The 144,179-nt window shown below is 37.9% G+C and overlaps 4 protein-coding genes and 1 long non-coding RNA gene across 6 annotated transcripts; 3 read left to right on the forward strand and 2 right to left on the reverse strand.

The window, feature by feature from the left end:
- Window positions 1–46,325: 46,325 nt before the first annotated feature.
- LOC763774 (E3 ubiquitin-protein ligase TRAIP) lies at window positions 46,326–58,162 on the forward strand. Its single transcript, XM_030987245.1, has 11 exons — window positions 46,326–46,423; window positions 48,295–48,456; window positions 49,239–49,371; window positions 50,202–50,369; window positions 51,116–51,210; window positions 52,113–52,226; window positions 52,684–52,771; window positions 53,164–53,342; window positions 54,369–54,567; window positions 55,448–55,603; window positions 56,166–58,162. Exons 2-11 carry the CDS (start codon window positions 48,362–48,364, stop codon window positions 56,277–56,279), a joined length of 1,341 nt encoding a protein of 446 aa, XP_030843105.1. The 5' UTR covers window positions 46,326–46,423; window positions 48,295–48,361; the 3' UTR covers window positions 56,280–58,162.
- A 3,525-nt stretch (window positions 58,163–61,687) lies between these two features.
- LOC584675 (ER membrane protein complex subunit 1) lies at window positions 61,688–98,706 on the reverse strand. The gene is made up of 23 exons (XM_030987246.1): window positions 98,570–98,706; window positions 92,768–92,958; window positions 92,026–92,137; window positions 91,491–91,616; window positions 80,478–80,613; window positions 79,840–79,986; window positions 78,121–78,282; window positions 77,617–77,685; window positions 77,044–77,139; window positions 74,702–74,795; window positions 72,657–72,782; window positions 72,188–72,243; window positions 71,054–71,257; window positions 70,061–70,225; window positions 68,811–68,981; window positions 68,070–68,289; window positions 67,308–67,418; window positions 66,587–66,699; window positions 65,739–65,818; window positions 65,351–65,481; window positions 63,795–63,952; window positions 62,998–63,073; window positions 61,688–62,171 (listed from the first exon to the last, which is right to left on the reverse strand). The coding sequence occupies exons 1-23, from the start codon at window positions 98,671–98,673 to the stop codon at window positions 62,011–62,013; spliced, it is 3,009 nt and encodes a 1,002-aa protein (XP_030843106.1). The 5' UTR covers window positions 98,674–98,706; the 3' UTR covers window positions 61,688–62,010.
- On the forward strand, window positions 84,638–89,420 carry LOC115924631. 2 transcript variants are annotated; one of them, XR_004064396.1, is made up of 5 exons: window positions 84,638–84,801; window positions 85,854–85,920; window positions 86,345–86,476; window positions 87,500–87,612; window positions 89,040–89,420. It is a non-coding gene; the product is annotated as an uncharacterized LOC115924631 (long non-coding RNA). The 2 variants fall into 2 exon arrangements; XR_004064397.1 differs by lacking the exon at window positions 86,345–86,476 and having other exon boundaries at window positions 84,641–84,801.
- A 774-nt stretch (window positions 98,707–99,480) lies between the features above and the next one.
- LOC591490 (tetratricopeptide repeat protein 36) lies at window positions 99,481–103,792 on the reverse strand. The gene is made up of 3 exons (XM_791050.5): window positions 103,586–103,792; window positions 102,854–103,033; window positions 99,481–102,021 (listed from the first exon to the last, which is right to left on the reverse strand). Exons 1-3 carry the CDS (start codon window positions 103,704–103,706, stop codon window positions 101,759–101,761), a joined length of 564 nt encoding a protein of 187 aa, XP_796143.3. The 5' UTR covers window positions 103,707–103,792; the 3' UTR covers window positions 99,481–101,758.
- A 29,965-nt stretch (window positions 103,793–133,757) lies between these two features.
- Window positions 133,758–135,022, forward strand: LOC115924733 (probable G-protein coupled receptor 21). Its single transcript, XM_030987512.1, has 2 exons — window positions 133,758–134,430; window positions 134,676–135,022. The coding sequence occupies exons 1-2, from the start codon at window positions 133,758–133,760 to the stop codon at window positions 135,020–135,022; spliced, it is 1,020 nt and encodes a 339-aa protein (XP_030843372.1).
- The last annotated feature ends 9,157 nt before the right edge of the window (window positions 135,023–144,179 follow it).

The raw sequence follows: 144,179 nt of genomic DNA on the forward strand, positions 1-144,179 counted from the left end.
CCACTGGCTCCATCGGGCAGGCAGTTCCATTATGTGAATGGGTAAATTAACTATTACAAAATGAGGGGACACGTACATTACATTGTACAATAGGGACACACATTGTTTTTATTGTGCAGAACATACTCTTTTATTGACTTACTTATTGCATGGAACTATAAAACCAAAATGCATTTTGTATTCTAACAATTGGAGTACAAAGAATAATAACAGGTGAATGAAATGCATAAACACCACAAACACTTGAGGAGGAAGCATTCATACATTTGAATACGATGAAACTATAAAACCAAAATGAAATTTGCGTTCTGGCAATTGGAGTACAAAGCATGATAGTAGGTGAATGAAATGCTTCAACAGCAACACAAACACCTGGGAAGCTAGGAAGCATCCATAAATTTGAATAATTTAGTTGATAAACGACTCCGCATGTGGACGTTTGTTGGAGCAGAAAGCAGTGGATTCTTAACAACACGAACCCATTTAACAGAATGTCGGAACGTTAATTAAATTTGGCGCGGTTGGAAAATGCATCTTTCTACCCTGCGACTTTAATGGTACGATCCAGTAAATTAAAACAGTAAAATGGGTCTTATTTTAAAATTACTCATTAAACAAAACTCAAAACTTCAGTGATATCAGAAAAATTATGTTATATCTTACTAATAATTACAAAAAGATGTATAAACATTGTGAAAGTGTCGCATTTTACGATAAAAGACACCAATTTAGCGAAGATGACGTCATTAGTGCGCTTGCATCAGGGAATTCAAGGTCAAAATGTCAAATCAGACGCTGATAAGTTATTGGTCGAGCCTTTTTGTTTCCTTTATTCCGACAAAATTATACAATCAATCAAAATAAGTTTGATACCAGAAGAAAGCTAACGATTAGTATTTGCCCAAAAGTCTCTTGACCATAGTGAAACGAGTGAGAGCTTGCGAGAGCGGCCAAAGTGTGATTGAAACTCGCTATTTGCTCTTCTCCAACGCAAAAAGAGACGACATTGTGCTGGATAAATGTATTTTTTCCGACAAAAGTACAGAAAATTTGCATATGGTCTTTTTATATTATACTTTATGAAATGTTGCCCGAGTGACTTCCGGGCGCCCCAATGCTGGAAAGAAACGCACATTTTAGGAAACTTCACTTTTTCATGGAAAAATGCTTATTTGTACTATGCACGCAAGTCAGATTGAGCGGATGATACAACGTTTCCATATGAAATATGCTTATTTAGAAGCCTTAATGTCAGGGCCCGCAGAACGGTTGGGCTCGGGGGCTCAGGGGCTCGAGCCCCCTAACTTTTTGAAAAAGTATGTTACAGAGAAAAAGAAAGAGAGAGATAAAAAAAATATGTGACAAATGAGTTATCAAAATATGCTCAACTGACGGTAATTAAATGCCTAAAACCCCAGAGCTTACGGGGGCTCCGCCCCCGGTCCCCATCAAGGGCCCTTAGGCGGTCCCCAGGATGCTCGTTGACCGTAATTAAATACCTAAACCCACGGTGCTTCCGGAGGTCTGCCCTCTGCCCCCCATCAAGGGCCTTAAGGCGGCCCCCGGATCCTCACCTGACCGTAGTTAAATATCTAAAACCTCTGAGCTTCAGGGGGATCTGCCCCTCGGATCACATCAATGGCCTTAAAGAGGGCCCCCTGAATGCTTATCTAACCGTAATTAATTACCTAAAACCCCTGAGCTTCCGGGGCTCTGCCTGGACTCCCGGCCAATTAGTGACCTGCAAATAAGGTATCTAAATATGCTTATCTGACCTTAATTAAATGCCTAAAAACCCTGAGTTTCCGGGGGCTCAGCCCCTTGACCCCCTCTCGGGGCTCAGGCCCTGGACCCCACGCACGCCAATTTACGCTCTACCTGATCGTCAATACTCCACTTTGAAAAACGTTCCGCGGGGCCTGCATGTAACGTGTATTAAAGAGTGGTGGTGATGCAGATTTGTATTCTGCCCCCCTTCCAAACGTCTTTGCTCACTACGCCACTGCCCCTGGAAGGTGAGCCCCCTGGAATGTTTGCCCCCAAATCCCAAACTGCTTCCGGCGCGCCTGTTTAGATGACGCCAGAACCTTGCAGTACACACCGATACTTATATGCTGCATGATCAACTTTTTTGGTCGATTCCACACCGTTTCTTTCACAATGCAATCGCATGACCAGAACTCAACTTTATCTTTAGGAAGCCAAGGGAGCTCAATTTTCAGACAGAAGCAAAAAATCAGCTGTCAAATTTTGTTTTATACATCGCATCTCAAGTTCGGATTCTCAAAAAGGGATATTTTACATTTCATACGAATCTATTGCATCTTTGCATTGAACGCGCTAATAGAGTTACTCCAGTAATAAGTGAATTGAATATCTGCAGTTTTTACCACTTTATATGCATTATCTTCATTATTTATTTATGGCAGCATTTTACCCCTTGCGAGGGATTACTGGACTGTCACGCCCTACCTCCACTTCTTCTCGTCTCGAACCTCCTTCTCATTTAGACCAACATTACTGTGGTTTCTCTTCACCATATCTTTTCATATAATCGTTGATCTTTCTTTCTCTCTAATGCCATCCACTTCCAGATCCCACGCTCTTTTCACATGTTTATCATCTTCACCTCTCAAGCATACTTAACCCATCCATGTAAATTCATTCCTCATTACCACTTTCAATTAGTTTCTTCCAGGCCCAACCTCCTCATGCCGTATATAAATACATATAAATATATGACATGTATTACCTGAACTGAGTAGTTTGACTTTGCTGTCAGGTCTATAACAGTATGCTCTCCTCCAAACACACCATTCAATACTTCCTCCATCTTATAGCTACCAACAGCAACGAGATCAGATCGCTTGTAGCGGATGATATACTTCTGGATGTTACCATTGATGTTAGATGGTAGAGGGGTAGACCAGGATACAGTGAAGGAGCTTATAGTACTCTGCGATATAGCCACATTGATTGGAGCAGGCGCGACTGATTAGAAGGAAACAAATTACAACAATTTCCCGCTGAAATATGGTAGACTTATGTATTGATATTCCAGGATATCAATTACTTATGTAGGTCTCGTCCTAACAGGTTAGTACAATTTCTAATTCCAGAAAACAAATTTATTTCGAGTGCAATTAAAACGACTAATTGTATAAAAAAAAATACGTTAGGATTTGAATCACAATGACAATTTAGTTACATTAGGAAATCGTAATCTAATGACTCAACGAGTATATGATTTATATTGTGCAGACAAAGTAATTTAGTATACAAACACTGCTAAAGATATATTTACAGATATCATTGCTTTTGACCTCTTCCGATATCTAACGTCCTGGCCCGTGCTCCACTAACATATAACCCGACGCTGGAAGTAAGCAAAGTCAGAAGTTGAGTTTAACAAAGAAGTTATACCGAGGTCTTATTTTAACAAACTGTAGTGCCCGAGTTGGGTTTCATGAATCTAGCAGCATGAATGATTCCCACTCTATCAAGATCAATTAAATGTATAGATGAAACTGAAAGCATATTGTCAAATGAACCAAAAGTAGTATCAACCCCCAAAACAACACCATGTTGGACGAAGGTTGTGACAAAAATATCTACAAGAATATTAATTGTGTCAAAGCAACTCCCTCACGACAAAATACATCCTAATATTAAAACCAACCTTCTTCAAGTGTTTTGCTAGCAGTCTCACTGCTCCTGTCACTCTCCTCGTCTTTATTTGATGCAGTCAATTGGATGGTATAGTCCAGATAGGTGTCTAACTCGCTTATCGTGTATGAGCTAGTGTCACGAAAAACCAGGATAGAGTTTGAAGAAGTTAATCCAGTAGAATCATAATAGATCGTATAATGAGTCACTCCACTCCTGCATTCTGCTGATCCCGAGGGGAGGTGCTGAAACATTAATGTGCAAATACATTTTGCATGCATCACAACCATACAAGAAGTTACCTTCACACTAATAAACAACACAATAAGATGTCATTATATTTTGCCTACAGTTTTTCGCATTAATAAGGATGCTGCTATATCATCCTGCTAAACAAGAATCTCTTGATTTTAAAACATTTCTATATTTGCTTCCTTCTGTAAAATAAAATCAAAACTCCATTTCATAAACCCAACAGCTCATACTTTCAACTAGCAAACATATTGGTACAATTTTTTTTTTACACAAGCCATATTTAATTTGGTCAATTGTTGAGGTACTTAAAAAAACATTAACAAATAGTAAGTGGTGTGGAAGAGTTCTTATTTGACATATCTCGACGAAATAGTGGGTAAAATGAAATCTTAATAAGGTTGTACGTGTATTAACCAGCTTCATATCACATATTATAATGGTGCGGTTCTACCTCTATGTAATCAAAATATGACTAGTATTAAACAGTTATGCACTTTGTGCTCTGGACGAGTCTTTTCATCCAAGTGCATTTCACTAAGTGACCAAACAGCTACTTTTAAAACAGTTCATACCTCCCATGTCACCTCTAGCTCTTTTGGGTTGATGGCTGAAACTTGTAGTTCAGTAGGAGAAGCACTGGGTTCTGCAGTTTAAAATTATATAGAAGATACTAAACGGCTTGGACCTATATTAGATGAATGCGTGGCATGTACATGTAGGTCATGGTAAACACAAGTACTCTTCATGTGGTTTTAAATTAAATGTTTACGAGTCAAACATGTAACTACCAATGGGCAAAACACAATCAAGGGCACTATAAACATTTTGGGAAAATGCATATTTTGTAGAAGAAATTTTCTGTTTCAAACATTGAAAGAAAGAAAGAAAGAAAGACCAGTTAAAAGGAGAATGTACGGAATGGCAAGTACAACATTTTTCTATGAGACATAATTTGATTCATAAAATTAGATTTTCCAAATAGCCTTTAATCATTTGAAAGTGCATAAATATACCACATACATGTATAAATCAATGACTAATGGCGTAATACACGTACCTATACTTGTAGATAAATGTACCGAATCAAGCTGAACAAATTCGAAAAAATAATCACACTCAACGTCTTATTTTTTCTGCAAACTAAACCTTACTTCTACAGCGAGTTATTGTGTTGATCCAAGGAGAAGCAGGTCCTATTCCACCTGTTCCTACCCTCACTGCTGCTACACGAAATCTGTAATCTGTGTCTGGTGTCAGGTTAATAACGATGGCAGATGTTTTGAGTAGGCCTACTCGCTGATCCCGTACCCAGTCACCATCCTTCTTAACAAAGACATCATATCCTGCCAGAGGAGGATCACCTATGTCATCTTCTTCAGACCATGCATTCCACCGAAGACCTACTGTAGTTGACGTAGTGCTCACTACCACTGGTACTTTCTCAATGACTGGCAGAACTGAAGAAAAAACAAAAGTAGAAAATATAGAAAATTTATGGAAATACCAGTGTAAATCAATGACACAACTATAATCTATGTTCTTTCATGAAGTCAATATGTATATAAAATTACAAAGGAATTCTATACTGACATCTTACAGAACTGCTAATGTATGCATGCGGAGAATGTGCACACGTTGTGTGTGAGCGAGCCTGAGTACGATGACAGGGGTAACAATACATTGTAAAGTGCTTAGAGACATTGTAGATGAATCAAGTGCTATATAAACCCAGAATATTATCATTATTATATAAGTCAATAATAAAGTTCCTGAATAAATTCACACCTAGGGCGTATGTGTGGGTAAATGTACATGAATGCGACTTGCATGTACAAACAACGGTATCAATATAAGAACAGACATTCCAAGTTAAAGGTTACTAAATTACAAATTCAAGTTGAGTTTTGTTTATCTGTAATAATGTATCAATCACATATCTTTTGTCTTTTTGATGTACATTTATGTCATATATTTTACACTACATTTTTGATTACTTTTGTTCTATACCTGCTTTAAAAAAACCTTCCAAAAGCAAACCATTTGTGACATCATCATGCCAGTCATTCATCAGTGAGCTAGATGAACCAATTACATAGTACGTCCCTTCCCATCAACTGACCACCTGTTCACTATAACATCACAAAATAAAATTACATTTAAGGCAGTTGCTATGTCAGAAATCCCCAAGCAACACCATGAAAAGAAAGGTTTCAATGGGCTATCATTTGAAAACATGCAATGCTAATGCAATAAGGTATCCGTTGATATACCACTGTCTTCAGTGGTGGATCCAGGAATTTCTTACCGGGGGGGGGGGGGAGGGGGGGGGGCACAAAATCGCATAAAATATATGAAAAACGATGGAGCGAAGCGACACATCGAGGCGTCAGCGACGAGGGAGCGTAGCGACCAAGCGGGGGTGGGTCTGGAAGGGGGTCATTACCCCCTCCAAAAGTAGGAAGCATTTGCAATTTTAGAACCACATTAGGCACATTTTCAGGCACTTCCGAGTGGAGTTATATTACGTAAAATTGCTTTCTCCTATACCCCCTGCGAGAGTAGGGATCTTTTGCAATTTGAGAACCACATTTGGGGCATTAATGTCCACTAGCACTTCCTGGAAAAACCGAGGCCTTCTAATTGGTAAGAAGTTCTGCCACGTCGCGAGACGTTGTATATGCTTCGTTGCTGAACAATACACAAAGACGGTGGCCCTGGTACTTCACCAGTAGTACTTGCAAAAGTTATCTCGAGTGTATAAACTGTGTTGTTATCCCATTATTCTTTTTAAAGAAATGCAATTCGTCATGCTCTCGCACCTCTCTTCTATCGTTGTGTAATTCTCTTTCATTTTTTCCTTTCACCTTTAACTCACAAAAATGATCTCTTTTCCCCCTTTTTTCCATCTTTTTTTTTTGTTCTTCTTGTGCTTTTTTTTTTGGTGGGGAGGGGGGGGGGGGGGCTACACGCCTGGCAAGAGGGACCCCATATTTTGTGTGTCGTAATTATCCAATGAAATTTTATTTTCTCGCTTAGTTTGATGTAAAATAAAAAGGCCTCCTCTCAAATTGGCCCAAAGCATCTTTATTTTCTTGTAAATAGCGGGTCCTTCTATAGGGTAAAACGGCAAAGAAGCTTGATTTCTTGTTAAAATTTGCTTGAATAGAAATATATGATTTGTGTCAATTAGATGGAAGATCTTTTCAAAATATTATTCTTAATTACAGCACGTATAGACTTAAGTATGTTTTCATTTCAGAGTTATGGTGTGACACAGTTAGGGATCTTTTATATCTCAATTTCCCTCCAGACATTTTCATCAATTAACACTCTGAGGGGGAAATGTCTGGTCGGCGGTCTACCAACATATTAATATGATTGCAGCTGAAATCCACTTCTTCCCGAACATATTTCCGTAACTTCCAGCCAGCATATATCATTCAACCCTAATGTGCTAGCTTGTTGAAAGTGGATAAATGAAATGAATCCTATAAATGCTGTAATCATGGAAATTAAATGTGAAAGATGAACAAAAATAATGATTATATATTATGCTTTTTATTTGCAAAAACATTATATCCCCCAAGAGATCAACAACTATGTGAACTAATCACAGGGAAAGATACTCTGAATGTTTATGAAAATGTCATGAAATTTGATATCCAATAAAAATGTCTTTATATCAATTTTACTAAAAGGATAAAGAATGAAATAGATATCAATATTTTGCATGTGCAAAGGATTTGTTTTTCCAACAGAAGAAAAATACAATAATTTTTTAATAGAACTACTGGTAGTGGTATGTAGGCCTACTTGAAAGACATAATTAGCTCTTGTCCTCCATGTCAGTAAATATTTTGAGAGAACTCAACTTCTTTCACCACCTTCTTATAATATCATTCCCTTTCTTTCTTTTCCCTTCTCATTAATCTCCTTTTCCCCCTTTTCTCTCCTCCATCTTTTCCTCTTTCTTCCTTTTCCGCCTTTTGTCTCCTCTCTCTTCCCCTTTCTTCCTTTCCCCTTCTCCTCTCTCCTTTTCTCTCCTCCCTCTTTTCTTCTTCTTTCTCTCTTCCCATTTCCTTTCCCCCTCCTTTTTCTCCTTTTACCCCTTTTCTTTCCCCTTCCCCTTTCTCCCTTTTTACCGGGGGGGGGGGGGGGCACGTGCCCCCTGTGCCCCCTGAATCCGCCACTGGTCTATTGTGAACAGGTGGTCAGTTGATGGTAAGGGACATACCAATGTCTTTTGTTCATCTAGCTGACTGATGAATGACTGGCATGATGTATGTATTGTATTGTATTTATTAAACTTCATTGATGTACATCAATATTCTGTTTATAAACATATAAATCAATTTACAAAAGTCATTTGCTTTTTAAGGTTTTTCTTTTTTTTAGGGGTGGAACAAAAGTAATAGAAAAATAAAATAAAATATATAAATGTAAATGTACATCAAAAAGTCAAAAGATATGTGATTTATACATTATTAAAGATCAACAAAAGTTAACATGAATTTGTAATTTAGTAACCTTTTATATTAATAGATAGCAGTTTATTCAGTATGCCTAGTCTCTGCCATTTGTTTGTATTATTGAAGGCTTCACACACATTTTGCAACATAATTTTATGTCTGTTGATGTTGTTACAGTTTTTGAGGATGTTGTTGTTGTTGTTGAGGTTGCTTTTGGTGCAGCTGTTATTGTTGTTGTGGTGGTGGTTGATGGTGTATTTATGGTTGTCATTGATGTTGTAACGGTTTTTGTTGTTATTGTCGTTGTTTTTGTTGTGGTTGTTATTTTATGGAGAAGGAGAACATGTGCCTGCCTCTTCATTTGACATGGAAGTTCAGAAAAACCATAGCCTCGAACAACATAACTAATTCGATCCCATGCATGTACCCCTGCTTGCAGAGAGCCTGACTGAGAATGTTTCTGCATTTAAAGAAAGTGATATCATGCTTTCTATCAACCAGGAATCTAACAGAAGTACATTTGAGTAAAGCGATTTCACAGTTTGCTCACCATAGGTTGCGTTGGTAATAAGCGTACTGAGAGATCTGGTGTTTTCAACACTAAGAGTACACTGGTATCCCCCATCTTCCTGTGGATACACACTATCAACATTAAAGAGAACAACCCGTTCTGATCCTGAGACAGTGCTTGATCTCCTGGTGATTCCTGTCCTGTTATTTATGTCTCCAGTACGTCTGTAAAGATCAACTGAGGATGCATCGGGAAGTGGGATACCCTCAACATAACATGTGAAGCTAGATGGTTGGTATGGGTTCACCCTCACTGGAACCAATCTGGGTATTCCTGCCAAGAACCAAAACAAAATATAAGAAAGAATATTAAATAATAGGCCTACATACAATTTTAAACACAAAATCTGTTTGCTTTATATATTTAACTTAGAGTACGTATGGCAAATAAATCCTATATTCAGTTTTTAGAATATTAACCAATCATGATCATATTAGATTGAAGCTGAAGTAATCATCGAAAGGGCACATTGCAGCGGAAGCACCTCATCACCTCGACCAAGGCCGATTATTGCAGCCTTTAATCGGTACTCGACCAAAAGTATGATCCTGGTAAATGCACGTCGCTTCTTGAAGGAGAAACCCTTTGAGCACAATGGAAAGCATCCTATTTACGTGGATGAAATGTTGCCCAAGGAAATTCGTGAACAACGGAAGAAGCTGATTCACATCAAGAAGAAGCTGAAAGAGGAAAATACAAGGAGAGCAGTGTACTTCAAGTATCCTGCTCGCATCTTCTACAAAGAAGGAAAAGACGGGAAGCAGGGGCGGATCTAGCTTTTTGCTAAGGGGGGGGGTTGACCAATAATGACGATGCGGAGCATCGTCCACGAGCCGCGAAGCGGCGAGCCGATTTTTTTTGGGGGTGTTTATTTGAACCCCGTAAGTGATGTTTTCCTGGCATCTATTAACACAATGGAGACCATAAAAAGCAGTGCATGATAACGTCTTTTTAAATCAAGTAACAGTTAAATACACAGTTATATCCAGAGTTATCATGTGTTTGGTTAAGTTACCAGATGAGTTGAATATCTTCTCACAATATTTGCACTTGAAAGGGTTTCTCTCCAGCGTGCGTTCTTTTTTTTTTCTTTTTTTCTTTTTTTTTTTTGTTTTTTTTGGGCCGCCCAAGGGGGGGGGGGTTAAACCAAATTCGTTTTTCATAAAACTCAATATTATTTTCATTCCCAAATATTTATTTTTCATCCCCAAAGACTTCAACAGTCCCCCAATTTTTTTTTTTTTAATGTGGGGATTTTGGGGATGAGAATCGGCAACGCTGGCCTAGCTTGTCACTTCGGCGGTGGCCCGTGTCCTCAAAAAAGCTGATGGGGGGGGGGGGGGCAAGGGACTCTGTGACATTTGTTCGCCCAACCCCCCCCCCCCCTCCCCCCAAAAAGAAATAATAATAATAATAATAATAATAATAATAATAATAATAATAATAATAATAATGATAAATGAAATAAATACATAGAAATAGAATAAAATAAAATTACAAGTTTAAAAAAAAAGATAAGATTTAAAAAAATGGTCCCCGGATTTTTTTTTTTTGGGGGGGGGGTTGCAACCCCCCCAACCCCCCCTCTAGATCCGCTTCTGGGAAGGAGAAAGAATACAAGATGAAATAACTCAAAACGTCAAAGGAAAGAAAATATTATCATTCCACATCGAAATGCTGGAAACATTAAAAAAACAAAAACATGAATAATGTTATAGAGCTGGACTTACCTTGCCTACTTAAAAACAAGAAGAAAAGTGAAAAAGGAATACTTAGATTAGGTTAATTACAAGAACTTAACTCTGAGAGTGAACTTTTATAGGTGAATATGTGGAAAAAGCACTCAAAGGAAAAAAGGAAAGACCACGATGTAGAGCGCCACCTTGATCTCCCTAAGGCATACAGAAGAACTAGCCTTTGTTATGATTTGTTTTTATGTTGTTTGTTTGTTGAACCTGAATGTTTAATATATGTTAAACCTGATCTTATAATGGTGGTATTTTTAAGTAATTCATATCTCAACTATGGATTTGAAGCTGATGACACATAATGTTAACGGATTGGGGGACTTTAAAGCAAGAAAACGTTATTTTAATTATATGCTTAAACAGAACAAAGATATTATCCTTTTACAGGAAACTCATTCTGTAGAAAAGGAAGAATCATTATGGAGAAATCAAGTTAGATCTGATATTATTTTCAGTCATGGAACTTCTAAGAGCAGAGGAGTATGCATTATATTAAGAAAGACACCCGATTTTAAATTGTTAGACTCCATTAAAGATATAATGGGACGATTTTTATTGGTAAAAGTTGAAATTCAGAAGAAAGTTTATGTGATATGCAACATATATGCACCAAATAATGAGAAGGATCAGGTTGAGTTTTTTAAGAAGGTAGAATTGACCATACAAGATAACGTTGAAAATGGGGAAATTCTAATAATTGGTGGGGACTTTAATTTAATTCAAAACCTTGATCTGGACAGGGCAGGTGGCTCAATGAAAAGCATTTGGAAGCACTCTGTGAATCTTATAGAAAATCTGAAAATATATTTTGGTTTGGTTGATGTTTGGAGAATCAGAAACCCCTGCAAAAAAGGATTTACATGGAGAAGGTATAACCCACTGGTGCAATCTAGATTGGATTTTTGGTTAATCCATGAATCCTTACAGAATACAATTAGTGAAAATGATATCATACCGTGTGTTTTGTCTGATCATGATCATGTTAGTTTGCACATGAAAATTAAGACCAAAAATTCTGGTCCGTCCTACTGGAAATTTAATAATAGTCTATTGAATGATGTGGAGTATGTTAATGCTTTAGCTAATAAATACTCAGAATGGATTGGTGAGTTTACAGATAGTAATGATAAAGGAGGGCTATGGGATTGGTTAAAGTTTAAAATTAGAGAATTTACTGTACCATTTTCTAAGAAGAAGAAATGTGAAAGGGAAGAGAAAAGAAAGGCTCTTGAAAAAGAATTGAAAAAATTAGATGACAGGATGGCAGCAGAAGATATAGATGAAGAATTAATGAAAAAGAAAAGGGAAATAGAACAGGAGTTGTTTAAAATATATGACTATTTTGCAGATGGGGCAATCTTGAGGTCAAGGTGTATATGGTATGAGAAAGGGGAAAAGAGTACTAAATATTTTTTGTCATTGGAAAAAGGTCAAGCAGCAAATTCCAATATTGATGTTTTGATTTCAGATGTAGGACGTATTGATAAACAGTCTGAAATACAGGATTTCATTAAGAAATCATATAAAACTTTGTTTGAGAACAAAGATAAGGTGGAAGATGAGGTGAGCAAAGATTACATAAGTCAGAGTAACATCAAGCAACTCACAGACGAAGAAAGAAATTCATGTGAAGGAAATGTCACTTGCTCTGAAGCTAGGGCAGAATTGTTAAAAATGGCTAGAAATAAAACACCTGGGAACGATGGGTTAACTGTGGAGTTTTATGAGATGTTTTGGCCTTTGATATCAAAAGAAGTTATTGATTCTTTCAATTTTGCATATGAAAATAGTGTAATGTCTGTGTCACAAAGACAAGGTACAATTAAACTCATCCCTAAGCCTGATAGAGATAAACACACACTGAGCAATTGGCGTCCCATAACTCTTTTAAATGTAGATGTTAAAATACTTTCTAAATGCTTGGCGAAGAGAGTTGCTAAGGTGATAGGAAAGTTAGTAGATAGTCAACAAACTGCCTTTATTAAAGGCAGATACATAGGGGAAGGAATAAGATTAATATCAGACCTCTTACAATATACTAAGGAGGAGAATTTGAGAGGTATTATGCTAGCCCTTGATCTATCAAAAGCATTTGATTCAATAAGCCACAGGTACATGCTAAATTGTTTAGAAGCGTTCAATTTTGGACCATCTTTCATACAATGGGTTAGAACATTGCACACTAATATAAGTAGTTGTGTATTGGTGAATGGATTTACCACTGGATATTTTCCAGTGTCTAGAGGAGTCAGACAAGGTGATCCTCTGGCTCCTTTACTGTTTATACTGAGCTTGGAAGTTGTTCTTACAAGACTTAATAATAATGATAATATTCAGGCTTTTGAATTTAGTGGAAAACAAATAAAGTATACAGCATATGCTGATGACATAACTTGCTTTTGTAGGAATATACAATCAATGAAGATGGTTTTCAAAGTTTTTGAAGAATTCTCAATCATATCAGGTCTTTATTTGAATAAAACAAAAACGGAAGGTATATGGGTTGGGAAAGATAGGCACAATGGAGAAAAAACAAATGATATACATTGGGCAGACAAAAGCATAAGAATTTTAGGCATTCATTTCTCATATGATCAGGAAGTAGTCAGGAAACTGAACTTTGATAAGAGACTGGATGAAATAAAATGTACTTTCTTAAGATGGAAGAATCGGGGGTTAACTTTAATAGGAAAAATTCAACTGTTGAAAACATTTGTTATGTCTAAGATTATGTATATAGTTTCCAATATTGAAATACCCGATGATTTTGTTAAGGAGGTTGAAAAGTTGATGTTTCAGTTTATATGGAAAGGTCCAGATAAGATATCACGGGCAACAATGATTGCAGATTATACTGAAGGTGGTCTTAAATTCCCGAAACTAAAATGCATGATAGAGACACAGCTGGTTAAGTGGATTCAGAGATATTATACAGAATCAGATCATCATTGAAAGTTGTTCTTTGACCACTACAGTAAACGATTTGGTGGAAAATTGATTTTTATGAGTAATTATTCTATGAACCAGTTGAATTCTCTTGGAATTCCTATATTTTATCATAACTTGTTGTTAGCATGGTCCAAGACAAAGGAGTATAATCAGTTTGTTGATGATCAAGGAGCCCAAGCAAGTGTACTTAGTCAAATTGTTTGGAACAATCAATATATTCTTATTGATAATAAATCAGTTTACTGTAAGGCCTTTCATGAGGCAGGTCTATGTTATGTATATCAACTATTTGATCTACATGGAAACATTGTGCAATTTAATCTTTGGAAAGCAAGAGGAGTACCAGGTAAATACTACATGATATATTTGGCAATAGTATCGCTAGTCAGGAAGAAATGGGGAAGTTCATTTAATCAATTATTGATACAAATGTTCTTGGAGAAAATAGATTTTGAACATGATCAGTCTGACCTTTTGACAGTAGAAATTCAAAAACTAAAAACTAGAAATATTTATGTTGATTTTGTTAGTAAATTGACATGTAGACCTGTCACTAAATATGGGATAGAAGAGGAGGGAATGGCCACAAATGTATCTACTCCCATTTAAATGCACAATAGAAGTTAAGATGAGAGTCTTCCAGTTTAAAATTTTGCATAATATTCTATACACCAATGAGAGACTATTTAAAATGAAGCAAGTTCAGACAGAACTTTGCACATTGTGCGAGACCTCTGTTGAAACTCCTTTACACCTTTTTTATGAGTGTAAGGTTGCTGAAGATTTAAGACGAGCTTTTGTTGATAAAATTGGTCTAAAGCTATCTGTCAGATATGAGGATCTATCTAGGAAAAGAATGATGTTTGGTTTCATAAAGGATTGGAAGGGACCACATAAAATATTATTAAATCACTTAATTATCTTATTGAAGAGATACATTTATATTCAGAAATGTAGGAATTTAGTAGTAAGTTTCATAGGTTTTGAAACGTTCATTTGCAAAATCAGACATATAGAATTCGTAATTGCTAAACAAAAGCACAAAGAAAACATGCACTATAGAAAATGGTCCCCTATTGAGAATTTATTTTAATTATCCATAATTATATTTTGATAATGATATAGTTCAAACCACCCGAGACTGATTTTTTAGTTTTTACATCAGGTCTGTTTGTTTGTTTGATTGTTGTTGTTTTTTGGGGGTAATTGTTACAGTGATTCGTATTTGATTATTGTTCTTTTAATGTTATACAATTATTTAATTCTTGTATGATTGTTGTTTTTGTAATGTTACAAAAAAATTCGAAAATCAATAAAAATTTGAAGAAAAAAAAAAATAAATAAATAAATTTGCTTTAACTAAGGTAAAAGTACTTGCTCCACAAGCCTATTGAGCAAGATTGTGAATTACAGCTAAACATTATGAAATACATGCACACATAGTTCCATATGCACACTGAGGTTTTTTTTTTGTAATCTGAACGTTTTTTCAACAGAAGAAGAAGAAGACAAACCAGGGGGGGGGGGGTTCATAAAGCTGTTCGTAAAGTTACGCATGACTTTACGAATTACTTAAATATGAAAAGACAAATGGGATGCTCAATCATTATTAACTGCATCAACTAAAGTTGAACTGTGGTGATGTTTAAAATCAGGCCCAAAATATTTTGCTCCCGAAAATGTGAAAAGTCGCTCAGTGGGGGGGGGGGGGGGGGGGGGGTAAGATCACCTTTTTTAGGTTAGCCGTGGGCATAATTTTTTTTTTTTTAAATTAAAAAACAAAAAAACAAAAACAAACAAAAACAAAGGGGGGGGGGGGTAGGTTTTTTTAGGGGGGGGGGAAATAAAAATACCAAAGGGGGGGGTTTAACCCCCAACCCCCCCCCCCCCCCGTGCGTACGCCCCTGTGTAGATTAACATTCTTATTATAACAAACATTTTTAATACAAAGTATATTTTTTGCCATAATAGAATTGAGGTTATTGGAAAAATAGTCACACTTTGTTAAAACATCAGGAAAAACTTTGGGCATCCTATCTGACACTTCATATACAAGTCATTCGTAAAGTCATGCGTTTACTTTACGAACAGCTTTATGAAACACCCCCAGAATACAATATGCTGGGTATAATCACTTTGACTGCAGTACGGTTCAATCCAGGTATCAAGGCATTGTCCCTTGCAAAGACCCCTCTCCGTCTCGCAAGCCTCTGGAGCACAATGACATTGCTGAAGACAATCCAAGCCAAAGGTACCCCCTTCGCACTCTGAAATATAATCAAACAAAAAGGGTAAGGTCACATAATAAAAACACATGGTAGATGAAGAGTACGTTTACTTAACAAAAATGTTAACCAGTTGAATAGAAAGCCCTACCTAACTTGTGCTGGAGTGTAATGGAACTTATGGAAACGTCTTGCATCAAAATCAAATATGTTTCCATCAACTAAAATGATTATATTTTTACATTTTGATTTCTCTTGAATTTATTTTGTTTTCGTAAAAAAGAAAAACAAACCACCAAAATTGGCAGGTTTGATATATAGTCTTCACTGCGTATATATGATCACTCACATCAACCATCTATTCTAGTACTCTCCCAAATTCACCTTAAATCTTCTTTTTTTAATGTCTTTCATTATCTGACAGCCCCAGAGGTTAAACTCGACTGGTTTAAGCCAATAAAATGGGGCTTGTTTCGGACGACAATGTGACCATTATTTGAGATAAAGTGATGCATGCACATATATTGTGCATTTTGTCAACATCATATCAGATTCTAGGCCTCTGATTGGTCAAAACTGCAGCAATTAAATTGACTACTGACTGCTGTGCGGGAAAGCAAAAAAGAAAATAAATCCATATATATATATATAATAATAATAATTACATGTATAGGGCGCTTTATACAGGCGTTTCTAAGCGCACAGGTGGTACTGTCTAACTCAGTATAATTATTTAACATGTTCAATAGCTTAAAAGCAACAAAATAAAAAACAATTCAGTTAAATAAATTACCTACTTGTGTGCGCCTACAGTATACAGTAACTGTTTAAAAGGGTGGGTTTTGAGAAAGGTTTTCAATGATTCAATGGATGGGGCATTTTAAATATGGGGTGGGAGTTTGTTCCAGAGGGCGCGCGGGGGCGATCTATGAAAAGGCACGGTCACCATAACGTGTTTTTGGTCGTGGGCCGTGAATTAGTTGCATGTAGGAAGATAACGGAGGGATCTGGCAGTGAGAGGAGGATCGAAGGGAGACTAGGTCAAGAAGATATTTAGGGGCAAGATTATGTGTAATTTTGTATGAAAGAAGTCGGATTTTGAAAGTAAGTTGAGGCTCGACCGGTAGCCAATGAAGTGAGCGAAGAACAGGTGATATTATGGTCATATTTCCTACTTAATGTGATCAATCTATAGCTGCTGAAGTTAACAATGGATACAAGCCCAAAATAGCCCACACCCTTATTTCAGTTTCCCTCCATACTTTGTCAAGATAACTTTTGGGTGAATCAACACAACGAATACGATATATTAAACAAATTTTTGTTACCTCACTATTGAAACTATAATACATGTACATGTTGCTCCTCGGTGTTCCCGAGACTGCACTGTGCCCCTTGCTTTTGTCTCGGGGCATAGTATAGTTACAACACCACGTTGGGCGAATAATGACCATAGTAACCATAACCTTTAAAGAAGTCAATATTTGTCTAGTAGAATCCCTTCCAGAGTATACATTACAATAATGTATTTACTCAGCACTATGTACATTATGTGGTTGATATGACCAATGTACAAACTGTGTATTTCTGAGTGTACATTAAAACAATGTTGGTGTATGGTGAACTCTGCGCCATACTTGATGTACATGTTGTATTTAGTCTGGAGAAAAAGGAATAGTATTGATATGGAAAATTCAACATCCTTTATTGAAAAATAGAATCTTACCTTGACATATGACCTGGCCACTGCGTACTTTGTATCCTAGAGCACACTTCTGCTCAGGGCACTCTCCAGTATCTTTATCACATGGTTCATCATTCAAGCAATGACATTTATCAGTGCATTGAGATCCATAGTAACCGCCTTCACATTCATCTGGAACTGGGGATGATAAGAAATATTTTAGAAATCACAATTGAGCAATTACTACTAGAAAATAATATCAGATGTACTTCACAAAAATCAGATTGCTTCTATTGCAAAAAGTCTTTTCTTTGCAGACTTTTAATTTCATTTTTTATTCATTTTAACCAGTGATTGCATTTTTCCTTTACAAAATTGATTTAATTATTATATATATTCTTGGATTTAATAGAGCCTTCACTAGATAAATCCACGTATTCATAAAAAGCATTCATATCGTCTATCAATAAACTTGAAAATAGTATACACAAGGAGTTGTCCACCACTACTTGGTGCGGGTATGTCTACGAACATAGAAAAAGCAATAACCTAAAGTAATTATATTGTGAATTAACTCATCACAAATGGGTATAGTACACGCGCCCCAGGTTATGTAGGCAATGGGGTTATAAATATTTTTTTAAATAAAAAATTACATAGCTACAGTGTACGAGTGAAATTCTGATTTATCTTACTTTTCAGTAAGAAAGCATTTTTGTCCTATCATTTGTTATCATTGCTGACTATGACTTACTTTGACAGTTGTTCCCAGACCAGCCAGTCTGACATTCATCTGTACATATTCCACTATAAATATTACATGATGAACCACCTGTACAGTGACATGTCTGTGAACATCCTGGACCATATGTACCAATAGTACATACTGTAAAGGAATTAAAAATATAAAATCAAGATGGACAGATACAATACATTCATCAGACGCAGAAAGAAAAATATTGTGCATGTTACAATAACTTCTTATTAATTGAGCTTCATCTCCTCCTCCTTCTCCTTCTCCTCCTACTCCTCCTTCTCCTTCTCCTACTCCTCCTTCTCCTACTCCTCCTTATCCTTCTCCTTCTTCTTTTCTTTGACTTTCTCTTTCCCCCACTTTTATTTTCTTCTTCATCTTCTCCTTCCTCCTCTTCTTCTTCTCCTTCTTCTTCTTCTTCTTCTTCTTCTCCACTGATTTGCCCCTGACCTCACCCATGAATCCAGCCACATTAGTGTATGTTCTATATATGGTCTATATAGTTTCACTATTAGAAGTTGAGCACAATTAAATAACTTCGGAACTTACGCGTTTTACATGCAAAACCATGGGCACCGACGCCACATGAACATCCATAAGGATCAGGCAGGCACAAAAGAACCCAATGACATCCGTTTTCTCCAACGTTGAATGAACATTTAAACTCGCAGTTTAATCCAAATAGATTTCCACCACCATTGCTACAAACTGAAGAAAAACAAAGTTCCATTGTTGATTGTTTTTATAGACTTGCATAAGAAATAAGATTTCTTGAGATAAATTTCAAGTATGATTGCTTTCCTGATATCAAAATATTTGAAATGTACATAACTCTGTTCATTTTAAATGGAATAAGACACAAAATATCTTCCTAAATTCATCTATTAAAGATACTATGTCCCTTTTGCAGCCAACCTCAAATTCTGTAGAACTTTGCAGGAATTATGAATATGTCATGTATGTCCTATCTGTGGAATTTAAACGTTAGCAGTGTCCTAATATTCAAATAATGCAAGGAAACCCGTTTACTTGCTAGACTTCACTGTCAGACACTATTGAGTGACTGACTGGCCTTATTTCTTCTTTGGTAATAACATACATAAAATGAGCTGTAAAGGATACATGGGCATTTGTCTACATCACTAACCCACTTCTTGTAATGGCCAAAATTAAACTGATTGAATCTTTGCGCAGCATAAAACGTACGACCATGTGGTACAATGGTCTGAAAATCAAGACTTTTACTTATTGGCTCTATAGCTCCTAAGTCGATTTGACAACTAATAGTCATTATTTTCCCACTTAAAGACATTTTCAAGCCCCCTTTATTTAAGGGGAGTTCTAAATTAGTACTGTCTTTCAAATGCCATTGGAATTTAACCTTTTCATATTTTTTTTTGGCCTGCAAATGGGACATAACACCTTTAACAGATAATCTTAAACATAATTGTTAACGTTTGGATAATAAAACCTCAACTCAACTCAACTTAACTCACATGAAGTTTTGTAGACCTACTTACTTTCTAAACAATTCGGCCCCTTGAAGTTGTTAGGACAAATACAAAAACCAGACTTGTCATCACAGACTCCACCATTGAAGCATTTATCACATACACCATAGCACTCAGGGGGACCCCACTTACCAGCAGGGCATTCTAATATGAGATATAGGGAGAGAGAAAAAATAATTAAGTAAACACATGCCACTAAAAATTACATCATAACAAAGATGAAAAAGATAGAAGATAAGCGGGGTAGAGCTTGTTATAAAACAATGTTCTCGAGCCTAGAACTATGCCATTGGGGTAATTTTAAACTAACCGTATGTACAAATCGCATCACAGATAACGATATCCTCACATCTGAATTTTATCATTTGAAGTTTCATAAATCTTTTGAAATACAATTTGCAAAAGAGTAAGAGCTGTCCATCTTACAATAACGCGCCATCACAAATGATCAGACTTGGACATTATCTACCAGACTGCTCAGTCTTAACCAACTAGAATATGAATTATAAATGAATATGTAAAGATCATCATCCACATGTAAATTGCATGATCTAACAAAATAAAGATTTCTAGTCAAAGTATGAAGCAATACTTTTTCCAGCATCATAAGCAAATAATACTCTCTTGGACTGGGAGAACAAATGACCCATTTTAAGAAGCCTAATCTGAACTCAGCAGAAAAACACTTATACATATACCTCTGACGATGAGTCTGTATAATCCTCCTCTATTTTGATTCCTCTCGTTATTATAGTAGATCTCATAAATTCCTTGGTCTGATGTCTGGATTGGGTTTGGGAAGCTGATCTGAGTCTGCCCATCAAATGATGTAAGAACCTCACTTCCATCTTTCCTCCAAGTAATCACATTGTCACTCGCATCTAGACTAGTCATGCTGATCATCACTCCTATGTCATTCACATTAACTGTCTTTGTAAACAATTCATCACTTGATATGAATTTAGCTGTTAAAAGGGGATGATAATAATAAATTAACCAAATCAAAAATGCTGAATTTAACTCATTACATTATAGCACCTACGGAGCATGTGCAGTGTAGCCATTTAGTCACTAAAAAGAAACCATACATTTATACAAGACCCTGCATACATGTATATAGAAATATATGTTGAAAAATATTCAATTGCATATATTGAAATAATTTGTTTTCCTGTTGATATTTGTCAATAACGAGTTTAGATCCTTTCCAAGATTAGAACATGGCAACTATAGTCTGGTGTATGTCAAAATCTGTTTTGACTTTCCTTTGACCATTTGAATGAAATAACATCAACACAAATTGGCATGTTGCGGGCTCAACGCATTACCGCGCATGCTTTGCTTATGATAGAAAAGTTTTGTTTTATTTACATGAAAGTTTAAATTTCTTAAAAGAATCCTACTCTGGCCTTTCCAGATTCACTCTCATTAAATATGTAAAGCATCAAACCTTTGTGATAGCCATTCTCAAGCATAAAATGCTCAAAAGCATCGTAAGTTGAGCCATTTTTATTGAATCACTCTCACTCAGTAAACCGTCTTGTGGTAAAAACGCTTCTTTGCTAAAAATGTCCACATTAGCTTCATTTACACTGCAACCAAAAATCTTAGATTTTTCTCCGGTGCTTTACCCAAAACACGAAGAAAAAACAAAATCGACAAATCCGAAACTGGAGTGTGGTTTTTTTTAAACGCCTGCCGAAATTTCACACATTTTTTGCATTGTAAATGCAAAACCGGTAAGATACCCACTTTTTTGCTCATGTGACTCATCTCACTTCCATGATAACGCATGCAGAGCAACGACAAGTGGCACATGCGCACTTCTCACCAACAAAATTGGTATGATTAAAATTTGACGTTTTTTAATGGATTTTTCCAGTAGTGCACAATGGTAGTAAAAAAAATTGATGATTTTTCAAATCGGTGTTTTGGATACATGCGTAAATGGGCCTAATATTGCATCGTTTTCAATGAGGATCCCTCCGTACGGTGATGTTCCATGACAAATAATATGACGGTGTTCATGATTTGTTGCTAAACCTTGCTATATCTTTGTATTATGGAGGTTCCTCTAATATTTGAGGAATCTTCAAAATGCAATATAAGCTCAGTATATATTGGTAGAGATAGATAATGGTGTATTGATAAGCTAACATCATTACAGCAAAGCCGCATTGCGAAGAATTTAGAAATAACAACTAATAATTAACAATGATATTTCAATTTTTCTCTCATTACAAAATATGACGTTCGATTCTCCATTATACATGACAATATATAGAGATCTGTTATGGAAATTGGAATTGTGATTAATTTTAATAATTTTGTCCTTTACAAAGCGTGATACTACATGTTTATGTTTTTACTGATCTGTCAGAAAAACACGTTTCTATTCATATCAAGTGCTTGGGATGTTTATTGATAACATTCAATGGCAATTCAGGATTTGAACTGAGATTAATTTTGATAATTCATGTATGAAGTACATGGACATGTATTATACATGTGCAAATATTGATTCTATAAAACATAACAATATACATCCTATGAAGTAAAGGAAAATGAATTGTCATTAATTTTGATAATTCAGTTAAATATGTACAAATTTGTCAGGTTTGAGGGAAACAGGATATCTGAGAGACAATTCATGAATTTCAAAATCATCAAAAGCAATATTAAAATGTTTTAATTACATTGACTTCATAATGACCTCACATGGGATATGCTCAGAACTTCACTTTGACTATTTCCCTACAGTAAGCTTCTATAGTAATTGTAAAATAAGGAAATCCTATTCTTATTATAACGAATGGAATAATAACCTTACCATCATCTCGGTGGAAAAATGTAGTAACTCTTGTAACATCTCGACCGGATTTAGAAGCCTCACAGTAAAAAGGACCGAAACCATCAATATCCCATCCATCTCCTGTAGGGAGTGCAGGGAATCTGACCACTCTGATCGATGGAATTGTACCTGAGTATCCCTCATCCGCTGGTGGTACTCTGTCTGTTGTTATTGGTGCTGATCGTCCAAATGATAGCGTAGCGTCTGTGTCTGGTACACTGGGGTGACATTGATACCGCCAATGACTAGTTGTACCTACATTGGTGTATCCCGCGGTCAGCACTGTGATATGAACAACCTCACCTGCATACCAAGAGTGAATTTTATTTGTTTACAGTATAAGCCTATACTAATTTTATTTTTCCATATGCATTTTGGACTTCAAACCATATTATAGTAAGTTATATATTTTCTACGCCACAATATGACACTTACCTATAATACAACTGTAGAATGATCAAGATCTAAATCAATTGATGGGCCGATTGAGAGGCATATACCTGTGAGGTTTAAGCCCCTTTTGGAAAACTAACGTTTCAATAATGAACTGGAATAACAATATTTCAATTTTTCAAATTTGCACATAATATCCACCACGCAAATTGAAGTGCTCCATGCGCTCGTGAATACTCCAGCTAGGCTACCGATTTCGGTGCTCACAGTATTCAATAAATTCCTTTCTACTAACTAGTACCCATTTGACTCTTGGGAGAAAAGTGACAATTTGATATCATTTAAAGTTTGATTGTTTTGTACAACTTTTCAACTATTCTATTCTATTTAATGTCACTGCAAATTTTGGTTTAATATTCGTGCATGCATCGTTGAGCCCTCCCGCGAAAACAGTTGCCATTTACCATTTACGCATATGTCCATAGGCCTGTACAGGGGCGGCGGAGCGATTTCCAAAGTGGTGAAGGGGCGGTACAACAAAAAGGGCACCTAAACAGTGAAATCTCAAAGCTAAAATCTACAATTTTGTAGAAATTGGTATATACACCTACGTTGTCATTACATTATCAGGGATGATTTCAATATTTGTTTCTCTTTACATCATACAGCATATTACTTAAGCATCTTACTTTGCATGTTGGTGTGATGGTCTGAATGTTCATGTGCAAGTACGCGAAGCGAGCGGGGGGAAATTCGTAAGATTTGTGAGGTCGCAGTGCAAAAAAAAAAAATCATCTTATAAAGAGGGGATAAATCATGATAGGGTTATAAGCACATTCTCATAACGGAAGACTGAAAACAACTTTGATAAGTAACATAATTATGTCATCTATAAAACTAGAAATGCGAGCGAGCGAGCTCTGGGGAAAATTGCTCTCAGTCGCTTTAAATTAGGGGCAGTTTAATGATGAGAGGAAAAGGGGACACTAATCAAAAGGGATAAGACACTTTTTAGAAAAGAAAAGGAGCACGTGTCAAAGTACAAAAGATAATTATCAGAGGTGACAATGGGGCACTTCTCACACCTGAAAGAGGCACTCACCAGGGATGAAAAACGGCACCTATGATAAGTCCTAAAAAACAAGAGATGTTGTATTGCCCTATGCGACCGACCAAAAATCTTGAAATCTACGATAGGCTTTTAAAAAAAGTTTTATCTTTACCATCTTTTAGAGAAAAAAAAATATATTAAAGCATCCAAAGTGGGAGAAAAAATAAGAAAAAACTAGATGGAATTCGACTGCGCGCAGTCGAAAATGATGCCTCCGTCATAGAGCAATTTTACAATCCAAAACAGAAGAAATTTTTCAAATTCAAGTTCAATTGTAATCCATTAACAGGTTCTCAGAATATCGTGATTACAAACAATTTCTCATATACATATATGACCCTTTGAACTTTGACCTCATGATCCTAATATCTACCCAGCTCATTGGCTCTGCAAGATATCCAGAGTTAAATAGTAATCCATCTGTCAGTTCTAATGAGAATGCGTTCACAAGCTATTTTTGCATACATAATGAGCCCATGACCTTGGACCTTATGAACCAAGAATCTACACAGTTCATTGGCTCTGCAAGATACATAAATGATCTAAGTTTGGCAGGAATCCATCAATCTGTTCTAATGATAACGCGATCACAAGCTGTTTTTGCATACATAATGGGCGCTGTGACCTTTGACCTTTGACCTCGTTACCCAAAATCTAATAAGTTCATCGGCTCTGCAAGTAACATACATGACCTAAGTTTGGCAGGAATCCATCAATCGGTTCTTGAGATAACGCGATCACAAGCTGTTTTTGCATACATAATGAGCCCTGTGACCTTTGACCTTTGACCTCGTGACCCCAAAATCTAATCAGTTCATTGGCTCTGCAAGATACATACATGACCAAAGTTTGGCAGGAATCCATCTATCGGTTCTTCAGATAACGCGATCACGAGCCGTTTTGCATACATAATGAGCCCTGTGACCTTTGACCTTTGACCTCGTGACCCCAAAATCTAATCAGTTCATCGACTCTACAAGATACATACATGACCAAAGTTTGGCAGGAATCCATCCATCGGTTCTTCAGATAACGCGATCACGAGCTGTTTTTGCATACATAATGAGCCCTGTGACCTTTGACCTTTGACCTCGTGACCCCAAAATCTAATCAGTTCATCGACTTTGCTAGATACATATATGACCAAAGTTTGGTAGGAATCCATTGATCCGTTCTTCAGATAACGTGATCACGAGAACGGGACGTACGTACAGACGTACGTACAGACGTACGGACGGACGGACGGACGGACGGACAACCCGAAAACATAATGCCTCCGGCTACTTCGTAACGGAGGCATAAAAAGTATATATATAAAAAAAAGATTCCCAACCGACCTACCCATGTTCTGGCACCTAAAGGGAAATACAACATATTTTTGTTTAAAGGCCTAATGGGAAATGGGCATTTGTCGACTGAAAAAGGGCACCCACCAGATTTTGATCTGGGCTTGATAAGAGGCAGAAAGGGGGCATTTATGAAAAGGGGATAAGTTCCTTTATAGTAGAAAAGAAAAGGGACATATATCATTGTTAAAAGAGAAATTATCAGAGGTGAAAAGGGAACTTATCACACATGAAATACGGCACTGATCATATTTGAAAAGGGGCACTCGTATTAAAGGAAAATGTGCATTTGTTAAAAGAAAAAGAGGGTATCTTAAAGGAGGTGAAAGGGAGCTTTTATGAGAAACGGGAAGTGGCCCTCATCAAAAAGAAAAAGAAAGAGGCCTGAATGTTTTGTGGGCCACGCAAACTTTGAGCTTATAGGGTCGCAATAGTGTAAGCCTTAATTGTTTAACTTATTACCAAGAAAGGAGTGGTGTTTGCGTTCAAACACTATCATCTTTCTCACTGTCCAGGAAAGAATGGTATAATAATATGATTCTAACAATTAAAAGCATAGCTTATCAGACAGACAGAAAGTGCGAAGGAGGTTAACGACTACTTATTGTGAAGATCTTTCCCTTAAAAAACACATGTACATTTTTATTTTGCACTTTTGAATACTACAGAGCTTTTTCAGGTGAAAACAACAAAAGTTGAAATATTATTTTGAATGATATTTTTGATGATTTCCTAATAATTTTGTAGGGGATAGTCAGGCGCGGATCCAGGATTTCTTAGGGGGGGGCAAATTTGAAATTATGCGAGCCAAAAATTGGTACGTAATGGTGACCAGCAGTGACGTAATGCGGGGGGGGGGGTGTGCAGGGAGGGGCGAGTTTCCCCCTCCCTCCTCCGCGAAACGCGGAAGCTTTTACGATTCATTAAATCATTAGAGAAAGAAGACGATTCGTTGTACAGTTCTCGACTCTTAATCCTCGTCTGAATTTTGTTTCGCGGAAGCTTTTACGTTTCATTTATTTATTTATTTATTTCTGATCTTTTGACAGGGTAGCCCATTCACCAACAAGTAGTGGTCTTCTATGGGGCCCTGAATGAACATATTTACATCGTTTATAACATTTATACAGAACAGTTACCAAAATAATACTCGTTTGCTAAATAAACATATATCATTAACCTAGTAAACAGGAATGTCAATAGGAAAATATTAATTAAGTCGCAATTATGTGAATAAGTCATGCGTTGTACCGTTTTCTACTCTTAATCTTTGTCTGAATTTTAAAGATGTTCTTCGTCTGCTCCTTTTTCTTTCTACGTCCTCTTCCTTTTATCTCCTCTTTTTTTTTTAGAGGGGGGGCGGTGTTTGTTTGGGGGACGCCCCTACTGCCCCCTGGCTACGCGCCTGCGGTCAGATTAACACATTTTGATACCTTGTCCGACCCCGGAAGCTCAGACGTTTAAGGCAATAAATTACGTTCAGATAAGCATTCAGGGGCCCGCCTTAGGGCCCCTGGTAGGGTCGAGACTGTGGAGCACCCAGAAGCTCAGGGTTTTTAGGCGTTTAATTACGGTCAGATGAGCATTTTGTTATAATTCTTATTATTTTGTCACACTGGCAGGACACTTAGGCATGGGGTCAAGGGGGTGAAGCCCCCCCCCCCCCCCCAAAAAAAAAAAATCAAAAAAAAAAATCAGGGGTTTTAGGCATTAAATTGCCGTCAGCTGAGCATCTAAGGGCCCGCCTTAGAGCCCAAGGTGGAATCCACGGGGCAGAGCCCCCAGAAGCTCAGGGGTTTTAGGCGTTTAATTACGGTCAGATGAGCATTTTTTATAATCCTTATTATTTTGTCACACTGGCAGGACACTTAGGCGTGGGGTCAAGGGTCAGATGATCATATTTTGATGCCTCATTATTTGTTGACACTGGCAGTTAACTATTCTTTCTTTCTTGCTCCATTTCTTTTTTATTTCTCTTTAATATACTTTTTTGTTAAAGTGTGGGGGGGGGGGGGGGGGCTCGAGGCTCCCGATTCGCGCCGTTCCTCGGGCCCTGACATGTAGGAATCTCAAAAATCATATTTCTTGCCTAGCTGTAAATTTAGGAATTTGTCATTTTTCAACAAACGCATAAAAAATCTCGGAAAAATCTCGGAAATTATGTAATTTGAGCATTATTTGTAATCCACAATAATTATTACGGAATTAGAAATAAAACACATTTGAATTTGATTTTCCCCCTCCCCCCTCCCCCTCCCCCCTCCCCCTCCCCCCTCCCCCTCCCCCCCCCCCCCCCATCAGTATCTCCTCTATTCCTTTTTTCTTTCCCTTTCCTTCCCTCGCTATTATTTTTTTGATTGGGGGGGGGGGGCAACAGCTTGGGAGGCAAGGCCTTTTCGACCCCCCCCCCCGATCTCCTTCTTCCCCTTTTCTTTTCTTCTTCCTCTTCTTTCTTCCCCTTTCTCTCCTCTTTCCCTTCTTTTCCTTTCTTCTCTCTTTTTTTTTTGCCGGGGGGGGGGGGGGGCAAGGCCCGCTCGCCCCCCCTGGATCCGCGCCTGGGGATAGTAGTCTACCACTGTGTCTGTGGTGCTTCCCCTACCCGTTTTGATCGCCAACCTACATCAGCAGTAAGTCTTATAGGATATTGAAAAAATATCTCTACCAAATTATTATACAACGATCAAAACCAAGTCTGTGATAGTCGCGGACATTATGATTTGCAAAGTTTTATCACGCGTCTGGTTGGTAGATGTTGATATTAAATGCGAGCACCTATAAAGGGAGGTCTAAACATTTCAATGAACACCCTGATAGAAAATATAAGAATGTGGACAATCCCGAATCAACTACGCTGGAAGCGAGCAAACATACATTTAACAAGGATTTCTCTCGTCATCGAGATTTCTGAAAAGGAAATTAACCGCGAATAATCTGAAAAGGACCTGAAATTTGTTCCCATCAAGCATTACACAATTTTCACTCTTTCAAAATTGTACGCACGCTTTTTCGGAACCAGCTGTGTTTGTTGACGTTTATTTGAACATGCTGCATGCTAGCTAGATGGGGCGGGCTTAAATTGATTCGTTTTATTTGTATTTTACATTAATGATAAGCTTTGTAAAAAATCAAAATTAATATATATCGTTATGATAATATATTTATTGAAAATTATATGTTTATTAGACCAAACGGTAAACAAAATAATATTTAAAAACTGATTACTAACAAATGTAATAATATTACAATGGATTTTTGATTATCGCAGACTTTTTTTCGTTTTCGATGAGTTTGCACATGTACACTTTCGCTACCGTTCGTTCGTTTCATTTGTCATGCGTTTGCCGCGCAACAATTCTTCACTTCCGGCTAGGGCTCGCCATAGAGAGTGAATTCCATCGGCAGTATGAAAGGGACAGCAGGGAAAGCGGCGGTTTCAACTTTGTTTACCTAAAGGTAAAGCAAAATTTTGGGAAATTTCGAAATTGGATGGATAGTAATTCTTTAAAATTTTGATATATTTGGATGCCCCTGTGGATGTATTATAAGCACCTGAAAATTTAGCCCCTAAAACACTACTTTCGGGAAATTGAATAATCATTTACTTTACCGGTGCTCCCGGTCAGGGGCGTACGCAGGATTTTTTCAAGGGGGGGGGAGGGTTTAAAATCTGGCCCAAAATATTTTGCTCCCGAAAATTTGAAAATCGCGCCGGCCGAAAAGTCGCTCAGTGGGGGGGGGGGGGGGGGTAAGCGGACACTTTTTTTTTTTTTTGGTCTCGAAATTTGAAAATTTGACATTTTTTTTCGTTGGGGGGGGTAAGGTCACTTTACGTTAGCCGTGGGCATAATTTTTTTTTTTTTTTTTTTTTTTTTTTTGTTTAGTTACAAAAAAAAAAAAAAAAAAAATAAAATTAAACACCAAAGGGGGGGGGGGGGGTTTAGTTTTTTTTAGGGGGGTTTACACACATAAAAATACCAAAGGGGGGGGGTTGAACCCCCAACCCCCCCCCCCTGCGTACGCCCCTCCTCCCGGTAAATTTCAAATATTTCTAAGGCCTCGGTATGACTGTGATAGAAGCAGGACAATAGTAAGCAAACTGTAACGCCCTCCTAAACACAATTGACGTAGATCACAACCTTGAAGCTCGCTTGCTGAGGGCAAAGTACGACAAAAGATTCTTTTATGATAATAGAAGTATTTTCTTTGCATTTATCTTTCCAATTCTATTCAACAAAACCATGGTCATCTTGCATGTACAATAGGCAACTATAATGTACACGACTGTACACCGTATATTGGTAGCGTTCTTATAAATCATCATCAATACAATTATTCCCTGACTAAGAGGTAGTATAGTATACATTTTTTTCTTCATTTCATTTATTTCATTCTCCATAAAAAAAATTAAACATACAAACATGATATACAGATAAAAGATCGATTACAAGAAAAATACAAAGGGAAGGAGCAATACTATTTAGGGGAAGGGGAATACATTACAAAGTGCATTGACGTAGATGGTGAAGTGTGACGTCATAAAAAAAAAACATATTAGAATTTCTCAAATTTTTCTTCATTTTCAGAAAGAGCATAAAAAATAATGTCCAAATGTCGAAAACCAATTGAATATGTTAAGTATTGGCTGAGATATGACGATCTGAATAAATATATTTCATATAGGAACTCAGGGATGTACGGATTAGTTTTGTTAATTTGTTGCGATAAATTTGATACTGTGTTTAGATTAATGTCAGTTCGATTGCGTAAATGTAATTTGTAGAGGCGATTGCGTGTTTGTATTGATTTCAATAAACCTTTTGTTATCAAAAGATTCCTGGGTTTATATCGCTTTTTTTCATTTTGCCTAAATATTCTTTTCATAATAATATTGCAATTTGTTACTAAAATGTGTATATGCGGTATTGACATCATTCACATTATATACCTCAGCCAATTCCTCTAAAACTAAATTCCGTTTCAGCAATTCTATTTTACGTTTGGATTCTTTGCGATATATAAGCTCATCAAGTGATTTACGGCATTATATCCAAAACATGCAAAGCAGCCTTCTATCATCTGTACAACCTACGTCACATTCGGAAATACCTAACTCGCACATGTATCATTACATTAGTCCATGCCTTTATAACAAGCAAATTGGACTACTGTAATGGACTACTGTTTGGCTTACCAGAATCTCAGATATGTAAATTACAACGTGTACAAAATGCATGTGCCAAACTCATCTGCAATTCCCCCAAATTCTCTCATGTAACCCCACTACTTCATGATCTGCACTGGCTTCTAGTTCGCCAGAGAATCAAATTCAAAATACTCCTCCTTACTTATAAGGCACTCCATGGCTTGGCCCCCATTTATCTCAGTGAACTCCTGACGTTAAAATCACCCACCCAGTCCTACAGGCTCCGTAGTTCCCATGATACCATGCTCCTGAGTCTTCCACCTTGTAAAACAAAGGTTACTCTAGGTGACCGCGCCTTTGTTAGCGCTGCACCCAAACTCTGGAATAGTCTCCCTGCCACAATTAGACATGCATCATCAATCAATGTGTTTAAAAATAACCTGAAAACCTATCTGTTTCAGGAAAGTTTTACATAGACTTTTTCATTGTAAAGCATACACAGGTTCCCCCTTAGCATCGATTTTAACTTTTAAATGTTTATTTGTATTGTTCCTTTTACTATGATTATGTCATGCGCAGTTGAGTATATACATATAGAAACTGCGCATTATAAATTTACAATTATTATTATTATTATTATTAACACATAGTTTGCATTCACCAGTTAAAAATATGGGTAGGTGATCGGAAACTTCAGAACACAATATTCCACCGATGGTTTTGTTATTATGTACGTTTGAAAAAATATTGTCAATCTAAGTTGATGAATGTGAATTCATTCTCAGACTGATGGGTTTATTAATAATCGGGAAAAAGCCGTATGAATACATCAACTGCTTACATTTGGTTGAGTTACTGTTATCAGATGAAGGGGAGAAGTTGATGTTAAAGACACCAAGGATAAAAATGTGTTTATTTTCAACCCCTATTTTATGAAGATAAAAATCCAGTTCGTCACAGAATAATTCACAATTAGAGTCAGGGGGTCTATAAATTAAACCTAAAATGACATATTTGACATTTGAGTTATTAATTTGAGTTATTAATTTCAATAAATGATAATATTCTTAATAGTCACCTGTATATTTAATGGCACAAGGGTCGGCGTAAAAACGTAACAATTAACTTTGTTGTCAATTCTCAGAAATATCGCCCCTTAAAAAGGAATCATATATATTTATATGTATATAAATATATGCTCGCATGACCATGTGATGACATGTCATAAAATCATCGACTCAGTATGATCACCCCAGCCAGTACGCAAACAATGACACACCGAGATGCATTTGATTTGATGATAATAACCTACCTTGTATCAATATTGGAAAACATATGACAAGAGACAGAGTTGATAAAAACATATTCAGCACTTTTAATGTTGCCATTTTCTCCAGTATTTTCCACAACATCCTCATCCCACTCTTCGATTGCCAAGACGTATTCTCAATCAACTGTCATCCGATGGACTCTCACCCGACATTCAGTGGGCATATCCACGCACACCTTCCTGGCCAGATGGTGTATGTATACCTCTTGTACCCGGAACTAAATCCATGATGTTAGTCTGTCATCAAGTCTCTCGCAATAAAGCTGATGGCAGAGTTATCAAATCGAAATTCATTTGATTAGACAAGGTTACCAAAATTCAATGCTTGGAAACATTTGAAGTAATGATTATTATCAATAACAAAACGCTTAAATATAGCCCCGGCATAGCATCTGAAGAGCTCTCCGAACACTACTGGGATGTGTGACGTCACAATCATGTTGAACATCGTTCGTTCGTGTCTCCATAGATCAAGATAGTTATGTAAAGTTCCTTAATTAGAAGTAAATTAAATTAAATTAAGTTCTTCCATCGCTCGATTGCTGCAATGGCCGTTTCATTAACAAGGGACAGGTCTTCATCTGTGCAACCCGTTCCGCCGCACTGCAAGAAGTTGAAAATGATTTGAACAAACGTCACAAACTGATAACCAAATTGGCAATTTGTTTAGTGATTTCCATTGTTCTATAGTTTTACATACTTTTTCAAAAATTCTTAATTCTTAAAATTTCTTATTAGTTACCCGATTTTGCTTTTTTAAAACTTTTTTAAATTGGTTTGTCTGATATTTCTACTTCTATCGAAATTAATTTATTTTTGGAGTGGACTTGCCCTTTAACGCTATCCTGTGTATTTACAAACAAAAGAATTTAGTTATCAGAATCGGTTTCATATTCCTTTTTGGATGGTGTAAAATGCCATCACATTTATATACAGTCTTAACTCATTATAATTTGAGAAATAATAGCGTTGCAATTATTTTCATCATTTATGGGATGTCGTCTGCTTGGGCAGGATTGGTTCATAATGTGACGTCATTACGTTATTTTTCTGGCGAATCTCTCGTATATCCTAGACGCTATGGAGGTGGCTTTATTTGTATCCAAAAAAAAACCCCGATATGTAGTTGACCTAAAACTTGTACAATGGCCATCTGTTAGCTACCAGTCTCTAGTGATATGTTATTTGTCATATTTGTGATTTTCTTTGAACAGGTACTTTAAGTTGCCAAAACCATGCTCATTCATTCACGTATCATACTCATCTTGTCATTCTGTTACCGTTTCTGATTTGTTTTTGTCTTGCTTAATTGTTTGTTTTTTATTGTCTGTCATGTTTTTTGATTTTGTAATTTTTTTCAAAATTATGTTATAAATGTATAAAGTCTAATTATTAATGTACGAACCTACACCCATAACAAGCATTGCTTTCAAGTACGTTCGTTTTTTCATTTCCTGTAACCAAATCATTTTGCATTACAATGACCAAAAACAATGTCAATGATATTTCAATGCTCACCTCTGTTATATCATTACGTTTATTATTGCTTGTCATTGTTTATATTATGTGAAAAGAAAAGGGAAAAAAAAATCGCTCTGTATAGAGCTACTACAGTAATGCCAGGTAGGTCTACGTGTAAACTTGTTTTCTTTTAATAAAGCAGTGGATTTACCAATTGGCGTAATGTTTATTATGCAGAGAGTGTTTTTCGTCTTTTATTTTTACCTTTCACTGCCTGAGTAACATTTGCATTTCGGGAGGTATTTGGCATTTCAGTTTTCCTTCTAATTTGGTACAACAAATTGAGCAGAATAATTATATGGGTCAATTTCTGGCACCGGGAGATATTTCACGAGCAAATCATATGGGTCAACTGAACATAAAGTTGTCATAAAAATCGCAAAGAATACACCTTATTATAGTTTCGAGTCAAGTTTGGTTTCCCATGATATGACTCAAATGTTTATTAAATAGCGGTAGAAATTCGGCCGAGTGGAAAAACGATTTGGAAATCGGGGCTGTCCCCAATTTACCAAATATCCCCAATTGGAAGGCGTCTTACGCACAATTGTCCCCGATTTACACCCATTACAAGAGCACACACACACACAAACGCACACACACACACACACACGTACGCACACAAGCAGACACACACACACACACACACACACACACGCACGAGTAGGTCCTCAGTGGTCAAAAAGTATTTGAGAATGAGAAAGTGTTAAGATACAAACAAAAATTATGTCAGTCTTCCAAGTAGGATACTTAGGTCCCATGATCGTTCAGAATTATGGCGCGGTAAGTGACTGCCGCAAAAACACAGCCGCGGTATTTTACGGGTAAAACGGCAGCAGTTGCGCAAAAGATGATTTGAGTTAAAAAAAAATATTTAAAAAATTATTATTATTTATTTGACCTATCGGAAAACATATAGTCGAGAGTATAACAATCAGATAATACATACAAATTTCATAATACATCAACCAATTTTAGAAAAGTGGAGAGGAGAGAGAGAAGGATACCATCTGCTGGTCAGGGGTGACAAAAGTAATTAAAATTGCTATTACTCGAAAGCATGTCACCCTAGGCGCGGATCGAGGATATCTTGAGGAGGGGTCCAAAAAAAAAAATTTTGCCCCCCAAAAGGTAAAAAAACACGTGTTTTTACACGTTTTTTCTCATTCATCATTACATTCATCATATGAAACTGAAACCAAAACAGACGCGGATCTAGGATTTCTTAGGGGGGGTGGGCCCAAATTTAAAATTACGAGAGCCAAATATTGGTACGCACCGGCAGTGGCAAAATGAGCAAAAACGTTTGGGGACCGGGGGGGGGGGGCGTAGTAAAAAAAAATCTGCACCACCCCCGGTCACTTATATGTAGGCCTCGCTAAACGTTTCTCAAAGTAGGTGGGGGGGGGGGCTAGGTATTTACGATCAGGTAGAGCATTGCGTAAATTGGCGTGGGGTCCAGGGGCGGAGCCCCCAGAACCTCAGGTGTTTTGTGTTATAAATTACGGTTAGATGAGCATATTTTGATACCTTATTTGTGACACTCGCAGGACACAAATTGGTGTGGGGTCCAGGGGACGAAGCCCCCATAAATTCAGGGGTTTTATACATTAAATTACCGTCAGATGAGCATATTTTGATACCATATTTGTGACACTGACAGGTCACGAATAGGCGTCGGGTCAAGAGAGCGGAGCCCCCGGAAGCTCAAGGGAGTTGGGTTATAAATTACGGTCACATGAGCATATTTTGATACCTTATTTGTGACACTGGCAGGACACAAATTGGTGAGGGGTCCAGGGGGCAGAGTCCCCCGTAGCTCAGTGGTTTTAGGCATTTCATAACGATCAGATAAGCATGTGGGGCCCACCTTAGAGCCCCTTGTGGGGTCGAGGGGCGGAGCCCCGGAAGCTCAGGGGTTTTAGGCCTTTAATTACGGTCAGATGAACATTATGTTGATACCTTGTTTGTGACACTGGCAGGACACTAATCGGCGTGAGGTCCAGCGGGCGGAGCCCCCAGAAGCTCAGGGGTTTTGGGTAATAAATTACGGTCAAATGAGCATATTTTGATACCTTATTTGTGACACTGGCAGGACACAAATTGAAGTGGGGTCAAGAGGGCGGAGCCCCCGGAAGCTCAGGTGTTGGTTTTTAAATTACGGCCAAATGAGCATATTTTGATACCTTATTTGTGTCACTGGCAAGACACAAATTGGTGTGGGGTCCAGGGGGCAGAGCCCCCCGTAGCTCAGGGGTTTTAGGCATTTCATAACGATCAGATAAGCATGTGGGACCGCCTTAGAGCCCCTTGTGGGGTCGAGGGGCGGAGCCCCGGAAGCTCAGGGGTTATAGGCAATTAATTACGGTCAGATAAATATTTTGATACCTTATTTGTGACACTGACAGGTCACGAATCGGCGCTCGGTCAAGGGGGCGGAGCCCCCGGAAGCTCGGGGGTGTTGGGTTGGGTTATAAATTACGGTTAGATGCAGTGAATCACTCAACTCTATTAATGAAGTTAAAAAACGTTGGTTGCACGGATAGAGCCATAAAATGGTTTCGGTCCTATCTAGGAGGCAGGAGCCAGTTTGTGTCTATTAAAGGTAAAAAGTCATCAACGAGAACAAATAATTACGGTGTACCCCAAGGTTCTGTCTTAGCGCCATTGTTATTCTCGATATTTATTAATGACTTGCCCACTAGTATTCATAGTGCGGACATGTTTTTATTTGCAGATGACGCGACCATGTCGGTACAAGGCAAAACATTATCTGAGATCCAAACGAAACTAAATCTTGCTTTAGATGAAGTGTATTCGTGGACGCAAAAAAATAAACTTCTATTGAATACTACTGAAACAAAGGTAATGGTTATTGGGTCGAAGCAAAAGTTACAGACGCTAAACGAAAATATTTAAATGTGCGTATAAAGACAACACCGATTGAATGTGTGACACAGTACAAATGCCTCGGTGTTATAGTAGACAGCAATCTCTTATTTTCGAAGCATGTCGAAAAAGTAGCTTTACAAATGAAACAGAAATTAGGTATTCTAAGAAGACTCAAAGGCACGTTCAATAAACATTATCTGAGTATGATATACTGGGGCTATATTCTACCTCATGCTATGTACTGCTGCACTGTATGGACAAATAGATCCCTGCATAATTATGAAACTATAAATAAATTACATAAACGAGCAGCATATATTATATCTGGATGTTCGTGGTCAACTCCTTCACACGAGGTTTTATTACAACTTAATTGGTCAACACTTGAGGCATTTTATTCAAGAGCAATGGGGATTATGGCATTTAAATGTGTTCACCATCTTGCACCTGCCTTATTGGCAAACAAATTTATTTTACATGATGATGTAGCACAACGCATGACACGTAATTCCCATCAACTTAAGCTGGAATCCAATAGGTGCAATACAGAATTCTTTAAGCGCTCCTTTGTAAACTCTGCAATAACACTCTGGAATAATCTACCCATAGAAACCAGGTTCTCCCCCAATCTGAACGTATTCAAAAGCAATTTATCACACTGAGTCTGGAACGCTCTTGTTCATTGCCGTGCAATATGAATGCTGCAATCTCCTTTAACATTTTATTTTAATTAGCACACGCCAATAATGAATCTTGCTTACTTATTTTATCAATATGCTAAACAACATTATCATTGATGTTTTTTTTTTTTTTTTAAACCTCAATCAAGGAATCTTTGAAATTGTATTTCATGTACTTAAGCAATACCATGTTATGAATTGATTATGATACTAACATATGCATGTTATTATATTTATGTGCATAATATGTCAACTATTTGTTTTTATAATTAATAGTTTAAAGTATTAAATGGGAAAGTATTGATAGTATATATGGTATAACGTTATGGTGACGGCAAACTTTTTTAACATTGAAATATATTGCAATAATTTGTTTTGATATTTATACCATACTTTGTTTTAACTTTAACCTAATACTATGTGTTATTGCGTACAAATGTCAACTACATGTATATATATATTTTAATTGTGGGTTTTTGTTGTTGTTTGTTTACAATAGTTTTAATTATAAACTGGGAAAGTATTTAATTGTATACATTTTATAATTACTCAATGGTGACGGTAAACTTTTTTTAACATTGAAATATTCGCAACAATTTTATAAATATCTATAGCATACCTTATCTTAATTTGAACTTCGTATACTATGAAATGTACTGTATCGCCTTTTTATTGCATGTCCGAATTATCTCTCATATTATAATGTGCATTTATTGTTGTTTTGATTGACATTATTATTGAACCATGTATGTTGTAAAGGGCCCTGATGAAAACCAGCTCATGCTGATCGGGCTACCCTTTTTAAAGATGTGAAATAAATAAAATAAAAAAATGAGCATATTTTGATACCTTATTTGTGACACTGGCAGGACACAAATTAAGGTAAGTGGGGTCCAGGGGGTGGAGCCCCTGGAAGCACAGGGGTTTGGGGCATTTCATAACGGTCAGATTAGCATGCAGGGGGCCGCCTTAGGCCCCCTTGTGGGGTCGAGGGGGCAAAGACACCGGAAGTCAAGGGGTTTTAAGCATTAAATTATGGTCAGCTGAGCATATTTTCATACCTTATTTGTGACACTGCCAGGGGCCGGAGCCCCGAGGAGCTCAGGGGTTTTAGGCAATTAATCGCGGTCAGATGAGCAAATTTTGACACCTTAGTATTTTTTGACAAAAGCAGGTCACTATTTTGTCTTTTTTTCTTATGAATTTGCAATTTTCCAACAAACGCATAAAAAAGTATAATTTACTATTAAACATTGAGGAAAAATCTCGGAAAATTATTTCATTTCAGCAACATTTATTTTGTAAATCACCGGTATCGAATTAGAAATAAAACACGTTGAATTATATTTGGGGGGCATCTGTCACCCCCAGCCCCCTCCTCCCCCATCAGTACGCCAGTGGACCTCCCCCCCACCCGATCTACACCTATCTGGCGGGAAATCGTAATTGATCTCCCCTTCATGCATGCATGTGACACCTGTTCTACAGATTTTTTTACATAACAGCAGTGAAGGGATCTTCCTTTGTCTACCATAGCATTTTTTGAAGGTTGAATGAGAAACTGTATATTTTGTCCGCTTTCTTTGTCCGTTATGTTCACAGTGTATGAAAGGGTTGGTGTCAAAATTCACTTGAAAATCTTTCTTTCGAGGCCTTTTCGATCCGACGCGAATACTTAAAATTATTTTTTCATTATTTGGAAAATACAAGAAAAAATATAGACATTAGAAAACCGTTCGCGCCAGCCTTGTATTTTGCAGCATTGCAAAGTTACACCAATATCTTTGACAAAAGAACGGTTTTTGAAGCTTAATTGTGCCTATTGGTTATAACACATGCGCGCGAGCATGCGTTCGAGACTCGCCAAAAGACACCACTTTTCCATATAGTGGGATAATAACGACTATTATTTTTCAAATCGACTTAGGAGCTATAGAGCCAATAAGTAATAGTCTTGATTTTCAGACTATTGTACCGAATGGTCACACGTTTTATGCTGCGCAAAGATTCAATCAGTTTAATTTTGGCCATCACAAGAAGTGGGTTATTGATGTAGACAAAATGCTCATATACCCTTTACAACTCTTTTCATGTATGTTATTATCAAAGAAGAAAAAAGAGCCAGTCAGTCACTAAATAGTGTCTGACAGTGAAGTCTAGCAAACAAACGGGTTTCCTTGCATAATTTGAATATGAGGACACTGCTAACCTTTAAAGTTCACAGATAGGACATACATGACACATTCATAATTCCTGCAAAGTTCTACAGAATTTGAGGTTGGCTGCAAAAGGGACATAGTACTCTTTAAAGGTACATAGTACCATTAAAGCGAGTGACCACAAATTTTAAGATTTGTGAGGTCGCAGTGCGAGAAAATATATTAATGTGGTTTTAAGCACAATGTAATCATGAAAGACTACATAATTATTTATTAAGAAACATAATTATTAACTTTCAATGCGAGCGAGCTTTTGGAGAAATCAATGAAAAATTGCTCTAATTAGTTAATTATGAACGCATATATAGTGAAAGGGGCACATATCCGAAAGGGAAAATAACACTTAGCCTATTTGAAAAGAAAACTTTAGCACTTGCAAATTTAAATGGGGAATTATATGTGGAGGTCTTTCCATCCAGGTTTGAAAAAGTATACAAGACACCAAAAATGCCCTCGGGCATTATCCAGATTAGATTTTATTTTAGTCTCAAATAATTTTTTAGATAATTGTAAGAAATCCCAGATTTTACCTGGAATCCAGTCAGACCATTCAGTTGTTTCAATCCAATTTAATGATAATCAACCTATGAAAGGCAGGGGCTATTCGAAACTTAATACACATTACTTACACCATGATACTGAATTTATTAACTTGATAAAGGATAAAATCAAGGATTTTAAAATTATTTATCAAGATTCCCAAAGTAACGATAACAATATTTGGGATTCTTTTATATGCTTCATTAGAGGAGTCTGTATAGAATACTCAGCTCGTAAGAAGAAGAAAAAAGAAATTTAGAAAAACAAATTATTGGCTGATATTGATAAAATTAAATTGTAATGTATCTGTGGCTGATGACCCCTTGTTCTTACAGCTGGAGGAGCTGGAAGATAAATTGGATAAAATATATAAGTTTGAAACCAAGGGTCTGATTACCAGATCTAGAATTAGATGGTTAGAGGAAGGTGAGAGAAGTAGTAAATACTTTTGTAATTTGGAAAATAGAGCCTGGCAAAAGAAGAATATTAATATGATTAATGATAATTAAGTTAATCTGATTACCAACTCCACTAAGATCTTGGAAATTATACATGATTTTTATGCTAAGTTATATTCAATGCCAGATGAAAATTTACTTGTAGATGATAACGCTCTCAATGATGCAATGTTTGCTAATATTTAAATTCCCAAACTATCTGAAGATGATAAAAAGTTTTTGGAGACCCCTCTCACGTATAATGCAGTTAAATCAATGAAAATGAACAAAACTCCAGGTTTGGATGGCCTTCCAGTTGAATTTTACCTTGTGTTTTGGAATGACATTTGTGATTTGTTTATTGATTCTTTTAATTTTTCGTTACAGAATGTTGCTATGTCATCTTCTCAAAGAAATGGAGTTATAATCCTCCTCCCTAAAAACGATAAAGATCCTTTGATAATAAAAAATTATCGACAAATTACTTTGTTCACCACAGATTACAAAATTTTAGCCAAATGTATAGCTACTCGTTTGAAACATTGTTTACACACCCTTATACATAACGACCAATCTGGTTTTATGAAGGGAAGGAACATTGGTCATAATATTCGTTACATTTTGGACATTATTGAATATACTGATTTTAATGACATTCCAGGTACAATTTTGTTACTCGATATAGAGAAAGCATTTGATAGTGTTTCTCACATCTTTTTATTTCAAACTTTGAAACAGTTTAATTTTGGTACAAAGTTTATTGATTCAATTAAAACCTTGTACTCTTCTCGTCAAAGCTATGTGTTGAATAATGGATTTTTAATAAAATGTATTTCTATGAAGAGAGGAATATTTCAGGGTTGTCCAATTTCCCCATATTTATTTTTTATTTGTTATTGAGATATTGGCTCTTTTCGTACGTCAAAATATTCAAATCAAAGGTATTCCATTACAAAATGACACTGAAGCTAAAATTTCTTTATTTGCAGACGATTCCGTTTGTTTCCTAGATGGATCAGATATTTCATTCTCTGAACTTTTGTTACCTTGTCAAATTTTGGTAAATACTCTGGATGTAAAATTAATTTTAGTAAAACTGAAGCAATTTGAATTGGTTCTCAAAAATGATGCCAAGATTTTCCTTATTCTAACCAGGGTGTTTTATGGAAAACATCTCAATTTAAATGTTTATGAGTAAACTTTTCTTTAAACTTAAGTCTACTGTATTGTTTGAATTATAAAGAGAGATTGAAAAAATGGAAAATACCATAAACTGCTGGCGTATGAGAAATCTTTCTTTAATGGATAGGATTTGTGTAATCAAAACACTTGTATTGCCACAACTGATATTCTTACAATCTCAGATTTGGTTAATCCTCCTTTCCCTGGGCACAAACTTTTTGAAGAACTGGTACCAGATTTCGGTATTTCTTCTCTAGATAGAATTTTTAATTTTTTTTTGATAAAGAATATTCCAGAGGACTGGATGGTGGATTTTGATGTTGACATTGTTGGGGTTCATGATACCATAGTGCTTAATTTGTTACAATATAAAAAAGTTCCTAAGAATGCTTACATTGTGCTACTTGGCTCGCATCTTCCAGCTAAGAGATATGCTTATTGGAAGGATAATTTATTGGTACCTATTAATGTTAACTGGGAAAAGGTTCATTGCACTAATTTATTTTGTACTCTTGATACTAAATTAAGGTCTTTTTATTTCAAAGTCTTTCACAAAGCCATTGCAGGGAATGATTTCCTATTTAAGATCAAGAGGAAGGATTCGCCTAATTGTTCTTTATGTGAAAAGAAAGAGGAAACTTTAGTTCATTATTTTGTGAGTGTAAAAAGGTTACTCCAATTTGGGACAATCTTGTGACTGTCATTTGTCAGAAATTAAATTCCAACTTACCTTTAACCAATTTTGAAAAACTTTTTGGCATCTGCAGTGACAGGTTTGTCTCATATCTGTTTTTGCTATTGAAATATCATATTTATTCATGCAAGTTTAGAAATATGCTCCCCAATTTCACAGCGTTCAAATCACTGGTTAAGAAACAAAAAGAATTGGAATATCTGTCAGCCAAAAAGAAAAGTAAATTGCCTAGTCACTTAAAAAAATTGAGTTTTGACCTTTAAGCTTTTGTGTCATCATATATAGACCTTTCTTTTTCCTCTTTGTTTTTAATATGATCTTACAGTGATCTTGTTATGTAATATTTTGTCTGTTGTACTCCCATGTCTACTTCTGTACATATTCCTGTGCCCCTTTACAGAGATATAAGTATTTATTGTTACTCCAACCTCTTTTTTTTTTCCTTCCCATTTTACATTGCTGTTAGTTATTTCCCATGGTCAAACAATTTTACATTACTTGTGTGCATATAATTTTCGTTTACAAATCACATTGCCACTGTGGAACATGAGCAATAACCTCGATTGGAATTGAGTCAGTTTACGCGTGTTTCCTTATTGCCTATTCAGGAATGTATTTTTATCATTTCAGTTGATTTCCCCACGCTCTGTCTGCGCAATTCGCCGACTGGGTGTCTGGAGTGGGCGCTGGTCGGGGTGTGAGGCGATCTGTCTTACCCGCATGTTGAGTGTGGATTGTGTGTGTTGGGGGGGGGGGGGGGGGGGGGGGGGGGGGGGGGGGGGGGGGAGGGGGCGGTCGTGTGTTTGAGTGTTAGTATGAGAGTGTTGAAGGTGTGTGTGTGTGTGTGTGTGAGGGGGGGGTAGAGCGGATTGTCTCATTCCTCGACTTTACTCCTCCAACCTGTTGGTGGTCTGGAGTTTCCATTGTACCTGTGGATGGCTTATTTTTACTCGGCTTTTTCTTCATTTTGGGCCCAACGAAATTTTCAGTTTCTGATGCAATGCTATCTCGAGGTTTTTGCTTTTGTACTTGTAATTGTTATAATTCTGATTAATTCTATTACGTGTACTCTGCCCTCCCCCCCCCCCCCCCAGATCATCTCAATCGTTTGTAAATATCTTAATTCGTCATTAATTTCTTTTGTAACACAGCCTTTTATTTTTTTGGAAAGTTTGTATATGTTATGATTTGATTTCTTAATAAACAAATAATTTATAAAAACAAATATGGGGAATTATCAGAGGTGAAAATGGGGCACTTCTCGATCGCACCTGATAAGAGGCACTCACCAGAGATGAAAAAAGACACTTATTAGAACGGACAAGGGGCACTCTGCAAAGGAGAATTAGGGACACTTATTACAAAGGAGAATAAAGTAAAATGGGCACCTCTCAGATTTGGATTGGGCAATTATCAGAGGTAAAGAGGCAATTATCAAAGTTGGTAAGAGGCATTTTAATAATGCGGAACAGGCACCTATTTGAAATTAAAAAGGGTGCTAGCTTAAAGCTACAATGTCCCATTTGCAGGCCCACAAAATGAAAAGGTTAAATTCCGATGGCATTTGAAAGATAATATATACTAATTTAGAACTCCCCTAAAAAAAAAGGGGGGGGGGGGCTTGAAAATGTCTTTAAATGGGAAAAATAACGACTATTAGTTGTCAAATCGACTTAGGAGCTATAGAGCCAATAAGTAATAGTCTTGATTTTCAGACCATTGTACTGCATGGTCGTACGTTTTATGCTGCGCAAAGATTCAATCATTTTAATTTGGGCACATTACAAGGTGTGGGTTATTGATGTAGACAAATGCTCATGTACCCATTACAGCTCATTTTATGTATGTTATTATCAAAGAAGAAAAAAAGCCAGTCAGTTACCCAATACTAACAATAGTGTCTGACAGTGAAGTCTAGCAAGTAAACAGGTTTCCTTGCATAATTTGAATATTAGGACACAGCTATCCATTTAAATTGCACAGATAGAAAATACATGACATATTCATAATTCCTGCAAAGTTCTACAGAATTTGAGGTTGGCTGCAAAAGGGACATGTAGGTCTAGTATCTTTAATATCCGAAGTAAAAGTGGCATCTTTCCTATATGTAAAATGTATTTTTTTGCCTGACTATAAATTTGAGAATTCGTCATTTACCCAACAAACGCATAAGAAAGTATAATTTACAAAAAAGAGGGTAAAAAAAACAACCGGAAAATCATATTTCGTTTCAGCAACATTTGTAAATCAGCTGGTATCGAAATTATGGTGGCCCTGAAGGGACATCGCGAATAGACTAAATCGTGAAAAATATGCGATAAAATTCACGATATCGTCAATTTTATCGCATATTTTTCACGAAGAAATTCACGAAATTGACGATATCGTGAACTTTATCGTGAACTTTTCACGATGAAATTGACGATATCGTGAATTTTATCGTGAAAAGTTCACGATATCGTTAATTTTATCGTGTACTCTATCGTGTACTCTATCGTGTACTCTCCTGACGGGCGTTTCGTAAACAAAACCAGCCCTAGCTGGGGGAGACAGAGAGAAGGAAAAAACGGAAAGGGAAAGAGAAGATAAAAGGAAAGAAAGAATAATAAGAAGAAAAGAGGGAAACGGGGGGGGGGCGAAGGGCTCTTGCCTCCTCCTCACTCCCCCCCCCCCCCCGCCAAAAAATAAATAAGGAGAGAGAGAAGGGAAAGGGAAAGGGAAAGAAAATATAAAAGGAAAGAAAGAAGAGGAAGAAGAAGGAAAGAGGGAAACGGGGGAAGGGCGAAAGGCTCTTACCTCCCCCCCCCCCCCCCCCGCGAAAAAAATAAATAAGAGAGAGAGAGAGAGAGAGAGAAGGGAAGGGAAAGAAAGAAGAGGAATAAGAGGGAAACAGGGGAAGGGCGAAGGGCTCTTGCCTCCTCCCCCCCCCCCCCCGCCAAAAATAAATAAGAGAGAGAAGGGAAAGGGAAAGAAAATATAAAAGGAAAGAAAGAAGAGGAATAAGAAGGAAAGAGGGAAACGGGGGAAGGGCGAAAGGCTCTTACCTCCCCCTCCCCCCTCCCGCCATAAAGGGAAAGAGAAGGGAGAGGGAAAGAAAATATAAAAGGAAAGAAAGAAGAGGAAAAAGAATAAGAAAAGAGGGAAACAGGGGCGAAGGGCTCTTGCCTCCTTTCTTTTCTTTCTTTTCCTTTCTTTCCTATTCTCCCTCTTTTTCGTTTTTCTCTTTCTTTCTTCTCTTTCCCTTTCCTTCTGTCTCTCTCTCTTATTTATTTTTTGGCGGGGGGCGGGGGGACGAGGCAAAAGCCCTTTGCCCCCGTTTCCCTCTTTTCTTCTTCTTCCTCTTCTTTCTTTCCTTTTATCTTCTCTTTCCCTTTCCCTTTCCCTTCTCTCTCTCTCTCTCTCTGATTTATTTTTTGGCGGGGGGGGGGGGGGAGGGGGGGGGGGGGCAAGAGTCCTTCGCCCTTCCCCCGTTTTCCTCTTTTCTTCTTCTTCCTCTTCTTTCTTTCCTTTTATCTTCTCTTTCCCTGTCCCTTTCCCTTCTCTCTCTCTCTCTCTGATTTATTTTTTGGCGGGGGGGGGGGGGGGGGGGGGCCGGGGAGTGAGGAGGAGGCAAGAGCCCTTCGCACCCCCCCCCCGTTTCCCTCTTTTCTTCTTATTATTCTTTCTTTCCTTTTATCTTCTCTTTCCCTTTCCCTTTTTTCCTTCTCTCTGTCTCCCCCAGCTAGGGCTGGTTTTGTTTACGAAGCGCCCGTCAGGAGAGTACACGATAGAGTACACGATAGAGTACACGATAAAATTGACGATATCGTGAACTTTATATCGTGAACTTTTCACGATAAAATTCACGATATCGTCAATTTCATCGTGAAAAGTTCACGATAAAGTTCACGATATCGTCAATTTCGTGAATTTCTTCGTGAAAAATATGCGATAAAATTGACGATATCGTGAATTTTATCGCATATTTTTCACGATTTAGTCTATTCGCGATGTCCCTTCAGGGCCACCATACGAAATAGAATTAACCCATAGAAGTATATTATCTCTATGAATATTAAGTATATATCTCTATGATATAACCACATCTTAATTTTCTTTCTCGACGCGACCTCTACGACCATTCTTTTGCCACCAAATTTTGAGTGGTGACAACCAATGCCGACACGGTTACACTTACAGTGAACCTTTTGTCTGGTTATTCTGTTGGGCTTTCTTATTGTAACATCGGCGAAATTCAAGCAAACAAGACTAGGTAAATATGTCTCACATTTATTCAGTTTATCATCATAAATTATTAACGATACATTTGCCCTGCCGACAACTCAGAGGTGAGCCAAGGGCCATGGGCTAGGCGCGCTACGCCTAGGCGGCCGATTCGGGTGCTGAGCTGAGCTGGGGAGCTGAAGGAGCGAAAGGTATTAAGATCTAATCATTGGACAGTTGTCCCATGGCCTGACGCTGTTAATTTCAGTGATACATGCATGTAGTTGATAAAGTTAGACCCCAATTTAGTGCTTAGTAGGTTTGTCGACGATTATGAAGGAAAAACTGTGATAACGCCATTATGAACGTGTAGATGGCGCACAGTTTTTCCTTCATAATCGTTTTGCCTTCGGCGTAGACTAGAAGGGATGAGATTGATTTAGATGACTCCGTGCGCAGCGAGAGTTTAACACGGCTTGCAAGATTTCAACATGGATGTCGATTTTGACCCATAATTTCCTTAAAAGGGACCATTAAACGGATTATTTCAGTCAAGTTGGTAAATGGAACCGATGTAGTATAACCTTCTCCTAATTTTAAATAATCAATGCATGAGGTAAAATGACATTTTGGGGGATTTTGGGGGCAAAACGCTACGACCTGAAATAGCCGTGGCGTTATCAAGGGAATGTGTATAGACGGTTTCCGTCTCTAAAGAGAGAGCCGGCCGACCCTACCCCAATAAGAGGCTAACGAACGAAAGAGACGGAAAATTCGGTTTATGCAGTGCCATGCAGGCGCGTAGCCAGGGGCGGGGCGGTGGGGGCGGTCACCCCCCCCCCCCAAAACGCCGGCCAAAAAAAAAAGAGAGAGAAAGAGAAGAAAAAAAGTAAGAGGACGTAGGAAGAAAAAGGGAAAAGGAGTCGAGAACGGTACAACGTGAAATGTGAAAGGGGGAAACTGAGTTTAAATTAATGATTAAGAGTCGGGAAAGGTACAACAAATCGTCTTCTTTGTCTAATAATTTAATGAAACGTCAAAGCTTCGCGCAAGGGGGGGGGGGAGGGAACAGAAATCAGACAAGGATTAAGAAGTCGAGAACGGTACTTTGAGTCGTCTTCTTTCTCTAATAATTTAATGAAACTTCAAAGTTTTGAGCGGGAGGGGAGGAAACTGAATTCAGATAAGGATTAACAGTCGAGAACAGTACATCGAATCGTCTTCTTTCTCTACTAAATTAATGAAACGTCAAAGCTTTCGCGCGGGAGGAGGACTGAATACAGATAAGGATGAAGAGTAGAGAAAGGTACAACGAATCATCTTCTTTGTATACGTCAAAGCTTTCGCGCTATGCGCAGGAGGGGCGGACTGAATTCAGATAAGGATTGCGAATCGAGAAAGGTACAACGAATCGTCTTCTTTCAAAGCTTCTGTGCTTCGCGCGCGAGGGGGGAAACTCCCCCCTCCCTGCACCCACCCCCCTAGGGAGCGCGCTCTTTAAGAGATTCGCACGCTTTGCGTGCTCACTACCGCCCCCCCCCTAAAATAAAATCAAGGCTACGCGCTTGGTGCCATGTGATCTACATCTTGTAGATCTAGGTAAAATGTGAGTGACATGAGTGACGTGAACGCATTTATTTTTAGACTCAGACTCAGAGAACGTGTAGGCTGTAACCTGTCTACCAAAATCATGTGAGATGCGGAATAAATCTTCACTGCAAGCCTAGCATTGTAGATTGATTGTTGATCTATTCTAGATCTCTTCTATATAATTTCATCACTGCTAAAACAAAAGTAAAACTTGCTTTGCATGAATTTTTATCTTGTATTTTTATGTCAGTTAATTTGCAGTTTTGCACAAACATATTTTCTTCTAATCTTCCTGTAATAAGATTGTATTTCATATTTTTTGTCATGTAGATTTTTGTGACATATAATGCCTGGCAATATTTGCCAGCTATGATGAGCAGGCTCCCCCCAGGACATCATGATACCTGCAGTATGTTCAATCTGTGCTGACTACTTTGAGTCTGATCAAACCTGTGTCTCCTGTCCATGTGGACATGTCTTCCATGAACACTGGTAAGTCACGAGGCCTGTCATCATCAGCTCGAGTTTGCAAAATAACCTCCTATTCTAAGTATCCCAATTTATCCAGCTAATTGCGTCTTTATCAGCCCGCAGTTGCAACTAGCGGAATATTTGGTCGAGAAAATATCCAGAGAAATCTTGGTCTTGTTTCCAAAATATCCAGAGCCTGAAAATACCGGGTTATTTTGCAAACTCAAGCTGATGTGGACAAGCCTATTGATCGTTTGAAATGGGATACAATAGTCCCTGGAGAGACCTTGTATCTTTTCTATTTGTTGGCAAGTGAGAATAAATGTACTTGTATGAAGCATCACTAGTATGCTTTCTTGACTCTTGTGTACAGAGGGGAAATTCTCAGTCTATGACAGTAGATTACTCATAGATATATAAGTGTGATTATGATAACATAAACATTATTTGTCTTTGTACTAGTTTTCTTATTGAGCATTATGTAGCTCGTATGTGAGAATACAGAATTTTAAACTCTTTAATTTTGTGAAAAGAAATCATTTTTAGAATAGGACATTCCCCCCCCCCCCCAAGAAAACCCTACAAAACAAAACAACAGACAAACAAACAAACAGAAAACGATATTAACAGAAAAACAAAACAAGACCGAAACAGAACAAAACAAAATCAGTCAAAGGTTATTTAATGAGATAATACTTCTTACTTTAGAAATCACATGGTCTTTATTTGCCTTCTTGTAATATAAAGCATGTTCAAGTTCAATGGTATTATCTAGGATGTTTGAACTGTCCCTTGTTTTGTAGCTTGTTGCAGTGGCTCGAGACCTCCACCACGTGCCCTCAATGCAGACGTCATACCACATCAAGGAAACTCATCAAATTATATTTTGAAGTACAGCCACCTGAAGATGGTCACCTGGATGCGGCGTCACTCAAGGTCTGTTAAACTCTCTATCCGTCTGTTAACCAAGAATTCAAATTTGGGTGTCAAAACTGATAAGTAGATGTAAAAAAAGAGGTCTATTAATTGAGTTGGATTGTAAAAAAGTTATAGAGTGTCTTCCACAAGTAACATGTGTATTTTGCACATAGTGATATAGCCCTGGCTAAAAACCTGGGCCCATATTCGTAAAACCATACTAAGCTAGTTGTCACTGATTACCTAGTAAGTACATAAGTAGTTGTCAACTGGGCGTAGTAAGGTGTTATGAATATATATTCACAGTTTTGTAATTCAGTGGGGAAACTCAATTTAAACAAAATTGCTTTTGGTGTGTGTACAATGCAAAGAGAAGAAGGAAAAAAAAAACCTAGGAGAATTGATTTTTTTATTGTTAGTTTGATAATAGTCAAACATGTTTACTAACCATGCAGGAAACTTTTGTATTTTTATACATCCACTATCATTTTTCCTTCAAATTTTCCTTCACATCTTTCCTCCATGTTATTCTCATTTTGTAAAGAATAAGAAAATACAAGAATATTTCCCTCGTGTATGTCAAACACGAGCCTGATTATTGTAAATAATTATTATTAATTGTTATTGTATAATTGTGTTAAGTGGGGGCACGCTACAAGAGTCCTATCTCGCACCCCAGGGCAACGTGTTTCTGACACGGCCGGTTGTAGCAACTACTCTGAAGATCAAGATACATTAATTTAGATCTAAGGAGAACGAAGGAATGAACAAGCTTGATAGAGGCAAAGGCTTCATTGGGGAGAAAAAAGATAACAATTAATAATTATCATTGATGTTATTTGTTTTAGAACGAGGTGGGTACACTTGAAGTTGATATCTGCAGGAAGAAGAAGGAGATATCTGATCTTATAGCCGAGAATGCTCATAACAGTGACAGGGTAGTCACATTGAACAAGAACAACAAGAAAATCTTAAAGAAGCTTTCGGATGAACAGTCTACAAATGAAGCGCTCAAGGTACGTGTACCATGCAGGGAAAAAAATAATATTTATTTTTCGGGGGCCACTTTTCAAGCTTGCCTCCATGAAAATAACATTCTAAAATTTCTTTTGCATTAAACTCTATGCAAATTTATGAGGGCTCTTTTATAATTTTCGGAGGCTATTTTGCCCAGAGCCCCTGTGTATTTTTTTCACTGGTACCATGGCATAAGATGCAATTATGTTACCTGAATTACTTATGATGATGCCCATTAAGTCTTAAGACTTTTACTGAGCGATTCAACAGGTCTGTTCCCTATTCATATAAAGCTCATAAAAACAATCCTCACACCGGGTCAAAATTAGTTCAAACAATTGGGTTCAAACTTATTAGTGGGTTGCCCACTCTAGTTATGGTATGGATAGAAGTTAAATTCCAGCAGAACAACTAAATATGTGATTATCACAAATTCCTCTTCTATATATTGGAATTATGTATGTGTGTAGCCAAAAGTTGTAAGTTCCCTTTAAGATATACATTTAAAATGTAAAATTTACAATTAAATGATATGTACAACTGGTTACATTAGGCAAATAATGTATTAATCATTAGGTAAGAATGAAAATGAGACATTAAATTGTTCTCACTCCTTCTTGTGTTGAAGAACATGCACTTCAGATGAAGAACGCATAACATCAAACAGTTTTGTTGTAAAGACCTTACACTGTCTAAATGATTTGTTGTTAGATTAAATCTTTTTGTTTAAATTTGATCTTTATAGAAGCAACTTGATTTGATGAGCTACAGAATGGACGAGGCTAAAGAAGCAAAGCGAGAGACTAAAAGGCTAAGGGAAAAATTAAAATTTTTGGAGAGGTGAGGCAATGTAGTTCAAAGTTTCTTCATCTTTCACAATGAAAGGTTAATATATGTTTAGGTAATGATGAATATGTTTTAATTATACAGTAGGCTTGCGGGTGCACCATGTGTGAGAGAGAGAGAGAGAGGGTTGAGGAGTCCTGAAAAATGACTTTGACTCGGTAATCTTTCTTGGGGGTGTGTAGTCCTTGTTTTAATTATGTGCCATGTCATGTAAACAACAATGTGAAGAATAATTTTACATTATGCCCCAATTTTGCATTGGTTTTGAGCATTGAACATATGTAAATTTTACTTTGAATTTAATATTTATGCTGAGCCTAGCCATACAATCACTTCATTACTTTTGTTTTTCTTCCATCTTCATTCATGCTTTCTCCATTGAGCTTTTTCAATTGTCTCAGAATTTCAGAAGAAATCTTTATCGGGCCAAATCATTTATTCAGGTGTGAACTTATAATTAATAGGAATGCTAATAATTCATTTGTATTTATTTCTTATTTTCTTCTCTTTCTCTATCATACTTCTTTCTTTTTATCTTTTTCTCCTACAAATCTGTTTCTTTCTTTCGGTCTTTCTCTCACTCTAACTCTCTTTCTTTTTCTTGTTCTCTTTTCTCACTCTTTCTTTGTCATACTTCTTTCTTTCTTTTTCTCCTACTTAATCTGTTTCTTATCTTTTCTCACTTTTTCTTTCTCATTGTCTCTTTTCTTTCCCTCTCTCTCCCTCTGTATCTCTCTGTCCCTCTGTTTTTTGGCTCTGTTATCGGTCTCTTTCCCTATCCCTCCCCCCCCCCCCTCTCTCTCTCTCTCTCTCTCTCTTTCTCTCTCTCTCCCCCTCTCTCTCCCTCTCTCTCTCTCTCTCCCCTTCTCTCTCTCCCTCCCTCTGTTTTCCCTCAGATTTGAGCTTGTAATGTCGATGAATGCTGACGTGGTTGATAATATGCTGCGTGAGTTTGGAGAAGGACCCAAATCAGCCAGAGAATTAGCCACATATTGTGCATCTTTGAAAAGGTACCAAATCAATTTCATTTAGTTATTGATGGATCTCATTTTATATGATAGATAATATTCAATGATAAATTCAGACTGCAGAAAGATTGCCTCTCCAAGGTGGTGCTGAAGACAATAAGTTGTCAGGTTGTTGGTATGTCAGTTTTATTGTCCTTCCCTATGTACATTTTTTCCCATCTCATGATATTTCAGGGACAGTTTGAGCCCTCGAGGCCCAAAATTAAAACTCATTGAATAGTACACTGGTTAGTTAACAGGACAATTAAAAGAATAACAATTTTTACAGATTAGTGGAAATAGCTCATGTGCAGAACTGAAAATGGTATATTGTGAATCATTCATACATTCATCTTATTAATTTCTTTCTTGCTGAAAGAGTTATGCTCATTTTTGCACTGTGTTACCGTATGTTTCCCATTAATGTATATTTATTTTGATACTCTGATTTGCTTTGCAGGGAATTTGAGAACATCAAAGACTCAAGGAAGCAGCTCAAAGAAGAAAATAGCAGTCTCAGGAAAGATCTCAACCAAAAAACAAGAGTGGTAAGATAATCTTGATAATGCAAAGGGAAATCTTGCTAGGTACCGCGGTAGAGAGAAAGAGAGAGAGAGAGAGAGAGAGAGAGAGAGAGAGAGAGAGAAAGGGGCTTTAAAAGGGTAGTCTAAGGACTTACTATCAACAAAAAAAAAAATTGTTTTTATCATCATCATTATTAGTATTCTCTATTTTTGTTTAAAAGGTATTCACAGCCTAGAGAAGGAAGGAAAAATCCAAAGAGATTAATTAGATTTGAGATTATCAGAGTTTCATTAGATTTAGATTATTACCATCTCTGTCAAATTGGTAGTCACATTGAGTGCTTATGACAACTTTTATTACTGTCTTGACCTCTTATCATAATTTGTTAGTCTCATCTTTCTATCCTTATGAACAGCTGGAAGTGAAGTCTAAAGATTTAGAGGCTGTTCAGCATTCTCTGGTCTCATTACAAGATGATGTTCAGAGCTTAGAGAAGGAGAAGAAAGAACTCAGGGAAAGGTATGAGATGCTACAAGCAGCACTCAACTCACCGATGGATGGTGCCATGTCATCATCCCTCAAACAAGTCTTCACGTGAGTTCATATCCTGTGGTCTTCAATTCATTTCTGTACTCTATCCCTCCTGTTTTGGGGCCCTGTTGCATAAAACTTGTTATCAATAACGAGTTGGTATAACTGTTATAAACTACTTAAATTGCTGCATGTGATTGCCTGAAAGCAAATTTGATGAAAGAAATAAGAAAATTGTTATTGATAACAAGTTTTATGAAACGGGGCCCTGGTCTGGTCTCTGATGAACATAAATCAAGTCCTCCAAGAAAGAAGATATTGGGCTCCATAATATTAACAAGTGCTAAGTGCATACCGTATATATATAGATGCAGACCCCTGCTGTCCCTTTATTTCTCACTTATTTCTTCACCATGGTCTTCCACCTTGTCTCCTTTCTCTTTCCATTATCTCTATCTGTCTGTTTGTTTGTATCTCTGTCTGTCCATCTGTCTGTCTGCCTATCTGTCTCTCTCCTAATATTGTCCACATGTAGTGCATCTTTACTTTAACTCCATGTCGTCTATGAATTTATCCTTCTACACTCTATCCATCCACCGTATCTGGTCTGGTTTCTGGACCTAAATCAAGTTTTACGAGATAGAAGATCTTTACCAGGGCTTTTTGAGGGTGTTTTTTGTGGTCCAGAATAATCGAGTCAGCATGTACATTGTATGTACACTGAGTACAAATTCTGATTTTTGTGTCAGAGGGCCTGTTAGTATCAAACCCTGTCTTAAGGTTCTATATAAAAAAAAGTGTTCAGTTCATATAGACTCTTTCCTTTCCCTTGCTTTATTTCTTACTCATTTCTTATCCTTTTCTCCATCCTATATTCTTTCTTTTTCACTCGTAAACATTTTACATCTTGTTTCACCTCAATATATCTTGATATATATATAACCAAGATGTCCGATATTCCTCAATTACATTTTCCCATTATCAGGTCCAGCAGTATGAGTAAGAGGCCAAGACTTGTGCTAATTTGAAAAGATACGTTTTGATCCATGTTTCAACAATTTAAGAACACATTTTGTCATTACCATGCAGGCCCAGTAACATGACTAAGAGGCCCAGACTAAGTGGTCCTGATGGAGATGATGATGATAGTATCCTCTTGGCTGCACCTGGTGACCCTCAAACACCAGACCTAAGTCTACCTAGTCCCAGCTTAGAAACAAGAAACACCTGCAAAGACCTCGGCATTCGCTTTGTCAAAACTACCTCCCTAGCTGCCAAGATGAAAAGGGTATGTAATCAAAACTTCCTTGTTGCTTGTACCTGACTCACATCAACGAGACCAACACCAGGGGTGTTTCACAAAGATCCTGATTTGGACTTATCTCTAAGTTGGACTTAACAATTATGGAAAGCTGTTAGCATTAAAGAAAATATTATGTAACAGTTATTTTAAAAGGCATAAAATATTGTTTCAAATCATTCATATTTTCTTTTATCCAGGAGATTTCATGTGCTTGATGTGGAATTTATAAAAAGTCTAAAATACGTGAATTTTTGCTTTTGAGTATATTTTATTTTAGGGCTACAAATGGCTCTCCATAATGTTTAAGTCCAACTTAGAGTTAAGTTCGACTTAGGATCTTTGTAAAAGGACCCCCAGATTGACTACAGACCAACCAGACTATTTTATTATCCCTGAATTGCCAAATATCAGTAGGTTTGGCGTGGGTCTGGACTCTGGAGTTGGTTTGGAGTCGGATTGACTGAAGTATTAGTTGATATTGATGGATGCAAAAGTTTGGGATTCCTAACACACCCTATTATCAAGAATTTGTGATTTATCCATATACTTTATTCGAAACCTGGTACTATACATAGGAATGATTTTGTATGTCACCTCACTCACCTGTTTTCGGGTTGTCCGTCCGTCCGTCCCGTTCTTGCGATCGCGTTTTCTCAAGAACCAATTGATGGATTCCTGCCAAACTTGGGTCATGTATGTATCTTGCAGTTCTAATGAACTGATTAGAATTTGGGGTCACAAGGTCAAAGGTCACAAGACTTTTTGTTATTTTCATATTCAAAGTGTAATATTGTTGTTCTTTTGGAAGTTTCACTGCATAAAGAGTAATGCTTTTTCTTTGCTTTTGTTCATCTACTCTTCCCAGCCTGAAAACATGGTGTCTGAGTCTGCAGTGTGGAAGAACACATTAGCTTCGTCTAGTCTGTTCAACAAGAGAAGAGCCCTCTCTGGTCGTAACGAGGGAAGTCTCAGGAAAGGTTACGACGGCATGGGTGGTCATGACAGATTTTCGGAAGTCGATGTATCCTTTTTGAGGCCTATATTACTTTGAATGTATGAGTGAGCTGATTTGCTGGAAGTGATTTTACAAAGACGGTGACGGAAGATCCTTTCAGTTAATATGATGGATTTTCAGATTTCATAATGCTTGTTAGAGCAAGATCTATTAGCAATTTATTTTTCCATGAATAATTACATTATTTACGTTTAAAGGTATAGACCAGTTTCGGAAACATCCCCCTCTCAAAAAGGAAACGGAAGCTCTTATTACCAATGATGTGACAGAATATGTTTGACTAATACGTGATGATACAAAATTTGCCTGAAATCCACCTGTGCTAATTGATATAAATTATCATATCGATCCGGCCTGGATAGATATCGCGAATGCACTTCAACATTGTACATTTACCATTACTGGTCTTTACCTTTAAGAATAATGACATATAAATGAAATTTTTTAAAAAGGAATCTGAAAATATCAGGAAGTGATGTTTAATTCCAGAAGAAAGAAATGAACATTGATACATGAGTGCTTGTTGTGCATAAGATTTTGATATTTCTTAACCAATCTATACTATCAGCCAATCATCATCAGACCAAACATGAAGAAAGTACCTCGAGGAGTGAAGAGGAAACCTTCAGGGAAGCCTTGTACCCACGCTTTACCAACCTTGGACAGGTTCTTACCATCGTGAACAGGCGTCCTAATCTTACGATCCATGAGAGGAAACCTTTAAGCAAAACCTTATACCCACGCTTTACCAACCTTGGACAGGTTCTTACCGTGGTGAACAGCCGTCATCTTATGGTTCATGAGAGGAAACCTTTAGGGAAGCCTTGTTCCTAACTCTTACCAACACTGGAAAGGTTTTCTTACCATCACAAACAGGCACATTGTGCACTTGAGATTTGTGAGTGGAAACTCTCAAGGTAACCTTCAGGGAAACTGTGTTTGCAACCTGTACCAACCCTGGACAGGTTCTTACCATCGTGAACAGCCATCATCATCTTACGATCCATGAGAGGGAACCTTCAAGCAAACTCTTAAGGAAACGATCAAGGAAACCTTCTCTTAAACCTTGTTCTCAACCTTTCCCAATCATTGACAGGTTCTTACCATCATGAACAGGCACAGTGTACACGTGTGATCAATAAGATGAAACCTTTAAGGAAACCTTGTTCCTAACCCTACCAACTGGACAGGTTTTCTTACCATTATGAACAGGCGTGTTGTCCACTTGAGATTCGTTAGAGGAAACGTTCAATGAAACCTATTTGAATACCTTGGAAACTTGTAAGGAACGTTAGCAGAAACCCTATTTTCTAAGGTACTTGGGGGCTCTTTGTGTAAAGTATCCTGATTATACTCCAGAAATTGATGCCAATCTTTTTTTCAACAAATGAGAATTATTTATTGAGGCTCTTGACTCTCATATAAATTGTTCTTAGTTTGATCCTTTCTCACATACATTGACAAGTTTTCTTACCCTTGTCCCTTTTGACCCAGGTGAATTAGATGAGTACCTGGCTATACTGGGGCAATACAAATTACAGGGCCTAAAGGAAAACCAGTATCAATACTGATGATGCTAAACTGGGTAAATTAGACCATTTATTCTTATTATTATCAATATGATTATTGTTGATAAGTAGAATAATGTTTGTCATGATAGTATATGCATGAAAGGATCATGAATTATGAGAGATAATGATTGTGTAAAAGTACTTCAGGTGAAAATTCAGGAAAACATTCGTACATGTAGTTGATAGTTTTCAGCACTGCAGATAACAAGTATAGGCAGAAATGCTCTTCTGGTTTTTGTAACTTTTTCCAAGTTCAAAATTATAGGTAATATTCAGTCCTAAAACCTTGGCAGTTAGAATATTAGAAACAGGCTCTTGAGTTTAAAGGACTTGCATGCCTTTAAAACTTGAAATGAAAAAGGCTGATAAAACAAGGTTTAGTTTGATGTTCCTTGAGACTACTGCACATCTTATGATCTAACTATGACTGACTGAAAAATATTTTTAAGAAGTATTAGATATATACATGGAATTCCAAAATGTAATTCTTCCTGAATTTGTTTTACAAAAAGAAATATTGAAAGTGCAGGGTGTCATGAGATGTCAAGTCAAAGGAAAAATGCCCAACTGCTGAGATTCCAGTGATGTTATATCATTACACAACCAGCTATGGACTACTGGACAGTCTGGACTAGTAGTTGATTTGGCTTTTCTGGAATATTAATGCTTAAAAGATTGGACTTTAATTGGAAACAATTTCCATTTTTGAATTACCGTATCAAATCCTTCTATATATTTTTTATATATCGTTAATGATCGAGGCCTTGTACAAATGATTTATATTTTGCTTCAGGTCCAAATTCAAGCATTCTTTAAAATTAGAGATAAAAGATGGTGCACATAAGGTGGTAGAAAAAATTGGCTATTTTTACTGACCGGTACTATATGTATGTTATGAAATTGCAATTCTGTCAGAAAATTTGTCTTTGATGTAGATTTGTGTGTATGATATCCTGTACAAAGAATGTTAATATAAAAAAATCTTTTGAAAGAACTACTGATCCCAGCATTATTATTTTGGCGTCAATTGGACATCCCCGACGTTATTTCAGAGGAAATTGAACCTTGATATCAATTTTATTTGAATCTTATTTTCATTTTATTTTAACACGGATCACTTGCTTCAGCTAACAGCTGTTCTTCTGCAAGTCTGTGCAGAAGGCTGCTTCTAGTAGAGAATCTAACTCGAGAAGGTCTAGTATTGAGAAAAACCCTGTAAAGGCATACTTATCACCTTTTCATGCAACTCTTTTTAAAAAGAAATTTTCGTACATTTCTTTTACAGAATTTAAAGAGAGAAAGAGACTGAGATGGAGGAGAGAGAGAGAGATAGAAAAAAAAGGGGGGAGGGATAAATAGAAAGAGAATGAAAAAAAAAAGAAACGATTGGTATAATTTAATTTAAAAACTTTTTAGAAATTATAAACAAAGCGAGACTGCTTCTAGTAAGGAAATTTTAAGAATCTAACCAACTGAAGTTTAAACACAAATACATGTTTATATGAATTATTTTAATCTACATCTGTATAATTCTTTGAAATTCAATGATCAAAATGATATAATCTGTACCGTCCATGATTGCCCCCCCCCCCAAAAAAAAAAAAAAAAAAAAAAAAGACTGATGGATTGCCCTTTAGGTGCCAGAACCTGGGTCGGTCGGTTAGATTTCTTTCCCCCTCAAAACAGCGACTTGTTTACGCTAGCAGGATTTTGATACTAGGGCTGAAGATGAGTGAGAATTTTGGGAATAATTAGATGATTATATGCATTTATATCCCATGCAAATATTATTATCATCGTTAGAACATTTTTTTCTCTTAAAAAGTCGACCATAGATTTGAGATTTTTGGGTCGGTAGCAAGGGCACTACAACATTTTTTTTGTTTACGCCTTAATGTATGCCAAACATGATCACCTCATCAACAAGCTACACTGGAAGCTGTGCCATAAAACTTGCTGAAATGTGAAAGGAGCAACAAATCAATGAAACTCAGCGAGTGAATATATTCATGTTATAGTAATCTACAAACAATACAGGTATAAAGAGTAATGATATCTTCCATTTGTGCTTTTTTATTATTTTTCTCTCACATGGATATTACTGAAACAAAATACTGGGGCCTGCTGCATAAAAATTGGCATTGTTGGTAACTTTGCCATTGATGGTAACTTTCATGAAAACTTTGATTTGATCGGCTGTTGAGTGATGTTCCCATGGTAGTTAATGTTGATGGCAAAGTTACCATCAGTGGCAAGTTCTATGCAACGGGGCCTTGATCCTCCTCATTGGCTTTCTGCTAGAAGGCTGTAACTGCCATTGACCATGTATAGCTCTTACAGCCTTTCTGGCAGACAGCTGACAAAATTTCATTTAATTCAAGTGGCACCATAACTGAAAATTACAGTGAAATCATATTTAACATAATCTAGAATAGTCACAAAGAATAGTTCTGTCCAAAACAACTGGTCAAGATTTGCAGTTAATGATGTTTACAAGTTTTAGTTGCATAAAAGATACATTTACGTAATGTACATTATCTTTGTTTTGCATCAATAACTTAGTAGAAAAACCTAGTTACATCTGAAGATCTGTAAATCTAGCTCTAAAATACGTCCTACTTTGTGAAATTACACATAGCGAATCAATCACGAGTCACCACATATTGTTAACAAATATACACATCCATAAAGATCATTATTGCCACATTTCATTCCAAGAATTCTTCAAATAAATTTATTACAAATAAGGTGGAACATGTACACAACATTTACAATCTATTACCTACACATATAACCACAATAAGACTGGTAAATAGAAGATTTATTTCAAAATAGAAAACAGAAGAAAATGATGAGAAGTACAATCACTGACATACATGTAAGAGATATTTTGTGTACTAGAAACCCACTGAATCTCTTCACTTCTAGATTCCATGCTACGTTTTAAGAGAAAAAAAAAACATCTTGAAAGATCTGTTACATTTCTAGGACAACATGTGCTGTTGGTTCATAAACTTGCCTCCTAAAATACTGTCATTCACTCTGAATCATTTGAAACGAATAAGAAATTTACAGAACCGGATGTATAGTTTCAATTTATATTTTTGTTGTTTAGAAAGAACCCTTTATCAAGTAGTTTAGAGTGTGTTGACATCTTTACTAGAACACAAAGTTTCTTCTTTATTATTATTATTATTACTTATACCACGCTTTTCCGTAAAGGCCTAAAGCGCTTACAGTAAATGAAAATTAAAATTACATCAAAACATGTCATAAGAAAAACAGTCTTACAACTACAAAAAAGATGTGTGTTTAAGGCCTTTCTGAAGGTCATAACTGATGGAGACTGGCTTTAAAACATGTGACTGTACTTCGCACATATAGATCAGTATATTGGACATTGTGAACTGCCGTTTGTTATACAACTAGTTCGTCTATACCACCCATAAGATTTAATAATCATTTGATAATTATTATTATTTATGATTATTAGACAACACGGACAGTACACAAAATGGGCATTAGAAAAACTGGGTGTTTGACCGACTAGAAATTAGGCTAAATGAGCAACAGACCAAATAGGTTGTAGACTTATTGGACATTAGACCAAATAACTATTGGCCTAAATGGTTATTATACCAAATAATAAGTAGATGAAATGATTATTACACCGTGTGGGTAGTAGACGAACTGGTTATAGACCAAAAAGCAATTTATCACTGGATTATACAGTGTACATGTATACATGTATGTAAACACCAGCAAAAAATCACAAATCAGAAGTGTGCCCAAGTCCTGCCATTGAGAAGGCAGTGGGCACCAGAATTATCAGGATGAATTATGACAGGAAAAAGGCTATGTAGTGAGGTGAGGTTATGGCAGGGTATTGTATCATCATTTGACTCCATTTTTTCTTGTTTTCTCTTTTTTATTTTTCACCAATTCCATAGAACCTCGTATATATCTATATCTAATAGAACAACTACATCTTAGAGTGTGAGCACATATAACGATAACAATACAACCTGTAAGAACCCAGAAGTATAATGTACATGAACATCATGATCTGTTCACATTTTGTGTATACACGAATCACGACCGGACTCGTACCAAGAATTTGAGGGATCGACAATGAATAAAACTATTCAGCCACTGGGGGCTGTCAACACATCTTTAGATTTTGTGATTTTTATTACTTGATAGTCGCTGAAGGTTAAAGATAAAGTTGAGTTCTAGTCGCATGATTACATTATGAAAGAAACAGTGTGGAATCGATCAAAAGAGGTTGATCATCTAGCATATAAGTATTGGTGTGTACTGCAAGGTTCTTGAATCATCAAAATGATAAGAAATTTGGCCCAGTCTTGGTAAAGTTACAAGCGCTGTACACAGAAAGATGTATAAACTACACGAACATGTGGCATGAAAATCTGTCCTGATTTTTATACTGTTACATGCCATGTTTATAATATTCAGGCATTTGAAGAGCCATGCTTTTCAGAGAACATATCTTTCTCTTCCACACGTGCATAATAACAATGATAACGCTCACAAATTATTTTTCACCTCTTCCCAGAACTCAACCTTCTCTTTAAGTGTGTCTATTATTCAATTGTGTTGACCACTTCTTGTTTCTTCGCTTGTTGTATCTTTATGATTGTCAATCTACCACAGTTACATGAATAATTCATCAAGTTTTGCTGACACTTTCCCCATTGGCGAATATCTCACAGCCACTGTCGATCCCTCAAATTACAACTACATTTCTATTTGAATGTGAATCAATCCTAGTAATGATACAACCTCAAACCTAGAAGTATAACTACATTTGAAAAGTGAAGGTTATCTCCAGGCCTGTCTGAGCGCTTTAAGAGATGCTAATCGCCTGGTTGAGAGAGCAGCTACGACCAGGCCTGATAATACCATCAAGATAAACATGTAATCAAAGTCTTCTTTCAGCACGTCAAACAGATTGGAAGGCATCACACGGGTGAAGTAATAATCTGGAAAGTTGGGGGAGAACAAAATATAAGAAAATGCAAAAGAATAAACGTCGTCTCTGGCTCATTATTTGATAGATTTGTACGTCAATCGAGTGATTTTGTTGTGACAAGCTACCTCAAAACCACTACCGTAAAACAAACACAGTCATGAATTATTAACAATGGCCACTTTTGTGACCAAGAACCTTTGTGTGTTGCTTACATTTTATGTGGTAAGTTATTTTTCCAGAGAATGAAACTGGAAATCTTGCGAACTTCACGAAAGTTCATCGTGTTACAGCCTGGCAGATATATCAACAACATATCAGTACTTCATTCAACAAGTGATGAAGCTTAGTGAACAAGCTATACCAGTCGGTGCTCTGGCGACAATTGCTTTACGGCTACATGTCATAAAAAGTATCTAGGGTTATGTTTAGGGCAGGGTGATAGTGAGCACTGAAATAAAGAGAGGTTTTTTTTTTCCTTAACAACTACCCCCCCCCCCCCTTGAGTAAAAAAAAAAAAAGGATTTTGGGGGAAAAAATGGCATCTAACAACATTCCCCCCTTTTGAGTAAGAAAGTTGGGAGGAGAAATTGCGGAAAAAATTGGGAAAAATAGGGAAAAATCAGGAAAATAGGGGCAAGATCGGGAAGAAGAGAAAAAATTGGGGGGATTTTTTTTTTTTATTGGGAAACAGTTTTAAATTGGGTGATTATCAGGCCTGGTTTAGGGTTACAAGTGAGTCTAGGTTAGGTATAGTATAGGGTTGAAATCAGGATTTTGGTTAGTGTGGAGAATCCTTGTTTAGCAACTGTTGCAGAAGCATGTGTCATACTACTTACCTAATCCATAAGTAAGAACTAAACAGGTGGATTCCAGTCCAGCCGGCGCTGTCTGTATACCAGTCACTCCAAATATCTAAAGAAACAACAAACAAACAAACAATCACTTTGCATGACCAAGGAGCCACTTCTTATATTTCTTTTCTCTCTCTCTCTACCATAACACTCTGACATATTGCTGCATTGCTGTATTAATTTACATTTGCCATTCTCCATCCAGGGGTAGTCAATGGGTACCTGGTAGGAATTTTTACCTTGAATGCTTTCAGCGCCTTAGGGCAGCTGGACTAATGCCAGGGTAACAGGTACTACTATGTACATGCCTTGAGCATCCCCTGGGGTGGATATGTCTCCAATAAAAATGCAGCTGTTGTTTGTTGCTAATAACAAAACAGATTATTATATCAAGATCGTCCACTTATAATAATAATAATTCGTTTTAATATTGCGCTTAATACAAATGTCTCTAAGCGCTTTACAAATATACTATTACCCAGCAGATGCAGGCTAATATCTTGCCAAAGGATATTAGTGCCGTGTCGGGATTAGAACCCCTGACCTTCGCATCTCCAGTCAAGCACCTTAAACCACTCGGCCACGACACTCCTACTGACCAAACCACTTACAGTATAATTATTGACCTGGGCACTGGATTCGATTACTATTCTACACATTACAGTGCACATTCTTCAATCCCTGGGGAGCATTGTTGTTGTCATTGTTGTTGTCATTGTTGTTGTTGTTGGTTTTATCATTAAATGTACCCCATAAGACAAACGAGCAAGTGCAGTACTTACAGACTGATTATAATTGATCATAGATTGATGGGCGATGGGCAGCTCTGGGAGGTATGGAATTAGACCCTCTTCCTTGTGTTCTGGTTTGAGTTCTGTGGGTCGACGAGGGTCCAGGAACCGCTTTGGGAAAGACAGGAGGCCTCCAGAAGCGAGGGACACTGAGGGAATGAAGTATATTTAGTCAATAAGATGTGTGTTTAGCATTCTGTTCAGGTCAAAATAAACAATTTTATTTTTTCCTGCATGTATGAAAAGTATTAACACATTCGTTAATTAACATTGACACACTATCTTCTTGATCTTTTATGTCTCCCCCCTCCCTCTCTCAGCCTTTACCTTCAAATTCTCTCTTCTCTTCTCCCCCTCACTTCTCTTGTTCTTCTCTCATCCATCCCTCTCTCTCTTCTCTACCCATAAACCATTCCTCCCTATGCACTTCCCCTTAGTCCTCTCTTAACTACCCCTCTATTTCTTCCCTACTCCTCTTTATCTTCCCTTCCCTTCTCTCTCTCTCCCTCCCTCTGTCCTCCCCCTCTCTCTCTCTCCTCCTACTTGAGAGTGAAAATTCAAATTTGCTAGCACCCACACTAGAAGAGAGTGACACTGAGGGAAGGAAGTATATTTAGTCATTAAGATGTCTGTATAGCATTCTCATCAACTCAAAATAAACATTTATATTTGTTTCCTGAATGTATGTACATTATTAACACATTCATTTATCAACATTGGCACACTATCTTTCTTGATCTGCTATGTCTCTCTGTTTCTCCCTCTCTCTGCCTCTTCAAATTCTCTCTTTTCTTCTCCCCCCCCCCCCCCCTCTCTCTCTTTTCTACCCCTCAATCATCCCTCTCCTCAACAGAGATGCCAACCTCTTGACACAAAAAAACAGACTGAGTATCCTAAAAAATCAGATTTTCACGAAAACTCGACACTACCACTGGCCTGTTGGCCAGAAAATTTCAGAAAAATGTCTTACTGGTAAGAACGGTTAAGTAAAATGTTTGCTCTTTCATTAAAATTAATGAGAAAATTTTAAAGCAAAGTTTTTGTTGGGTTTGCGGGGTTTACTTGTACATGTTTCTATGCGATTCCATGTTTTTTACATATTTTTTTTTTCCTTTTCTTTTTAAAGAATGAAAAATCGTATTTTAAGAGGTGATACCGGTACTAAATACAATTTATTTGTACTGGTTGGCATCTCTGCCTCAACCGTCCCTCCCTATCACTTCCCCTTAGTCCTCTCTTACCTACCCCTCTATTTCTAACCTCCCTACTTCCCTCCTCTCTCTCTCTCTCTCTCCTCCTATTTGTGAGTGAAAACTCAATTTTCTAGCACCAACACTATTGTATGACTATAATTTATCTTTTTCGCAGATCAAACTATCTGCTGAAAACCAGAAGGGTATTTTAATACTCCCAATGATGGATACGAATTAATGACTTTAGAGTAGGCATCATACATTTCTGTCCGTCTATTATAACCAATATCGCTTAATCACAGGAACCTAATCACATCCATTCTTACACGACACATCACAGAGATCTGGACTTACTTAGAATGTGCCTCGCAGTAATGCCCCTTTCTGTAAACGTGGCTGACATGGCCTGAAGCCCAGAGGGCAGCACATAGGATTGTCTTTCGACCAGCGGCAAGTTAGGAGGGTCCAGTGACGAAAACAGTGTACTGCAGAGGAAGAAATAAATATTCCTTTAAGCTCATTCAACCGGTAAAAAAAAAATGGTTATATTTTTAACCTGTTTACAGGCGACATAGGGGTCATATTAAGCTGGAAATTTTCTTGAAATCCTCAATTAGAGTGTCATTTTTCAACTCGACAAATGATCATACAATACCCCTTTGAATATGAAGTAATATTACCAGGCTTTAAAAATAACATAACAACAACAAGTAGAAGTAAATCAATTGATCTATGTACTCACCTATTTTTCTGTTCTTTCCCTTCAAACAATTCTAGAACAGTGATTTCATTTCGCCGAAGTCTCTGATTCCAATATTGATACTGAAACAAGAAGATTGAGGTTAAAATATAATTAAAACAAGACTGCATCTCCAATATACCTCTGCCTACATTCAGTACATTCATTGTAAGCAATTTCTACTACATGCACATATTGTACAATTTCCAAAATTGTGTTTTAACAATGCTGTATCATATGACCTGTCTTCAAACTCAGCTTACTTAACCTCCCTCTTATGCTTCATACCAGACGATTTACATCCAACAAATGGATTTTATGAGACTGATTCATGTACAAGACTAAGAAAACCTCAGTAATGTCATTGATTGACCTTTATCTTTGTGATGTTTGTCCTTACACCTATTTAACAGGAGATCTTTAATGGTAGTCTACCTCTCTATCAGGTGATACATACTAGTACCATGTTTGAAGTTCATGCCTCAAAGATTCTATAACGTATGGAGATTAATGAGGCTAATGATTTCATGACATTTCCAGACGTATTAGGTAGACGTACAAGGGTGGGGGGGGGGGGATCTTTATAAAATAAACTGTCTGAGAGTGCAAGCAAATGAACAGATTTTTCTTCATAATGCAAGCCACGTTTGTAATTCAACACAACCTAGTTTTCAGTATGCACAATATGAACAGAACGTTGTGCTTTATGATCTTGGAAGAAAAAAAAAATCCACAGATATATTGCAGCTAAGGTATTGTGAAAAAATAACAACTAAAAAGTGCAAACAAATGAACTGATTCTTCTTCATAATGGTATATAAAGATGGTTGCAAGACACATTGGTAACTCACCACAACCCAGTTTTCAGTATGCACTATGTGAACAGGGCCTTGTACTTTCTTATGATCTGCACTGAAGATAATGGCCCCAGTAATCATATCAATCAGATAGACGCTAACGTGAGCTGGAAATACAAGAATAATATGAACACAACATCAGCATTCATGTCTTGAAGTGTAGCAATCACCAAAAATAAACTTTCTATGTACATGTATGTTTGAGGTTCCACGTCGCTATATTACATGTATATGCAAGATATGAGCTTCAAATAGTTCTTAGATTAAGAAATATTGCAAGTTTAATAAAAAAATTCAATCAACATAAAAGCAACTTGACAATAGACTTGAGAATAGATGTGTCGATGCACCGGTTGCGCTCGCATAGAATAAGACCCTCACGGAACTCAAGTCAATCTTGGGATTTAATACATTCTAGCTGTACACAAATCATTTATATGTGACTGGTACACTCTAAAGAGTAGCAGGTTTTTGGTAAAGATGAATGATAACTTGTGAGCTTCCTCATTCCTAGTATGTCAGTTTGGAAGAATATCAAATGTCACCTGGAAAGGAATGTTCTTCCAATGTCCTCATATTAAAAATGTAAGAAGTTACTGAGAAGCTTAGACCACATTTTACTTCAAATTCAAATTCATTATGCAATGTGTCAAGCACACAATTCTCTCTTCAAATCCTTGTTATATCTTATATCTTGGTTGTGATTAATACTCACGTTTACTTCCAATTTCTTCTCCTTCAGTGACGACAGCAACCAGGTTAGGATTGAGATACTTGTAGAGGACAGACCGGTCCCCAAGCACTCGGCCCTGGGAATGCACATGTTCTGTATGGAAGAAGAAGACGACTATTATTACTACTGCTACTGCTGCTACCGCTACCATGCTACTGCAGACCGATACTACTACAACTACTACTACTGCTGCTACTACTATTATTATTACTACTGTTACTGCTGCTACCGCTACCATGCTACCGCATACCGCTACTACTACAAATACTACAATCACTGCTGCCAATACCACTACTACCACTACCATGACCACCACTACCTTTTGTTTTTTTACTGATATAACAAGACTCCTGATATAACAAGGTAATTTTCATGGTCCCAAGGACCTCATTATAACCGGGTTCCACTGTACACTTATGTACGAGTTACCAATTTGAGATATAGACTCAATAAAAATTCCTATTACCATCATGCGTTGCTAAAATGTAATTTCCCATATATTTGTTAGCCCTCTATGTTTTGTTTCACTCATAAGCAAATTACCATTAAGGTTTAGAGACGCCATTTAGAATTGATCAGAGGGCCGGAAAATCACCTAGAATTAGCCATTTTGTACACAAAAAAGCCTAAACTATGGTTTGAAAATAACTCGCCAGGGCCTCAATTCAGGCTATTGCCTAAAAACAGCCATCCCTGAAGATTGGGTTTCTCAATGAAACTAAGAAATTGTGATGACTAACTTACCAATATACCTCTTCCCAACCACATGGGTGATCTTTTGGAGGGAGGTTGGGAGCTGGACATCCCACACGACCTCTGCTTCGAGGTCAGAGGTCGCGATCCCTGAGCTAGGTGCCAGTCTGTAGCCAGCGAGTTTGCCGGAGTCCGTGTCTGCAGTGAAGAGATAGATGCTGGAGGAATGCTCCTGTACTAGTGAAGCAGCGGACGATGGGACAACATGCACCTAATGAGAAAGAATAGGAAGTATGGGAAGATTTCAATTCTGGTAAAGGTGATACGAGCTTCCTCGTTCTTTTATGACATTTTGGAAGAATATCATGGCAGAAATGAACCCTAAAACTTATTGTATTTCAAAATCCTTCCTAACAATGGACAAGTAAATACAAAGAAGTCATACTTTAGCCCAAGGGTCTTAACAATATCTTAGCATACTCCTCAACCCTGTGCTAAAATAGTAATCAGTGTCCAGATAGACCACAACCTTATGGCTATGCATAATCATAAGGTCATTCCTTAGCCCCAAACCATAACCTTAAGGCAATATATCTAAACCTTAATTCTAGACTGTGTACTTATACTGTAAATTGTAATTAGAGTCAAATTAAAGCATACCCCTCACGGTCATACGCAAGCTCGAATCACACATTTAACTGAAGACTATACTATAAGCGGGGTAAAGCCCAATGTCTTAGCCTTTACCTTAAGGTCATACATCTTAGCCTTATGCCTCAAACATGTACTTACATTGTACTCGGTGTCCAGATAGAGCATGACCTTAAGGAACTGGTCAGTCATGAGGTTAAGCATGGTGACCTGCTTGACCTTGTACGGTAGCTCGGTCCCCAGTGAGCTGCTGTCGGATGTAGGCTTACCAGTGATGGGGTTAAAGGTGAAGGAAATAGCCTGGCCAGTCATCTAAACAAACAAGACATGAATGAAATGAATGATAGTCAGATATATGGACAATGATGCTTGTAACCCAGTAAGGAAAAGGCTTATGAGATACCATAATTATACAAATACTGATTGCTTTGAGGGGCACGGTTCACACTTAATAATAATAATAATAATAATAATAATATGTCTTGTTTAGCCAGGGTAGCCTCATCAGTATTCATACTGTTCTTCCTGAGGGCCCTGCAATCAAAATATTACCCCGGTCATCGGATCCAGGCTTACCCGCAAACAATGTATGCACATTCTCCACTCCCTGGGAAGCATTCCAGCCAGGCGTCATTCTTACATGCGCACACTTGCTAATCTAAGCACATTAGCTTTCGCATCCTACTTATTGCCTAAGGTGATGTTTAAATTGTACTGTGCCCCTCACCTTTGTCTTGGGGCTTTGTACAGTTCTGAGATCACCGAAAAGCACTAGTTTAATCGTGACCCCCAAAACTTGGCAGTTAATATTTGTGTTATATACCAAATCACCCTATGTAGACTCTAGTAAAAAAGATATTTTGACAAAATATGTCACCCAAAATGTTTTCATTTTTAGGGAGATTCACCAGTCTAAAAGAATGTGCATATCCACTGCGTGTATCCATTGTTAACTTCATGCGCATATATACTGCGTACTTGCAAAGAATCTAATTTCAGATTTAGATGATTATAATTTGTTCAAATTGGCAACAATATAAAATTAAAGTTTACATCAAATTTTGATTGAATTAAAAAAATTGCTGCTACTCCAAATGAAATTAATGAATAGAACGGTTTACTAACATATTCAAATTTCATGCATACCTCTTTACGCAAGGTTGTTCTTGACAACCTGAAAATGGCCTGAATATTGTCTGACATAGCGACGCAGAATGTATAAAGACTGGATTGTAGTTCATTCATTATTAACAGGTCAATGGAATACCTTGTCACTAGGTCCCCAGGAAACAAACATCCATTAAGTTGAATATATTGTTCAACCATTAAGTTGAATATATTGTACGCTGGTCTATTAGTTTGTTTTGCTATTAGTGTCAAAGATGAATTACCATGTTCTTTCCAACCAGGTTGCACTGAGGTGGGTTGGGAAAGTGAGCTGTGGTTCTCTGAACGAACAGGGGCATGGAGAGTTTGCCTGAGGTTTCAAATGGTGCTAGGTTGGGAAGGAAATGATCCCACACGATGGTTCCATCCTTGGAATCCAGACCAAATATCTGAAAAATCAACATTCGAAATAAACATTAAGAGACAATGGCCATACTAATTCAGTAGACCAGACCCTGGGTCTAAAATCACATTTGATAAAGGAAAACCCAGACCTCAGACTATCTCCCTTAGTTAAACCCAGCATTAAAGGGCAATCCAACCCATGTAATAAGTTGATTTGTATGAAAGCAGACAAATAACAGAATCAGAATGGCAAAAGTTTGAAATGAATTGAAACAATAGTAAGGAAGTTATGAATGTTTGATATATAAGATCACTAAGTCTATGCGAATCTCAAATTGGTAGCTCGGTCAGTGCATTGAAACGTAGGATGTGGATAATTCTCCCATTTGCTGTGTACAAAAAAATCATTAATTTCTGTTTTTCTCGTAACTTCCTTCTCCCTTGGGGCACTACTCATCATAGGTCCTCTAAAAAAAATAAGACCCTCCTGAGCAATGAATTTTTGAAAAATTTAAATGTTAGTCATTTTATATGTTGGAACAGATGGGAAAGTAGTCCGGCACTACATCACATTGAAATTACTGCTTTAGTCAATCTGAAGTGCCCATACATATATTGATTACAACTTTCAAAAATTCATAACCTTCATATATTTAGTTAAACCTTAATCCATTTTCTTCTCTGATTTGTCTGCTTTCTTTTAGGGTAGCTGTCTTTTTGGGTTGGATTTCCCTTTAAAATATTGGGAAAGTGTGGACCAACGATAGACAGATAAGGGTTCAGCATCAAAGTACATTACACAATCAGTCACAATAATAAATTAAGATTAAAAGTGATTGCTTGAAACAATGAAGCAATTAAGCAAATCTTACCTTGCCAGACTTTGTAGCGATCACAACAACTTTGTGTAGATTGAATTCATCCCTGGTGAGATAGTCTTCGTCATCGTCTTCCTCATTGTCGTCCTCATTGAGTAACCTCTGACTGGCGTGAGTGATGGCAGCATCAACCTTGTGATCTCCGGTATGAGAGTCATGGAGATTCTCTATCTTCTTCTTCAAGTGGGTTACGTAAGACTGGAGAGCAAACAATACATCAAAGATATTACTGAAAAAATTCACAGAATTATTCATTCTCTTTTCTAGTAGCCTTACCAAAACCATGCTAATATGCTATGAAGAACATTATAAACCTCCAAACCTTATCTGTGAAATGATAAGGAAAAGGAGCACAAGACCCTGTGATCTCTGGTATGGGAGTAAAAGAGATTCTCAATCTTCTTCTTCAAGTCCATTACATAGGAAGAGATGAGAAACATCAGAACAGTCATCCTACTGTAATAGTGCACACTACTGACCTTAAAACCATCCCACAACTTTTCTTTTTAGGCAGTGTTGGGCAGGGGTGTAACTAGATTAATTCTTTTGGTAGGGTAGGGAGTGCTCTCACTGAATTTCCAAAACATTTAATGAAATGATCGCCTAGACATTGTTTACAAGCTCAATACAAGCCATGGGCAAGACTTGAATCCAGAATTCACCATCATCTGTACCAATGGACTGTGAGTGAAAGACTATCATGGATGTTGAGTCTGAAACCAATCTTACAAATTCTGCAATTTCCTCCATTTTCCTCTATAAAATTGAAGTCCCATTTTCTGTTGGCTTTAACCCTTAAAAAGGCTGAACTATTTTGGTGGATCCCCCATCTCCTGGTAGCTTGAACGTGGCATCATGAAAATGCTGAAACTTGGCACACAGGTAAGGAATCTTCTAATGTATAAGCCTCTGAAATTTCATATCTATATCACAAAACGTTTTGGAATTATCGCTAATTAATTACTCACACGGTTGTATATTGACGATTCAGAATTATTGTATTCAATACAAACACCGCTAATGACCGTGAGTCAAAATTGTATAAAATTTGATATTTAAACATGCAAGAATCTGGCCATAAAGTTTTGACAGCTTATTGGTAAGAAAGACCTGAATAAGGTATCTCACCTGAAACTGGGCGAACTGTGTAGCAAGCCTCTTGGCGAACATGTTGAAAATATTCTCTGTGAGCAAGAGGAAAAGAGAAACAAAAGTGAGTTCAACAATCTAGAGATATATCAGTCACAAACTAACTTAAGAAAAGCTGACTGGTTCGACCGTATGCAGTGAAGTTTGAGAATAATAGTCAAACATAAACTTTAAAGAGTCAAAGTTTGAATTTTGCTATGGTGTTGCCCTGTTGAATCAATCATAAGATACATGTTTCATCCCAGGCATTGTTCCATGAAATAGCCATTAGCACAAGTTTGCGGGCATTCCACTGAAATGTGTGTTCCTTTCAATATATATTTTATTTGTTGTACACAAATTACTATTTTAGGTGATTGGTATAGAGTTTCAAGAAAATGTTTCCTCAATAATAGCCTAAGAACAAATTTCTAAAGTGACTCTTGACTAGAGACTCGTGTTTACTTACCTCCTTGCTTTCCTCCGAACTCATCCTCAAACCTTGCTTCTGTATCTGAGACGGGTAGATCTACCAGCTCGATTGAAACAGCACTGGCTAGAGACTCGTCCCTCAGCCACAGGACCTCTTTCTCACCTGCAAGAGAGAAGATTGTTCCTTAAAATACAGTTTACTTTGCATAACCTGGGGGGTATTTCATAAAGCTGTGCGTAAAGTTTCAAATGACTTTACAAATTATTTGAATATGAAGAGCCAAATGGGTTTTTCCTGTCATTTTAACAAAGTGTGACTGTATTTCCCATAATCTCAATTAATTGTAGCCAAAAATACACTTTGCATTAAAATGTTTTGTTAGTAATGATAAGGTTAATCTACATTTGCATATTTAAACTTTAGCTTATCTAATTAAAAGGATTTGAGAATCCTATTTAGCTCTTCATATTCAAGTCATACATAACTTTACGCACAGCTTCATGAAACACCCCCCTGAAGACCAAACTATGCAAAACATGTTATTTACACTTCCTAAGTTGAAATCAGTATTTTTTGCAGTCCAAACAGATTAACTTATGCAGAGTTAAATGTATATACATAAATGATCCGCACACATCATTAATACAGTCCCTTGAAAACGATTTCTCATAGAAACATGTACTAAAGGAACCTGTTTACAAAGACCACCTGCCAATAACGACCACTTTTGTCTCCCTTGGGTGGTCTTTATAGATAGGTTACACTGTACTAACAAAAATGGATGGATCTGCTGCATGCATAATTTCTGCCAGGCCCCTTGTATTAGTTGAAAGGGCACCCTGCTTAAAATTAATAATTGTTATTGTCAAAACTGAATTCTTCATTTGTTTGAGGATGGATTGTGTTTTGAAGGAATAACGATGCATTTTGCAACATTTCACTTTTGACTTGGCCCCATATCCAGGTGTACTGCCAAGTCCATGCAAATATAATCATTGCAAATGGGGAATTTTTGTAAGGAGGAATAAACAGGATTTTCAATTATACCAAGATCAAATATGATAATATAGTAAAAGAGAGATATCAACACCAGGGTTGGGCGGTAAATACCGGTGGCGGTAATTACCGGCGGTAAATACCGGAAAATACCGTCCGGTAAATAAGATGCGCGTCCAGTAAATATGTAAAAAACAGGAAATATGATTGTAATTCTCTATTTATTAATAATTTTACTTGTTTTTAGCCTCATAACTGAAAATATTGTTCTGAAATAATTAGCAGCACACTACTCATAGTAGGAAACACAAACACAAACAGATTTATAAAATCCTCACTGCATATAAAATTGTACACTACCAAACAAATGGCATTTTGTGCATATGCTAATTAATATGTATTCATGAATATGGTAATTAGCAACTGGGAACCAAAACCTTCATACAAGTTACTTTTATTGTAAAGTTTAAGATATTTGAATAAAATCAGTGAAAATTTGAACAAAATCGGGCAAGGAATAAGGAAGTTAAAGCTTTTTAAATTGACTAGTCACTAGAGGGCAATATTCAATTTGATGACATCATTTGTGGACAACTCTCCATGCCTTTTGTACATCAAATTTCATGTTTTTCCTTCTTTCTTGTGATTGAGATAATAGAATGCAAAATGACATTCTACTTCACATGTTATGAGATCCGATCAAGAACACAAATAAATAGGAAAAAAACGAAAGACTTGTGAAATTTGATGTACAAAAGGCATGGAGAGTAGTCCAGTACCGGTAAATACCGCTTGTTTCCCGGCGTCTGGGAAATAAGCCTCCGAAGTGGGAAATATGCCAACCCTGATCAACACTCAAAACACAAATTGCAGAACTATTTAGAGGGGTTTATTCATGAGCAAATATGATGTCAAAGTGATATTCTTATTTGACTGCCTAACTAACTAATGTTTAAACACTGGATATTGAGTATGCTCTCATTGAATGGAACAATATGTGCATGTTTTAGTTGTTAGGGCAGCCATCTTGGAATTGAGAGGTATCTAGGATCCTATCGGAAAAATACACACAAACAGACACTTACCGCCAACAACCAATGAGATCGCTTCATCTGCCGTCTTGATAAAGACCCTCCCACTGATAGTTTTATCTCGAAGCTCATAAATGTCAACACATATCTATTGTAGGAGAAAAGAGATGAAAAATAGAAACATTTTTACTTAAAGGCCCACTGCACTACTTGCAGCTACTTGCGCCCTCTATATAACAAACAATGCCTAATCGGTGACCATTGCTCCCCCATGATCCTCTTTTTCTTATGTTAACTGAGAGCTGAGTTGATGAGATAACCACCTGTCCAGTGACCTTGCAGGGCAGTCTAATCCCTCCTATAAACTACGGCAGATAAGCTTTAATCTACAGTCAATATCAATGGATTGGAAAAAACGGCTCCCACTTGCAAAGACAAGGAAAAACAGCCATACGTTGTAGATTTAGTTAAATTGGCCATTCATTGTAAGTGAAATCATATCATGTATTATGCTACATTCATGATTAAGGATATAAGCACAAAAATTTTTCTTTTTTAGGTGGTCTGTCGTTTTCGACAGATCACCTATTGTTTTCGTCAGAATTTTCTTTATTATTATTATTTATTTATTCTTTATTTTTATTTATTTCCTACACTTTTTTGTGCCTAGGATAACTCAAGTTCGGTTTTGTCAATTTCATTCAATTTTGGCACAGTCATAGGTCATTGTCATGAGACGTGACAGGAACATTTTCAAGGTCATCAGGTCATCGTGACGTCATCCAGGCGCCATTTTGTGAAATCCCATTATCCATCATATCTTCATGATGCATAAGCAAAGGTCATTCATATTCATATCACATATACTTCAGGTCAAGGGTCAACAAGTCATGTCATCAAAGGTCACATAAAGGTCATGACGCGCACATACGCGCGCGTCAAAATTCTAAAATGCTCAAAATCACTTAACTATTAAACGAGAGTACGAATCAGGTCATTTTAAGCATTTCAAAATTTTCCGTCCGTACGTGTCCCCGCGCACGTTGTGCGCGCTCACAACGCGCGGAAAAGGTCAAATTCAAAATGTTTACATGATTTAGATTCCTCTTACCGTATATGACAATTTACATTAATTTCAGTCACTCTTGACCTTTCATAAGGCCGTGAGCGCGCGTCAAAGTTCAAAATCCGCGCGTGCTGCTATGGGAAATATAATGCAAATTTGATCAAATACATGCCATTTTAAAAATCGAAATAGCTCTTCACATAGTCAATTGACCCCCAACTTTTATATCATGGTTGGAAAAAGCAGGAGTTGGAGATATGATTTCATGTCTCATTTTACCCTCAATTAACTCATGACGTCATCATAATGGCCTCCAAACTCAAAATTTCATTGCATATTATGACGTCAGCATATTTACGAAAAATTGATTGTATCTATGTAAATATTGATCGATTTTCTTTCAAATTTTGATATGTTTTAGCTGAGACAATTCTCTACAAATGCAGTCATCACAAATTTTCATTTTGACGAAAGCATCATGGCGTATTTTTGCGATTAAAGGAAGCATGTCTATTTTTCACATTTGGGTGTATTCTCTATGGGACATGACTTTTTCTCAAAACTGGATTCTACATTCCCGTCTTTCACGAGCAGCATTTCCGTCATTTTTGCTGAGCTTCGAGTATGTTGTAGCTGTGACAATAAGCTATCACAAGTGTGCCCTTTATTTCTCGATCAGATGCCGGGATCATGCTCATATTTCACTTGCAAAGTGGGATTTCAGAATTTCATTTTCCGTTTACATGTAATCGCACAATGGGAAATGTTTTGGTATATCGGTAACGCACGTGACTTCCGACCTCGAGGTCCCTGGTTCGAGTCCGGGCGTCTCCAACAATTTTTTTCTTCACTTTTTTTCTTCTTTTTGACCTTTCACTGATCATAAGAATTGAAGACAGACCACCTAATTCGTCCCCATGAAGAATTAAATTTCTAGTTTCTTTTTCTTCTTCTTTTTATCATCGATACCTGAAATATATTTTGCACTTGCATCTTTTGTTCCCAATGAAACTGCATGCAACCATGCTTACCAGGATTTCCTTTTTCCTCAATTGTCATATTTTACCCTTATTTACCTTTTACCGTAATTTTATTCAACATGTCTTATTGATTTTAATGCCTATTTCTTGATCAGCCTATGCGGTTGCTTTAATTCTATTTATGATACTCTAATAATGTTTTTAATGCGCATCTTGATATGGCATTGTAATCATAAACTTTCGCAATTTGGCCTTGCGGCCGCGAGGAAAGTATATTAATAAACCATTTTGAATGAATGAATGATTAATTTCGCTGCGAACGCTACAAAATCCCACCTCATTGTTCTTACCTGATCTGCCAATCCATGGCTGCCTGGCAGGACAACATCATTACTGTAGAGCTCTTCAGCTCCTTCTTCCAAGTACGAGGATCGTAACTCAATCACCTGCAAAATAAATTGTGATCAAGCAAACTGACCGAGATAAAATACCAGGCAGCGTTGCACGAAACCATCGTAAAATTCACTGACATCCCATTGAAAATCGTGTATTGTAATCAACACATTTCAATGGGATGTCGGTGAACTTGTTGCTAATGATGGATTTTTTTAAACAATGCCCTAGTCTTTTCTTCTGTTGGGCAGAGAATATTTCTTTGAAATCCTATTCAGGTGATCATGATCGAACGCCTAAAAAAAGCTTTTTTGGAAAATGAAAAATATGTTATTTGTAAATGAATGACAAGTGAGTGTTAACAAAAAGATGAAAAACAAAATAAAAACATCTGCAACAACCGCCCCCTCTACACATATTCCCCCCCCCCCCTTGTGTTTATTACTGTCATTGGGTTTTGCCACATTACTATTTTTAACATTTCTATAACCATACCGGGTGTGGGCAAAGCTTGAGTAGTATGAACTCACCTCGTTGTTGCTACTAGCTGTATTGATTGCGTATCTCTCCCCTACCACGGTACCGCTCACAGCTGTAACCTAATCGGAGATAAACAGTGTAAGGTGCGAGGCAATGTGGTTTGAGGCATGCCAAGGTATAGGTGACAGTGGGGCTCTTAACACATGTAAATCAACTGCACATTTGAAATAACGATTCTGATTGGTTAATAGTCAGCCTTGTTAACAATGTGTGCATGCCATAATGATCTTGATTGGCCATTACCATTTTGCAACTGATTGCAAACCTTTGTGTTTCAGGGCCTGGGTCGTATATTGATGTGGCTTTGAAGAGAAGGTTGAGTTGTGGTAAAGATGAAGAATTATTTGTGAGGTTTCTCATTCTTTACATGTCACTTTGAAAATATATGGTAGAAATGTCCCTTGATAAAGTCTTCAAATACACAATAATATTATTTTTCTGTAACAAGGGCAATCTATCTTTACAAGGAAATGAAGGATGAAAGAGTAACATACCTTGGGTAGGTCTTTATAGAGAAGGACGTTTTGACCTTTGACCTCCAGCAATGCATGATGGTCACTGCTTAACTGAAGGATGAACACAGACGGTCCTGAGGCTGACGGGAAGAGTTCACTGATAGAGAGTTTCTGCTCTGAAAGTTGCACCAGACCTAACCCCTGTAAAATTAAACATTTTTAGACAGTCTTCATAAAAGGGCAAATTTATGACTACTATATGTGCATGAGCACTTAACCCTTACTGTACTGGGCTATTTTGAGCACCTCCTGACTGGGGGGGGGGGGGGGGGGGGGGGGCCTGGGAGGCCCCCCCCCCTATGATCTCGGCCGTCGGATGTCCGATGAACACGAAAATTTGCATGTTTGTAGATATTTACGTAACGAACAAGATGGTGTAATTAGTTTTTTGCGAATATGCAAATTTTTGTCGTTATAGCCTAATTAATTATGCAAAATGCTAATTTTATGCATTTTACAGAAAACGTGTCAAACTTCACTTTTTGAACGTTGAAACTCATTATTCATATGAAACTTCTTTTCTAACACAAAATATTTATTTGGATGTAATTAATAATGATAATTTATGCAAATTTGATGGGATTTTCAAATATTTATTTTCTTATGTATTTTATTGTTTTTTTTATTTCTTATTATATCTATTGTTTTTATTTCTTATGTATTCTTTTGTTCTGGAATACATCAAGTTACTTTGAGAAACATATAAAAGCAATTCGATATCAATTCATATCACCCACTTAGGAAGGAATACATCTAAACCTGTATTCACATTTCTGCTTGTACATGAATATATGCAATTATAGCATATTTTTGATGACATGCGCATACTAATTGTTATGTAACACCTCACAGGTATATCCGATTGCGACGAAAATGGTATCAAAACGTGCGTAAGACTTGAGGGAAAAAAGTCATGAAACGACAATTCAAAATTTCAAGCGGTTGCGGCGCAATCTCCGAAAATGTCGAGGGGGGGGGCCTCCCAGGCCCCCCCCCAGTACAGTAAGGGTTAAACATTATTTGTAATAAGCACAGGATCTGTGGGATATGCTGTCATAGTTGTGTGTATGCCGGTAGGATTCTTGAGATATCATGATAATGAGGTTTTAAAAAAAATGGCTTTAATGGAAAAGTGACCTCTAAGATCTGTGACCCCATAATCTTATCATTTTTTGTCTCCCTATGGCAACACATACTATCATCAACTTTAAGGTTCATCGCACAAATGCTTTTAGAGATATCATGATAATGAGAAAGCAGGACTGACAGCCAAACAACCTGAAGACATAATACCTCCATCATCACCTTTGGTGGGCACAGGCATACAAATCTACAGCTTTCTTACTTGCTTTGAATAACTCTAATAATTATGTTTCAAAACATGCAAGAATTTTGGTAGCTTATATCAATTATTGGAACTTGTCAGTGATTACAGGTTTTCGGAACCAGGGTCCAGATTAAATTTTCCTTTAATTTCATCTATTTCAATTATTAATTTTCTCCAAACCAGTTACACACACATGTATGTAAATCTATAGAAAATACAAATGAAGACATAGAGGAGCACACTAGTAATTGACAAAAGGGTGAAATACTGAGTCAACTAGTGTATGGATGGGGAAAAAAACAAATGCAAAGGTAGCTTCTTACTGTTAATCCCGAGAACAATAATCATATCACATTGTAATGTTTACTTACAGCTGGAGATGTCGCTGAGAAGCTGCTCTGCTCACCAATGGTAAGATACTGCAAGGTACCAGAGGAGGGCTCTGAACATACAAAATGGCCGCCGGAGACGACGATACAGTTGGGTGCTCTGCTTGCCCACACTGCTGAGACGGGAGTCTGAAAGAAAGGAAGTAAGAATGGATTGCATTCATCAGGGGTGGATCCAGGATTTTCACGGTAGGACGCAGTTAGACCTTGATGAAGAACTAAATTAACAAAAATAAATATTGAAAAATCTTATACTATATTCCTTGAAGTACAAAGGCACTGTGCAACCTTCTACTCTCAAATTACAGTCATATTTTGGTATTTATGCTTCATTTCCCAGCACAGTGTTAACAAAAAAACCCACAATAATGCTTGCATAGTTTACAACGCAATTTGAAAGAGTGGAATGGATGAATCATACACATACGTACATGAGCATGTTCTCATACAGCAAATGCATATATGTGACAGCCACAGAGATGAAATAATTGAGAATAGAGTACATCAATTACAGCATGTCCAATATACAGCATACATGTAGCTACTACTACTCATAACTCAACAGACTCGTACTTATTACAACTTCTTTTTAATCATAACATTACACAGAAGGAACATACCTGATTGATAAGATCTCCGCTTTGTGCATCAAGCGCTGCAATAACAAAGTGCGAGCCTTCGACCACACCAATGACGTATACAGGAGAATCAGGTTCATCCTTGCTGAAGTGTGTCCACTGGAAGTCTAATGACTCACTGTACAGACAAGAAGAAGGAGAAAACAAAGAAAGATATTTTATATGTCTGTGGGTTCAGACAGGATGTTTGAGACACATTGCTACAACAATTGCTACATGGTAAATATCAAAAACTTTTACCAAATTCAACCCTGGCGAAACGCTATTGATTGATTGAAAATGGTTTATTAAACAGGATACATAGCAGCCCGAAAGCTGAAATGCATATTTATTCTTAATAAAATAGCAGTAGAATTGCATTTGAACTTACAAAAATATACATTAATCTCAATAATTTGAAAGCATAACATACAGTAGTTCGAGTCAGTACATTATAAGATGAATCATCCTAGGGATGTTGTTGTGTCACACTGAAGGAGGGAGAAGAGAGAGAGATATATACATGTATATATATATATATATATATACAGGACACAAGGTAGATAAATAAAAACACCGGAGAAGTGAATATTCCACTGACGTTTCGAGCATAGCCCTTTATCGAAGTGATTCAAGCATAAACAACAATATACAAAATCAAAAATATATAGGCGACGCTTGGTAGTCAAGATGCAAAGGCGCGTGAGAGTACGCGAAAGAAGAGAAAAAGAGATAGAGAAACGTCACAAAGCTCAAAAGTTGGACCATTGTGACGTGAGAAAATAGGAGAAAATTAGAAATATAGGGAGCGTTAGAAGAGCGTATCTCCAGGGGAGATACGCGGAAAGCAAAAGAAAAGGAAAAGAAGAGGCGCACAGAAAGAAAAATAAGCAATTGAAAAAGCATTATGACGTAATAAAGATATTAAAGTTCAACAAAGTTCAGTGTGAGTTAGGGAAAGATCTGAAAGTGGCGTTCATCCCGTCCGGGTGGAGAGTGCCAAGTTTGAAGATTATCCTCTCCTCCATCAGCTTCCTTTCTTTCTCATCTCGGCAAGATTTCAGCACACATACTTGAAGGTCATCAGCATTATGATCTCCGATGTTGAAGTGGTGAGCTACAGGTAGTCCGGCTGTCTTCAGGCGTATGGAACGCAGATGCTCCGTGATTCTATCGGCTAGGCGTCTCTTTGTCTCCCCGATGTACACCATGGAACAGCGGGTACATGTCAATCCGTAAATGACATTAGTGGTGGTACATGTGAATTCTCCTCTGATATGCCAAGTTCCTCTGGGGCCCACCACATCATGGGATGAGACATGGGCGCAGGTCTTGCAACGAGGACGCTTACACCGAGTGGTACCAGGATTAGTGATGCTGTGGGGTATCTGACTGGGAAGTCTTGAGCAGACAAGTTCGTTTTTGATGTTCTTCCCCCTCCGGTACGCCATGATGAATGGGTTGGTCCCAAATACACTAAGAGTCGTCTCGTCAGCCCGGAGGATGTTGATGTTTTCACAGCAATTCGCTGAGATGTATGGTTGTACGAGAGTACAAGAGGGGTGCGGGAATTAGAATCCTTACGTCTCTTAGTCAGAGCGTCATGTTGTGTGATTCGGCTAGCCTTCATCATTCCCCCTTCGACGATCTTGTCGGGATAGCCTCTGTCAGAGAAGAAAGTTCTCATCTCCTTCGCTCTTGACTTGAAATTAGTGTCGTCGCTGCAAATTCGTCTTAGTCTCAGAAATTGTGAAAAGGGGATGGCCTTCTTACATGATGGGGGATGACAAGAGTCGAACCTGAGATATGAATGCGAGTCCGTAGGCTTGTAGTGAATATCAGTCGCAAGAGTGTCACCCTCCACACTGACTGTAACATCAAGAAATGTTATAGACTCATCTGAGATGTCATGAGTGAAACGCAGTGATCGATGATAACTATTCACGTACTGGATGAACCTCTCTAGTTCGTCTCTAGTGCTCGTGAACACGCCTATGTAATCGTCGATGTAACGCTTCAGGAGAACCGGTTTAGGATGTTGATAATTCTGTAGCATTTGCTCCTCAGGCCGTACGTGAAAACATCAACATCCTCCGGGCTGACGAGACGACTCTTATGGGGCGTTGCAAGAAAGTTGCGTTGCAATCGATTGCAAATATCAGTTGCAAAATTTGCAACTGATATACAAACGCAACTTGCAATCAATTGCTACTTTCTGTTGCAAGAAGCTACTAGCAATCAAATGCAAGTTGCAACTGATTTGCAACTGATCGGCGTTATTTTGTATTTGTGAAAACGACTGGATGGCCGAGCCTAGCAAATTTCTCAATTTTTATGTGCAGGATCAACTTGCTGGGTTGCTGTCTGCTGCAGATTCTTTCTTTTTTTGACTGTGCCATCATTTTGATTCTGAGCAGGGTAAGTGGAAAAATATTCAATTTCGATCGTATTTGTGCTTAATCATGTATGATTTATAGAAAACTAATATTATTAGCTTATCTCTGGAATAAATTTGTCTTGAAAAAATGGAGAATATTTAGTATATCGCTGGTCGAATTTGGGGGTCGCGAATACTCCTCTGACACTCATTTCCTTAATTATTGTCCCACATGTAGCTATTGGTGTTTTGTTTGCATCTCGCCTTCATTCGCTGCTATTGCAGTGCTAGTTAGATCTAGATCTAGTTGCTGTATTGTGATTGGGGGGGGGGGGGGTTCTTTGCACTTGTAACATTTGACGTGGAATTGAACAAGAAATTCTCTCTCATTCCTCTAATGCTTAATCTTATATTATTCCTGACAGGCTACATCATTAAACTTAAAGTCTGTCAAAGATTATTTAAAATCGGAAAGAACCAGGGCATTTTCAGAAGAAAAGACCATCATTGTCGACAATGGCTAGAGCCAGACTCAAGAATTTCAATGTCATTTTGACACACTGCAAAAAACAAAACTGTGATCAACTCCTGGCAAACTTATGACTATTTCTATGACTATTTCACATTATATACCTCACTTAAGTAATCCAGCCATCTGATTGGTCGAAATTGCATTCATAAACTTGAACTGTTCCTGTAAAATTCCCGGTAACCATGCATAAAACATTTAATATTTTTAATAACCATGGTTATTAAAAAAATAGGTCAGCCTCCATGGTTACCCCATAGGTTTACATGTTAAAAAATGGTTTGAGCGATCGAGGATACCGTATGTGTGCGAAGGATTGGTCGGTAATTTCAATACAATTGAATCTCGATCGATCTTACCGACAATTTTATCTTGCATTGTTGACATGAAGACGAAAATAAACTTCCAAAAACAAAAAAACAACATCTGCCGATAGATCTTGATCTAAGTTCGTGCCAATATGCATTGCAAAAGTAAAAGAAGGGTCCGTTTAATGGAGCTTTTGCGAAGCATTCATCACGCCGAAGCCGGTTTCAATCCATTTTAATGTATATATTGTACAAAACTGCCAAGCACGTGAACACCGCGCGATGGACGAGTGGTGTAAGGCGTAGGTGTAAGATTCATCACTCTTTGTACGCAAGGGTTCGACTCTCACCTTCGACAAAAAAAAAAGTATTTTTTATTTTTTATTTTTTAGTCTATTTTTTTTCGGCATATAAAAGTATTAATGACTGCTTTAATATTCGAGAAATAGTTGTTTTTATACGCTCTCGGGAAGGTTACAATTGGGCTATTCCCCTCGGCACGCCTCGGGTAATAGCACAATTCTAACCTTCCCTTGAGCTTATAAAAACAACTATTTCTCTCAAAGCAGTCATTAATACTATACTATAAATTCTAAATAGAGCCTAGATCTATGTTCACCCAATTGGTAAGCCTATGATCATAACAATCCGAGATCGAGAGATGTGACACTTTTGTGCATTTTTTTGTTTTTTGTTTGTTTGGGGGGGGGGGGGTTGCAATTATCAAATTTTTGAGGGCAAAAAAACACTAGTGCTAACTTCCCCCTTCCCCCTTCCCCCTTCCCCCTTCCACTGATGACCCTTGCAATTAATGTTGTGCTATTAATCTGCTCAGAGCAATGTTATTTTGATATTGAGTACCGGTACTTGCTCTTGAACATTGGCTGGGAGAACCTCCACCTGTAGCTATTTCATATTTTTGCAGGAAATTTTGAACATTTGATAGCTCTTTTCTACATTACAAGATGAGATTTTATTCATTATTTTCCTACAGGGAAAAAAAATGAAATCCCAACTGGATCGAAAGTGAGGTGCTGGGAGTGGGCCTTTGCACTTTTGTTTCCGAGAACCACTCCAGCCTGTATGGTAATACAAGGCCATTGCATGCAAACAGTAAGTATCTACATTGTACCGTACACTTGCAGAGTAAATGCAAGAAATTTATTTAATGTTTACTTTGTGAGATTGTAAACGTATATTCTATCTTTTTCTCATATCTTTTTTTATAATCCAGCAAAAATCAATATCTCTTTACAAAACTTTAATTTGCGTAAGATAGTCTAGACTTATATTTTAAAAGAAAGAGAAGGAAGAGCTGTGAGAAAATTTCATGGCTCGAAATGATCATAGATTCTAGATTATTTTTTTGGAATTAATTGCTATTATTTTAAAGGTACGGGTACTAGATTACAAGATACTTGTGATGCAACAGTGGCTATTGTCATATTTCTCATGCACTTTAATTAAGAACCATGACAAAATTCAACGATAAGTACTTTTCACAATACAGCAAATCTGAACTGCATTTATGCACTAGAATGTTCTTTCTATATCATGTCTGGCAGAGCATGAACCCCTTTCTAAAACTAGGCGTTGTGGCGTGCGCCTGTAATCCAGCTAAAAAAGTGGAAGTTACAAACTGATTCAGCCGAGGACGCAGGTTCGAAACTGAGTCACGTCTTTCGGATGGTGACGTTTAAAGGTCGGTCCCAGACGTAAATAATCATATCTGATTGATACACGTCTGTAAAAACCCAATACACACACACACACACCCTTTCTAAATAAAGTTTATTTCATAAAAAGATATTAAGATGTGCTATACATATAACATGTGAGTTGTGAATGTGAAATACAAAACCATGCTTGATAGTCTATTGTTTAACCCTTCTCCAACCAGGGGGGGGGGGGGGGGGGTCAATCTGAGCCCCCCCCCCCCCCCCCCACCCAAAGTAATTTTGCAAACTCTCCTTAACTGCTGCAAATATCACAATACCCTTTCATGACTTTTTTTCCTGCATCTTTTGGTACCAAATTTGCGAAGATCAGAGAAGACGTGTCACATGACAAATAAAGGTCAAAGGTCATTATGACAATGTGAATTATTCATATGATCATGCTCATTTTTTTAATTCTAAGAATTAAATTCCTGCACTCTTTTACAGGAATAGGGGCAGAGAGACTTGTCGCAGTACAAAATGTCCTGGAGAGAAAAGACCACCACAAGAGAAGGTAAACATATTTACTTGATCCATCTAGTTTTGTCAAGTAAAAGGAAATTTTGAAATGAGTGAGGTCAAGGCCAAGTTGGAGGGGTTGCAAACGGCAGGTTTGAGAATAATCCATTCAGGGAGTGGCTATCTATGCATCAACATACACATGTCTACAAACAAGTTGCTGTTGTGTTAATTTAAAGTGAGTTTTAACTTTCAATATACCTCTTTTTAGAATTAAAACTTGAAGCTCATGTAGAAGGGGGGGGGGGGTGGTCCAATACATGCAAAAGAATGACAAGCAAAAGAAGACAATTATTGACCTTCAAATTTGGTGAAACGGTAAACTTGAAGATGACTAAAATATTAGATAATGCTATGTTATTTGTTTTTTTTTACATATTTGGTAAATATTTATTGAAATGTTTATAATTCTGTTCCAGGGATAAAGAATGAGGGCTTCATGGAGAGAGATCATGGGGTGCCTCGAGGTTCCAAGTCTTCATGTTCTGCCCCTTACCTCAAAGCGATGGCCTCTTGTGCCTAACAATATAGGAGCAAAGCACAGTGGACTGGTAATTCATAATGAATATTACAATGTTTTTAACAAATCTGGGAAAGAAACAGATAAATTCATAGCAAGTGAGTCTATCATGGTATTCTGAGTGACCGGACATTCGCTCCTGCAACGACTGCTCAAGGCTTTATTTCGTCAAAGGTGTGGGGTTAGGCCGAGTGTTGCAATTGGGATTGAGGTCAAGTGTAGGGTTAGGGTTGGGTCTAGTGTTGAATCCAGGGATGAAGTTAAAGCCCATCTGTACTAGTTTGGCCAGGAGGGATTAGAACACCCAGCATGGTCACTGACAGGTGGCTATCTCATCAACTCAGCTCTCAAGTAACATAAGAAAAAGAGGATCATGGGGAACCAACAGGTTCTGCTTAGGCATGGTTTTCTATATAGAGGGAGCAAGTAGCTACAAGTTGTACAGTTGGGCTTTAAGTATTTGGTTAAATATTGTAAAAAATCGATGTGGAGCATTTGTCTCAGGAGCAAGTGTCGTACCATCAGATTTTCCAGTTGCTGGTGGAACTGTATATTGTTTTGTGTGCTCTAACTGCCACATTTCTTCACAGATTTCTTTCAAATTTTGTATGGAAGTGTATCGTGAAATCTACACCCCTATTTTTGTTGGTGATGCTGCCATGTCCACCCCCACCCCCATTGTTGCATCTTTATTGGGTCAGGTCATATTTTTGTGGAAATGTGTGTGTTTTGCAGGCCACATTTCTGTAGACATTTCTTTCAAATTTATTATACTCTAATCTACACACATAATAGTTTTGGTGATGCTGCTCCTAGTCTTGACAATAGTCTGAGTCAATAGTGGCGATCTAAACATCATCTTTTTGTTTCAGGGAGGGAGAAGGGATCTTTGTCCCTCCTTCAAACTTAAGGATGACACAAAAATCGCTGCCAGTGCCAGGGGATACTTTCGCATTGCGCGGGATTGCAGATTGTGATATTTATAGTTATTATTCTACAATGCTTTCATGAACATGTTTTAAAGTAAATTTATTGTATGTCTCTATACAAACAGGTGCCTGTACATGTAATGCAAAGGAAGGGCAGTGTGAGAAGCTCATGATGATATGGCAGACACAACAAGGACTTTGCTGTCTAAAACTCAGAGGCAAGATGACAGTGTCTGAAGTGAGTATCGTAGTAGAGCATGAGCACATCCTTGCCACCTGCAATCCATCTCACTTTCTTTATATTGTTTAAACAACAGTAACCCAAGTTCAAAATTTTGATTAGTGATTAAGAAAGGCAACATAAAATACTACGTCTTCTGATTCATACTCCCATAATAAAGTTGTTTTTTTGTGGGGGGGGGGGGGTAGCCTAGCCATACAAGATCTTATTATCTTATATGACTTTATCCTGGTTGTTCTGGAGATGGTTTTCCCAGAACCTGCAAGTGTGATAAAGAAAAACATATTTGTGTACTAAAAGTAAATAAAAACAAAAACAAATCAATAAAGAAAAACATATTTGTGTACTAAAAGTAAAATAAAAAACAAAAACAAATCAATGGACACTCAAATCAAAATGTGGTTATCACAGCTTAAAGTTAACCCTATTTAAACCGGGTTATTGCAGACCAGGTTTTTACCGGGGGGGGGGGGGGGAGGGGGGAGTCAAGTTGACCCCCCCCCCAACCCCAAACCCCAGATCAAAAAAATTGTTTCAAAAGAAAAAGTAAAGAAAGGAAAAAATTTATATCTGCTGCGGTTCCGGAGTAGTCGGGACTACAGGGGGGAGGAGGGGTCAAATTGACCCCCCCCCCCCCCCCCCCCCCCCCCCCCCCCCCGTGTTACAATAGGGTTAAAGATTAAACAAATTTATTTGGAGTAAATTCTAGGACATTTTATGAATGCTAATCTTAAAACAATGGTCTGAATTTTTATGCCTCCGCTACAAAGTAGCCGGAGGCATTATGTTTTCGGGTTGTCCGTCCGTCCGTCACAAGATCCAAGGTCAAAGGTCACAAGGCTCGTTATGTATGCAAAAATAGCTTGTGAACGCGTTATCTCGAGAACCCATTGATGGATTCCCGCCAAACTTAGGTCATGTATTTATCTTGCAGAGCCAATGAACTGATTAGATTTTGGGGTAACAAGGTCAAATGTCAAAGGTCACAGGGCTCATTATGTATGCAACAATAGCTCGCTTCTGTTTGGTTTGTAAAATTGCTCTATGGCGGAGGCATCATTTTTGACTGGGCGCGGTCAAAGGTCCATCTAGTTGATAAGATCTTTTATTCAGACATGTAGTATATTAGTAATAAAAGGCATGTTTCGAAATATGGCACTTTATTTCAGACCATAATGAGAAGTACTATTTTGATCTGGTATCTGTTGTTGTTCTTAGCATGGAAAATAAGGAATGTACTCTTGTCGAGCAAATAGTGAATTTATATAAAACTAAAAGCCCTTTGAAGATTACTAGAAGAAAACAACACCAAGAAGAAAAACAAAAGAAATATATTTGTGATGTCAGCTTAAGATCTTAAAGTGCTTGTACAATATTGATTTTTTTTTCTTCCTTCTTTCAATTAACATTTGTTTCATTATCAGCCGGCTTATCAGAATTGGTAACATTGATGCAAGCGGACTTGTCTGTAGGAGTTGCTGAAGAGGAGCAGTCAGCATAAGTGGCATGTGACTCCAAAACAACATGGGTACCTCTCCCAAGTTCATTTCTATCCACAAAGGCTCTTCAGAAAACCAAGATGTGACGGTGGAGGTAGAGAAGGAGTTTGTGACCCTCCTGATCCTGATTAATTTTATAAGGAACTTTGTCCGAAAAGAACCTCACTGATCCTCAGAGTTCCATACCTCAAGCTGCCCCTCCCCCTCCCCCTCCCTCCCCCCCCCCCACCCCCTGTTTCTGTAAACCCTAACAATTTAGGGATCAAATGAATTAAAATCCACACTTGATTAGTGATTACAAATGAATTGATCTTTTAACTATTGTCATTATTTCAGAATGGTTTTGGTTACAGGTTAGTGTGAGCTTTCGGAGGGTAAAATTTGAGGGTACTTTGTGCGGAGATCAGTGGATGAACATTTTCATGTACAATGCAAGAGAGGTGTCTATCTTCATTGAAATTCTGATTGTGATTTCCAATGAAGATGGCTGGTTTATAAGGGAAGCAAGAAAGATTGATGTTTTGAATGACATGGATATTCAATAATGAGAAGTTTAGTGAAATGAATGGCAGAATATATTGAATTTGTTCACCAGCCTATGGAAATTTAAAAAAATAGAAGTATTTGAACAAATTTGTACACAGGTCTATGGAAAAACCAGTAAGCAGTTGAAGCTACAAGTAATAGAATCTGATTAACAGGGTTTTTTTCTTCAAAATCTGTACCTTTTTTGGATATTTTTCTCCAAAAAATGAACAAATGGATCTATTTTGTCTGGGACATTCCTCCCACCATCTTCATTCGCAGCCGCCATTTTGAAGAATTGCAATCAACTGCCAATCAGTTGCAAATTTTGCGCTACCTCCAAATTTATTGCAAAGTTGCGCTTGATCTGCGATTAAACGCCAGAGTTGCGTTTAAACGCAACTTTCTTGCAACAGGATTGAACGCAACTGGCGTTTAATCGCAAATTTGCGATTAAACGCCTGAGTTGCGCTTGATTTTGGGGAGATGCGTTTAAACGCAACTTTCTTGCAACGCCCCATTAGTGTATTTGGGGCCAACCCATTCATCACGGCGTACCGGAGGGGGAAGAACATCAAAAACGAACTTGTCTGCTCAAGACTTCCCAGTCAGATACCCCACAGCATCACTAATCCTGGTACCACTCGGTGTAAGCGTCCTCGTTGCAAGACCTGCGCCCATGTCTCATCCCATGATGTGGTGGGCCCCAGAGGAACTTGGCATATCAGAGGAGAATTCACATGTACCACCACTAATGTCATTTACGGATTGACATGTACCCGCTGTTCCATGGTGTACATCGGGGAGACAAAGAGACGCCTAGCCGATAGAATCACGGAGCATCTGCGTTCCATACGCCTGAAGACAGCCGGACTACCTGTAGCTCACCACTTCAACATCGGAGATCATAATGCTGATGACCTTCAAGTATGTGTGCTGAAATCTTGCCGAGATGAGAAAGAAAGGAAGCTGATGGAGGAGAGGATAATCTTCAAACTTGGCACTCTCCACCCGGACGGGATGAACGCCACTTTCAGATCTTTCCCTAACTCACACTGAACTTTGTTGAACTTTAATATCTTTATTACGTCATAATGCTTTTTCAATTGCTTATTTTTCTTTCTGTGCGCCTCTTCTTTTCCTTTTCTTTTGCTTTCCGCGTATCTCCCCTGGAGATACGCTCTTCTAACGCTCCCTATATTTCTAATTTTCTCCTATTTTCTCACGTCACAATGGTCCAACTTTTGAGCTTTGTGACGTTTCTCTATCTCTTTTTCTCTTCTTTCGCGTACTCTCACGCGCCTTTGCATCTTGACTACCAAGCGTCGCCTATATATTTTTGATTTTGTATATTGTTGTTTATGCTTGAATCACTTCGATAAAGGGCTATGCCCGAAACGTCAGTGGAATATTCACTTCTCCGGTGTTTTTATTTATCTACCTTGTGTCCTATTCATTTTATGCACCGACGCAGAACCATTTATTTTTACATTATATATATATATATAGAGAGAGAGAGAGAGAGAGAGAGAGAGAGAGAGAAATAGAGGTAGAGAAAAAGAGAAAGAACGATGAGCACATGAGAGAAAGAGAGAGAGAGATGGAGAAAGAAGAGAGCGATGGCAGAGTGAGAGAGAGAGAGAGATAGTGCGATAACAAAATGAGAGAGAAAAAGAAAGTTTCAACAAGATCTACATTCAATACATTATTAATACCTCAATATAATTCCAACACCAATCCTACATCATTAACAAAATAAAGCCTGCAACAATTGCATACAGTATTTCTGTGTAACCATTGACTTGAACATGGGTTTACTAGCAGTATGTCTACGACGGGGACGTTTCTCACCTGTCCTGATCAGCGTACGTCCAAGCTCTACGTCCCGACTTGAAAGCATAACTGAAGACATGGTTCTTGACTGCTACAATCACATTCTTGGATTCACTGTTGACTTGCATAGCTGTAGCTCCAGAACTGATGAAAGAGATAGAATGGTCAATAAGTAGCTGTCAATTTTTGAAGGATTAATTTATTTAACTAGAGTAGTTACAGAGTGACCTTAGGTGGATGTCCAAGGTACAAGCTAGCCTGACTCAAAATTGTGAACTGTATGGCATTGTTTATGCGATGAATTTTGTGTAAAAAATTCATCAAGTACGTGAAATGAATTTATTGCAAAAGCTTAGATTTGAAATCTATTCCTTGCCAAATTTCAGGCCTTCTCCTGATTGCACATTTATATGTTTTTATGACATGTAGTGCTCTGCCATGTAACTTCTAATACAGAACAAAATTATTTTGATGATTAGTTTAAATTACTTTAAATTAGCATCATAGTATTTGTTGGAAGAACTTTTTGTCATAATAAGCATGATTTTGTCACCTGCTAACGGCTGCTGCTTCAGGGGAAACAGGAGATTCCCATTTCAGGTAGCCAGTGGTTGCGTTCCACAAACGGAGCAGCCGTCCTCGACCTGACAGTGTCACAATACCAGCTGCAAATCAAAGAGAGTCACAAGAGTTAGAATTCAATGAGGGGTCAACAATTTGTATTTTAAATCAGCAAATGTGAAACGCAATGTGATGAACTAATATCAAATACCATTATGAGGACACTAGGTCAGCCAAAGATGTCCCACCCTGATACTCCATAGTTTACAATCTGCTTATAAAGAAGTGTATACATGTAAGTCTCTTTAAAGTGACTCAGTAACATTGCTTCAGATTCTGAAACAAAACCCTGGATTTAGCTCATGCTGCAATGATAATTATAAACCTTGAGGTCAGTCAGGAATCCCATGACTTTTACAAGCTGATCGCCTCTCTGATTATCAAGATATTTATGATTGGAAATCAAAATTTAATAACACAACAGTCTATTGGGGAAAATGAGTATGGTAAAACCAGTCACTCAAAGATCTTTTACTAACCTTTTTGAGGCAATTTAAGTCTTTATGATCATTTTGAAGCGCAATTCTTTTAGGGCTTCAATATTACACTTATCACAGATGCTGAGAACACATAGGGACATGCATCTCAAATTTGGCAATTTTTAACAATCCCTTTAAGGTCAACTGGTGCAAGGTTGACTGTAAGTTTGGACTCATGAATAACTCTATGCTTACCATCAGCAGAGGAGTAGAGCATAGAATTAATGACCCCTTGTTGACCTCTCTGGAGTATATGCCTCCAGTTCAGCTGACCGGCTAGATTGATGCTTGCAAGGACATTGGACTCAGTAGCCACATAGATCTGACGCTTGTGCTTGCTCTGTTCAAAGGCAGAAAACTTGACATTGCCAACATATTGATGCCTCCTATAAGATTAAGAACATAAAAGATAAACATTTAGCATTACAAATTTCAATCACAAGTCTCATCCTCTTACTAAAAGATATTATAAAAAAAAGGAAAGAAGAAAGCCCAGGCCATCCGTAGCAACCTTTATATCAATCATGTCAATAGTGTAAAAAAATGTAAGTGTAAAAAGTGTAAACTAATTGCTATTATTCTAAAGTAAGTATCAAATTGGCAACGCAAAAAAAAATCTATTCATGTAGAGTTAAGGAGGGGGTAATCGACCATCACCAGTTTTCGGCCGATCCGTTGGATGCATGGTAAAATCCTTTTAAATTACATCGCATAACAGTATATCACATATCCCACACGTACCATACCATGCCAGAGTCACTGAAGAACCACATTTGCAATGGAAAATATATCCTAAAATATCACATTTTAGCGATGTAATCGGCGGTCCCGCTACCCGAATCTGAAAAATCGAGTATCTTACTAAAATGACCTTTATTTCAAGTATTTTTCAGATTTAGAGCCCGATTTTGTGTTAGTTGCAAGCTCAGAAGTATCTCACTGGATGTATTAAATCAATGCAGCCGGACATCGCAACGCACACACTATATCTCTGTCTAATTCAGATTCCAATTTCCGATCAACGCAATACTAGTTTTTGGCCTGGCGAGCTCCGGGGAGCTCCGGCGTGGGATACCTGCTCCGCCCACTAGTGCTATAGATTAGTGCGGAAATGCATGGCGCGCGTGCGCGCTTCCTGTTGACCTTTGTACATGCGGCCGAAAACTGGTTCGCTATGCCAATAACTGCCTCCGAAACAGTGAAAATTGAAATGAATATTGTCATGGCAATTCGTGATTTTTTTCTGGGATTCTTCTTTTGTTTAAATAATAATAATATTTGCTTCATGATTTGAACAAAAAATGATAATAAATAGGAAGTAAAGGGTCCAAAAGATAGGATTTTGTCTTAAGTGGCCGAAAACCCCCTCCTTTACTCTACACCTCATTTTCCAATTCTGGCAGAATCAACATTGCAAACTTTTTCACATCGCCAACGTGCCAATCAAAAATATGAAACATCTGGGAAAATGTGGACGATCCTTATTTTTGAGGACGCATCGGTCCGCATTTACAAAGACAATTTTCAATTATGTAGATGATCCTCATTCGGCGCTAGGGTAGTTCCGTATCCATTTTTTAGCAGTTTAATATCCATTCTAAATAGTCTAGATCTAAGGGAATTTTAGACCAATTGTTTACTAACTCTAATCATAATCATATATTGCATATTTCACCTGAATTTGGATCACATCCGACATCGGGAGGCCTCCGTTTAGGGCTTGGATGTCGACGTCGTCGCTGATCAGTACCGTCTCTACGCTAAGCGCTAAAGCTCTGCACCTCAAACTGAAGCTATCAGTCCAAAATTATGCAAACTTTGTGTATGCTTTATGGTATTAAGCACATGCACGATACCATAAACTATACGAGAAGTTTGCATAATTTTAGACTGATAGCTTCAGTTTGAGTTGCAGAGCTATTGCGTAGAGACGGTACTGAGCAACGACGTCGACATCGAAGCCCTAAACGCAGGCACCTAGCCAGAGTTCGATGTTTGGGGGGGGGGCACATACATGTAATCGATCGAGGTAAAAAAGGGGTCTAAAAAAGTTCAACCGATCCTGGAAATTTTTTTTTTGGGGGGGGGCACGTGCCCCCCCCCCCTTTGGCTACGTGCCTTCCTTAACGGAGGCTTCCCGATGTCGGATGTGCATGTGATCCAAATTCAGGTGGAAAATGTGATAGGCCTATATGATTATGATTAAAATAAGTAAAGAATTGGGCTAAAATTCCTTTGCTAAGAATGGATATGAAACTGCTAAAAAAAATGGATATGGAACTACACTAGGCAAATTCATGCAAAAAAATATATTCAAGAAATTGACTCGAAAACACATCAGACAATTAGTCTGAACCGAGTCAGGAGCAAACTTGAAGAAATTATATTTTTAAATGTTGTAAAACCAAAGATATAAGAAGAAAACTGACCAAGTATCTGTACTAAAAATCATACATGTAAAATTGGTCGTAGACATTCGACAGCTGAAAATGACGCGCACGGTTGTGGTACGTGCGTTCTCGAATCCAAAATCGTATCTCACACACACACTCTCGCCATACCGCGAATGGTCCGTCGTGGGGAGCTAGCCGCCCGAGAGTTTGCCAGCGATACCAACGCACCCTCGGAGCTCCGCAGCGCACAATTTTAGCGGAACTCGAAAGGTTCGAGGTGGGAAGGTGGCGGGCTAGCTTTTTGCCAAAACCACGCTAGAACGTCTGCTGGCAAAGTGAAAATAACTACGATCGAGAACATCGTCGGTTTCAGTGAGATAATTCTGAATTCTAATTGAGACTATATAATAAATTATATCGACAAAGAAACCTCGGTAGATCTCTTATAACTATACAAAAGCTTGTTTATTTCTCGTTTTGAAATTTGTCTTCGAGCCATTTTTTCGTGAGCGAGTCAATGCAAACTTTGTATTACCAAACTTTCAACACGCAAGGAACGGGGAACACTCGCGGACCCCGTATCAAATTCGTTGCAAAAAAAAATTTCAAGGGTGATTTTGAAGCAGTGAAGAAAATTTGCGCTGCGATGCGCAGAAATATACTTGAAAGAAACTTAAAAAATCACACCTGAATTTTCAGAAAATCGTATTTGCATTACCGAGCCTAGTTGTGAGTTGTTTATAACTCAGATTTTATGAAGATTTGTCGGAAAAAATGTCATTTTTTTCCGTTTGGTGGTCATTTCTAGGCTAATATTTAAAAAGTTGCATCAGTAATAGGCCCGATGTTTCTCTTATCGTACTCGCATGTTATTTCTACATAGATTAAACATAGGATGGTTAAGGGTAAGACCGGATAACATTATAAAAAAGATATATCCTTCCAACCTCCCATATCCAAGTTTTGGGCTGATTATTGCCGACCCACCGCAGCAAGGCCATTCAGATTTTCGTACGCTCGCGAAGCGCCCTCTAGTGCCCCATGAATTAGACCGAAAACTTCAGTCTCTCTAATCGTCGGTTGTTCCACTGAGACTACGTCTGGCTCCACTAGACCTCCGATTATAGAGACTGAAGATTGTCCTATCGGGACTGTACGGAACCAATGGTTCGGTTCGGCAGGACCGCGATGAATGAGATATGCTACGAGATTTTCACTCTTTACATCCTCACACATGCTGCAATATGACAATAATTAGAGTCTAATTAAAAATAACATATATATAGCTTATTTGACTTACGATAGCTTGCTCATTTAGATCCTAAATTAATGATTAATCCGAGAAAGTCTCGTCAACATTATCCGTCTTGGTTTTAGTTGATGAATATTAATTTTTTCTTTTCGAACGTCCAATAGCTACCTTAGCTACATACGAGTGGGCCCGGCTTGACCAACGAACTCCCACGAAACGAGTGCTCTGATTGGCCATTGGCTATGTTTTGGTAGGTGGACCCGGAAATATATCGGCCGCCGGGTAATATTTCGAATGCATGAATGTAAGTGCTTCGCGGTTCTGAGGAACAAATTGGATAATTCATTTATAAGTAAGTCCGAAAATTTCACATTCTATAATAGGTTAGCAAATTTTGAAAACTGTAATTAGGAGATATATAGACCGACCTAATTTACATCTGATTTAGAAATCAGGAAATTAGATCTAAATAAAGAAAATCGGGGGAGAAATGTCGGTAACGAAAAGCTGTTACGCTGTGGCTCTAATTTACCCCCACGGTACGAGATCTCTGGGTTGCCATCTGTATTGGGGAATGACAACAAATGTCAGTTTTATTAAAGAAATGACCCAAATCAGATGGTTATTGCTGTCTACCCATGAATGTGCCTAACTACACTAGCGCCCCTCATTCTCGGACAAGCGCCCCTACTGCTGAGGGGTCAGCATTTTTATAATGTAAATCTCGGGTTTGCTCATTATCATCAGGAACATGCAACAGGTAAGCAACTTGCTATCAATCAGGAATCAATATTTCATACTTTTGGTTAAATTCTTGACCGAGCCTAGTGATAGGGTGTCTGAACGATTTTTCAATTTTCAATTTGGGATCGTTTTTCACCATTTTTGTTTGATATTTGAATAAAAAATGATATCAGAATAATACATTTCAAATTTCAAGTCTCACCGATGTTTCTATCAAAAGTAACAGCCCCTCCAAAACGCTGGTATATTCATATCATTTTGGTCAAAATCGACGAAAAAGACGTCCACGCAGAGTGATGTTGTTTTGCTAAATTTAGCCAAACAGCTGTATCGCGCGATATGCAAGCGTATGCATATCGTACGCATGCTGCTAAGCCAATCCGCGACTTGCAGCTTGAGCTACGCTGTCTCCGCGACATGTGCCATTGACTAGTATGGTTGGCGTTCGTCGCACAAAAAACCCGGAAGTGAATGCACGTTATAGTCAATGGCAATATCGCGGAGATGTCTCCGCGATATTGCCATTGACTATAACGTGTATTCACTTCCGGGTTCTATGGCGGGAACGGCCACCCATACTTTCATTCACTATAAGCGCACATGTTACGCGATGTAACCATGGTTTGGACTGAGCGGAGCTCACGCCTCCCTAATTAGCTGATTCCAAAAATGTGGGAAGGGTATTTTCAAACTGTTATAACAAATGATCCCTTGGGGCTAGCGAAAAAAAAAGCATCTGGATATTATCCTTACGTCTAGCCCTGCTTAAGCCGCGGGGCGGCAGCTCAGGAAAGTGGCAAATTTTGGAGCTAGGATGCAAACAACATTTCAATCGCTGTTTTGACCAAGATATTTTTAGAATTCTGGGGGTGGCCCCCGATGGGGAATATGGAGAAAAACCTGCTCTTTCATATGACACCTCATTTATTGAGTTTCACCTTCAGGATCATTTGTTATAAAGGTTTGAATTTCAAATTTTTTCATAAAATCATTGACCAATTTTGGATGGTCGCGCAATGCACGTAGACCACATAGGGAAGCGTACAATCTCTATGGGAAGGGTTTTAGCACACAACATTGGGTGCGCGATCAGACACCCTACTAGTGACGTGTGCGGTCACACCGGCCAGCGGGGCCCTAGCCCTGCCCCGTCGACGTCGGCTGCCCTGCCCTAGCAGTGGCATGCTGCGACTGTACATTCATCCCTCACAGACACAGTCGAGTCACGCCCCCGGCCCCCCCCACTCAGGTTTCAAAATGACCGCATGCGTGTTGCCAAAATGTCCTTTTCGTAACAAAAGAAAAAGGTCGAGCCGTATTGACTTTACACACCGGACTTTTGCTGAAAAGGGGGGGTGCGGAAAAAGGCTCGTATACAAAAGAAAAAGGTCGAGCCGTATTGACTTTACACACCGGACTTTTGCTGAAAAGGGGGGGTCGGTTGGAACACGCATAGTCTATGCGTACCCTAAATAACACTGAGTGGGGGGGCCGGGGTCACGCCTTCACATTTCACAGACATAACAGTCCCTCTGGGCCTCTGAAAACTTCATTTACTGTCCTTTCATCTCATAACTTTACACATACTTAGCAGAGATAATTGCTTACCAATCAAACTTTCCTATCTGATCTTCGAAAAGGGCATTCGAAGGTTGAAGGCCAGTTAGGAGAACAATGACTCCTAAAAACGCTGGTGCTATGCAAGTCGCCATCTTTTCTCTATCAATTTGAAGCGCGCCCTCTATCCATGAGTATCGTCGAATTTATGAAAAAATCGCTGGAGGAATTTCCGGAGAAAAAAAGGATAGAAAGAAAGAGAGAAAGAATGATAGAGATAAAGAAAGGAAATAACGAAAATCACGCATCAATCAACGCAGAAAAACCAACATTTTGATAATACCTCATCATCAAGATCCTAGTACAAGCCAATTTTATGTCATGATGTTAAATACAAATTAAAACAATTATTCACCTTTAGGACCTGCATCAACAAATTCAGGAAATCGCTCTTGAAACATGCTAGATTTATTATCACATACTCATTATCACCATGATTATAATCATCACAATCCCCATCATCATTATCTAACATAAATATCACAACCACAAACACATTATTTTCATCATCACCCATCATCATCACTATCATCACCCATCATCATCATCATCATCATCATCACCATCATCATCATCATCATCACCATCATCATCCTCATCATCATCACCATTATCATCACCATCATCACCATCATCATCATCATCATCATCATCATCACCATCATCATCATCATCACCTATCATCATCATCACCATTATCACCCATCATCATCATCATCACCATCCTCATCATCATCATCATCACCATCATCATCATCATCACCATCATCATTATCACCACCATCATCATCATCGTTATCATCAGTAATCATCAGTATCACCGTCATCACCATCCTTATCCCCAACATTATAAACACCAATGGCACAATTAACATGTCAAATGGAAAAAAGGCAAATTAAAATTTGAATCTGCTCCAGATGTCATTTACATTTATAAGCATTTTCAATATAGAACATTCCAGAATACATATTTTGATGAGAAACTGTTTATTCTCAAACATTTCCTCCATGATATCATATACAAACACATTAAATCAAATATTCAACAAATAGCCTCCAATAACATGTGGAAATTTTTTCAGAACCACTCCAACCTCACATGAATAAAGATAAATTCATGCATCAAAAGATAATACCTTGTATATATGCCTCTTTTCATTTTCCCAATTATTCTGTATTCTACTAATTCAGTTAAACTTCACCCTAAATCTGAGATCACAAATGAAATCACAGACATCGGACTAACTTCCTTTGTTAAACCAGATTTAAAGCCTGTCTGCACTAGTTTGGCCAGGAGGGATTAGACCTCCCTGTGTGGTCACTGTCAGGTGGTTATCTGATCAAACTGAGCTCTCAATTAACATAAGAAAAAGGTGATCATGGGGGACCAACGGGTATCGCTTAGGCATTATTTGCTATATAGAGGGTGCAAGTTGCTACAAGTAGTGCAATCCCACTTTAACCCATATTTATATTAAAAAAGGAGTAAACCTGGCTCTGGTTTTAGATTTGAGTAGAATACAGGTCATGGTGTACATCTGTTTTTAAATTGCTTGTAGATCCACATGGATGTAATCTACAAATGTTATTCTTTGATAAATAATTCCAGTGCATTTGTTTTCTTCATTATAGTTTTATCCATGGATTGATTTTCTTTGCTCCCTCCCCCACCTCCCCCTCTACTTTTTAAAAATTCTACTTCAGCCGGTTACGATCATGGACACTCGTGATAATTTTGTCTTTGAAGGGCATCACCTACAATAGAATCAGGTCACTCCATTAAAACATTGCACTTAGCCTGATTGCCAAAAACCATTACAGGTAGTCAGCAGCTAATTTACGTATACTGGTACTTGATGTTAAATGAATTCAAAATTGTGCATGTATAAGTATAGTTTAATTGCCAAAATCATGACTTTTTTCCTTCACATCATCAATAATTCTAGTTGAATGATTGAACTAGAAACGGCTATAAAATGATATCCTATGACTTGAAACGGTTGTATGTGAAGTTCACAACAAAAGAATATCCACCAACATGCACTTGCAATGATTGAGCTTAGCAAGGGTACACAACGTACTGTAACATATATACCATGAGTAAACAACAGCATCTGCTAAGGTCAAACTCATGATATTTACAAACAATATGAAAACTTTGAATACTGACAACTGTATGCCAGGAAATCTAGCATTTCTAAGGATTTACTAGACTTGTGTTTCAATTATTTTATTTAAACATGGTTACTCTCTCAGCCTAAACGGTTGTTTTTCAGAAAGTCTGTGTTGACTGAATGTGTTCTACATTATGTGTTTTTGGATCAATTGATGTTGAGATTTACATTTTTCATAGGCACTCAAGTACAGGCAAGATATTTATGCTTAAAGTAAGTATAGACACTTATCATGCTGTTGAAATAGACCCAACATATACAGGTAGTTGAAAAAGCAGTTACTGGCATACATTGTAAATATGCCTAGCTGTTTGACAAACCCATTCACTATTCATGAAGTTTTAAAATGGTAATATAATTTTCAAGCATGCTACAGAAAATGTAATATAGACAAGTACCAGGAAGAAATGGTGTTTGAGAAACATTTGCACATGTGTAATGATCAAATTATCTTCACCTTATGAAAATATGATGACAATCTTCACTTTCTCCCCACACTTCATGAACGAATGATAACACTTTCCAGCTAATGTTTCATCTACTGCACATGCATGTGGAGATGAACTCATCAGTGCTGTGCAAGAGAAGCAGTTTTTCAACAGTAGTCCAACATGTTTGTCGTCCTGATGAAATCATCATGGTTCTACGACACATGCTCAGATGACAATCGCTCAGCAGACAATTCACTACGCTATCTGAATTCCTATCTTCAACTCAGGACCAAACACTATACCTGGTTACCTGGTATAACCATAAAACTTACTGAAGACCGAAGGCCCAATCGCAAAACCCTAACCGAAGCACTAAACCTTACATAAAATGACAATTGCAACCCCAACCCTAACCCTACACCTTACCTACCCCCCCCCCCCCCAACAACCCTACATCTGTGATGAGATAATCAGGAGCAAACGATGCAGGAGCACTTGTCAGACCACCCTCTGCACCATCATCACTGCTTTACAACAGTAGCTGTTCTTTCTTGAGCAACAGTCCACCGACCCTCTCAATCTTGGCATTGTTCTTCCCTAAGCTGACCTATGACCTCAGACAGCATCTGGTTGCACATGGCAGAGTAAGGGTTCATCTGGATGACCTGTGTACGGGCGAAGGGGCTGCCGAGGTTAGCAGCGCGCTTGAAGTCGGCCAACGCCTCGTCGTCTTTCTTCTCCAGCCTGTAGATGAGCCCTCGCTGGGTGTAAGCCTGGCAGGCGGCCTTGCCACGACCCTGGCTCAGCTCAATCGCATGGTTCAAATCCTCTAGAGCTCCTGTACATCATGTAGGGGTGTCAGAAGAGAGAGAGGGAGGGGAGGGAGAGAGGGAGGGAGGGAGAGGGGGAGGGAGAGAGAGCGAGAGAGAGGAGAGGGAGGGAGAGAGAGAGAGAGAGGGAGGGAGAGAGAGAGAGAGAGAGAGGGGGGAGAGAGAGAGGGGGAGAGAGGGGAAAGAGAGAGGGGAGAGAAAGAGAGAGAGGGAGAGAAAGAGAGAGAGAGAGAGAGGGGGGGGGGGGGAGAGAGAGAGAGAGAGAGAGAGAGAGAAATAGATCATTGTCTTGAAGTGGAACAGATGAAAAGCATCTCGTAACGCATTCATTTTTTCAGGTTTAAAAGATATTGTTCTGCATTATAGGTATTGGATTAACACCAGTCACATTTTACCAATTTTTAAAGTGAACCACATCAATTCGTCCTTGTTTTCACGAAGTGACGGTAGTGAGGAAAAACGTAACGCAAAGTGAATGCAATTTTTTTTCACTACCGTCACTTCGTGAAAACAGCGACGAATTGTTTGATTCGACACATCTCCAAAATTTCTTCTCATGACTAAATTTGAACCCAAACCATATCAACATCTAAAATTTACTAAGAGCAGTTCATGAAATCAACAATATAGACTACTCAATCATTATGAATATCAAATAACATTTTTTTAAAGCATTATATGAACTTCATTTACATTTTCATTCTAACCTTGTAATGCTTGCTTAATAACTTTCAGTCTTTTCAAATTTATCAAAAGTTGAGTTCCAATCTTTGATTAATACTGGTTCCCATTATCTTGTCAACTGTGCCACTCTGTGTTTCAAAAATTGTGATCACTTACCATCTACATCTCCTCTTAGACGAAGAGCTTGGGCCCTGTTGTTATAGCATGATGCCCTGTTAGGAGCAATGGATACAGCTTGACTGAAGTAGTTCAATGCAGCATCGAAATCATTGGCCTCGGCACTCTTCACTCCTTCAACCTCAAGTTCCTTTGCTCTCTTATCATCATCAGACTCATCTAAAAATGGATAAAGAGCAAGATTTGTAGAGCCAGAGCCAGAGCCTAATGGGTTCACTGACGAAGTCTAAGATGTCTGTGCCTGGACAGGTTGCTTGTCCAGACAGGCAAGACAGCTGAATACAAACAGTAATTTGAACAAGTTTAGACGATCTAAACTGCTCAAAAAAAGTTCTGCAATTCAAGTGTGAGTGTTGATATCTATCTTGTTACTATATCATCATAATTTAATTTGGTATCATTGAAATGCTTTTTTTTTACGATGGAGCCCAATTTGTAATGAGAATGTAATCATGGAATGTGCAGTATACTAGTACCTGAATGTAGGCAACCGCTCACTTGTACTTGTGTATGCGCAGCATTTGAGAGCAGTTCAACTGAGCTGTAGGCCTACTGGAGATGAGTACTGCACTGTGCATGTGGAAAGATCGCACGTCATGACTTGCTGGTAGGTGTTTGCAGAGTGCCTCACCGCAGAGGTTCGGGCCAGCTGCATGCCCATCATCCCTATCGCAGTATTTGCGCCGCGGCTCGAAGTGAATGAAAACTTACCCTGAATTTCAGCCTCTAGTATCTCTTCTGGTTGTTCTTCCGGAATTTCTTGTCCTACTGGTAGAAGAGGATTAAAAACAGCGTCCAACACAGCCGCATCATGTGCACTTTGTTTTGACATTCTCTCTTATATAACGTCTAACGTGAGATCCCCAAACACAAGTAAATGGTTGCGCAATCGCTCGACGTTAGAATACTACGCTTTTGTTGTTGTTTTTCTTTGGCGTTTTCAATCGTCTTTGGATGATTTTCGCCATGTAGTCTAGTCCTGTAGAAGTTTTTCAGACCTGGAAAAGTTGATAAGTACAAGGTTTTTTTTTGTTGATTTGTGTTCTAGATGGGTATTGAAGTAAATTTAGCTTGGTTGCCAGCTTGGCAACCTTGGGCAACTTTTTTAATAGCCATATGAGCATAATCATCTAATTAGCATGATGTGCAATAATATGTCGTTAATCTCAATCCAGGAAGCCTGAAACCATGGATAATACGACTTTTCAAGGGTTTTCTACATAAAAACATTAAAAAATCCTCCGTGTGCCCATGCCTTGAGCCGAAATGCATGGCCGTCCAGAGGAATTTTTTATGTTGGGGACCGGGGTAAAATGCAATAAATTATTGAAAATCTATTGCATTTTTTTTTTTTTTTTTAAATTTATGGAAACTGCCCCCTACTCTAGCCCCCGCTGCGTATGTACAGTCATGATTCAGTGACAAAGCAATGGCCTCGTAACCGTGAGGCCCCAGGATCAAAACCGTGTCGATGTGCTACATTAGTGCCCTTTTGTGGGGCATTATGACCTAAGGGCGTAGGTCCCCTAGTTGATAAGCATAGTAGTATACACATGCTTTAGCAGTCACCCAAAACACACAATGGCACATTATTATTTAATAAAATCTGAGTATGTATACTATTATCTAGATCTATTATTTTTAAATTATTTTTAATATACATATTGCTCCGATTGTCTCATTTTCGCTCGCGTGAACATTGCCAGCACAAACCACTGACCTCTACCTCCTGAACGGATCATTTTTAAATTTGGGTTTTGCAACTAAAATCTTGCTTAGAATTCAAAAGATCTTTTCAGCAATCAGAAACGAATGGATACAAAGTGATTTTATGGAAGTGGACATTGAAAATTTTGAAATAGAATTGATGATATATGGACGTTTACAGAAGCTATGTGATATAAAATCTAGGCGGTTATATGATTACTTCATTGAAGACCTTCAAAAAGAGTATACATTACATGTTACAGATGGCAACTGTCAATTTGATCTTGGAATGACGGAGTTGAAAGAAACATTCACAAGGATGAAAGGTGCAATGCTTTGTAATATACATAGAGAGTTTCAATACAAACAATTACAAGGGGCTGTATATACGAAAAGAGAGCTCTTTAAATTTGGTTTTGAGTCAGACCATTTTTGTTCCTTTTGTGGACTAGAAGTAGAGACATACCAACATTTATTTTTAGATTGTCTTAAAGTTAAAAGATTATGGCAGGAGGTAATTCAAAAGTTACATTTAATCGAAATTGACATTGATGATTGGAAACCCATATTTATGGGAATATCCGGAAATACTACTAGAATATTTGTAATAAATTGTATCATATTTTTAGTAAAGTATATCATTTTTATTTCTAGAAAAGAAGGAACTTTGCCATCTGTACAGAAAACAGTACATATGCTTAAAAATTACAGAGACGAGGAATACAAAATAGCCTTCAAAAAGGGGAAACTGGGGATGCACTTACAGAAATGGGAACAAATCGATGCATTTTTACCTTAATGGACGTGGGTATTATGTGGGTATTATTATTATTAGTAGTATTATTAATTCTCTCTCGTGTACAGGTGGACAAACCGGAACAGGTTGCATGCAGTGTGTGTGTCGGCGTGAAGGGTGTGTGAGATGGGTGGGCTAGGGGGGGGGGGGGGGGGGGGGTGAAGAGTCTGTGTGATGTGAGTTGAGGGAACAGGTTGCATGCAGTGTGTGTTTGTGTTTGTATGGTTGTTTGTGTGTGTGAAAGGGGGTGTGGTGTGGGTGGGCTAGAGGGGGGGGGGGGGGGGGTGAGAGTGTTGTGATAGGATGGTAATATGTAACTTTAAACCTTCCTCTACTGTTATTTTGATTATACACTGATACATGCAAGACTTTTTTTTTTCTTCCTTTTTTTCCCTTTATGTTCATTGATTAATGTAACTTATGATATGTCTTGTATCAAAGAATTTGTTTTATATTGCTTATCTTGATAATTTCTTGTTATGTGAATTTCTTGCTATGTGGAATTATGAGGAAGGAAATAAAATATCATTTAAAACGAAAAAAATCTACACTTTAAACCTTCCTCTACGGGTATTTTGATTATACACTGTTACATGCAAGAATTTTTCCCCCTTTTTTTTCTATGTTCATTGATTGATGTAACTCATGAAATGTTTTGTATCAAAGATCTTGTTTTATATTGCTTAATTTGATAATTTCTTGTTATGTGAATTTCTTGTTATGTGAAATTATGAGGAAGGAAATAAAATATCATTTAAAAAAAAAAAAAAAAAAAAAAAATTATGATTCCATAAATTGGGGTAAAACAAAAATATTCCACCTACTTGCAAGTGCCTTTGCGGTTCTATATGTTAAGTGAATAAATCAGTTTTATCATTGTTTAGGCGAATCAGACAAAATAGAATTTGCGATGCAACGATGTGGTGTATACGATTAATATTGCAGTATAAATGAGGTTAGGAGACAATGAGAATGTTAAATTAGGATGGCGATGCGATAGCCTTGAGAATATACTGACCCATTTTATCATAATAAAACAGACAATTTACTAATTATGAGGGGAAGCGGATTAAGAGATCTGGGAAGACTAACATATTAATAGAGGAGAGAAAATAATGCGCGTAAGAGGTTGGGGTGAAAGACGTTAAGGTCGGGGAAGAGAGACATGAGCGAGAGAGGCCGGGGGGGGGGGGGGTGATGACATAGGGAAAGAATGTCAATTGTACAGTTTCTTAATTTTCTGCGCACGAGCGAATTAAACGCGCAAAAAATTACAAAGATTACAGGCACCTTCTGCCCGAATATAAGGCCATTCGGGCATCTCGCTACTTGAATCATACCATTTCATTTATTAAAAAGCTTTTTTTTTCACCATAAAATTCCCGGCTCAAACATTCTTCCTCCTCACCTTTTAAGAAAAAATATATATTCTGTGACAAAATAGTGAAATATATCACAAGAATACACCCTTTATCGTTTTTTTTCTGAGCTTTTATTAAATTTTACTGCCAAGAAGTCGTAATGTCTATGAATAAACTATTATTGATATACATGTACGTGGCATATGTCTACCTTCTGTTGGCATGCAGCATGAAGGACGTTAACTTGTATTCTTTTACATGATTACTGACAACAAAATCATGTCAGTGAAATAAGTGATGGACAGGGGCGAGGCAAAACCCATATAGAACTGTAACCACAACTTGATAATACACTTATAAGTCCTGTTTTCAATGAATAATTGAACCTTTTACCAAATTTCACCAATATCAATACGTAATACAATCACGCTAATAAACAAACCATTTAATAGACCCAACCATAATATCGGCAGGGACGGGGATAAACCGCGAAAACATTTCACACTCGTCTACCTCCAATTCACTTCACCCCTAATCGTTCTAAATTAAAAAGAAAATATCAAGCATATATTACTCTGGATCAGTGGTGTCGATTTGTTTCCGTGGTAGGAGGGGGGGGGGGGGGGATGATAGGTGCCAAAATATTTTCGGCAATGGATCAAAGCAACGAAGAGGTAGAAGCGTGTGGCAGGTTGCACCCCTCCCTTCCAAGTTATTAACTTTTTCAAGTCACCCTCAATAAAGATAACATTTCAGAGAATATGGGACCCATGTGGGTCCCACATGGACTTGCTACCTGGGTTATTATCCTCTCAAGCGCGTAGCCAGGTTAATCGTAGCCAGGATAATCCTTGTATATGAATCAAGTTTCCCTTCCTCCGCGCGTAGCGCGGAAGTTCTGACGTTTCATTAAATTATTAAAGAAAGAAGACGATTCGTTGTACCTTTCTCGACTCTTAATCCTTGTCTGAATTCAGTGTCCCCTCGCCGCGCGGAAGCTTTGACGTTTCATTAATTTATTAGAGAAAGAAGACGATTCGTTGTACCGTTCTCGGCTCTTAATCCTTTTTCTTCCTACGTCCTCTTCCTTTCTTCTTTCTCTTTCTCTTTTTTTTTGGCCGGCGTTTTTTTGGGGGGCGACCGCCCCCACCATCCCCTGGCTACGCGCCTGTATCCTCTCTGGCTCTCATTATTTCTCTCTATCTCTTTTTTGCACTTTTGCGGTTTGCGCTTAACATTCAGATCGTTGCTTTTAACGCTGCGGCCTTGCATTTGGCGCACTGCATTTATATGATGCTGTTGATTGAATAAATTGAATAAATTGAATAAATTCATCAATTCCTGATAAAGTCGTATGAGCGAGAATTCAATTTATTTTTCACTGATATACAGTTGTCTCATTTACTTCGTTTTCAATTTATATATGTATGTATTATGAAAATGAGATAGCAAAATGTGTATATTGATGGTCATCTACTCTCATCGGGCTCTCATCATTAGTATTATTATTATTTATTTTTTTTTATGGTGAATTATTGAGGGGGGGATATGATTGTACAGGCCACCCCCCATCTGAAATATTGGGGGGGGGGGATATATCCCCTCCCCATCCCCCCCCCCGGGATCGACACCCATGCTCTGGAAAGCAATATTTATCACAAATCATCAGCCCTTAAAACAATTTTACCTCATCAATCATGTCAGTAATCAAAGAAACAAAATGTGCAGGTATAAACCCTTGTAACATCCGTCTTCTCTTTCTCTTCCTCTCTCTCTTTCTAGTACTCTGCTGTACATCAGAGAAAGAACAAGAAACACAGTCCATTTTTCTTTGAGCTCTTTCCTTTATCCTTTGGTATATATCATATGCTCTGATACTATCCTACATCATAATTCTCTTCCTTCCCCTCGGTTCCTTCCATCCTTCCCTAAATGATATCCCTCAGGAGCTCATCATGCTGTAGAAAAATGCCCAATTCATTTATTTTGCCCCTCCTTCCATGTAGTTTCTAACTTCTGCTCCTCATCTACTCTCTGTAAAGCTTCATTTGTCACTCTATCTACCCAACTAATCTTTCTCCACAGCCACGTTTCAAAACTCTCCAACCTTTTGATGTCTGCTGTTTTCACAGTCACTGCCATAGTTTTCACGATTCTTTTTCTTAGATACAGGTTGAGTTTTTGGTTGGTGAGAATTTGATGTTTACGGAAGAGTCTTCTCAATACCCTCAGCATATACCTAACTCTTCTCTCGATACCTTAGCCAAAATATTTCCAAGCATTTAACTATTTAGACATCACAAGAGGTCTATATCCAGTGATACGGACATCATTATGACGAATCCCATCAACAATCTATCTCATGTTCACAAGAATTATAACAACACAAATACTTAATTTAAAACGTTGATAATGGTAATGTGTAGTCTCTTTTGCACGCATCTTTCATTAATATACCTCTGCTACTTTTGCTACTTTTCTGCTACTATCTTGTAACCTCTGGTCTATTTTTACCTCAGATATTTTCATATCAGCATTTACATCGCACATGTCGACCCTTCCGCAAGAAAGATTTCATTAATAACTCTATCCAATATGTTAATTGAAAAAAGATCACTCATCTACAACACTGAATAATCAATACACAGAGTGACTAGAGGTGCCAACATTGTTTGCATGATTTGGTTCTTCGCTGGGAAAATCCACAACAAAATTAAGGAGTAAATGTATGTACTATGTTGTGCCCGACTTAGCTCAACTGATCACCCTAGGTGATCAGTGCCACCTATGCGTGACACCATTATCCCCTAATGTGCTAACACAACTGCTAAATCCTATGTACAATGTCCATAAAGATTGTGCTTTGATGCTAACCACAGCATAAAATATCAGTCTTTCTGATGACGCTTCGGCTGTCTGATGACCTCCGTTGTGCTTCCGGTCCAGTAATGCGCGTTGCACACGAGGCGTCATTTTAATTGCGTCACAAACTGCGCTAATAAAGCCTGCAAAGACAATTAGCCCACACTTTAAAAACAGTTCGGTGAAAATTTACTAAATATTGACTAAAGAGGGAACATGTTTGTTGTGTAATATTGCATATACGCACTATTGGATAATATTTTGTTCATTCATTTTGTGTACGAAAACACTCTCACATGGCAGGTCAAAGACCGCGAAATGCAGTCGCTGACGCAGTGCTACGTCAGTGGAATGGCACGATGCTGTGTCAGTGGAATGACGCACGACGCAGTGCTGCGTCAGTAGAATCACGTCTTGTGTGCAACGCGTCCTACGGTGTGCGCTATCGGAGGAGATCCTTCATTTATTAGGGACTTTTAGATTCGCACGAAGACAATGGGGATTGCTACGGTCGACGTCCTTTTAATGTACTGCCTTGAATGGACGTCACACGTATCAGTCCACGCAAATCTAAAAGTCCCTATTGATCATGATCTTGACTGCGCCCCGTTGCGCCCTTGATTTAGGCATCGGTTGAGCTACGAAGTAGAGTATGACGCAGGCCATCGCTATCTCGTCAACCCTGTAAGAACGAGAAACGGGGATGATAAGTAATATTAGAAAATATTCATGCATTTGTGCTAAATTTTCTACATGTTTTTAATCAAACAATTATTCTACAATTATTTATCAAGACTAAAACGTGTTCTCTCTCTGTGCAATTGCAAGACTGTAGTTATCAGAATCACGTTTAGAATTTTAGGCAATCACAGAAGTTTCTATTAAAAGGCAGTAGCGTACAGTGTCATTTCTGCACTTGTATCATATAAAGTAATCTTGTTATCATGATTTAGTCAATGCGTGCTAAAGCGCTTTCAGCTTTCCTTTTCGCTTTGTTAATATACAATGTGAGACAACAAAAAATTTACACCTAGAAAATTGCTAATTATTTTAAAAATCATCCACGAACAGTAAATTATTATACATCCTATGAAACAGTGTTTTATCCCAAATCATTCGGTATCATTTTGTGTGGTAAGTGTTCACGCTTGGATGAACAGGATCGTTTGCGAGAGTGCAACAATCGAGTTGCTTATGTGATGTTTGAATAAAACAATTGAGATTAGGGCATTAATTCGGTCTTTGCAGTTCCAAATGTTATCCCTAACACAATTAATCATGCCACACACATCAAATATCGAATATCAAATATCCCCGGCAAATATCAACGATCATTTGTGCATGTGTGTGTGACTATGCTTCTGCAAAAAACATATGCAATGCATTTCATTTGATACATTCAATTCATTCTCCGCAAGTCGATTTTTGCACTCTCGCAAACAATGCCTCCTGTTCATCCAAGTGTAAACACATACTACACAAACATGATACCAAATGATTTAAAATAAAACACTCTTTCATAAGATGTAGAATAAATTACTGTTCATAGATGATTCCTGAAATAATTAGCACTTTTCTAGGTGTAAACTTTTTTTTGACTCACATTGTATACTGGAAACCAGTCATCCCCCTTCACAGTGATTGCCAAACACTGTTGTTACTTTATAATATGATTATGTAATAAGCGACCGACACCAGTAACGAATTTTGTAAGAAAGATTCAAGAAAATCACTTGAAAATATGGGGGATTATCTAACTGATTTTAATCCTTACAAATTTATCATGTTAAAAAAAAAGCCCAACCTTAACAGAAAATTACTTAAGTCGGAAAAAGAAATCGAGAAAGTTGTGAATTTGTGTATGTTGTAAACGTACTCACTATGTATGGGCACTTCAAATTGACTGAATCCAGTATGGGATAACTTTCCCCATTTATTTAATTGCACACAATGACTAAAATCTCAAAATGTATGACCTACGATGATCTCTTTTTTTAGAGGACCGATATTACAATTGATATCCCGCATACTAAGAATCTTGCAATCTGATTGGTCTAAACGAGGTCACATGATCAATGATAGAAGAATACTATCTCTGGGGATAGGACTTTTGTACAGTAATTTTTTGCTGCTGCCCCACTTGCCTATTGAAAAAGCATAGCAAAGTAGGTTACGCGAAATGTCAATGTCAATGTCAAATGAGCGCATATCGACTGTTTTACATCTATGCATCTTGTGCTTTGTAAAATCTAGCTGAAGCTTAACTGTCTGCAGAATCAGTTCTTTTTGAGTTATGTAAAATTCACTTTAAATAGACCTTATTGCCGATGTGGGATATAAAACAAAGATTAACCTCCTTTACTCGGGCAATGGATACAACTATCATCGCCTCGGTGATCTCGGGGCTACCATCACCCCTCGCCTTGCGGCTCGAGTCGATTAATATTTGCTTACTCTATTGTATTCTATTCTGAGTAGTGCCCAAAAAGGGAAAGCACTTAAGAGAAAAATGGAAATCAATTTTTTGTACACGACAAATTATTGAGACAGTTGTTCGTGACTTCATCATACTCCTTGACCAAATAAAATTGTGCATTTGAAATTCACTTAAATTTAGTGATGTCATATTTCAAACATTCGTGACTCTTTTATATTGGTCAGAGATAAAACTTCGCCATTCTGTTAGTCTAATTTTATTCTGCTTTCATATGAAAAAACTTATTACAAAGTTTGGAATATCATTTATTGAATCGATACCCAATAAATTCGACTTACCTGAAGCAGTTCAGAAAGATGAATATCCAATACTCAGACGTCTGCATGACATTGGTGGCAGGGAACAAAGACAATACGAAGAGGAGATTGAGGATGCAAGCTATACAGCTGGTTACCGTGGTAACGACAGTGATGCGATTGACCTTCCTCGTAAGTCTCGCTCTCTTGGCCATGTCTGTAGACAGGGCTGGAGGGTTGTTGCTACCAGGGTGCCTTTGCCTGGTGTGTGACGCGGGTACCGTTTGCTTGGTTTCCTTCCGCTTCGGGTCCATCGAGGACAGCCTAAGACTCGACTCCTGTTTATTGTCTTTTTCTTTATACTTCGAGTCCTGGCTGTTAACTGTTAGTTTAGGATGTGGATCCAAAGTCCCAGAAGATGCAGATGACACCATAGAGAGTCTATTGGCGTCAATTATTGTCATGTTGGCTCGGTGGCTCCTATATCGAGGGAGCTTGCCGAAGGAGAGGATGTTTAGTGCTAATCTCGACATCTTTTCCCGAATGTTAGGACCTAGGTCAGGTGAAGTCAAGACGTCCGTACTCGTATAAGACCCTCGATGTTGGAGACATGACGTGTTGCCATTGTCATCAGACAAAGTGGTTTCTCTTTCGTTTGATATTTCTGCATTTGCTCTGGCACTCAACAGGGCAGGATCCAACTTGATCAATTGTCGTTGAAAAGGCGCTTTAGCGATTTCGACATCTACTTTTCCAAGATGATCATATTTTGCATCAATAATCTGAGGATCTGAAGCTGGCGTTTCGCTAATTTTGATCTTGTCGTAATTCTCGCCAAGAGGGTATTCATTGGACGATGTTTTTTCACCTCTCGTTATGCATTCATCCGTCGACTTTGTCTCCTTGCTTATGTTCATGTTCACGTCATTCGTATTGTTCCGGGGTGCTGGAGAACGCCCTCTTGCAGAAAAACTGTCAAGGGCTTCTCCTGTCTTCTTGATTGCCTGGCTTATTCTGTACATCAAGAGAACCGCTGAAAAACAAAGGAAAATCTCCCAGAGAACGAAGAATCCATGGCACATCACAATCAACAGAATCTTAATGTGTGTAAGCTCAACTATTGCACTTATAATGCCCACTAAGCCCAGATGAGTGACGGCTATGAGGGACAGCGCCCTCAAGCTCCTGCTGCGGGATTGAACAGTCAGTTTGACCTGTCCGACTTCACGGAGCACCCACAGGATCATCGCGAAGCACGTTGTCATACACGGAAATGGGACGTTAAAGAGAATGTTGTTGACTACCGCTGGGAAGAATCCTACCTGATTGTATGGATTTACAAAGAGATAGAGCGCCCTCAGCAGACACATGATCACCACTAGGAGGTTGATGAACAACAAGAATGGCTTGGTTGTGGACATTCTGCCCTGCTTTCTGCACACCATGACGATGGTTGATTTAACGGCAAAGATGCCAATCAGCAAGAAGACTGCGCCGAGTCCGTAGCAGTGAAGGTCCCACCAGATTCCGAAGGTCCCGGCGAAATCATACTCCGGTTCGGGATGTGGTGTCAGGTTACCAAAGTGATGGCCGCTCTGTCCATCATCGTTGACTTCATGACTCCAACTCGGCTCTCCGATGGTTTGAGGCTCTACCTTGGGCTCAGGCTCTACATTGGGGTCAGGTTTCGGCTCAGCCATTATGTACTAAATTGGAAAAGACCAGAGTAGTTTAAATCAAATGAATAAATCATGATATAGTAAAAGGTTCATAAAGATCAGTGAACAGCAAAGTAAGTCTTACGATAGTAGAAAGATTTTTCACAAGTTCTGAGGGTAGATAATGTGATTGTGCCTATACATGTATATATAGTTACACATGTATACCTTTACCCGTGCGAAGTTTTAAGAACGAATAAAATAAACATGTTGAACGCCGACTACGCGATTTACTTCGGTATAAGAATTAAAAATGATGTTCTTCAAAGGACGGCCATCATAATAACTAGATGATCATTCATCAGGAAACCTATGCAGACATAATTATCAAATTACTCGAATACTCACACTACCCTAATGTGACACCGATAAACCGCGCGTTATGCATGAATCATAAATATGCACGATATGGCTTTACCGATTTAAAGGTCAAGAAAATTAATTGAATATGCATTCTTTGCCTTGGTGTTAGTCAAACATTGGGTATATCCTGCCCACGCTTGAATCCAGTCGATAATTGTTCCGTTTAGTTTATCGATTGCTCGCTTATATAAACGATCAACATTGCCTAATTACATTCTCATACTTGAGTTTTATTTTAACTATGACGGAGAGCCCTTGATTGCAAAGACGGGCATCGGGAGATTACTCACCGTCACCGGTATGGGTGTTTAACTACACACCGATCAGACGTCAGTAAAAAGCCTATCGATGGATGGAGAAGTCATGGTTATATTCGGTGTTGCATCCCTCGTCATAATAGCATTCCATTGTATTGAATAATCATTCCATTTCATTAACTTATTGATTCAATTTCGTCTGGAGTTGTTTGCTCCTCTCGTCGAAGTAAAGAAAATTCAATCATCAAAATAACGCACATAGCGGCATTATTATGTTAACTACTTAGACTAAGCAATTATCGACTCCGTGTCATATTCATATTGATAAGAGATTGTGCTATAACTTTAAGCCGAGGGGATGACATTATGTGAGAATTAAGAAAACTTTAAACAATATTGATTGAATCTAATTGATAGTGAAGTAAAATTGAACGATGTTTGCCATGAAATATCTAATATTGTCAAAAAATTGACAAAGACTACGGGCATTTGCTGTAAATAATAGCAATGTTTCCCTCAAAAGATCCCTCAAAACTCACCTTTTCCCCCAATGATCTATGTGATATATTTTCTGTACTGTACATTTTTGTCCTCTTTTCATATATTTGTATTTGTAAGCGCTATGGTACTTATTGTTTTTAGCGCTCCTAAATATTCGATATTATTATTATTATATTTCTCAATCTAAATAACTAATTTGGTCTACGAAATTTGATTACATCTCCAACTCGTGTAACAAGAAATTAGATCCGAGAAAGAATAGTTTAAAAAAATGATAAGAAACAAAGAAAGGAAAAAGAAAACTCTTAGACAAATCTCTTTAAGACTTACACCGCGGACAAGTACTTCCAGAGAGCTCACAAATGACTTGTATTAATTAGATCTCCCTCCTTCTCCCCCACCCCTCACCCTATCTCTTCCTCTCATCTGCCCATTTCTTTACCTCTCTCTGTAATCTAGAATGGGTGGGGAGGGATGGGGCGAGGTTTAGGCGTTTCATTGTATCGCTACCTACCGGAGATTTTGTGGGAAAGAATTATCTCAAGTCAGGCGGAAAATTAAAACAAAATAATGAAAATTGGGTCCTAGGGATGCAAAGTTTGGAACGGAACCTAGCCGACGTCTATCGGGGGAGTTTCAGGGAGGCAGTGATGGTGGTGTGGTAAAAAATGAAGGAGGGGGGGGGGGGTACTCACATATTAGGACATACGGGGGGGGGGTGTCGCTCTAATGGGTCACTTTTTCACTAAAAATCCCATAACATGGGTCCCACTTTTGACAGAAATACCATTAAAAATACCATCAAAAATGAGAAAGGAGACTGCAAATTTGCGATTACTTGGAGGACTTACGATTGATTTGGATCAATCGCAACTTTTTAAAGACAGGACCCAGGGCATCATTTCAAGAAACCGTCATAATTACGAGTTCGCCGACAACCCATTAAAGGGGAAGCCCACCCTGATATTTAGGTGGTTTTAATTGAATTAAATGATTAGATTTAACAACCGTTTCAATGAGATGTCGATTAAACGTGTACTAAAGACGGTTTCCTGAAACGTTGCCCGCTCCGTAGTATGCTTAATACGCCACAGTCACATTACAATTTTCTTGAATTTTGGTTGAACTATATTTTATCTTTTCTTTAATAAATATTTTTAATTTATGTAAAACCTCCTCGCTTTCAGCCCACTCTCTCTATCTTTCACCGTGGCACACACACACACACACACACCCACACATCCAACACACGCTCTTTCTTTCTCTCCCTTAGTTTCCCTCTCTCTATACCTTTACTGTTTGTTTTTTCATTAAAACATTATGATTAATTTGGGGGGGAAAAGGTAGCAGAGGTGTTAACCATAGATGAACATAATTGACTTCAAGGCTATGCTTATTAGCAGATTAGATTGAAAGGAGATATATCGAAATAAGCAAAAGTGATCAATCCTAGTGTAGGATTTCTCGGTCACTTTCGTAAGTTGGCCACACAAATTCATTTTATGTTCATTCAATTTCGCCGATTCTGTCACCGCAGCTGTTATTTTTCGTTCAAATTCGTTTTTTAGCATTTAAATTCCTAAAACGGTCATTCAAAAACATTTCATTTTCATTCGAATTAAAACGTGTTTCTTTTTCGTAAAATGTTCATTCAATTTAAAGCGAGACGATTCGCGATTACGTAATAGCGTCTTCCGTCAATTCAAATTCGTTTCTTTGCATACAGTTTCACACGTTTTGCAGACAAATTAAACATGTAAATCTTACCCAGTATGATCATATAGAACCCCGCAAGCTTAGTTCCATGCTAAATCCATTTCAAATTGTATGGGTTGGTAATCAACAAACATGTTATTTGTCCTCACTATGAGTGTATATAATACCCACTAAATCATCACTATTTAGCAACTAAACGATCATGTGTTAAGTAGATAAAAACCTAGCCACATCAATATAGAATTAGCATGGAACTAAGCAAGAGTGTCTGTTTATGAATATGCAATTATATAAGTGCAAGCAAAGTGTTTGTTTACAGACTACGGTTGTATTTATTGGAGTGGCGTACCATAATGGTGTGGGAGGGGGGGGGGGGTATCAATACTCTATACATTTATTTATTTCTAATGTTTTGTTTGGTTTTGTTTTTGATAATTTATTCGATGTTCGTAGTCTCTTTGAAGCCATTTATATTTGTGTTAATTATATTAAGTCTGTAGGCCTATTGAAAATGTTAAGAACAATCTATGAGTATCAGTTCAATCACAATTATAATCACATCAAAATCTGAATCACCATCACACTGAATCACAATCACGATCGTGATCACAGTCACAATTACCATCTCAGTCACAATCATAATCACCATCTCAATTACAATCTAGATCACGCTCCACAATCATTAATGAGTTTGATACATTGTTTTCTCACTGCGCGCACATCTCAATAACTCATTGTCATGTGGACATGAACTAAAGAATACACGTATACAATCTGAAATCTTGTTTTGGTTATATATATTGTAATGATCATAATTAAATCATGCATGACATTATCATGTTCGTCTACGTAATATCACTTCCAAAAGATGACCGAGTACGATAAAGTCCGTGATGAGAACATCAATAAGATGATGTCCAATCTTATATCTAGGGTTGTTTAACCCTCTACATGTTGACGGGCAAGACATATAGGCGTGTTATATATTACTCATTTGTTTAATTTAGATGAGAAACATGTGCATATACCATGTAAACCATAGGTTTGTAAAGATATGCGAATATGAATGAAAACTTTGTTATTTAGAATGACCCAAAGTGAAATTGAATGGTACGGACGTCCGATTTGCCATGGTTGACGAAATTGAATGCAAACTGCGCATTTGTAAGCGATTGTTAAATTGATTGAAACAAGTGCTAAATCCATTGACCGAATAAGTAAATCAAATGAAAAAAGTGTTATTTTGAATGAAATTTACACGCCGGCAGTTTTATTTCCCGAATTTGAATGAACTTTGTATCAAAACGAATGAAAAGCTTACGAAAGTGACCGAGAAATCCTATATTACGCAAACGAAGGTATGAATAACACAGAACATAATATGAAGAGCAAGGCAGAAAATTATATTATACAATTGATTAGGATACCATTAATTGGATTTGGTGTAAAGCCTCGCCATGTGTAACGATTATTAACTGAACAGTTTCTGCTCAGTTGCTATGCGACGTCGTACTATAATTGGCACAGTTATCGGGAAAAAGGTCTAATCAAATAATGGAGAAGTTCATTTTCGATAATGGACACGCATGGTTTGGTACTCCACCAAATGTTGATGCATAACATTCTCATCAAAATGCTACAATAACATAAATAACAGTTATAACACTGCTAACAATAGAAGTAGTAATTACAGTTGGATTTTTCATAATGCTATAGCACTGAATACTAATAATGCTCATCAAAAGCCAAGCTTCCTCAGTAAGACAGTATGTTTCTTTCATTTGGCCAAGTACCTACTCTCTGTATTATGTTGTCTTTCTAATGAGCGTTGTTTATCCTCTGGTTGTCTTTTGTAATCTCCTGCAACCTCTTAACATTAGCAATCGACAGCTATTCGTTTGATTTATAACAAAAACGGTTAGACATGTGTTCTTTTCACGATATTTTTATTTTATGATATGAACTACATGACCCATCATAATTTAAGTTGTAATGTTTCATTTGAAATGAAAAGGATCAATAATACATGAAGAAAAAAGACACAGTAAAGGCTTCCTACTGGGTATAGGGGTACCAAGAAAAGAAACAGAAACAATTAGGTACCTATAGACGTAGTTAACTATCGGGAGATGAAACGAAAAGATATGCTTCGAAGAAACATGTCTAATAATGCATTCTAATCTAATAGTTCCGAATTCTGATAATTGATAACTTCAAGGATAATTGTATATATCATTATTAACATAGTATAGCCACAACAACTGCTCTTCATGCTATTTCATCATTATATTATAAAACCATCATGAAAACCATTATGAGAAACCATGTATATTATGAAACCAATATATTATAAAACTATTTTGAGAATCATTGCCTCTTCACCATGCAATTCGTGTGGGTAGGAGGAAGGTGCGGGAAATGTTCTTGATCAAATTATATAGATGGGATCGACTCATTTTGATGGATCGTTCTAGATATTACATCAACAGGTACCATGCAGGAATCAATTTTTTTTCTTTTGAAAATGTTTTTTCTCCTTTTTCATCGGTTTTTTAAGGCTGTTCCTTCTCTCAAAGTGCCTCTGGATGCAATAATGATGTCGAGTATTAACAGAATTCCACCAATGAAGCTCCCCGCAGCACTATCTTGATAATAGGTATATGCACTTAACTCTTTTTCACCTTTAGAAGTTGAATAAATGCAAACTAATATCCAGGATTCAAATCATGATTAAATGCAAAATATGATATCAATAGATGTGGAGCGCCAGGAGTCTCAGGTCTGACAGATATGAGCGCTATACAAGAACCCACTTTTATTATTATTATCGTTCTAGAAATCCGCTGCAGCCAACGTAATATTGAAAGTAGAATGTAACACTACAAACATTAGAAGATAGTCTTATTATAAATTTACTGTCCATTAGAATATTTTAAAATTACTTGTATCTTATTATTTGGTATTGGAATCAGTATCTCCCAAGTTTGCAGTTTAATTGCTTGCCATTTTCCCATATAGGAGTCACTATTTTAATTAAAAGAGTGAAGAACAACCTGTGAGATACCCGCTGACCTGTATTTAAGCTGCAATATAGAACATTCACAATCACGTGAAATGACCTGCTTGAGATGCCGGAGTAACAAGATGACTGCTGTTCGCATCGATGAATTTTTGTTGTACAATAGCCAGTTTTATGCAACATATTATCCATTATATGCTGGGCAATGGATATGACAACCATGACATAACTATTTTTATCAAGATGGCGACCCCCTTATAGGAGAGCAGGGCCGTAGCCAGAGTTTGATGTGTGTTTTTTTTTTTTTTGGGGGGGGGGGGGCACATACATGTAATTGATCGACGTCCTGGGGATGGGTCTAAACAAGTTCAACCGATCTTGGATTTTTTAATGAAAATTATCATTATTATTATTATTATTATTATTTTGAAATGAAAATGCAAACTCTGGAAAGACTGCTTTCTTTGCTAAGTAATATAATTGGAGTAATTTAAAGATTTGTTAAACGCTGACTGATAATTATGGAAAAGATTATCGGCTAATTTTTATTGGGTTTCATTTCACTTTAACAGGAATCCCTGACTTGAATTTTACCTTGAACTTAGATAGTCAAAGTTTCAACATTGATTTCATATACATTAATTCAAGCAAATTTATGCGCCCTTTTATAAAGATATAGTGTATCAGATAGGTGATCCTTGTAATGGCGATTTAATACGTAGACGAATTAGATCTATATACCATCACATATATGACAAATTGACAAAGAGTTACATATTACATTCCATTCTTATATTACATTTTCGAGACACGGATACACCATCACTGTACTCACAATACTGGGGAATTTCACCAATCAGTCAATTTCACCAGCAGATTATAGTTCAATGATTAAGGCGTGTATACAGTGCTAACTTTTGATACGAATATCAAATATACGAAATACAAATTGACAAAGAGTTACATATTACATTCCATTCTTATATTACATTTTCGAGACACGGATACACCATCACTGTACTCACAATACTGGGGAATTTCACCAATCAGTCAATTTCACCAGCAGATTATAGTTCAATGATTAAGGCGTGTATACAGTGCTATCTTTTGATACGAATATCAAATATATGAAATACAAATTGACAAAGAGTTACATATTACATTCCATTCTTATATTACATTTTCGAGACACGGATACACCATCACTGTACTCACAATACTGGGGAATTTCACCAATCAGTCAATTTCACCAGCAGATTATAGTTCAATGATTAAGGCGTGTATACAGTGCTATCTTTTGATACGAATATCCCACACAAATATACATGTGATTACATTACAACATATTCGGGAACTAAAATGGTTAGGGAGACCTTTTGTAAGAAACACCCTGTAAATAAAAAAAAAAATCAGTTTCCAATAAGCCAGCTCGTAAATACAATCTGCACATGAGACAAAGGTCACATATAACTGCTTGAATAAATTAAATAAAAATGAAATATTAGACTCGTTCTCAATAAGTTTCGTAATGATATTATTTATTCATGCAAAAGAAAAAACCCCTGTGCATTTGATGACACACATGTGAGAGCTTTCTTGTCTAAATCGTGAACCAGTGCTCATTATGAAGAGTGATATTTCTAAAATGCATATAAAATGAGACCTCCCCATGTTAAGAAAATCCGTGAATATATGTGGTTATTTCTATCATATTAGATATGAGGTACTCACCTCCTGTTCTAGTCTATGCCAATAGCATCTATGTTTGTTTGTACCGTTTTTTTCTTGAAAGTGAATAGGTGAAATATGAAAAAAATAAGCTGAAACCGATACCGAACTTATTTACCCCTAATGCCGTATTAAACGAAAAGGGTACATTATTAATCTCATCTTAACAGATTCCAAACTACCATCCCGTTGCCCATATATTTTTTCATTTATTTGTTGATACAATCACCGAGTCCAAATAATTAGTTTTTATCGATCGCTCTCATACAAATATTGACACCAGCTTAAGGCGTACGTCAAGAAGTTGTACATACATAAGCGGTATAATATCCTCACGGAAGAAGTTCGCTCTTTCTTGTAATTAAAGGAACTTACCACGGTGGTCAATGGCGTAAACTCATTTATCTTTTGGACAAGCATGGATATAATCATCTGCTACTACTACTACTACTACTACTTCTACTACTACATACATACATACATATATACAGTGTGAGTCAAAAAAAAGTTTACACCTAGAAAATTGCTAATTATTAAAAAAAATATCGATGAACATTAAATTGTTATATGTCTCATGAAAAAGTGTTTTTATCTCAAATCATTTGGTACCATTTTTGTGTGGTATGTGTTCACGCTTGGATGAACAGGAGACATTGTTTGCGAGAATGCAAAAATCGATTTGCGCCAAAGTTGCCTATGTGATGTTTGAATAAAACAATTGGGATTTGGGTATTAATTCGGTCTTTGCAGATCCAAATAACATCCCTAACAAAATTAATCATGCCACACATATCAAATATCGAATATCAAATATCAACGAAAATTTGTGCGCGTGTGTGTGTGGTTGTGTGTGACTTTGCCCTTTGCAAAAAACATATGCAATGTATTTCATTTGTTACATTCAATTCATTCTCTAACTCCGTTAATCCCAACATACTGTAGGCATCACCTTGGCGCAAGTCGATTTTTGCACTCTCGCAAACAATGCTACCTGTTCATCCAAGCGTGAACACATACCACACAAAAATGGTACCAATTGATTTGGAATAAAACACTCTTTCATAAGATGTATAATAATTTACTGTTCATAGATGATTTTTAAAATAATTAGCAATTTTCTAGGTGTAAACTTTTTTTTTTACTCACACGGTATACATGTTACAAAAAGTAACAGTTTGGGTGGGCCTTGTCGGGAATGGAACGCTCATGTGTGTGCGTGTGCCTGTGCGTGTGTGTGTGTGTGCGTGTGTGTGATTGACTGTCTCTGTTCAATGCACTGTTTTATCCCTCACCCAGTAACTTGGCGCAAGTAAGATCTGGCAGTCTTGTAAAGATTGTCTGATGATCAGTCATGCATGCAGAGATTCAAATGAAAATGGTACCTAAATGTACTGGGAGGATAACTTTATCAAGACATATCATGAAACCCATGATTAAATATTCATACTTTAAACAATACAACTTTTAAAAAATGGGACATTTTTTTCTGACTCACGCTGTATATACCAATTATTAAAATTCGCTTAACAGCGAATGATTGTTGGATTTGAGAAGGGAATAGAAAAGTAGCGGAAGGGAGGGATTAGTATCATTTCGTGTTTCGTTCTATTGAGGACCACTTGATTGTTGTATAGAAGTAGAGAAATTAGGAGAGAGAGAGAGAAAACGGGGTATATTTTCGTGCGTGGATTCCTGAATGAAGACAGAGAGAGTAGCAAATATATTTGCTTAAATGTTAGAATGCAGATTAGAAGTGGAGGAAAATAGATGTGAATCCTACTAAGTGGATAAAGATAATTAATGATTTATAGGAAATGCATTTACAATCTGCTTTCATAATTTGATCTCATTCAAACATGTGATGAAGTGCTTGTCGTAAATATCTATGTATGATGGTATCCGTGATTTTGTATCTGAATAAAGATTTATTTCAACAACAAAGAGAGAGAGAGAGAGAGAGAAAAAAAAGATCTTGAATGATATTCAGAAAATGATATGAGATTCATTTATAAACACATTTGCCCATTATATCAGTATTTATTTTCAGTTTATGAGATTTGTTCCGATGTACTTCAATTTAGTTTAAAGGCTTAATTTTCTATTTGTACAGTGTAAAACAATTATAGATATTACCTAGGGAAACAAGCCATAACCAAAGGAAAATCAATGTATGACTATAATTTTATCATCACCAGAATAAATCCATTTTTTAATCCTATTTCTGTTCTTTGTAAACCATGTCTGAACCTAAAATTTACATGTGAGCGAAACTAATAAATACATTGAATTCAAAAATGGTAAAAGAAATTATACTTACGAAATGATAACAAAAAATGAACCAAGATGAATTTAACCAGTCTCTGAACTCAGTTTATCCTTTTCAGCAGTATAAAACCTCCTACATCAACTCGTCAAAAGATTCTAATAAGCTGCTAGTCACGTACTCAATAATCAAGTCGTTTTGAAATTAAGTTCGTCGTCACTTCTTTCCATAGATCCCCAAATAAAGAAAAAATGAAGCAAATTTAAGATTGAAGTAATGTAAATGAAGCCGATAAGCTGACTCGGACGGTCCCTGTTCGAAAGTGATTCTGGCCTCTTTGGATGGTGACGTTAAAATTCAGGCTCCAGATGCAGTAAGCAGTACACACACACGCACACACAAGCACGCGCACAAACGCAAATAACGCACGCACTACAGTCACACATACATGAGCGCGCCCACAACAAAAAGAAAACAAAAAGAAAGAGCGACAGATGAAAATGGAGACGGTAAGAACAATGAAGGTGAAAGAGAAAAACGGAGGAAAGGGAGAGAGGGAGAAGAAATAAGGAAAATAATTAAAAATCTTTTTAAAAAATCGCTACCCTGAAATAGTAGGAGCTATGTCAATTACAATGAAAACAAAATCACAATTTCTATTGCTCTTGACGGTAATCTTGAATGTGCTAAACTGCACACAACTCAAGAGCTTGTAGGGGCTCCATTCCCTGGAACCCCGGCAAGGTATCTGCCCCCATCCCACGGCGATAAAGAAGATACTATAAATAATAATAGTGATAATAACAATAATGACAATAATATCAGTTATAAGGATATTGATTGTTTGGAAGCTCTCAAAACAAAAAGTACCATGTCGCTTACAAAGAGGACACTTTTTTTTTTTTTGGGGGGGGGGGGTCCCCAAAAAAATCGCAACGACATAGCCAGCCGCTGAATAAGGGGGGCGGGGGGGGGGGGTAGGAGAACACTTTTTTTTGTTTTTTGGTCTTGACATTTGAGATTTGACATTTTGTTCTGTTGGGGGGGGGGGGTAAGGTCACCTTTTTTAGGTCAGCCATTGGCATAATTCTTTTTTTGTTGTTTAAATTAAAAAAATATAAATAAAAAAAATAAATAAAAAAATCACAAAGGGGGGGGGGGGTTGCTGAAAAATACACACATAAAAAAACTGAAGGGGGGGGGGGGTTAACGCCCAAACCCTCTCATCCCCCCCCCCCCCCCCTGCGTACGCGTCTGTATGTAGCAGTGTATCTTCGGTACGTATAGAGCTGGGTATAGTTTCCGAGTATTATTTCTACAGTTAAAAAGACAACGAGTGATAAGCTTTACAGAAATTATTGATAGTCGAGACATACCTTCAAGATTCACTCCCTCAGAATGAATGCAGACTTGTTATTTGTTAATCATAGCGTATTTTAGTGTATATCAACACAAGGCGGCGCTATTAACTGCCAAACTCAACTTTAGCTTGAGTATTTCTTCTTTAAAGCACCTCTGCACTAGTTTGGCAGGGAGGGATCAGACCTCCCTGCAAGGTCACTGGCAGTTGCTTATCTCATCATTTCAGCTCTCAATTAACATACGAAAATGGGCATCATGGGGGATCAACGGGTACCGCTTAGGCAATGTTCGCTGTATAGAGGGCGCAAGTAGCTATACGTAGTGCAGTGGGGCGTTAAAGATACGTCCCATTGCAGCCAATATCACATTCAGTAGATCTTTGCAAGAATTTGCATGAATATGTCACGTATTATGTCCTATCTGTGAAATTTGAAATTGAGTTTTCTATTCAAATTATGCAAGGAAACCCGTTTATTTTCTAGACTTCATTGTCAGACACTGTTGAGTGACTGATTGACTTCATTTTTTCTTTGTTAATAGCATACAAAAAAATGCCAAATTTTCTGACGAATATTGGAGAAAAATCAGTGATTTTTAGTGAAGTTTAGCGACAATGAGCAACATTTGAACGGATATTTGCGAAAGTGTTTGCAAAAGGCAGTTGGCGATTATTAGCGACTGTCAGTAAAATAATGTTAGCGACAGTTTTTGCGAAGATCAGCAACTATTTGCCAATCCTTTGCCACTATTTGTGAACGTTTAACCCTAATAAGGCCCTGACAATTGATTACCTCAATATTAGTTAGTATTTAGGGAGTATTTTTTTTAAGAAAAGGTTTCTCATATAATGTCCTCTCTGTAGAGTCGACTGCTGTTTTGTCTTTCCTTTGGGCTTGAAGAAACTGATGAATCCAATAATGGAAGGGTAATCAGCATTGAGCATTATCTCTGCAGTTGAACCGAGTCATATGTGAACTGTATACGCAGTATGGTGGACTATCAAACTTTCATATACAGAGTTAAGTGGTGGTACCCTCATTATTTCTCATAAATTTAGTCAATCAAATTTCGAGCGAAGCACAATTGCGATCAGTTGACATCAATGTGTGATATGTCTGCTTCTCACGGTTGATGAAACGTTTTTCTCTTTTACGGTTGACGATAATTGATTGCTTTCAAATACGCCTAGAATAACTCACCATCATTTTCTCAGTGACGCGACGTATGGAGGGGTATCTCGTTTAGAATACGTTATAGATTGGTATCCGATTGACAGTGCCTGGTTGGTGTACGCAATTAGAGTCTCTTCCGTTCTGTTTTGGTTAATTTTTCAACCTCGATCGGTGTACAGTCATACCCTTTTGTGCTCCGGTGAGTTGGGCACCAATTGGAACCATAAAGCACGATATATGCCCCGCTATTTACCAGCAGGAATACTTGTATTTAATGAGAACCAGAATGCTATATTTTGAATGATATAGATCATGGATATCTCAAGTAGCGCAATTCAGAATATCCTCATAGCGGAGTACAACGACGTGGTAATCCCCGTTTTCGACCAAAAAATTGCCGGCTTGTATTACGTTCTTTTGACGATGGCTCCTGTTGCAGTTCTAGCAAACGGATTTACGTACAACATCCTTCGCCATGACAAAAGTGGCTTTGACGACGTCACAAAACGGATTCTGAAGGTTTTCACTATATCGCATGCTGTTTTAGGAATCGGGGAAGGCCTGGTGTCGCTATTACAAGTTGTTCCCCTTGACCGTCAGGTGAAATTAGCCGTGTGTATGTACCATGGTCCACTGATCTACCTTTGTTTCTTCTTCACGTTGACATTAACGTGTCTTCTGAATATCAATCGGTATAACATAGTCACAAGGCCGCTGAGATATCACCTGATAGTGACAGATCGGAGAGCTTCAGTGATCCTTGGAGTGGCCATAGCTGAATCCATCCTCCTGACCATCATCATGGCACCTATTCCAGGGATGCCTGCAAAACAGCTTCAGAGACACATGTGTGAACAGAAGGAGGAAGAGATCAAGGGCAGTTACTATCTCATATTCTTGATTGCCTACGTAGTCGTCACGGTATGCATAACAATCGTTTCGACAGTCAGGTTGTTGGCTATTTCCAGAAGGCAATCGAAATCCATTGCAGCTATTGGTGAGGTTCCTAGTAAAACGGCTACCAGTTCAGGAGGAACAGAAGTCTCCAATCTACAAGGCACTAACGCATCAGTTACAAATGCAGATGGGAAGGAAGAGTTGGCCACGACCAAAAGACAGCACACTCGCAACAGCCTTCTTGACCATCTTTCTCTTGAACGTTGTCGTCTTTATCTCTTGGATGCCTCTCATCATCTTCTACGGGCTGGCCTTTGGTGGTGTTACGGTGCCACCCATCTTGAAGAGCTCTATGATGATCCATATCATGTCAACAACATGGTGGCATTGCCTGGTTTACCTAATTACTAATAAGGCATTCCGTGAAACAGCCTTGCTTGTTCTGAAGAGATTCTGGGCCAAGTTTTCCTTCTAGAGTCGTTCGCGAACTGTTTTTCTGGTCAAACTGATATTGAAAATGAACGAAAAAAGTTGCACAGTCAATCCCATTTATTTGAATTGGGAATGCTTAATCAGGATCAACATTCAGTTTGTGGGATGCGAATTTAACAATGGTTTTATCAAAACTCTATATTATCACGTAATTAAGTTTTGGGAGCATGTACCATACATGGGCCTCGCTTTCTTAGATGCCACATCGTTTCCATGTATGCATTAATTTCAGTTCATTGATAATCCGTTATCATTTTCCTTTTCAATACTTATATATTGTGTCATATGATGTAATAATTTATTAGATTGCTGTATGAATATGTATTGAACGAATAGTATCATAATTATACATACCTATTTTGAATAGGAAAAAAATAATCACAAATCAAATTATCACATTGTTCACTGATGGATAGTGTGATATTGTTCCACGTTTTTCGAAGCAGACGCTATACATCGTTTGGAATTTATATCTTGGGAATATAATACACATATATTTTTTTTAATTAATTAATTTATTTTATTTATTCATTTATTTATTTGTTTATTTATTTATTTTGTTAATATTTTTTGGGGAGGGGGGATGCCAATTGTTGTGCAAAGGTTGCGAAATGATGTTTATATTTGGAGTGTGTGAATAGGCTCGTCCCAAGTAAGGTTATATTGTGCGCGCGCGGGATTGCAAATAGTACTGGCATTTAGTGCGAGGCAAAATAAGAGTTATCGACTTGTGTACTATGATCAATTACACCTTAAAAACCCTTTCCCCCTGTATCTGCATTTTTGTACAATTTTCCAGTTTTATTCTTATGATTTGTCGAATTTTCAAATTAAAGCCACTGAAGGTCGGCGTGGATTGTCCCTACAAAATAAACTCCAACGACTTTCAGAACTATGTTTGATTAGACGTTATATCTCTCATGTTAGGCCTACCCTGTCATTCGCTTCACACACATACACACATGCACGCTCGCGAGCACATACGCACACCCACCCACCCACACACACGCACACAGAGCTCACACAATGCACTCACATAACACACTCACAAACTCATACACAAGGATCGTTGAAACACATTTTCATTTTAAATTGCCCCTAAGATTTTTTTTGAGGCCGCCATCCTAGTCAAGCATCCTTTATGATTGCGGTCTCCTGCACTTTTTTGACGTTTTATTAAACGTTTTATCTCTCATGTTAGGTCTACTCTGCCATTCGCTAAACACACACATACACACACACATTTTTTCTTCTTCAATATTTTATTTTATTGATTCCCAACAATACAAATCAATCTTAGAAATGAAATACAGTTGTTTTTCCTTGACATGAATTCAAAACATTTTCATTACATAGATTGTGCGATTGATGAAAACAAAAATGAAATTGTAGTTGTAACATAAAACAAATAACCCCATCCAACCAACACACTACTACCCCCCATCCTCCCCACACGCTCGCGATCATACTCACACGTGCACACACGCACACACACAATATACACTCTCACTTAAAACACTCACAAACTCATACACAAAGGTCGTTGAAACACATTTTCATTTTAAATTGCCCCTAAGATTTTTTTTTTTGAGGCCACCATCCTAGTCAAGCATCACTTATAATTGCGGTCTCCTGCACTTTTTCACAGAAAGTTCGGATAATACTTAAAATTTATAATAACATGTTATAGAAATATCAAGTTTCGTTATTATATGTATATATGTATTAACGAAAAAAAAAATTGAGATGACGTTATTATTGTTTGTACATTTTTTATTATATCTTACGTTTATATGTTCTTTGTTATTCAGTTATCATATTTGGGAAAATGCAGAAATAAAAAATTATAAATTAAAATCATTTCCATTTCAGTTTGTTATGACATGTCAGCCTCTTGATCTTACTTTACTAAAGTGCTCAACTTATTATGAAAACAATGATAATAATTAATAATAATTTATTTAGCACTTAATACGTCGATGATGTCGCTAAGCACTCTAGAGATTATTAATCACCTCGGTTATTGGATTCAAGCTTACCCGCACGCACACAATGTATGCACATTCTCCATTCCCGGGGGATCATCCCAGCCAGCCGCCATTTTACAGACGCTCACAATGCTGAGCAAACTACAATGACTTTCGCATTCTACCGGGTACCAATTTAAGACGTAGGTGGAAAGTGGCAAAAGTGAATTTATGTCGTGCCAAATGACGTTAGTGCCGAGCTAGGATTCGAACCCACAACCCTATGATTGAGAGCCAAGACGAACGTTAGTGAATGATCCACAATACCACGACACCTTTAACTGCTATGATCATGTAGCTGTGTATAATCGCTACGAAGAGCTGGTTATAGTTTCCGAGTAGTATTTCTACAGTTAGTAAGACAACGGGTTATAAGCGTTATATAATTTGTTGATAGTCGAGACATACCTTCAATAGTCACTGTCTGAAGAATAAATGCAGACTTGTTAATCATAGTATGTTGTATGGTGTATATCAACACAAGGCGGCGCTATTCATTGCCAAACTCAACTTTAGCTTGAGTTTTTTTCTTTCTTTACCATCATGTACACATGGTACAGGAATTATTTCAATTGCCAATGACTGCGCATTTTGTGCTATATGGACAATGTTTAGGGTAAAATGACAACGTTAAATTTAAACCCGGGTAGGGGGGGCATGGGGGAAGATGTGTCTGAAACAGAGGGAGAGAAAGAGGAAAAAAGGCCCTCCCCCTGGGGAGTCTAACAGATTACACCCACCTTATCATACAATATCATCCGTTATTCAAGTAAGGCTGTAAAAAGATAAGAGAGAAAGTAAATAAAATTAAAAAAAGATAAAGTAAAAATCATGACATCCCCCCACATGACCGGTATATGATTCTAAATTGTCGCCAATTTTTAAAGGTTTTGTTGTTTCGTCAACTAAAACGTGCCAATCAAAAAAAAATCTCAATCCAGTTACCGATCGCTTTTCCCTCTCATTCTGTCCGTCAGTACGTGAACAAATAATCACAAATTACCTGATCCTCTTTTTCTTCTTCCAGTGTAGGACCGCCGTTGGCGTATTATCGTACATTGTGCTTGTCAAGTGCCGAGTGTACAGACACAGCGCAAATAAAAATGCTCTACAAGAATTCTATGTTCATGTAAAATAGTCTGTGTTACACCTTCTGCTTGAAAAGTTCCAAAGATGTGCATAGAATGTAGTTTGAAATAGCAGAGTTCGGGCAAAGAGACATGGAACTTTTGTTTATTTCCCATGCAGGGTTCGGGGACCAACAACTGGTATGAAGTGGTGACTGGAAGATCAACGAGGCCGTGGAATATGCTGTAAACCATGCATAGTTTCTGCTGCGCACTTCTTTCCTGTAGACTTGTCCATTGAAGTTGTTTTAGCAAGGCTATGACGCTGCTTGTGCGCCGATAGTCACCCAGGACGAAGCGTGCACAACGGCGTTGTACCATTTCCACCTTTCTTATGTTCTCCTGGGTGGACGGGTCCCACACTATTGCAGCATACTCCATCACAGTGCCTATGTCCTACACAGCAATTCCTTGGTCTTTTGTGGACAGGCCCTCATGTTTCATTGCTAGAAGCACCGTACAGAGTGGTGACGTGTACATGGTGATTCTGTTTCAGGTTGCTCTGGATGTAGCCCCAAGTAATTTGTAGTTTCTTTGATATGTAGCTGCTCTCCATGAATGAAAGGAAACGAGGATTTTGATGCCTGCCTTTTAATATAGAGACATGCATAACCTGGCATTTTTGAGGGTGGAATTGCATTAGCCAATCTGCTTCCTAGTCTTGGAGTCCTTCTGCAGGTATTGTACATCATATGCACTTGTCACCTTCCTTTACTTTATGCACTCATCTGCGAACAATTTCACCGTAGACTGGGCTGATATGCAGTCAGGAAGAGAAGAGGCCCAACGACACTGCCTGGAGGAACGCCCGACAGGATGGGAGAGGTTTGAGAAGTGCATCCATCACGCAACACCCTCTATGAGCATCTTGTAAGGAATTCCTCAACCCAGCTGTGGGTATTACCTCGGATTCCATAGTAGTGGATCTTATGGTGGAGTCTTCCAAGTTGAACCTTATCAGAAGCTTTTGATAGGTCCAACAGGATTACATCTGTCTGGTCTCTCGAGTCAATTCCACTGGAAAGTTTTTGAATAGTGAGGAGAAGTTGGGATGTGCAAGACCGTCTCTTCAAGATACCCCACGCTCCTTACAGCGAATGTAATGCCGAAAATTCTGTTCACTGATGCGAAAAAAATAGCGGGTATGTTCAGATATGGCGCGGTAAACCACTGCAAAACCATTTTCATACGGTTTTTGTTAATGTGTAAAACGCGCGACAAAAGATTTGCACGTATTCACTGAGGTCTGTGTCATAAGATATAGAAATGTGAACCGCACTTTGCGTCATCATAACACACACAAAAAACTCCGGGGTTTTCGCCACATGTCTGAACGAGCCTTTTAGTTGTAATTTTGTGATGACCAACAAACTGTTAATACTCTTACCTCTAAAATATAATGAGCGAATTAACGGATAACCAACAAACTGTCAATACTCGTATCTCTCCAAAATAATGGGCGGATCTCTCGTCAATCCTAGCAAAAGCTAGATGCTGGATGATACTTTGTGGGGTAATTGCTAATGGTTATTACGAGAGACATTGTGCTTCAAAGATAATTAACGTCACTTTTGATGTGTTGCAATTATTAAACGAGGGATGTTATCTCCCTTTGAAGGATATGATTGATGAAATATAAATTCAAACAGGCACTTAAAAGGGACGTTCACATGTGAATGATGTGTACCAGGCTGTCATAGTCTTCAAACTGGGACATGTTAGGACATATACCGACAGCCCATGAGACCATGACTTTATCGGTCTGATAAACACTCAAAAAGGTGTGAGCAGGCCAACGAGACTGACATTTTCGGTCTAAGGGTCATAGGGTTTCTAGGTCATCGGTCACGTCAGTGAATTGTGGTTTCTTCAATAATGGGGCTCGACCTATAAAATTTCTAGTCAGGACACCAGCTCCCTGACCAAATCAGGAAAGATCTTAGAAGAACAATTTCAAGGGGTGGCTTTTTAGGGGAAGCAGGGTTTTGCCATAGGGTTTCTTGAACTAATTTTGTTAAAGGATTTGCCTCACGAATCTTCTAGAACTATCACTGCGTCAGACAATTCAATTATCGTGTATTATACTATTCTATCACATCGACGAACACCACACCAGAAATCCCCCACCTGACAACAAACCCGTGGACTATCGAGCACCTCAATATTATGTACTACTTTAAGAGTCCCTTTTTCAGAGGAGTGTTTCTCGGGTGTATTTCCTCTTTGTAGTGACGTCTGATGTTTTTTCTTTCCATGGGGCATAAATGGAACAGCTATCATGAAGAGTAATCAGCATTGAGCTATTATCTCTGCAGTTGATCCGAGTCATATGTGAACTGTATACGCAGTATAGTGGACAATCAAACTTTCATGTACAGACTTAAGTGGTTGACATCGATGTGTCATATTTCTACTTCTCCAGGTTGATGAAATATTTGCTCTTTTACGGTTGACGATAATTAGAATAGAGTTCGCTTTCAAATACGCTTTGGGTGACTTACCGTAATTTTCTCCGTGACGTGACGTATAGAGGGGTGTCTTGATTAGAATAAGTTATATATTTGCATCTGGTTGACAGTGCCTGGTTGGTGTACGCAAGTAGAGCCTCTTCCGTTCTGTTCTGGTTAATTTCTCAACCTCGATTGTTGTTCAGTCATAACCTTTTGTGCTTCGGTGAGTTGTGCAACATTTGGAACCATAAAACAATATATGCCTTGCTATTTACCAGGAGGAATACTTGTTTTAACTGATAACCAGAATTTTGTATTTTGAATGCTAGACCATGGGTACCACAAGTGGCGCAATTCAGGTTCACAACCCAAAGGTGGTAATCCCCGTGTACGACCCAAAACTTGGCGCCTTGTATTACGTTCTTTTGATGATGGCTCCTGTTGCAGTTCTAGCAAACGGATTCACGTACAACATTCTTCGCCAAGAGAAAAGTGGCTTTGACGACGTCACAAAACAGATCCTGAAGGTGTTCACGATATCGTATGCGGTTTTTGGAGTCGGGGAAGCCCTGGTGTCGCTATTACAAGTTATTCCACTTGACCGTCAGGTGAAATTAGCTATGTGTTTGTACCATGGTCCACTGATCTACCTTTGTTTCTTCTTCACGTTGACATTAACGTGTCTTCTGAATATCAATCGTTATATCATAGTCACAAGGCCGCTGAGATATCACCTGATAGTGACAGATCGAAGAGCCTCAGTGATCCTTGGCGTGGCCATAGCTGAATCCATCCTCCTGACCATCATCATGGCACCTATTCCAGGGATGCCCGCAGAACAGCTACAGAGACACATGTGTGAACAGAAGGAGGAAGAGATCAAGGGCAGTTACTATCTCATATTCTTGATTGCCTACGTAGTCGTCACGGTATGCATAACAATCGTTTCGACAGTCCGGTTGTTGGCTATTTCCAGAAGGCAAGCGAAAGCCATTGCAGCTATTGGTAAGATTACCAGTAAATCGGCTACCAGCTCAGGGGGGCGTTTCATGAAACAATAATTAGTCGGTGGTTTTCACCGACTTATACCATTTCCACCGACTAATACCATTTCCACCGACAATTCGATTGTCACCGACTATTTTCCAGGCCTCTTATTGGTCAAATTTAGTCAGTGCTGACTAAATTCTGGGAAAATGATATTAGTCGGTGAAAACCACCGACTAATTGTTTCATGAAACGCCCCCCAGGAGGAACAGAAGTCTCTGATCTGCAAGGCACTAACGCATCAGTTACCAATGTGGATGGTAAGGAAGAGGTGGTCACGACCAAGAGACAGCACACTCGCAACAGAAGAGCCTTCTTGACCATCTTTCTCTTGAACGTTGTCGTCTTTGTCTCTTGGATGCCTCTCATCATCTTCTACGGGCTGGCCTTTGGTGGTGTTACGGTGCCATCCATCTTTAAGAGTTCTATGATGATTCTTATCATGTCAACAACATGGTGGCATTGCCTGGTTTACCTTGTCACCAATAAGGCCTTCCGTGAAACAGCCTTGCATATCCTGAAGAGATTATGGGCCAAGTTTTCCTTCTAGAGTCGTTCGAGAACTTTTTTTCTGGTCAAATTGTTATTGAAAAATGAACGAAAATGTTGCACAGTCAAACGCATTTATTTGAATTGGGAATGCTGAATCAGGATCAACATTCAGTTGGCGGGATGAGAATTTAACGATGATTTTACCGGGGTATTATCACCAGGCGCGTACGCAGGTGACTTTACCCCCCCCCCTCCCCCCAACGAAAACGAAATGTTAATCGGTCAAATTGTCAAATTTCGGGACAAAAAAAATAAAGAAACTCCTCTTACCCCCCCCCCCCTCGCTTATTAAGCGGCTGGCTTAGTCGTTGCGCCCGATGTATAAATGTTAACCCCCCCCCCCCCCCCCCTTGAAAAAAATCCTGCGTACGCCACTGATTATCACGTGTCTCGGGAGCATGACACAGTACAAGCCCCGCTTTTTTAGATGCCCCATCGTTTTAATGTTTGCATTCATTTTAGGTCATTGATAATCCGTTTTCTTTTTTAGTTTGCAATACCTATATTTTGTGTCATATAGTTATTTATTAGATTGCTCTATGTTGATTATTGAATCAATATGTATCATAATTATACATGCTTATATTGAAAATGAAGAAAAAAATATATCACAAATCAAAATATCACATATGATTGTTTTCTGATGGAAAGTGGGATATTGTTTTCGAAGCAGCCGCTATTAATCGAAAGCGGTTGAGAATAATTAGTTGGGAATATTTTTTTTTATCGGGAGGGGGGGGGGGGGGGGGTCAATTGTTTGGCGAAGGTTGCAAGATGATGTTTATATTTAGAGGGTGTCAAAAGGCTCGTCCCAAGTAAGGTTATATTGTGCGCGCGTGATATTGCAAATAATACTGGGATGTTGTGCGAAGCAAAATAAGGGCTGATTGCTAGAGGAACAGAGAGTTTTCGATATGTGTAGTATGATCAAATATAACTTTGATTCATGCTTGCCTGCACACAATGCATGCGTATTCTCTACTCCCTGTGGCATAGGGAGCTTTCCAGCCAGGCGCCATTTTACATACGCTCACAATGCTGAGCAAACCACAATGACTATCGTATGCTACCGAGCACCAATTTAAGATGTAGGTGGAAAGTGGCAAAAGTGAATTTAGGTCCTGCCAAAGGACGTTAGTGCCGGGCTGGGAATCGAACCCTAAAGCAGGGCTCCCACTTAGCCGAGTTGGAGACTCAAGTTGTGGCGAGCTGGCGCGATCATATGACAAGCAGTTTTATCATTAAAACATATGTCTTGATATCAAGAATTCAATTCTTGATATCACGAAATCGAATTCCTGATATCACGAAATTGAATTCTTGATATCAAGAATTACCATTGATTTACAGCATAAAATTATTTCTTGATAACAAGAATTGATTTATTGATATCAATTAATAATAAAACGGCTTGCCATAAGATCGCGCCAGCTCGCCACAACTCGAGGTTCCAACTCGGCTAAGTGGGAGTCCTGCTTTAACCCTAGTATTGAAAACCAAGTGAGTGATCCACAATACCACGACACCTCCAACTGTTATGATCAAGAGTCACCGCCTGAAGAATGGATGCAACGTGCTAATCATAGTATTTTGTATGGTGTATATCAACACAAGGCGGCGCTATTCTCTGCCAAACTCAACTTTAGCTTGAGTTTTTATGTCTTTTTTCTCTTTAAAGGGACAGTTGAGTTCTTGTTTAGACCGCAAATGCCCTCAAAGTGCATGGTTATTGCTCTTATTCGTATTTATGACATTTCTAGTGCCCTTTTAGGATCTTAAATTACTATAAAGGTAATTTTAGACCGCAAAATGTGTGAAATTTAGATTAAATCCGATCATACCAATTCAGCTCCACTTTAAAAAAAAAATTGTTATGCCAATTATGATCATGCTTTTGTGATTATGTCAGCTTGATTTGTATCATTGTATCTTTGAATGTAAACCATGTATACCTAATTAATCCTCTGATGAGGCAAAGAAAAAAAAACTTTAAAAAAAAATACGTTGAACGTTAATTAATTAAATAATAAATAATAACAACACACGGGCGGCTGGTTGTGCGTATTATAACCAACACGTAAAAGCCAACAAAAAGCCAACATTGGCATTGGCCTGAATAAAACGTATAAGGCGCTATCTCGTTTTTTCGACGGCTGGTTCAATATTATCGAATATTTGTGGTGTCCCACAAATATTAGAAATGGTTATATATATATGAATATTTCGCGCCGCCACTGAACCGATTTTGATCAAATAAAAAGCTTTTTTTTTCAAATTTGAAACTCAGTTTTTCATTTATCTCACACAAAATTATTTAGTGTAGCACCCTTTATACCAAAACTCAACTATCTCTTTAACATCGTGTACACATGGTACAAGAATTACTTCAATCGGCCACTGACTGCGCATGTTGTGCTATACTGACAATGTTAAAGATAAAAATACAACGTTAAGGCTAAGCCCGGGCGAGGGGGGGGGGGGGGGGGGGGGGATGGGGTAAGATGTTTGTTGAGTAATTCTTGATTACGGGCGTGGACGTGCTGACGTGTTGTGAGCGTGTGTGCGTGAATGTCTGAAACAGAGGAAGAGAGAGAGAGAAAGAGAAAGAAAGAGATCCCCTGGGGTGTCAGCAGATAACACCGACCCTATCATTATTCAAGCAAGGTTGCAAAAAGATAATAGAGAGATAGTAAACTATAAGAAAAGAGGTAAAGTAAACATCATAGCATCCCCCACATGACCGTTTCTTTTTTATTATAGATTAGGGTCATTTATGAAAGTTTTGTTACCAGAACGTGCCCAACGAAAATGAATCTCCATCCAGTTACCGATCGCTTTTCCCTCTTATTCTATCCGTTAGCATGTGAACTAATAAACATAAAGTATTTCACCCTCATCATACCCCCACCCTCCTGACAACGAATGTGATGCCAACAATTCTGTTCAATGATGTCAATGACATACCGGATATGCATTAAGGCTTGTTCAGTTATGACGCGGTAAACCAATGCAAAACTAGATGGAACTTCGACTGCGCGCAGTCGAAAATGATGCCTCCGTCAAAGAGCAATTTTACAAACCAAAACAGAAGATTTTTTTTTAATTCAAGTTCAATTGTAATCCATAGGTTCTCAGAATATCGTGATTACAAGCAATTTCTCATATACATATATGACCCTTTGATCTTTGACCTCATGACCCTAAAATCTACTCAGTTCATTGGCTCTGCAAGATGTATTGAGTTAAATAGTAATCCATCTGTCAGTTCTAATGAGAATGCGTTCACAAGCTATTTTTGCATACATAATGAGCCCATGACCTTTGACCTTTGAACTCATGACCCAAGAATCTACTCAGTTCATTGGCTCTGCAAGATACATACATGATCTAAGTTTGGTAGGAATCCATCAATCTGTTCTAATGATAATGCGATCACAAGCTATTTTTGCATACATAATGAGCCCTGTGACCCTTGACCTTTGACCTACTGACCCCAAAATCTAATCAGTTCATCGGCTTTGCAAGATACATACATGACCAAAGTTTGGCAGGAATCCATCAATCAGTTCTTCAAATAACGCGATCACAAGCTGTTTTTGCATAAATAATGAGCCCTGTGACCCTTGACCTTTGACCTCATGACCCCAAAATCTAATCAGTTCATCGGCTCTGCAAGATACATACATGACCAAAGTTTGGCAGCAATCCATCAATCAGTTCTTCAGATAACGCGATCACAAGCTGTTTTTGCATACATAATGACCCCTGTGACCCTTGACCTTTGACCTCGTGACCCCAAAATCTAATCAGTTCATCGGCTCTGCAAGATACATACATGACCAAAGTTTGGCAGGGATCCATCAATCGGTTCTTCAGATAACGCGATCACGAGAACGGGACGTACGGACGGACGGACGTACGGACGTACGGACGTACGGACGTACGGACGGACGGACGGACAACCCGAAAACATAATGCCTCCGGCTACTTCGTAACGGAGGCATAAAAAGGCTCTTTTTGTTGTTGTGAATGTGTAAAAATGGATGGCAACTGCGCGCACCAAAGGTCTTGCACCCATCACTGAGCTCTGTGTTATGCGAAACAGAAATTTAAACCCTATATGCACTTTCCGTCATCATAAAAAAAAAAACGCAGTGGTTTTCGCGACATATATGAACGAGTCTTTTCTGTGACAACCAACATACTTTTCATACTCGTACGTCTCCAAAATAATGAGCGGATCTCTTGTCATTCCTAATAAAACGAAGCTACTTGATGATACTTTGCGGGGTATTTGCTAATGGTTATTACGAGTGACATTATGCTTCAAAGATAATTAACGTCATTTTTTATGTGTTGCAATTATTCAACGAGGGATTTTTTCCGACTTTGAAGGATATGATTGATGAAATATAAACAAGCACTTAAAAGGAACGTTTACACGTGGATGATGTGTACAGGCCGTCATAGTCTTCACACCGGGACATCTTAGTACAAATATACCGTCGCCCATAAGACCATGAGTTTATCGGTCTGATAAAGTTGCGAGAAGTCCAACGAGACCGCCATTTTCACTCTAAGGGCCGTAGATCATCGGTCACGTAGATTGTGTTTTCTACAAAGACAGGGCTTATCGTATATCATTTATTGTCAGAACATGTGAGTTGGTCTAGCATAGGGGTTGGTCAGCTCTTTGTCTTCGCCTACAAACTGGCTCATCAGGCGACCCCGGTTAGAAAATGAGTCACGTCTATTGAATGGTGACCAGACGTAAATAATCATATCTAATTATATATCAGTAAAAAAAAAACATAACAGACACACACTTCTTGCTCAGATCAGGGATGTTTTTGTTTTTGTTTTGTTGGGGGGGGGGGGGGGGCTTAGGGTTTCTTGAACTAATTTTCTAGATTTGCCTTGCGAAAATTATAGGAGGGGGGACTTCAATAATTAAGGGTGGGGTCGGGGCTTTTGCCCCCATCCCCTAGAACCGCCACTGCGTCAGACAATTTTATCACATGTATTTTCCGATTCTAAAACATCAACAAACACATCAGAAAGCCCCCCCCCCCCCTCCCTGACAACTACCCCCGGACTATCGAGTACCTCAATATTGGGTAGAATTTAGGGAGTATTTAAATTTGTCAGAGGAGTGTTTCTGGGGTAGATTTCCTCTTGGTAGACTCGTTTGATGTTCTTTTTTCTTTCCTTTGTGCATAAATTGGGCAACTATTATGAAACAGTTGAATCCAATAATGGAAGAATAATCAGCATTGAGCTTTTATCGATGCAATTGATCCGAGTCATATCTGAACTGTATGCAGTATGGTAGACTAACAAACTTTCAGTGTTTCTCTCATATTTCTCGTAAATATAGACTATATAGTCAATCACATGCGAGCAGTTGACATCAAGTCGTGATATTTCTGCTTCTCCAGGTTGATGAAAAATTTGCCCTTTTACGGTTGACGATAATTCGAAAAGAGATTGCTTTCAAATACGCTTTGGGTTACTTACCGTCATTGTCAAGTTCTCCGTGACGTGACGTATGGAGGGGTGTTTGATTAAAATAAGTTATAGATTGACATGTGACTGACAATGCCTGGTTGGTGTACGCAATTAGGGTCTCTTTTGTTTTGTTCTGGTTAATTTCTCAACCTCGATCGTTGTAGAGTCACACCTTCTTGTGCTCCAGTGAGTTGCGCATCATTTGGAACCATGCCGTGAGCGTCGAAATCGGCAGCCTAGCATAGTCTGGTAATGTTGGAGCGCCTTGAAGACCTTGAAAGGTCGATACGTGCGCTATATAAGAATAAAATATTATTATTCATTTATATAGCATTATATTATACGCTCAACTATTTACCTGAGTTTTAACTGAATTAAAGAATTCTATAACTTGAATGCTAGACCATGGATACCACAAGTAGCGCAATTCAGGGATCCGGTCCACAAGGCTTGGTTATCCCCCTGTACGACCCAAAACTTGCCGCCTTGTATTACGTTCTTTTGATGATGGGCCTTTTGCAGTTCTAGCAAACGGATTCACGTACAACATTCTTCGCCAAGAGAAAAGTGGCTTTGACGACGTCACAAAACAGGTCCTGAAGGTTTTCACGATATTGCATGCGGTTTTGGAGTCGGGGAAGCCCTGGTGTCACTGTTACAAGTTGTTCCACTTGACCGTCAGGTGAAATTAGCCGTGTGTATGTATCATTGCCCACTGATCTACTTTTGTTTCTTTTTCACGTTGGCATTAACGTGTCTTCTGAATATCAATCGGTATATCATAGTCACAAGGCCGCTGAGACATCACATGATAGTGACAGATCGAAGAGCTTCAGTGATCCTTGGAGTGGCCATAGCTGAATCCATTCTCCTGACCATCATCATGGCACCTATTCCAGGGATGCCTGCAGAACAGCTTCAGACACACATGTGTGAACAGAAGGAGAAAGAGATCAAGGGCAGTTACTATCTCATATTCTTGATTGCCTACGTAGTCGTCGCGGTATGTATAACAATCGTTTCGACAGTCAAGTTGTTGGCCATTTCCAGAAGGCAATCGAAAGCCATTCCAGCTATTGGTGAGGTTACCAGTAAAACGCCTACCATTTCAGGGGGATTAAAAGTCACCGATCTGCAAAGCACTAACACATCAGTTATCATAACAGATTGTAGGGGAAGGGCGACTACGACAAAGATACAGCCCACTCGAAACAGAAGAGCCTTATTGACCATCTTTCTCTTGAACGTTGTCGTCCTTATATCTTGGATGCCTCTCATCATCTTCTACGGGCTGGCCTTTGGTGGTGTTACGTTGCCATCCATCTTGAAGAGTTCTATGATGATCCTTATCATGTCAACAACATGGTGGCATTGCCTGGTTTACCTCGTCACCAATAAGGCATTCCGTGAAACAGCTTTGCTTATCCTGAAGAGATTCTGGGCCAAATTTTCCTTCTAGAGTCGTTCGAGAACAATTTTGTTCTAGTCAAAAAAGTTATTGCAAAATTAACGAAAATGTTGCACAGTCAATCGTATTTATTTGAATTAGGAATGCTAAAATCAGAATTAATATTATTTTGTGTCATATTTTGTGTCATATAATAATTTATTAGATTGTGTCATCTGTATTATTTAATATATAATGTATCATGTAACGAAAATTCTAAAATGTCAAATAAAATCACTCCATTTGTTTGTGTATGTTTTAAAGAAAAAAATCTTACATTTGGTTCATGCAGTTTAATAGGAATGTGCATTTAAATCAAAATTATATGTAACGAGTACGAGATGGGAAAGCTTTTCATGGGCCCTCCGAGCCTCCGACATGTTCTCTGGTGCTCCTGACTCGACTTTATGTGATCAAATGTAGGTAAGAGTTGCAATCAATGGGGCTTGTTCAGATTTGATACGATCAACAGCGGCGTTTATTTTAAATTAACGTGTAAATGAATGGCAACTGACATGAACTTTGCGCAACAAATACTGTCCTAAGCGTATTCACAGAGATATGTGTTATCCGATACCGACATTTAAAGTGTATTGCAGTTACGTCGTCATCACCCCCCCCCCTACCCCCTCGAAAAAAAAAAATTAAAAAATGCTGCCGTTTCCTTACTTTATCTGAACGAGGCTTTAATGTTAGATTTAGGGTTATAAGTTAATACAGTATTTGGTCCATGGCTGTAGTTAGGAATTCAGATAGTGTAGGGTTTTGATCAGGAAGCAATTTTCACCGAAGCATTTGGTTGTACGACCAAATATAAAACAAAGTGACAACTTCATTGACTGGGAAAAGCTGTGGTAAATAACTGTGTTTATAATGAGTGTAGATACCTGCTCGCCTGCTAAAAATATGTTTGCTGTACAAATAAAATATAGATAACCATGCCAATAACATGCATGTATATGTTTATGTTTTCATGGTTATCGTTTCTAATATAGAGAAATAAGAGGTAAAATATTACATGAATACAAGCAGACAGAGAAGAGAGGAAGAGAGAGAGTGAGTGAGAGAGAGAGAGAGAGAGCATTTAATTATTTGTATTTATTTATTAGTCTTTTTTTTTAGTAGGGTGGCTCCATCAGTAGTTAAATACTGTTTTCCGTGGAGGCCCTACAACATAAATACAAAATTAACAAAAATATTGAAAACAAACAGTCCAAATCGAAACAAAATGAATCAAGTTACAACATTTTCGAACAAAAGAAAAGAAACAAAAACAACACAATGGACCAGTTCATTGATTTAAATTATTATAGCATGAGAGGAAGCAGAGAGGGAAAGTCGGAGAAGAGGAAGAGAAGGAGAATATGGGCCAAGCTTTGACGAAGGGACAGATTATGGGGTATGCTAAGCGATAGGGCGAGAGATAGAAAGAAAGAGAGAGAGAGAGAGAGAGAGAGAGAGAGAGAGAGAGAGAGAGAGAGAGAGAGAGAGAGAGAGAGAGAGAGAGAGAGAGGGAGAGAGAGAGAGAGAGAGAGAGAGAGAGAAGAGAGAGAGAGAGAGAGAGAGAGAGAGAGAGAGAGAGAGAGAGAGAGAGAGAGAGAGATGAGAGAGAGAGAGAGAGAGAGGGAGAGAGAGAGAGAGAGAGAGAGAGAAAGCATGAGAGGAAGCAGAGAGGGAAAGTCGGAGAAGAGGAAGAGAAGGAGAATATGGGCCAAGCTTTGACGAAGGGACAGATTATGGGGTATGCAAAGCGATAGGGCGAGAGAAGAAAGAGAGAGAGAGAGAGAGAGAGAGAGGGGGGGGGGGAGAGAGAGAAAGAGAGAGAGAGAGAGAGAGAGGGGCCATAGAGGGATGCTATAGCAATATATATCATTAAAGATGAAGTTGAGTTCTGGTCTTGCGATTGCATTGTGAGAGAAACGGTGTGGAACCGACCAGAAAAGGTTGATCATCTAGCATATAATAATTTGTGTGTATTGCAAGGTTCTGGAATCATCAAAATGATAAGAAATTTGGCCAAGTCTTGGTAAAGTTACAAACACTTGCACAGAAAGATGTATATGGGACTACACGAACACGTGGCGTAAAAAGCCGGCCCCCGATTTTTACGATGTTACATGCATATTTAGAATATGAAGGCATTTGAAGAGCCATGCTTTTCAGGGAACATGTCTTAACTGATGTTCTTCAACACTTGCAT

This window comes from Strongylocentrotus purpuratus, unplaced genomic scaffold (assembly GCF_000002235.5).
Source record: "Strongylocentrotus purpuratus isolate Spur 01 unplaced genomic scaffold, Spur_5.0 spur5_scaffold_16, whole genome shotgun sequence".
In the NCBI taxonomy this organism is placed as follows: domain Eukaryota; kingdom Metazoa; phylum Echinodermata; class Echinoidea; order Camarodonta; family Strongylocentrotidae; genus Strongylocentrotus; species Strongylocentrotus purpuratus.

What these genes read in the sequence shown, in the direction of transcription:
- LOC584675 (XM_030987246.1), bottom strand. Translation starts at nt 98,673, where the DNA reads ATGGCGACTTGCATAGCACCAGCGTTTTTAGGAGTCATTGTTCTCCTA. An exon ending in GAAGCAGCAGCCGTTAGCAG is followed by an intron (nt 91,617 to 92,025) that starts GTGACAAAATCA and finishes CTCTTTCATCAG; the next exon opens with TTCTGGAGCTACAGCTATGC. An exon ending in GTTCGGAGGAAAGCAAGGAG is followed by an intron (nt 72,244 to 72,656) that starts GTAAGTAAACAC and finishes TCTTGCTCACAG; the next exon opens with AGAATATTTTCAACATGTTC.
- LOC763774 (XM_030987245.1), top strand. Translation starts at nt 48,362, where the DNA reads ATGATACCTGCAGTATGTTCAATCTGTGCTGACTACTTTGAGTCTGAT. An exon ending in CTACAAATGAAGCGCTCAAG is followed by an intron (nt 50,370 to 51,115) that starts GTACGTGTACCA and finishes TGATCTTTATAG; the next exon opens with AAGCAACTTGATTTGATGAG. An exon ending in AAATTAAAATTTTTGGAGAG is followed by an intron (nt 51,211 to 52,112) that starts GTGAGGCAATGT and finishes GTTTTCCCTCAG; the next exon opens with ATTTGAGCTTGTAATGTCGA.
- LOC591490 (XM_791050.5), bottom strand. Translation starts at nt 103,706, where the DNA reads ATGTCAAAACAAAGTGCACATGATGCGGCTGTGTTGGACGCTGTTTTT. An exon ending in ACTAGAGGCTGAAATTCAGG is followed by an intron (nt 103,034 to 103,585) that starts GTAAGTTTTCAT and finishes ATCCATTTTTAG; the next exon opens with ATGAGTCTGATGATGATAAG. An exon ending in TCTAAGAGGAGATGTAGATG is followed by an intron (nt 102,022 to 102,853) that starts GTAAGTGATCAC and finishes CATGATGTACAG; the next exon opens with GAGCTCTAGAGGATTTGAAC.
- LOC115924733 (XM_030987512.1), top strand. Translation starts at nt 133,758, where the DNA reads ATGGGTACCACAAGTGGCGCAATTCAGGTTCACAACCCAAAGGTGGTA. An exon ending in GAAAGCCATTGCAGCTATTG is followed by an intron (nt 134,431 to 134,675) that starts GTAAGATTACCA and finishes AACGCCCCCCAG; the next exon opens with GAGGAACAGAAGTCTCTGAT.